General features: G+C 44.4%; 2 protein-coding genes and 1 long non-coding RNA gene across 5 annotated transcripts; 1 reads left to right on the plus strand and 2 right to left on the minus strand.

The window, feature by feature from the left end:
* Positions 1–9,142: 9,142 nt before the first annotated feature.
* Positions 9,143–20,365, minus strand: Psmg1 (proteasome assembly chaperone 1). Its single transcript, XM_021185109.3, has 7 exons — positions 20,162–20,365; positions 18,901–19,007; positions 17,356–17,507; positions 16,687–16,749; positions 13,007–13,205; positions 11,318–11,454; positions 9,143–9,321 (listed from the first exon to the last, which is right to left on the minus strand). The coding sequence occupies exons 1-7, from the start codon at positions 20,296–20,298 to the stop codon at positions 9,247–9,249; spliced, it is 870 nt and encodes a 289-aa protein (XP_021040768.1). The 5' UTR covers positions 20,299–20,365; the 3' UTR covers positions 9,143–9,246.
* Positions 20,366–21,497: 1,132 nt separating this feature from the next.
* Brwd1 (bromodomain and WD repeat domain containing 1) lies at positions 21,498–111,467 on the minus strand. Of its 3 annotated transcripts, none has more exons than XM_085832443.1 (45): positions 111,298–111,467; positions 111,166–111,224; positions 111,042–111,071; positions 110,878–110,937; positions 98,637–98,787; positions 96,649–96,747; positions 96,178–96,338; positions 94,901–95,122; positions 91,272–91,372; positions 89,466–89,536; positions 88,559–88,659; positions 86,369–86,409; positions 85,028–85,126; positions 82,079–82,229; positions 80,778–80,912; positions 75,251–75,379; positions 74,859–75,084; positions 74,269–74,457; positions 72,588–72,771; positions 71,509–71,602; positions 69,777–69,908; positions 66,433–66,527; positions 64,395–64,584; positions 62,333–62,458; positions 62,150–62,257; positions 60,091–60,215; positions 59,200–59,282; positions 56,730–56,841; positions 55,897–55,958; positions 52,110–52,265; positions 51,799–51,919; positions 50,033–50,158; positions 48,481–48,556; positions 48,222–48,263; positions 46,297–46,440; positions 44,368–44,520; positions 41,963–42,129; positions 40,445–40,671; positions 38,965–39,132; positions 37,854–38,705; positions 36,959–37,336; positions 34,279–34,446; positions 33,168–34,019; positions 31,724–32,650; positions 21,498–23,380 (listed from the first exon to the last, which is right to left on the minus strand). In XM_085832443.1, exons 1-45 carry the CDS (start codon positions 111,344–111,346, stop codon positions 23,001–23,003), a joined length of 8,322 nt encoding a protein of 2,773 aa, XP_085688569.1. In that variant the 5' UTR covers positions 111,347–111,467; the 3' UTR covers positions 21,498–23,000. The 3 variants fall into 3 exon arrangements, with proteins under 3 accessions (XP_085688569.1, XP_085688571.1, XP_085688570.1); XM_085832444.1 differs by having other exon boundaries at positions 23,152–23,699; XM_085832445.1 differs by lacking the exons at positions 85,028–85,126; positions 86,369–86,409; positions 88,559–88,659; ... (8 more) ...; positions 111,166–111,224; positions 111,298–111,467 and having other exon boundaries at positions 80,778–80,845; positions 82,079–82,166.
* A 337-nt stretch (positions 111,468–111,804) lies between these two features.
* LOC115029550 (uncharacterized) lies at positions 111,805–119,260 on the plus strand. Its single transcript, XR_003835111.2, has 3 exons — positions 111,805–112,000; positions 113,032–113,158; positions 117,877–119,260. It is a non-coding gene; the product is annotated as an uncharacterized LOC115029550 (long non-coding RNA).
* The last annotated feature ends 24,919 nt before the right edge of the window (positions 119,261–144,179 follow it).

A 144,179-nucleotide genomic window follows, 5' to 3' on the forward strand; every position in this document is an offset into this window, starting at 1 on the left:
TGGTGCCTGCAGATAGTGCAGTTTGTAGGTCGTCCAACCAGGGACTGCAGTCATCATCCTCCCTCAAAATGGAGTCTGCTGGGTCAAGGCACAACCTAAAAATCACCATTTCATACAGTCTGGGCTCAGAGTAGGGGCCTGATCTCAGTAGGTCCCAATACTGAGATCTATTGAGGGTAGGGTAGGGTCTACATTAAAGACCTTGAAAGTAAAGGTTGGGGATGATCGTTCCCCGCACCTGGGTGTCTTAGTCAGGGTTTCCATTCCTGCACAAACATCATGACCAAGAAGTAATTGGAGAGGAAAGGGTTTATTCAGCTTACACTTCCACACTGCTGTTCATCACCAAGGAAGTCAGGACTGGAACTCAAGCAGGTCAGAAAGCAGGAGCTGATGCAGAAGCCATGGAGGGATGTTCTTTACTGGCTTGCTTCCCCTGGCTTGCTCAGCCTGCTCTCTTATAGAACCCAAGACTACCAGCCCAAGGATGGCACCACCCACAAGGGGCCCTCCCACCCTTCACCACTAATTGAGAAAATGCCCCACAGCTGGATCTTATGGAGGCATTTCCTCAACTGAAACTCCTTTCTCTGTGATAACTCCAGCTGTGTCAAGTTGACACAAAACTAGCCAGTACACTGGGAGAACTGGGCTTTGAGGAATGCTAGAGGAGTGTACAGCGGCATCAAAGAGGGCAAGCAGGTTGAGGTTTTTAGAGTGGGAGAAGAGACTGTGCTGGCTGCCGAACCACAGAGTCCTGTGGAGAGACGTGGAATGAAGAGTTAGCTGAAGCATTCAGATATGTGTTATTTTATCTCCGTGGAAAGTCTTCCATTTTGAGCTGTTTTGATATCAAGTCTCACTGTTATCAGTATAGATAAATGAACAATCTCACAGGTCACTACGAAGAGCTTGGACAGACATGTGGCTTATACCCAGGCTTCTCTCCACTGGAGAACATGCATCAAAATTCCTGAGTGTTCTCCAGACCTGGGCAACATCTGGAAGCCACATGGCCACATAAGAAGCAGGTCGTTGGTCGATAATGTTGAAGCCCCACATTTGATGACATGGAGACATTCCACTTCGGAGCACTTGCCAAGCCAGTCCCACTGTGAGAAAACTCAGCACCTAGCTGTGGCCAGCCTGTAAGAGGTCTCAGAGATTTATCATGTTTCACCCGGACCATGGTCCTGCCATGAAATGGCTCAGGCATAGTACCTGATGTTGGTATGTGGTAGACAGAATGCGCCAGACGCCTGCTCAATCTGAGGACTTCACCCAGGCTCGTGTCTCCTAAACACAGAGAAAGCCAGCCTCTGCTGGGCCAGCCCAGAAACCAGCCTGGCTGCCAGCACACTAGAGAACAGTTCTTCCTGACTATATAGACCCACAATGTTGTCAAATGTGCCAGGCAGGTCCAGTAATTGACACCACTGGATTCTATCTTGCTATGGTGAATAGATACTACATACCCTGGACCTGCCTCAATGGCTCTGCAGAAACTTCTGGCAAGGCCTCTACAGACTCTGTCAGGCAGGCTGAGCTCCCTGAAGGCCATTTTATCACTAACATGCAATCCTGCTGCAAGCTCTCTGACTTTCCGCTTCTCTTGCTCTTCTGTAACATCTGCCAGGCGTGTCAGCCTGACCTGACCTGCTTCTGAACTGGGTACTGGAGATTTCCTTCCCCGAAAACCAATTCTGGAAACTTCTAAATTCAAACCAAAAGGATGTATGTCCAGAGGGTCAAATACATAGGCATTCCATAGAATACACAGGAACTGTGACAGAACACAGAAATTTGTAAGACTGCATCAGTCAACACCATTTGACTGGCCAACTTCAAAGTGAGTTCTGGGCTCAATGTCATGCTCAGGCAACAGTGGCCTGAGATGATGTGTGACTCACACGGCAGAAAATTACTGAGGCAGGAGACCACCACGCCCAGCTTTTGTCTCAGTTCTTGTACTTTCTCAGGATACAGGATTATGTGGTATTCCAAGCATCTTTTTCCAAGTTCAAACGTAAGTTCAAATCATAAACTGAATAAGAAGTAACAACAGAGATACTTACACGTGCTCCCTTAGTTATCTAAGGAAACATTACCTGTCAGTAGCTTCGCAGGCTAAGAGTTTGAATCCGTAATTCTTATGTCTAAGTTAGCACGGCTTTGTCAAGAGACAAACCATCTACCTAGTGTCTCATTAGTATTGAAGTTCTGGGTAGATAAATCCAGACAATCTTTTCATTTTTTTTGCCCTTGCACCTACAATAAATTGCCCATACCCAATTTTATTTATTTTTTTTTGTTTGTTTTTTGTTTTTTGTTTTTTCGAGACAGGGTTTCTCTGTGTAGTCCTGGCTGTCCTGGAACTCACTTTGTAGACCAGGCTGGCCTCGAACTCAGAAATCCGCCTGCCTCTGCCTCCGGAGTGCTGGGATTAAAGGCGTGCGCCACCACGCCCGGCCATACCCAATTTTATGACCTTTACTTATAATGGTTTTCACAGCCCAGAAAGAATGTTTCCCCTGATTCTAACTCCATTTCACGACTGCTTTCTTAGTCCAACTAGCTCATGACACATGACAGTTTACAAAGCCCTAAGTACAGCCTTTATACTTAGAGGGCACAAAATTACCTGTATAGTTTGTATAAATTCAGGTCTATAGAATCATTATTAGAAATTAAGTAATCATATATTTGTCTATATAGCATGACTACCAGAGAGTACGTCTTCATTGACCTGCAGAAAATCTGCCCAATAGAGTAGGCTAATGCCCAGGGATTGTTATTATATTTAATAGTAACAGGAAAAACATAACAAGAATCAGTTCTGAGATGAACTCCCTAAAAGCCTTGCAATTTTGAATTTATCCATTGCAGAATGATCTGTCACCTCCAGGAAAGTCACAAGTCACTTGTTAGTATCTGCCTCTCCTAGATGGCTACACACACACACACACACACACACACACACACTACCTAAATGTGATAGGACTGTTTTTAAAAGATGGGCTAGGTGTGGTCACATACACCTTTCTTTAATTCCAGCATTCAGAAGGCAGAGACAAGCAGCAGAAACAGCAGACCTTTGTAAGCTCAAGGCCAGTATGGTCTACACAGTGAGTTCTAGACCAGCCAGGGCTACACAGTGAGACCCTGCCTTAAAAACAAAAACAACTGAAGGACAGGAGATGGGAGACTGCTATTTTGAAGGTTATTTTGAGCCAACATATTGAAACCCAGCAGTGAAAAAGACCCTGACTCAGACAAGGTGGAAGGACCCACACATAAGTCTTCTCTGACCTCTACATGTCTGCCATGGTATTTAAATGCCTGTACTCATACACACATGAACATAGTCATACATATCAGAGAAAAAAATATTTTCAAAAAGAAAAAAAAATGCAGGTCCAGCCAGGAGTCCCTGTCCTGCAAGGAGTGGGGGCAGTTCTGATGCCCTGCAATCTGACAGACCTAAGTGCCTGGATACTATGCCCACTCCCTTCTCCGTGGGAGGACAGTAGCTTTCCCTGTGACGGATGAGGCTTCCACAAGTGACGCTGTCGTTGCAGGGGGAAGGTTTACTGACATTATTTGTCCTTTTCTCAATTAACGAAGGCTGTCACCCACCCCTGGCGGTGAAAGTCAGGGTTTCCCACAAGTCCACAGGCCAAGCTGCTGTGACCAACCTTTCCTTCTGCCCTCTCACAACCTGTTAGAGTGGAATTACTCTGGACTGCCTTCAGGAAAGGCATGGCTGCCATCAAAACGTTCTCACCTGCATCCTCTCAGTGTCAAGGAATGAGCGCCACCTTCCCGGGCTTTCACTAAAAACAAAACACAACTCGTGGAGAACACTGGCCAAAGGTTTGATTTGCAGTTACAATTGATTATTTAAGCAGTGACAGAGAGGAATTAGATTAAATAGGTCATCAGAGAGGGTGCTACTATGTGCAAAGCATGTGTGGTTGACTATAGGTTAGTATGCCAGGAGTAGGTTCCAACATGAAGAAAGACCTAGTACCAAGGCATTCTAAAGTTAGATTATTAAACTGAGAAGTGACCCAGAATCCGGTGGTGTGTGTGCTCTGCTCCCTCCCTCTCAGACTGTCCACTGCACCCCAGGCTGCAAGGAAACTCTCTTAGGTGATCTTAGCTGTGCGCAGACACTTTATTCATGGCGCGCCAGGGCTATATATATAAACCTTGGAGAGTGGGAAAGGGTTTTTCTTAGGGTAAAGTTTCATTGGCTGTTCTGTGTATGCCTCATTGGGATGGAGAGGCATTCCAAGAATCCCAGGTACTTACTGATCAGGTTTTTATTGGGAAAGAGGAAGTTGAACTTGTAGGTCTGCCAAGGACTACTCAACCTTCCTCCGGTAGAGGGTGTGGGGGCTTGGGCTCAGAGGAGAGTAAGCCCTGATGGTAATGGGAGTCCTCCATTTTGTACCAAGCTCAGAGGAGTTATCTGGACATGGTAGACTGAGACCTTAATTAGCACGATCTCCCCCACAGGACAGCATGAGTCTTTTCTATTATAGAAGGTTTGAAAGACCCCAAAAGGAGCCCCTCACTCAAGCCTCGGGACAATAGCAGACCCCCAAGAACTCACGAGAGACCAAGCTTGATGCAAACCACATGAGGCTTTATTTGGGGAAAGCCAGAACTCTGGGGACGCTCATATCCCACACAGGGGTAGAGGAGTCGACTTCAAGGGGAAAGGGGTCCCAGTTTTTATAGGTCCTTAAGGGGGAAAGGAGAAGGGGGGAGTAGGGGATTTCCAGATCTAAACAATGTCTATTCTCAAGAAATGGGAGGTGTGATGGATGGTTTGTATATCCTTGGACCAGCGAGTGGCGCCATCTGGAGGTGTGGCCTTGTTGGAATAGGTGTGTCACTGTGGATGTGGGCATAAGATCCTCAACCTAGTTGCCTGGAAGTCAGTCTTCCACTAGCAGCCTTTGGATGAAGATGTAGAACTCTCAGCTCTACCTGCGCCATGACAGCCTGGATACTGCCATGCTCCCACCTTGATGATGGACTAAACCTCTGAATCTGTAAGCCAGCCCCAATTAAATTTTTATTAAGTTTTATTAAGCCCCAATTAAAGTTTTATTAAGACTTGCCTTGGTCATGGTGTCTGTTCAGAGCAGTAAAACCCTAAGACAGAAATTGGTACCAGGGACTGGGGTATTGCTGTGATGGGCCTGACCATGCTTTTATTTGAATGTGAATTTTTGGACTTTGGATTTGGAACTCAGTGGAATGCTTTAAATGGGGCTTAATGGGTCATCCTAGTAGGAATATGCAAGACTTTGTTGCTGGGAGTAATTTGAACTGTGTTGGTTTGGCCCAAGAGATTTCAAAAGAGAAGAATTTCAGAATGTGGCATAAAGACTGTTTTTGTGGTATTTTGGTGAAGAATGTGGCTACTTTTTGCCCTTGTCTAAAAAGTCTGCCTGAGGCTAAGGTGAAGAGACTTGATTGCATTAATTGCATTGACAAAGGAAGTTTCAAAAAAGCCCAGCAGAGACTTTGTTCTCTGGTTAAGTCTCACAAAGAGAAGTTTGAACAAGCATAGCAAGCCAGTAAAGAACATCCCTCCATGGCCTCTGCATCAGCTCCTGCTTCCTGACCTGCTTGAGTTCCAGTCCTGACTTCCTTTGGTGTTCATCACCAAAGGAGGTGGTATGGAAGTGTAAGCCGAATAAACCCTTTCCTCCCCAACTTGCTTCTTGGTTATGATGTTTGTGCAGGAATAGAAACCCTGACTAAGACAGGAGGGGGTACAAGGAAAGAGTCTGGTGCAGGTGTAGCAACTCCGGATTGGCCCCGGCTGTGGTTGCTGGGGAGATTTTCCGACTCTTCCCCAGCAACCAATATCACAAACACCTGGCAATGGGCTTCATCAGTGGGCACACACATGGGTTCAAGGACCGGTCAAAACATTGGCAGACACATGGGTTCAAGGAGTGGCCAGAGCATTGTGCACCTCTATTTTTCTAAATCAGTGAAGCTAGTTCTGCTAACAATGACATCTATCTTGCCAATTTCAGGGCTTCTGTGACCTTTTACATTCTGTCAGGATCTTTCAGGTTCTTCACTCAATTCGTCTGATCTATTCTCAAAGCCTCATTCATCAAGGGAGTCCTGACTGAAAAACCTCTACCTGCTCTCCACAAAGCCAGACCCCCAGGGATCCCCTGTCTCTCACTTCCTCCTTCCATGGCCAAAATCAAAGCTGTCAGACTTGAATGTGATTTAGAAGTAAGTTTCCATTGGCATAAAAGAGAGAAATCTAAATTTAAATGTCCCCTCTTGCTCTGTTTACATTGCTGGAACAGAATTCCTGAAACTAGGAAATTTATAGCAAACAGAAATTTGCCCGGTCATGATTCTGGAGGTGCTAGCGGGCTTGGCATTTGGTAAGGGCCCAGACTCCATTTCCAAGATGGTACCCTGAACAGTGATGACCAGACTGGAGGTACGCCACCCCTCACACAGCAGAGAACAGAAAGAGAGAGCAAGAGGGAACAAGCTGTACACACCGAGCCCACCCTCAGCGATGGAGCCCTCGGGGACAAATAGCTTCCAAAAAGACTCACTTTACCCCCATCATAATAGCATCTACGTTTCCACAGCAGGGGACAAAACCTAGAACTGTATTTGCATTTATTCTGCTTCCTTCTCTTCTTAAATCACCAGCATTCAAATTAGAAACTTATAGCCAGGTGCAGTAGCACACACCTTTAATTCCAACGCTTGGGTGACAGAGGTAGGTGGGCCTCTGATTGTGATGTCTGACTGGTCCACATAGTGAGTTCCAGGACAACCAATGCTACATAGTGAGACCCTATCTTGGGGGCAGGGGAGAGAGACCAACAATTAGCAAAGTATTGGCAAAAGTATGTCAAATCCTATACTTTCAAATAATTCAATCCATCCATTCAATTGAATCCATCAATTCAATCCATTAACCTGTGTGCTCCTTGCAGAGTAAGCATCGGTCCTAGTTCTTCAGCCCCACTGAGCCCAGACATGCTCCTCTTGCTCTGTGAACTTATTCCCTGGTTCTATCTTCCATCTATACTCATTGCCTGGGGCATTACCAAGGCAAAGCCCACTGAACAATGCAGTCTATCTGAAGGTGTCCTGTGTCATTAACCTCCAACTGAGATCTCCCACTGCCCTGAGCTCACCTGCCTAGAGCTGATGCATCTCCCCTTCAGCCACTCATCGCCTGAGACTCATCTCCTTAATTTCTGCATTCAAAAGATTAGCAAATCCTATTGGCCAGATGATGAGTGGCAGAGGAAACAATAAAGGCTCAAGGGTTGAGGATTTCTGGGGACAATGTGATCAATCTGTCAGGTCACTGGCTGATCACAACGGGGACTGGTGCCATATTAGGAGCTCTGTCTGCTATGGCTGATCTGGCACTCAGCAGTAGTTATAGCCAGGACCAGACATAGTATCCCTGATACTGTCACAGGTCACTTGGTGTGGCTAAACCAAGAGACTGGCTGCTACTCCAGAGTGTAACCTCTGAACACACATGAATATTCAATGTCTATGCTGAGATCACCTCTGAGTACCAGCCTGGTCTACAGAGAGCTCCAGGACAGCCAGCTACACAGAGAAACCCTGTCTCGAAAATACGGGGGTGGGGGGGGGGTGGGGGGACGGGGACGGGGGACGGGGACACGGCGGTGCTGGAGAGATGGCTAAGATGACTAAGTAGTTAAGAGCAATGACTGCTCTTCCAGAGGTCCTGAGTTCAATTCCCAGCAACCACAATCTTTAATGGGATTCGATGCCCTCTTCTGTTGTGCATGCTCACATACATACATAAATAAATCTTAAAAACAAAAACAGAGAGAGATCTTGTTGCTTCCTATTCTGACCAGCAGAAAAGAGCGACAACACTACGTTCTTCTCAAAGCAGTTTATTCAGGAACCTTTCAACATCATGCAGGAATCTCTCTCCAGAAATCAATCTCTCCAGGAAAAAACACCAACCAACCCCCAATAGCAATCCCTTATATATCCTCTCAACCACGCCCCATCAGCCCAGTCCATGTAACAGCAGTCCATTGGCCAGAATCATCACTCGTCATATGGTCCAATCTTGCATCATGGTGCACCTGTGCAGTTCTCACAATGGATGCGGCTTATTTTCAGGTGTATGAGGAAGCCAGGTGCAAGTCATAAGACTTGGCTGCAGTCCTGGGCACCATCTTGGGACTGCTGCCACACCCGCTTCTCACAAGATCTCGCAATCACCGTATCACCTCTGGTTATTACCAATTGCCAATCATGTTCCTTCCAACCACCAGTCAAGCTGTCTGAAAGACAGTTGCAAATCAGCCATTCTGGGCAGCATCTAGGCAGGCATGGTGCAGGAGGAGCTGAGAGTTCTACATCTTCATCTAGGGCTGGTAGCAGAATACTGGCTTCCAGGCATCTAGGAAGAGGGTCTTAAAGCCCACGCCCACAGTGACACACCTACTCCAACAGGGCTACACCTTCTAACAGTGCCACTCCCTCCCTGCGTCAAGCATATACAAACCACCACACTTGGCAAAGTCAGCCTGAGGAGCAACCTGTCAGCTGCACTGACTGAAGAAGGGACACATTTCTCTGGGTTTCACTTTGAACAAATAGGACCTTAAGTTAGCACCAATTTCTTACCCACAGGACAACCAAAATCTATAGAACCTCACAGATGTCTGGAAACTTTCCTATATAGGATCCAACTTTCACATATGCTGAATTTTTTGGACCTAACCATACTTTCCAATGTTCACACAACCTGTTGATGTCTAGAGCTTTTCAAAAATCTGTATCACCTCTGGAAGAAAGTAAAGAAGGGAAGGAAGGAGGGAAGGAGACAAGGCTCAGCAGCCAAAGCACCGGCTGCTCTGCAGAGGACCAGGGTTCAGCCCCTGGCACCTGCATATTGGCTCACAGCCACCAGTAAATCCAGCCCCAGGGTATCCTTCCAGCCTCTGTGGACACTGCACACATACACATAAAATAAGAATAATGTTGTTTTAAAAAATTTTTTTAAAGAAAATGAGTGACTTGTTAATTTTTCAGTTATAGACATGTCATCATTAAGAAAATAAAGTTACAATTAATTTAAAAAATTTTTATTACTCTCAAAACATCCCAAGCCAGAATAAAATACAAAACAGCAGTGACTGCCCCCTGGAACAGGCAGGTCCTGGCCACCTGGGGTCATGTGTAAATGTTGCTCTGAATCTCATTTGTGGTCATCAACTTCTTCAGAATTCCTGTGCTTTCAGGAATGTTCTGGAAAGAGAAAAACAGTTATAACCGAATACACTCCAGCCCCCACATCACATACACTCGTACACTCGTGCGAGCTGTCTTTTGCCTTGCTCAATGGAAAGGGAACAATAAAGTGGTTTGGTCCCACTGGCCTGGCCAGCTTGACATAGCTCAGTCAGCTGAGAAGGAAGTTTCAATCGCAGGCTTGCTCAGATCACACTAACCTGTGGGCATGTCTGAGGGGATTGTCCTGATTGAAAACTGATGTGGGAGGCAGCCCACTGTGGGCAGCACCACACCCTGGGCCGCACAGGACAGCTGAACATAAGCCTGTGAGTGGGGCAACCACCAGAAACCTCCATGGTTCCTGCTTCTGTTTCTGACCTGGTTTCTTTTCCCTCAACGATGGACAGTGACCCGGAAGTGTAAGCCAAGTAAATCCTTTCTTCCCAAAGATGCTCTTGGTCAGAATATTTAATCACAGCAACAGAAATCGAACTAGAACATATTCAACACATGCCCCTGCCCAAACCCTCCAAAAAGTGTCTAATGCTCCAAAGTGGCAGCCCTTCAACACCTCATCTCTCTCACACACCCCACAACCCTCACATGTGGCTCATGTCCTCCTCACACTCTGCATACTCCCTCTCTGTTCACTTCTCCCCACTAACATCACCATCTTCTGATGTCAGCCTCACCGAACCTCTCTCAGGCACCTTTTCTGGGGGTGACTTCTTGTTCCCTCTAAGCAAGCCACTTTATATGCTTCCAGTGTGTGCTTGCCATCACAAGCCAGCACCTCCTCCTGACTGTGGAGCTACCCAGGTGAGGATCACATAGCAGGGTCCCAAGATAACTCCTATTCACAGCCATAAACCACGCACTAACTCAGGCCTACTGCATTTAGTCTGTAAGACAATGGCACTTAGGCCAGGGAGATGGCTCAGTTGAAGTGTCCCAAGAACATGAGGACCTAAGTTGAGAGTCCCCTGAGCCCGAGTGGTATACTGACAAGCACGTACAACCCCAGTGCTAAGAGACAAGAGGCAGCAGGACTCCTGGGATGGGCAGGCCTGTCAGCCTTGCCAAATCCACAGGAGAACAAGGTAAAGATTGATAGAGGACACCCAGTGATGACCAGACCTCATGTGCACACACCCACACCCACCAATAACCTACACACCACACACCTACACCCTGATGACCTACACCACACACACACACACACACACACACACACACACACACACACTCACATACACACTCTGCACAAACTAATTATTTGTTAAAAAAGAAAACAGTGCCCAACAGGGCAAGGTGGTACACACCTCTAATCCCAATCCTGAGAGAGGCCAGCATGGGCAGCATGTGAACTGCTAACTCCAACAAGAGACAAGACGCCCAGGTGGTCATCTCACCTGCCACCAGGTGCCATTTTAGAGCAAAAACTAGCAATGCTCTAACCTAAAAGCTTACCTCAGGTTGATATAACAAACAAGCCCTGATATTTACTGAGAACATCATCCCAGCTGAAACAGGCAGCCCTTGCCTGCCCTGAGGGACACAGCCCTCAGCTAAATGGGAAAATGCTGTTGGCCAGCCACACAAGCCCACTGGAAGAGAAGCTAAATTTGAAATAACTCAGGGATGAAGAGATGGCTCGCTTCACAGTTAGCAGAGGACCTGGGTTCATTTCCCAGCGCCATCTGAGTGCTGTTAACAACACTGTTAACTTCCGCTCCAGAAGCCCCAACAGGCACTTGCATGCCTGACACACACACAAATAAAACTAGGGCACATGGGATGTCACGGCGGTACATTAGTGCACACATAGGCCCAAAGCCTCCAGCACATTACAGAGGACCAGCTGGAGCACGGGTGGGGACACAGCAGGTTCTGAGTGGCTCACTGCAAAGCTCCAGCTGTGCTGCTTAGGGTTTAAGTTGTCCTGTGGCATTTCCCATCATTCAGTTCACTGTAACAGCTCAGTTATTAATGGAGAGAGCCACAACCTTACCTTCACCAAGCATGTCAAGCTCCTGGAAGACAGTATAGGTTTAAAAGCTTCAACCGTGACAAGGTCCAACTTCATCACATCAGTGTAGCACAGATACAGAACCGCAGGGATTTTCCATACTTGACAGTAGCTCAGAACTACACAAACACAAAGGAAAAACTGCTTGTTTTGTTTGGTTGGTTTGGTTTTTCAAGACAGGGTTTCAGTGTAGTCCTGGCTGTCCTGGAACTCACTCTGTAGACTAGGCTGGCCTTGACCTCACAGAGATCTGCCTGCTTCTGCCTCCTGAGTACTGGGGTTAAAGGTATGTGTCAGTACTGCCCAGCTCTATGACAAGATTTTTAAGTCAAATACTTTTAAATAATAAAAGCTGTTTTGAGAAAGTCCACTTTCTGCCTCCTTTTTTTGTTTGTTTGTTTTTTTGTTTTTTTGAGACAGGGTTTCTCTGTGTAGCCCTGGCTGTCCTGGAACTCACTTTGTAGACCAGGCTGGCCTGGAACTCAGAAATCCACCTGCCTCTGCCTCCCAAGTGCTGGGATTAAAGGCATGCGCCACCACTGCCCAGCTCACTTTCTGCCTCTTTTAATCAAGGTACCTACTGCCATGTCGACCCAATTATGGGTATCTTCTTTCAAAACCAACTCCCTTCCTAATAATACTTTGTAAATATTTGTTTTTCATTTTCTGAACATCCTATCATAACTGTAAGAACTGAAGTATTAGAATATTACCCTCTGTAAGGAGGCACAAAGAGTAATATATAACATATACTGTGAACTAGTTTTCTCATACCAATAACTGTAACACAAAAGACAAAGCATTATGATTAAAAATGCATTTAACAGAAACACTCCACTGAAAACAACAGAAGTCGGTTCTGACATAATGTGTGTGAGCAGTGCTGTGATGGTCAGCAGTGTGACTGGGGAGACAAGCCTCTGGACATGCCTGAGGGGTCCTCCAGATGGGGTTAACTGAGGTGGGCAGACCACCTTTAAAGAGGGAGCCACAATTCCAAAGACCGAGGGACAGACTAAATAAAAAGAGGGAGCAGAGCCTGAGCATTCACCTCTCTCTACTTCCTTTCTTCAGCTGTAAGCCAGAACAACCCTCTCTGTCACAAGCCACCTCTGCCAGATTTGTACATATGAAGCACAGTAGAAACAACAACCAAGAGGCTGGAGAGATGGCTCCCCGCTTAAGAGCACTGACTGCTCTCCCAGAGGTTCATAGTTCCATTCCCAGCAACCACAAGTGGCTCACAACCAAGTCTGAAGACAGCAACAGTGTACTCACATATATAAAATAAATAAATCTTTAAAAGAAGAAAAAGAAAGATTAACAACCAAGCTTCAACATCTAAAACTTTCTACTCAGATAATTTAAATTGCCGACTTTCACATACCAACAATCTACATCTAGCACAGAGTTCCACGCTGACACTGAAGAACCAGAAACAAAAAAGAAGTACAGCTGCAGAGAACCTAAGATGCTGTCATGACTGTAATCCAGGGTATCCTGAAATTAATCTGATTATCCCATCTGTGCAAGTACAGACCCAAAGGATCAACAGCAATCAACTGCTATCCAAGATCACTGACAAAGTACTTCGAAAAGTGTCTACTTGTAAAGCAACATCCCTCAATAAAGCCAGTGACAGGGTGTGAAGGTTGTGACCATCAATCCCACCTGCTGCAGACAGGTCATGCACAATGTTCGGCTGTTCCAGCAGTGGGCAGCAGACAGCATCGTTGAATGTCTGAGTTTTTAGGGCTCTCAGGAAAGGAGAAGAAAGGCTGCAGGTAGACTCGGTGGTCTTGTAGTCTGTGATGTGCCGGCAGGTGAGAACTGTTACCTGCATGCTCTTTCTGGGTTGGAAGCCGAAAACCTAAGAGAACATGGATTTTATGTTAAACTGGATTTTTCCTCATCATAAACACTGCTCTAGTAACTCACCCGCCCTGCCAGCAGACAGCAACACTTCATGTTGCAGGTGAGAGAGGACTGCACGGAGTGCAGGCTTCGCTGCCCGTGATCATGACTCTGACGTCTAGCTTCGTTGCCACTGTGACCATGCTCTGAGGTCTAGCTAAGCCATCTTTACCTCATTTTCCTACCTCTGACCTGAGGGTTGCAGTGCCCGAGATCCATGTGATGTACAACAGTGCAGCAGTTGTGACTGCCACCCTGAGTAAAGTCACAAGAGCACATTCAAGTTCCCTTCCCTCACCTGCCACTGAGCAGCACTTCTTAGGGAATTCAATTGATGTTACTATAACTGTAGCCAAGTTTCAATCACACTGAATCTCAGTTCTACTGCAGTGTGTGGATCTGACAGGTCACCAGGGAGCCCTCTGTCTTTTAAATTCATGGCAAAACAAACAAACGGTGAAATCAACAATTTTTTTAAAAGGAAGAAATTGTTGTTTTTCAAGACAGGGTTTCTCTTAACAGCTGTGGCTTTGTAGACCAGGATGGATTCAAACTGCCTCTACTTAAGATGAAAGGCACATGCCCAGCTTCCTTTTTTATAAGATTTATTTATGTATATATGAGTGTTTCATCTATATGTACACTTGCACAGCAAGAGAGGGCATCAGATCCCATGAAATATAGTTATAGATAGTTGTGAGCCACCATGTAGATGCTGGAAATTGAACTCAGGGCCTTTGGAAGAGCAGCACAGTGCTCTTAACTGCTGAGCCATCCCTCAGCACCCCCCCCCAAAGAATTTTAAGACACTGTATTTGCTCAGATTATTTTCTGTTTTGATTTTTTTCCTCTGTTTTCATCTGTATGTTTGCTGAGACAGTGTCTCGTGAGTAGTTCATGCTGGCCCCAAGCTCATGGTTCTCCTAAGCTGGCTTCTCAAATGCTGAGCTTACAAGAGCTGTGGTTTAAATGAGCCCTGTACTCTGTAGCCTTCAGCTGGCAGTGCTGCTGGGGCAGGTTACAGAATGCTCAAGAGGTGCAGCCTTGTTGGGGGAAGTGTGTTACCAGGAGTAGGCTTACATGGTTGATAACGTGTTCCCACATCCTGTTCACTCTCTATTTCCTATGTGTGAATAAAACTGTGGTCAGCCAGCCCCCTGCTCCTGACACCGTGCCTTCCCTGCCTGTTGTCCCATGTTCTCCACCAGGACAGACTTTGTCCCCCTACAAGTATAAACCGAAACAAACCACTTTCTCCTCTACTTTGCTTTTTGTTGATGCTTTCACAACAAAAGGTAACTAGCCCAAGTGTGTGCCACCATGTCTGACTTACCTGAAATATTTAATGATGTAATAAATGGCTAGAGCCAATAATAATAGGAAAACTAAAGTTTTGTTTCAGGTACCATAAATGATTGACGTGACGAATTTCACCGCAGCACAGCTTGGAAGTAAATACTAAAGCAGTGCTGCTTATTGGGGCCATTCATTTAAGAAAGAAAACTCACAACATGACTTCCTCCCTTTCTGTCTACTTCTGTCTGAACCCACAGGACTTGACAGTTGTCACCCTGTGTGTCACCAACACTGCAGGGGTCCCAAACAATATGAAGCATATGAAGTATACGCCTCATAACAACACTGTTGATTTAAATGTCCTGCTTTAGCCAGGCAGTGGTAGTTCCAGGCCAGCCAGGGCTACACAGAGAAACCCTGTCTCGGAAAAACAAAAAACAAACAAACAAACAAAAAACGATAAAAAACAAAAACAAAAAAGCCCTCACTTGATAGCAGACGCCTATCATCTCAGCACTGAGGAGGTCAAAACAGAGAAAGTTTTAAGTTCAAGACCAGCCTGGGCTATTTAGCAAGAATCTAAAAATAAAAGCCCAAATAAAATAAAATTAAATAGGAACATAAAAAGAAACCCTCCACTTTAAAACTGTATAATCTGAGCACTGGAGAGACCGCTGTGAGGTTCAGAGTGCTTGCTGCTCCGAGGACGCAGATGGCAGCTCACAGCTGTCAGGGACGACAATTCTAAAAGATCTGATACCCTCTTCTGACTTCTAAGGGCATTAGACATATACATGGTACACAGATATACATACAAACAAAACACACACACACACATATATATAATATTATATATATACACATACATACACACACACATATATGTGTATATGTATATATATATATATATATATATAAATTTTTTTTATTTAAAAATGCCTAATTTGATAGCTCTTCAAGTCTTGAATGTGTTTATTTTTTTCTACAGTGCAAGGGTAATAATATTTTTATATAACCACCATCCTGCATAATTTAAAAGTAAAACTAAACATTTTGATCTTTTCACCCCAGAAAATACATTCCTGTACCCTGAGTATACACATACAAATTAAAGAACAGGATACAGATCACATAAATGAGCACACTGATAATTTAATGAATGTTTTTAAGAAGGTCAACTGCTTTAAAATAGGTGCACATGAAAATTTTATTTCCAATGAGTTTCATTTTAGTTGTACGTTCAAGTGGACAGAGATGTTTTTATAAAGTCCTCCTCATTAGCAGGCGGAGTAAGTGGTAAATGTTGAAGACTCTGGGCATGCCAATCATCATCTGATTGCTGCACACTGTCCACACATATACAATTGTGCTTCTACTGAAAATAAGTCTATGCCAGCCATGCAGTAATGCATGCACTATGGATAAAGTATGGATACAGTGAGTAGTATTCCCAACCCAAAATCCAAAACCTTTGCCTGCCTAATGACACAAGCCACGTGGAAAACTTCATACCATGAAACTTCACTTCAAACTGAAATGTTATAAAATTTGTTTAAGCTATATATAAAACATGAACTCGTGTTTAAACTTGAGTCTTATCCCTGAGATGTGTCATCCTGTATAAACAAATATTCCAAAACTAAAAGAAAAAAAAGAAAGAAATATAAAACATTTCTAGTCTCAAACCTCCTGGAGAAGGGACAACTGCCCAAACTCTAGATTTCTCGTAAGTCCTTGAATTCAGTTTTCCAAAATGGCTCGTAACCACACCTAATGCTAAGAAATAGAGGAGTGGTACTAGGAGTGTGGTAGTGGCTACTCCTTCAAGGCCCCTGATGCTCTTTATGTAGCTCTGGCTATCCTGGAACTTGCTCTGTAGACCAGGCTGGCCTTGAATTCCCAGAGATCCACCTGCCTCTGCCTCCCGAGTCCTGGAATTAAAGGTGTGCACCACCATCACTTGGCTAAAAACTTTCCTATAAACAAACAAACAAACAAACAAACAAAAACCAAAACACTCCATAACTCCCACAATATTATCTTAAAGAAACAAATTCTTATCTAGTATCTGGCTACAAAGATCTACGTGACAAGACCCCAGCCCCCGAGATGTCTAGTGGATCGGGGCTTCCTCCTCTTACCTTCTCCAACCACTGGAACTGCTGATCCTCAGCAATGTAGCAGCTACACTGACAGAGAAAAACCTGAAAGGGAATTTCAAGAGTTCTCACGTAAAGTGCACACACGCCTGGCCCCGTCATCATATGAGCACCTCCTAAGTACCAGTGATGGACATGGCTCTATGGAGACGGAGTCCCCCAGAGGCCCATGTGTTCACTCAAAAGGGCCAAGAGCCTCTGGTCATTAGCTGTGTCCGTGAAAGGGTATGGCGCCCATCTCTCCCTTTTGCTCCTTTGCTCCTGGCCTTGGGTTGGGCTGTGCTGTCCCTGCGCAGTTCTGCCAAGAAGCACTACTAGCTCTCCCCACCCCAGCAGGCCTGTGAGCAAACGGTCTGCCCAGGTCACGCACTGGAACTTCAAACCGTGCAAGCCAAAAATCAACCTTTTCTCTTGGTAAGCTGATTGCTTTTTAGGCACTTGTTACAGCAATAGAGGCCGGAACACAGCCGTCTGCTCCTCTGTTGATTCTAACATTTAAGAGTGAGGCCTAAAATTCACTGAGACATTAGAAATGAGTATCAGGACAGAGAATATCCTGGGTGACAGAGGCCTGGCATGAAAATCTGCTTACTATCGAGGGCTCGTGCCTATATGACCATGTTTCAAGAAAGTAAGTCAAGTCTCACATACCGAGGGATCTGATTTCAGTTGATAAAACACACAGAAAACATCTGTAGGGGACAGACGGACAGTGTCTGTAGTTCTGCACCATTCATTCCAGAGCTTAGCACAACCGACTTCTTCCCAGACTCCTGAGTTCATAACAAACGCTGACAGGAATGCTGTAGAGAGAAATGTTCCCATGAACTGTGTCTGCTGTGTGAACTACCCACTCAAACCGAAGCTCAGCTACCCCAGAAGAGTTCATACTGACGCAGTCATGAGACTGTCCAGAGTTCACACTGACTACTGCTCTTGTGCCCCAGCTTGGTTCCTAGCGCCCTCCCCCTGGTGACTCGCAACTCTAGGAGAGCTGGTGCCCTCCTCTAGCTTATACTCCAGAGCAAACCCAAACAAAAATATGCACATATCTGAGTTCGAGGCCAGCCTGGCCTACAAAAGTGAGTTCCAGGACAGCCAGGGCTATACAGAGAAACCCTGTCTCGAAAAATCAAACAAACAAAAAAAAAGCACGTATTTAAATTTTGTTGTTGATGTTTTGTTTTTTAAGACAAGGTTTCTCTGGGTAGCCTTGGCTGTCCTAGAACTCAACCTGTAGACTAGGCTGGCCTTGAACTCATGAAGTCCACCTGTCCTTCCTCCCATGTGCTGGGATTGAAGGAGTGCACCACCACACCTGGCATAAATTTCTTTTTAAAACATTAAAGACCTTCTAATTGGACCACTTTGGAGCCAACAAAATTTGAGGCTGAGGAGTGAAAGTCTACACTCTCCACACAGAACTACACACAGGGAGTGGACAGACTTGTCCACAGACTCTGCACCAGTCTCACAATGTAAGATTCTTCTAAAAACAATTAGGCAAGCAGACCTTTATATAATGGGCGAGTCTACTGCCTACTTACACAGTCTCTAAGTACTACGGCTCACTTACAGGGCAAGAGCTCCTAACTATAGAGTTCTCAAATGATCTCCTCAGAGACTGCAAACCCAGTGAAATTATAAAGATCTCCATGTGTACTGACACACAACACTGATCCAAGTAAACTCACATTACTCTACTTTGAACCTACCAGGTCAATAAATGCATTCAAAGACCTTAGAACTGAAGTGTTCCAGATGTAAGCAATTACTGCTAGACCTGTGGACACCATAACAAACTGGAAAACAGGGCCTTGAACTGTGATTCTGAAGCTAAGCATATTCCCTTTAAATCTCATTACAAAGATGGAAAGAACAGGCAATCTATCCTACTTGAAGTAAAACTACTGTGGCTTTTGAAGACAGGCTTCACAGAGCCCATCTTGGCCTTGGAACTTCTTCATGCTCTCTTCTGCCACCTCCCACCTGCTGAGTGCTCGGATTGCACTGCGACCAGTTCTCACGGTCCTGGGATTCAAACCCAAGGTCTTGTGATTGATCGGCAAACACTCTACCACCTGAGCCACACGCCCAGGACCTGTTGTGAACTTTTTAAAACACGTAAGATACGTGCAGAAGGACCTTCGAGTCCATTCTTCCAACGGGACATATACTCCTGACACTGGCACTTACCTGTTGCGTTGCTTCCTACTGCAATTATAAACTTGGAGCAAGGGTGTGTCTCTAGGAGTGCAGCCTCCAGAGATGTTTCTGTCTGTCTTCGGAGAAGCCTCACCTCCCTAACAGCAAGAGACAAAAGTGAACAAATATCACTGTGACTACCATCTCACTGTAAGAGATCACGGTGATGGGCAGAATGACAGTCAGATTAAGAGATTAAGTGATAGGTGCTATATAGAGCCGGGTGTATAAATAGATGGAAGACAGATGAGATCGATGGTAGATAGACATGTTACTTAGAGATATTAGTATGGAGAGTAGACAGGTGCTATATTTATATATACATGGATAAATGGGTAGGTGATAGAAGACAGAGATGAGTGGATAGTTGGATGGATAGATGGTGTTAGATAAAATAATCAGTGTCCTTGGTGCCTTTGCAAATGGATAAAACACTTTCTTTTTATGATTAAAACTACTAACAAACTTCATACTAACCTGACACACACAAGGCCAGCACCCACAAGCCAGACACAATGTAAAAAGACACTAAAAGCATCTCCAACACTCCAGCCCGAAAAATGCTGAATGCGACCAAGACTTCAAACAAACGTTCAAGCATTTAGCTGTGGCAAAAGCTAAGACTGACTATCAGACAAATCCGGGCTCTCGGGAAGAGTGTGAGAAGTGAAAGGGAGCTGTCGTAAATGAAACGAACTGCCAAAAGTGTCTGTCCTTAACACAATCACCAGGAAGTATATTTTAAAAATCTAGGTGAATTTCGACAGTGGACTGGTATGATACTGAAAACGTGTTATTAGCAAAACCTGGGGTAGGGAAGGTGCTAAGTTGCCAACACAAACAAGACCCAAGAACCGAGAACCCGCCTAAAAGCTCAGAATTGAGGTACTGGGGAAATAGGAGAATCAAGAAAGTTTAATTATGTGCATATTTTATGTGTGGGTTTGCTCTAGAATACAAACAAAATAAATGAGACAGCATGCTTAGGAAGACGTGTGGGGAGTCCTAATCGGAAACTCGTAGGGGTGGTGGGAGAGGAAATGAATGTGGTAAAACCTTGACCAAGGAAGGGGCTGGCGTGACCTCACTTCTGTGTCTGAAAGTAGTTTTGAAAGAATACGGCCGACACGCGGCGTGACCTAAAGTGCACGGTGGAGGGCGAGCATCACTGGGCTGCCGGCGTCCAAGCGTGAACGCGGGGCACCCTGCAGGCCGACACCGCCTGACGCTCGCAGCCTTCCGGGAGCCTGACCTCTTCCGCGCCAGCTGCCGCCGGACCTCCCGGTCCTCTGGTGTGTCCCGCCTGCTCTGCTCCTCCTCCTCTTCTTCCTCCTCAGTACCAGCTCGGCACGGCGCCTTCACCACCTCGCCAAAGAACGTGGCCGCCATGGTCCCTCAGCTATGCGGGGCCAGACGGCGCACGCGCGCCGGCCCGCAGTCACGCCCCCTTCAAGCCACGCCCCCACCCCGCCTCCGAGCGAGGCTACGCCTTCCGCAGGGGGTGGGAGCCTAAGAGCTTCCGGTCCGCCGCGAGAACTGTCCCGCGGCCCGCTTCCGTCACCCTGTTGACCCGAGCACGCAGCGCCCGCTCCACACCCCGCGGCCCTCCTGCAAGGACCCACCCGTGGAGGAAACCCAGAGCTGCGGGTGAAGCACAGACAGCTCCAGAGTTGATGACTGCAAGCGGATCCAGAGAACATGAGTGAGGCTGCAAGGCTAGGCTTTTTAAAACCTGGCAATATGTAACTCATAGACCGTGTTTTCTACTTTAATGACAGGAAGAATGTGTGTTTCTGGTTTGTGTGCTGGAAGACAAAGAGCTCCACCGGATGCTGCTCCCACGAGAAAAAGGGTAACTGGCACCTCAGTGGGAAATAAAAACACATTCTAGATTTGCTTGTGAGGAAATGGGGACTGCATTGCCCAGGGTAAAATGTTTGGGGATCAGAGGGTCCTTTAAAAATCAAAACTCTTGTAAAGTTGTTTAAAATCTCTCACAATGTAGAAAAACGATGCTTCAAGTCTACTGGGAGGAAAAAGCATATCAATTTTAACATACATACTCACTGGCTAATAAAAAGCAGATGAATGCCGGGCAGTGGTGGTGCACACCTTTTATCCCAGCACTCGGGAAGCAGAGGCAGACGGATTTCTGAGTTCAAGGCCATCATGGTCTACAGAGGGAGGAGCTCCAGGACAGCCTTTGGCTACACAGAGAAACCCTGTCTCGAAAAACCAAAGAAAAATAAAAAGCAGATGAATACCAACTAGAACACTTTGTGTGTAGCTATAGCACACACACAAGATTCTCAGTGTGGTGTCTTTAAGACTCAGACTCCAGGGTTAGAAGTAATGAGCTGAGAGCAGATGTCCCTGGCTGTCTCTTTGCAGGTTTCTTAAGCGGATACTTTGCTGATAAAGATACTCGATTCATTTCTCACTCACACATGAAAAAAGCACTAACAGAAACCTGACTCGTGATGGTAAACCGTAGGGAAGTGGTGGCTCGTCGGCACACATTGCAGGAGGGATTTTACGACAGTGTTATTCCATTCAGTCACAATAAAGAGACCAAACACTTTAAAGGGTAAATAAAAATATGTTCCAATTAAAGGCCAGAAAGGGATTCCATTATAAAAGGCTGGACAGGATCAGACAGCAAGATGTAACTTCAGACCTTCGATTCACACTGCCAAAATTCACATGTCTTCATTAGACTGATATATTTTCATTTCATGGCATTTCTTGAGGATATAATTGCTCAATAAGTAATTCTATGACATTTGGGATTGGACATTTAAATTTTTCATTAAAGCTCAAAATAAATAAATAAATAAATCAAACTCATGCACCAAAGAGGAGGAAGGGAACTCTTCCTGTGCTTGTAGCAAGATGCTGAAGATTTCAGAGTGAGTTACAAAAAGACACACACTATGTTAGAATATTCTGAGTTGTGTTTTTGTTTGTTTTGAGCAGGCATGCAACCACAAACAAGTTTCTCAAGTAATCTGGACACTTTGGCCATACATATAACTGGAAAATGTGCATTACTGTTAATGAAAAATACACACCCCTAGGTTCCATTGTTTTTGATTCACACATGCAAGTTATGCCTAATCGTCACAGCTATTTTTAATTGGAAAAACAAACTGTTGAAGACAAGTTTCTCCAGTAACATGATAAAAAGACTTGACAGTACATTCACAGGTCACATCTGGTGACCTTAATGTCAACAAATAGCCATGAACAACAAACTAAAGTCCACATCCTCTGTAAGCAAAACATTTGTAAGCACAATGACCAGAGGCCAGACTCCCCGACACTTGGCTTGTTAGTGAGCCTGAAATGAACCTGCAGTGTCACATTCTAACTTCTAAGGAGCAGCAGAGAAACGTAAGAAATAGGATCCAACTGCATCACCTTAAGCGATGAGTGCATCTTGTTCTAATTTCTGACCACAAGTCTGGCCTTTACATCTTTGCTGCTACATAGAAGAAATAAAGTGTAATAGTCACATTGAGAACTTTCTTAGAAAGATACATTCCCTGAATTACTCATACCAGGTGGCTATCATTCAGTATGAATTCCAATGTTATAAATAAGACATTAATGACAGTCTTTCCCACACTCCTCTTCAGAAGTCAGAAACACCCCGGGATTTACTCCCCCAGTTTCCAGGGATGTGCGCTACATGAATCAGACCCAGTTAAAATTCAGCAGTGATATGGGCTTACTGCTCCCTCCTTTGGAAATGGCCCAGTTTTCAGTCTGTGAGGGCAAACCGTTGAAATTAGCATTGTTTCCCCATATATCCCACATGCTTATTGTTTCTCTAGAGGACCAAGCTGCATCAAGCCTTTGCTTTACATTAAGTGGGTCCTTCTGCTTTCTCACCTGACAACACAATCCACATCTCCTACCTCCTTGGAACACCCTATGCTGTGCTGTGTAGAGCTAACTGGAAGCCATCATCCCACTCTGACCCAGAGTAATGGCTTTCACAAAATTGTTCAAAAGGTGCTGGGATGGCTTATGGTTGGGAGTGGACTTCAGGGCAGGCATTGGAGCTGCTGACACTTCCGGTAACCTTTCTACCTCGGAGTAGGTTGGGCTTTTTCTTTCCGGGATCTGAACCGCCTAAGATATAGCTCCTTTTCGTTCTCTGAATGTATGGGTGCATCCTCCTCTTTATAAACACTCAGTAACTTTTTCTTAGCCGCAGCAGAGGCTTGTCGATAGGGCAGTTTTCTGCTGATCGTCCTAATGCCGACATTCTCTGGTCCTGAGACCACTTCTTTTAGATTACACATCATCTTTATTTTATTTGCAGCAACGGTAGCACATCTGCGGGGGACTTTCTCAGGCACCGTTTTTGCTTTCAGGGTGTCACTATGCATCTGTACTGCATCCTTCTCATTAAGCATACATGGTCTCATTTTTGTATGGGGTTCTCTGTCTTTACGAACAGATTCTGAAAAATGAGTGAAAATTCATGTAAATACAGAAATCTTGTCACAAGACTGTAGTATATACATTCCTCAACAACAGCCCTGAGCCGGTCTTAATTATGTGAACAATTAAAAAGCTGGTTTGACAGGCTTATGGCTTCCATATGCTTCCCTATATGGACCAATCACTGTCATTTCTAAGTAATGGCTTGCAAGAATGAAGTGAAAACTTCCAGCCTCATAAAGCTACTCACCTAAAAGTACTTTAAAATGTTTGGATTTAAGAGGAGCACAGCCTGGCGGTGGTGGCGGCGGCAGCGGTGCAAATCTTTAGTTCCAGCACTGGAGAGACAGAGGTAGGCAGATCTGAGTTTGAGACCAGCCTGCTCTACAGAGTTTCAGGACAGCCAGGGCTACACAGAGAAATTATGTCTAGGAAATCAAAGAGAGGAGAGAATAGAATCATGTGTTCCCATTTCCGAACTTCATTTTTAATCGTACTTAAAACTATTTTGAAATATTTTGTAGCACTCTGAAGTAACTTCCCAGCACCCCAGTAAAGAAACACTTCCTGACAATGGACTCCAGCACCAGCATTTCCTTGATTCAAGTGGTTAAATTGCAGAGTTGGTACAAAAGGAAACTCTACTGACTCGACAAAGTTTAGCATGGCCTCAACCTTACCTTCTCTCCAACATCACTTTACTGGGCTGGGAAGCCTGAACCTCAAGCTCATGGCAGACGCAAAGTCCTTCTGCCTACCTGTGTGTGGGTGTCTTAGCAATCCACAAGCACTGGCACCTGCATTTTGAACTCAAGGAAGGGTTCCTTTAAGGAAGTACATTTTTGGTGAGCTAAATATTGTGAAGGGGGTTGTCAGAACCTGAGCTAGGCAAAAAGCCCACTGAAGAAGCAGACAGGTCCCTGTCACAGATCTCAGCAATGTTCAAGGATGGCTGGAAAGCAAGAGATGTCTGCCAGACATAAAAGCTCAACTCTTATATTTCTGCAGAAGTCTCAAAGTCAAAGACACAAGTTTCAAGTGCTGCAACACTTCTCTGATGTATCTGCTACCAGCTGGAGTTTGGGGATTTCTTAAAATCAGTCTTACAGTCATGAAGAGTCAGACGTGAATGTGATAGCCACATCAATACAGAGTCTGTGGAACACCAAAGTAACACATAGGCATCTGGAGGACTTGGCAGTCTTTGTCTTTCTTACTGAGTCCCAGAGAAAGGCAACGTTTTGGTAAGCTATCATCAAGCAAGCTTGGCCTGGCTGCTTGCACATGTCACCTGACTATAAATAAATGTAGTTTTGCACCAGGTGTGGTGGCGGCACATAACCTTTAATCTCAGCACTCCCATTTGGAAGGAGGAAGGCAGATCTCTCAGTTCTAGGCCAGCCTGGTCTATAGTTAGATCTAGGGCAGACAGAAATGCACAGAGAAACCAGCTCAGAAAACAAAACGTAGCAATGGCTGCTCTTCCAGAGCCCTGAGACTGTTCCCAGCCACCTGAAAGGTCAATCTGACATCTACAAGGTCTTCCAAACAGGAGACTATTCCCTCAAAGGGTTAGGGTTATGTAACTTCCAATGTTTTTACTAGGCTTATCTGACATAACTCATTGGGCTCTGTAGAAACAAAGTGCCTTGGTGTTTTTACCTTCAGAGGACTTTCTTAAAAGTAGAAACTTATAAGCTGGGGTCTCCATGAATACCAAATGCAAAAATGAACATTAAATCTATTTTGGGCAAATGCTAGGATAAAATAAGTACACTTTCAAAATATAGCAAAAGGGAAGCGGGTACCCCTCAAAGAATTCTACTAGTATCAGCCAAATAACTACATCCATGAAACGTATACTAAGGAAACTAAGTCAGCTGGTTCATGCCCAGTATTAAATAAAACCCCATCACAACTAAAATATCTCTTCCCAAGAAAATGTTGAATTAGTAGTGGTTGCTTCAGATGTGATGGAAGAACCTGTGCTGACAGTTTATCAACCTAGTAAAGACAAACTCTTATAAGACATTTTGCTTCCAATCAAGAAAGGGGAAAAGCTAAACTGCAGAAATGAAAAACGTTTTTTAAAGTACCCTGTAAAGTAGATTTAAATTTCAATTAGCTTATGCCCTAAGTAGGGGAAAGTCCAGAATACAATTTACAGGAACCCCAGGTGATAAAAGTCTCAAGTTCAAAGACAAACAAATGGGAATTCCGCAGAAACCACTATGAGGGAGGCCTGAGGCTGCATGGGGACTCAGCACTAACCACACTGCTAAGAGCACTGCTGCGAACTCTGAGACAAACAGAGCTGGCAAGATGGCTGGCTTTGTGGGTAGAGGCGTGCTGCAGAAACCTGGAGCAACCTGGGCAACCGATGCAAATGTGGGATGGAGAACCTGCTCCAACAAAGTCATCCCCTGGCCTCCACTACATGGCACAGGCGCACACATGGTAGACACACAACAAAAACTTGTTAAGCTGCCTCTCCATCGGTGTGTTAGCACTTTCAAGTTCGCAGTTATTGCAGTTCTGTATCCGTGTTCTAGAACGGCCTGTGGTAAGGACAAACACCGATATGGCCAGGACTGTTTTCCTTAAAATGTGACTTCCCACTCTCCAAGGACTATTCATATTCCAAGTGTACTCAGATGTTTCCCTAAGTCTAAAGACATTAGTGTGGAAGCATTTGAAAATGTTAATCTGGTCAGCATTTCTTAAGTATTTAAAACAGTGAATCAATGGGTACCCTACAGTTGTAAATGCCTGCTTCTCCAGCAAGTCTTTATCAAGCTGCTACAACTACAGAGTTCTCTCACCCGCTCTTCAATAACAATGAAACTGAGCCACCAAACTCCCAACTCTTGGAAGTGTTTTTTCACCCTTCCAAAGCAGGAGCTTCCAGGAGCATCGAGTGAGCTGCCATTTCTCTATATAATGGTGTATGGTGTCCTGTGATTGGGTTCCCACTTCCTGTCTGTAGGAAGGATGCAACCGCATGGGGTTTCTTCTGCACCAGGACAAAAGCTGGTCTGTGACCAATGTGAACTCATTCACCAGCTCAGTGGCTGTCCACTGAGTGACCAGCACAACCTGGCTTCTCATTGCCACTACATCTAAGGTAGCTCACGGTACAGATGTGCCTCGTTCTTTGAAAATAGGTAACGGGTGACATCGTTGCGAGTTGGTGGCAGTTGTTTTCCCAGCAATGTCTCAGCATTACGAACTGTGAGCAGGATCAAGATCAGAAATAAAGGGCTTTCACTCTCCTGAAAAGCAGGCTGTTTTAAGCACAGGCTTCCCAGTCAGTTCAACTCCCAGGCAATGCTGCTGGCCACAGCTGTCTGTAGGAGAACCACTGATATGGGTGAGCTTTGAGGGAGGCATCGTATTTAAAGACATTTTAGCTTGCTAGAAGCATGGCAGCCACTTTGTCCTCCCATGAGCCAGGAAGGCCCCGAGGTGCATCCCATGTCCTGTGGTTTGTTTTAAATATGTGGGAGAAAACTTTAAAAATCTGCCCACTAGGACTTGGATCATCTAATAGGCCCCTATACTGAGTACTGCATAGCACAAATGAACAACAGCTCAAAATCCAAGGATCAATTTATACTTAGAAACTAAAGAGACGGCTTAATGGTTAAGAGCACTGACTGCTCTGCTCTTCCAGTGGTCCGGAGTTCAATTCCCAGCAACCACATGGTGGCTCACAATCATCTGTAATGAGATCCAATGTCTTCCTTCTTCTGGTGTGTCTGAAGACAGCCAAGTGCACTCACATACATAAATCTTTTAAAAAATAAAAAGGTCCTTTCAAGCTTTGAAACACTGATGTAAATGGACGAATGTCTAAGCTCCCTGTGTGACTGAAGGATGGAGGTAGGCTGCCACAGTCCACGCAGTCCATAACTAACCCTGAAGGCTGCCACAGACCATGTAGTCTGTGCCTGATGCTGTTAAAATTAGGAAGTTAAGATTGACACTTGGCCAATTCAAAGGCTTTAATAAACTGCTTGTGGTAGCTCGCCCTTTAATCCAGAACTGAGGAGGCAAAGGCAAATGGATTTCTGTGAGTTCCAGGCCAGCCAAGGCTACATATATACTCTTCAAGACAACACTGTCTCAAAAATGGCTCAGCAATCAAGAACACTGGTTGCTCTTCTAGAGGATCTAAATTCAGTTCCCAGTACCCACGACCATCTGTAATAACCCAAGTCCCAGGGGATCTGACACCTACCACTCTTCTGGTCTCTGTGGGCAGTACACACACACAGTGCAGAGACATACATGCAGGGAACACACACATATACATAAAATAAAATGAAAATTTAAAATACGAATAAAGGTCAAATGCCTTAATGAAAACAACAAAAAAAACCTGGTCTTTAACATATACTCAGGAAGTGTAGCAAGCCCACCTCTAATATACCTATGGAGTCTTGCCACACTCATTCACACATGTCAATGAGAGGCAGCGAGTCTGTAGGAGCCAGGCTTTGAGGCTCTGACCAACAAAGTCATGAAGTGAAGCCTTGATCAAGAAGACACCAGGAGGTAATTTTCCAATCAATGTGATATTATACACAAGCTTTGCAGGTTATACAAGAGACTGTTTTGGGGTTTTTTTTGTTTTTTGTTTTGAAATCTTTTTAATGTTGAGAATTCCCAGGTGTCCTTCGGAACACTTGTAAGAATTTAAAAATGTTAAGATGTAAGAACACATAACACAACCAACCCCAGCATCATACTCTTTACTCTCAGTCCTCCCTTAGTGACAGTATGAGCTGCATGTGGGACTCACAACTAACCCAGTTAAGTAAGAGTGCACACTGCCTCATGTTCCCCTTGCTCTAGCAGAGCTGGTTTGGTCAGTACGTTACAGAACACTGGGTGGGCAGACACAGATGTAAACCTATGGTGCTGAACAGGGTCCACAGCCAAAGCTGAGGGTCTAGGCTTCAGTAGTCACTAACAGGAGGAAGGCTCTCCAAGCTCCTTTGCATTCCAGCATACTCTCTACACCATGAGAAAACAGCATGGACTTGGTAATAGCTGAAAGATAATCTGAAATGTGCTGGCTTAATGATCAAAGACTTGAGCTGGTTACTTCGACCATTGAGGACAAAGCACAGCCTATCTCGAGCCTGTGAGTTTGTTTCTGGCAGAATCAGGACACTGGAGGGGGAGGGAAATAAAACATCCCGTGCATCTTTAATGTGCTGCGTTCTGCTCCGTTACAAACCTCAGATGTCTTTTGTCAGTTGACACAATTACATTCAACTCGGCAGTGACCAGAATAAAATCCAGGTCAATTTTTATATCACACAGTACAGTGATTTAAGAAAAAGAGCACCACAGAAACTGAGGCTGTGGTGTGAACCCATCCTTACCCCAAAAGCCACAAATGAGGACAAAGGCATAGTGACACGTGACTGTGGGCAGTGCAGCTCTCTGGCAGTACTGTATGAACTTGTCTGTGATGTGACCCTCTAGTGGTGTTGAATGAACCTATTTATAGACCCGATGCATTGTTTTTCTAGGTCTTGAAGTGCTTTTCAAAAACATGTCTTACTCAAAACCAACTTCTCTAGGAGACCTATATCACAATTTCCAAGATCACACTAACTTCAGACATTATTTGATCAGAGGTTTTCCACCAAAAACAAAACAAAACAAAACAATGACCACCCTAGGAATTACCTAAAAATGGGATATATTTTCTTTTTATTCATAAATTACTACACATTGTGAGTACACCTTTTAAAATAAGATATAAGTGGGAAATCCTTTTAAATCTTTTTTATCTTAATATGCTTGGTAATAGTAATCTTTCAAAGGAAGTTAAAAAAAAAAAAAATCAAACCTGTACTACTTCAAACTTCTTTTAAAACCTATGAATGAATAAAATCACAGACTTTGGACCTAGAAAACTAGAGTGGGAAACGGCTCCTTTTACAAGTACACCCTAACTACTTCAAGTGCAGTAGAAGCTACAGCACTTACTTCTGGACCAGATCACATTCACCTTATGACTCTCAAAAAGACAAGGCTGACCCTAAACATTAAAGTACATCTGTGCATTAAATCCCTGCGCACTGCAAACGCCGAGTGCTCAATGTAAACACTGTACCTACTGTCAATCACCCTTAGTGGTACTTACGAGTGTGTCACATAGTCAGAGTTAATGTTAGAAATAGCACCATAACCAAAAAGGAAAAAAGGAAAGCAAGATACCTCTTCCTCACAAGCCCACATCTTGACTTCACGAGCTGAGAGCCACTGTCAACCACACAACAAGGTCACAATAAGGTCCACGTCTGCTCTTAGACGGACCCTAACCTGATGAAACCAAACCGTGCTCCTACACAACTGGACCAAAGGTTTAGGAAGGAGTGTTTGACTAGACAATCGATAACCAGTTAACACTTAGTCCCAAAAGGAGAACAGCTCTGTGTACAAAACCCAAACTTTGTAAAAGAGTGCACGTCAACTATACTTGTGGATTTTGGGTGCCTTTTTGCAGATAATGATAAACATGGAGTTACAATCCTGAGGAACATAACGGGAATCGAATGCTTTTTCAGTCAATAGTCAAAGACAGCTGACCCAGTGTGTGCCCCTCACATCCGTCTAGTAGGAGCTCTATGGAAAGCAGCTTGGCAGAGAATTCTCTATCCAAGAGAAACAGAGGCACCTACCAACCACAGCTGGAAATGCCCAAAACCATCTTCTCTCTTACATGAGAAGAGAAAGAGTACTGCCTACCCCGTCAAATCAAGTCCACGAATGAGCCATGAAAACAAAGCGAGAGGACACTGGAGAGCAGCACGTGCTGCCACCTCAGGAAAACGGGAGACAAAAGTGGCTTGCGTATGAACCCAGTACAACTAAGTCAAAAAGCACTCAAAAGTGTGCACACTACAACATCCTTTTCACTCCTGGGAAGCTTTCCAAGGAGAAACTTACTGGGAAGAGCGACACCAGTAGACCACAAATAATCAGTCCATTAAAGACAAGACCCTGGCTAACAAACAGTGTCTTTCTGTGGGACAGGGGATGATGGGATGCTTCCCTTCAGACAGATCTAAGAATCACTGTTTACTCCACTGGGGGTCACTACAACAAAGACTCACGCAGTTGTCCCAAAGAAAGGATGCTTAGGGTGCACAGGTAGGATTGCACTCTCAACTCTACAGTGTGACAAAGTGCTATCTACACAGAACTGAAATACCATTAGCCCTACGCACTCTTATTAAAGAACTTTCCCTAAATCTAAGGCACGCAAACTTCTCTACTTCAGAGTAAGATTATGGAAGGGCAAAAATGTGGTGAATCCTAATAGAAAGTAGATCTTGGACAAAAAGCAAAAATTTTGTCAGTAAACAATCTAAAAGAAAATACTATAACTATGTTCTCAAATTAGACCTTTAAAATATGCACTCCAAACATGTAAAATAATTTACAAGCACTTTATAAATTCAAGTTTATAAACATGAAAGTCATCAGGTCTGTCTTAAAGAAAAAAAGACAAGAATGGAGGGGGGTGGGGGGGAGTAGAAGCCACGTCAATAAAAATGACCAGATATATAAGGTATAATGTGTTCTACTCAAGTCTCCAGGGAAAAGATTTAAAAAAAAAAAAAAAAAGTGGTAGGTGCCTTGCCTACTAACCATGGTTACCCTTGCCATGATTATGTCAGCATACACATAATATTTATCAAGATTCTGTAAACATAGGCCACGTGGATTTTTTCCTACTGAATGGCAGGGGCTTAGAAACTACCACCTCTGGATAAATTCAGAAAATAACTGTGTGACACTGCTACCACAAAAGTAATGCTCACTGGTTTGGATAACCCAGTTGTCTAGTGTTGAACATGTCTCCCAACTCTTGCTGTATGTAGTCAATACTGTCAAAGTACATCTGCCCCCAAAATGAAGCATATTTTGGCACCTGTGCTGAATGCTGCTTCAAAACCAGCAAGTGCAAATAAAAGTAACAGTCATGATTTAGTCACATTCACAACTTTTCATAGAAAAATATAAATATATTCCCTGAATTGTAAGCCAGCTTTCACAGTACATTCCAGTCAGTCTACTGAGCACACTGGATCTCAAGGGCGTAAGGTGCGGTCAGTGAGCTCTAGTGCGCTCTCTATGCTTCTATCATCTTCCCCATCGTGGTATCTCACCGTTCTCCTACCCTGATTTCTCGTTTGGATTTTTGAGAGCCGGACAACTCCTTTAGCTTTCGCATAGTCCAAATCCTCCCAGTCATTGTCATCCACATTTAACCTAGGACCTTTACTCTGCCTTGGATGTCTTGCAGTTTTAGGTGAGTTGGATGAGGAGGGTTTACCTTTGCTAAGCACTCTTGCTTTCCCTTTCCTTTTCTTCTTCCTTTGGGTTTCTGTGTTATCGGTACAGTCAACATCAGAGTCAGTTACTGACCCCAAGTCTGATGCCTTAGGACTGCTGTCAGGTCCACATCCTGAACTCCCCATTTGTCCGGGCACGTCCTCATCATCTACCTCAGGATGCATTCTCCTCCTCTTCACCCCGACCTCTGTTGAGGCCTGTAAACTGGGAGTAACTTGTGCTGTCCTACTGAGTGGGGCCTTCCCGTATGTCCTGAGCCTTCTGCCATTCCACCTTCTTAATCCATAGTTCAGTTCTTCTTCGAAGTTACTCTCTACAGTAGCTTTCTGGGTCAAAACCGACACAGAAGGCAAGCTAATCTCAGTTTCCAGGGTTGGGCTTTTGGAGTTTTCCTGAGAAGGCCCAGCAGAGGAGCTTTGGGTTTTAGGAGGTGGCCTTACGCAGACAGCGCCCATTTGCCTGTTCTGTATGCTTTTTCTTTGTTCAAAACTGGAGCCCCCTCCAGAAATCAAGTCTGCACTTGCAGCCTGACTGGGATTCTCTGCACTATCTTGGTGTTCAGGCTCAGGGAGCTTGCTCCTGCAGGCAGTCTGTGCCTCTGGCACTTCACAACGTGCGTGTTTCTCCTCACTACTCAGTGCAGTCTTTGCTGGGGAACAAGCATATCGAGCGGGCTTTTTCCTTCTCCTTTTGCTTCGAGTGCACACGCTCTCTAGGCTGACGCCTTCTGCATCGCTTGTGAGCTTCATTTTGTCAGTAGCCACACTAGCACTCTCAGTAATCCTCGAGGGGCTGCTTTTGTCTTTGGGTGACTTCGGGGTTACCTGTAGGTTACTTTCCTTGTCACTGGAACAGAACCTTTTCCGGGAAACCTGCCTTCTTTGCCCATCCTCTCGTGACACAGATTCTGAAAATTAAGAGTGTTCTGTTAATATTTGATATAAGAATGTCTAAAGTAATAATTAAATGTTTAACATTTAAAGACAATTTAAATGCAGACTCCTTACCAACACAGTGAGGCTATATTAGACGGCAGGAAATAAGCTGGTCCTTAGCAGTGATTTCCCCCACTAATGACTCTCTCCTAATCCTCAACAAAGACAATGTGAACAGGCAGGCTCAAGAAAATTGTTCCAGTCACTACCATGGTGTGCCCAAGTGCTCATCTCTAATAAAGTGCCCACTGCCAATATTCAAAGTAGAACCTTTCATGAATAGTCAAGGCCAAGGCTGACTGTTCAGTGACACTAACAGTGAATGATAAGGCACTAAGCCTGAGAACAGAGAAGACAAACAAAAGGCCAGTGCTCAACCAGAAAGAACAGCTGGCCAAATGAAATCTACAGGAGGGAACAGTAGAAGGGAACCGTGGAAGAGGAGGAAGGGATAAATTAGTGTCCAAGGGAGAGCCTGAATGAAATTACCGTTTTCATTGCTGTGTGATTTCTCTCTCACTGTACCGCCATCAGAATCCACATCGGTCTCAGATCCATGATGTGAGAGACACTGGGGGGCAAGAATGACTTCCCTCAAGGCTTCAGAAGCTGGGCTTCCTTCCACTTCCGGACCTCTCCTTTCTGCACACTTTTCCTCACAGTCTTCTGAGTCGCTCAAGATCTTGGCTTTCTTACACAAATGCGAATTCTTGCATAGCACGCTGCTTTCTGGCTCAGAGTCAGCTTCCTCAGAGATGCTATCTGCCCTAAGTTTCTGCCCAGATGTTGAAGGGTCCACAGTGCTGCTGGGCCCATGATCAGATCCATGGCATCTTGAATCTTCCTCAGAAGACTCTATTGGACGAGATTTGGTTTTGCATGTTGCTGCAGTGTGGGATGTGCAGCCGTTAGCATTCCAGGTCTTCCGGGTTGCTCGCAAGTCACTGTCTGACTCCGAGTCACTGATGCTGTTGTGGACAGTATGGGGACCGGATATCAACAGTGATTGGTTCTGGTGGTCTTTCAGTTCTTCTGTCTCTGACTTGAGGCTCTGATCATCAGAGTTGTGTAGCAACTTTTTCCTGGCCACAGCTGATGCGTTTCGATGTGGCAGCTTCCGTCCAGAGCAGGGGCTCTCTGAGCTCGAATCCTCCGCATCACTCATCAGCTTTATCTTGCTGGCAGCAACAGCAGCACACTTCCGCAGAACTTTCCGGCTGCTTCCACATTTTTTATTTTTCAGATTTTCATCTGTTTCCACTGAATTGTTATCAGAATCACTTAAGTAGACTCTCTTCCGAGTGGCTTTTCTACCACATCCATTTTCTAAAGAAACAGAACCTGGAAGTAAAGTAATACGATTAAGGAAGTCCTGTCTTAGTCCAGTCATGTTAAGCTACACATGCAGGCCAAGCTGGCCTCTTTCCTACTGTCTGTCCTGCCTCGGCTTCCTAAGGTGACAACAAACCTACAAAGTCTTCAAATAGGGTAAGTGTTCTGTAAGGATCACCACGTGCTGGGCTTAAGAGACACTATCACATCTAGATGAACCCCATTATGCCACTCAATAACGATTAGTGACCGCCCGCTCTCAACTGACCAGCTTTCCTCCGAGCAGCTCTTGTTCTGGTCACCCTGAGGTTGCTGCCTCTTAACACACCACTGCGCAAGGAACATTCTCGAGCTCCAGGACTTGCTTTGCTCTCCTCTGAACTGTTTGAAGCTGAAGAAGATGAAGAGGTAGCTAAGAAATCTTCCATTTCACTTCCTAAAAAATAAAATAAAAAGATATATGGACTCCTATCTGTGCCCACATAAGCAAACATTGTCTTATAACACAAATATCTGAAAACAATGTATAACTTGTTGTTGGAGAGATGGATCAGAAAGAGAGCACCTGCTGCTCTTGCTCCTGAAGACCCAGGTTCAGTTCCCCATAACTGCCTATAACTCCAGTTCCAGGGGATCTGATGACCTCTCCTGACCTCTGTGGGCACCAGGTATCTGCGTTAGTACACATGAATACAGAGAAAATAAAAACACAAAGATTTATTTTCTCTAAATAGATTTATTTATTTACCATGTACACAACGTTCTGTCGACATGTATGACTAAGGGCCAGAAGAGGGCACCAGATTTCATTATAGACGGGGTTTGAACTCAGGACCCCTAGAAGAACAGCAAGTGCTCTTGGCCTCTGAGCCATCTCTCCAGCCTCACTAAAACTTCAGAATATTAAAACCAGATTTTCAAAATGCTTTAAATGCTTACAAATTATGCTGTGAAGGTGACTTTAAATAAAAACCTTTGTATTTAAAAAGTACACAACCAGTATTCCATACATTAAGTCATGCTTGTATATTCAGACACTGGTCACCACATTCTAAGCTGTTCTGAGACTCACAAAATATCATTTATGAATAAACCTCCATTTCAAACGCAATTAGCCCCACTAATTATTGTGCTTTCTGTGACATCAAGAAAGGCTTCCATGCTAGAAGGTACAATCATTTTGGGTCCTTCAATCTCAACAGGCAGTTTTTCAGATCTACTCAATTTCCTGACAATTCAGCTGTGGTACATTGATCACACTGGGGGAGCAGTTGGGGGTAGGGTGGCAGACAGTGAGAGAAAGAACACTTTAATCAACAAGTAATTGTTTTCATTGCCATACTGGGTGGAATGAGCAGACAGTGTACAGAGGTGGTTTCCTATCAACTTGACACACATTTGGGAAAGGGACCTTCAATTTAGAAGTTTCCCTCCTACTAGACGGCCCTGTGAACAAGACTATGGGGAATTTTCTTAGGCTGACATAGTCAGCAGGTGCCAGGCAGGAAGCAGCACTCCTCCACTGGTCCCTAACTTGACCCCTTCAGAGCTGGAGGATGATGACCTGAGTACTCCATACCAAACCTTTTCCTCCTACATGCGGTTCTAGGCCGTGGTGTCTTCATGAATAACCCCTAACTGAAGCACACGCCTGAGGCAGAGGGGCAGAGGGGCAGGAGGATACGGAAGCTCAAGAGAGGCCACTGGTGAAGGTGTGTGGCCCAGCTATAGTTTAAGGGACCAGCAGTAGCTATGAGCGGCTCTCATCCGAGCCTGGGAAGACAGGGTCTGCGTAATGCAAAGGCTTCTCTGCTACTCACAGAATCATGAGTGGGCCCAGACTTAAAGCACTAAACCTTTTACACAGGGAATTCTGGATTTGCTTTGGGCTGAACATGAAGGGACATAAGAAGAAGCCACTGTTAAGAGAGCTCAGATATTTTAGAGAGACTGGATATTTTAAGAGACTTAATTTTCAAAGTACTTGAATAATTAAAGACTATTGAAATTTCCTTAAAGTTGGGCTGTTTTACACTGTGAAATTGATATTCATATGCCATCTTAGGGACAAATGAGAAAAAACCAAAAAGGTTCCAGTTGAACAATAGTCTAACTGTGTAACAAGCAAACAAGAAGTGAAGTGTGCTAGTTAGACACAAGCTAGAGTTCCTAGAGGAGAAAGCCTTAACTGAGAGCATGCTCCCACCAGACACGCCATATTATGACAGCAAAATAAATCCTAGGATAGAGAAGGTCTCCCAGTCTCCTATTCCTACAAATATGGGGACTCTAGTCTATAACTGCATCTGTAAAATCCTGTGAAGTGCACCAGCCTGACTTTTCCACTGGCCATTTTGGTCCCATCTATGATCTGTTTGTCAATAGCATTAACAGTGCTACATGAAATATTTGACACTGCACACATGAAAAGCCACAGGTCATGATACTACATAACTTACTCTCAACGAAAAACACAGTGCGATGCAGATGGAAATAGTACCCTCACTGCACAAAGCTATTCAGGACTATTCAGGACTCCATTTGTTCATAGTTATCAAAACAGCAACAGCCCAAAGAGGTGACAATGTACTTCTGGGTGCCAGCTCTCAAATGACTATCTGTACTTTTATGGGATTTTGGTCCTTTAAAATATACTTTGTACCTGGGCGGTGGTGCACATGCCTTTAATCCCAGCACCTGGGACACAGGTGGATCTCTGAGTTCAAGGCTAGCCTAATCTACAGAGCAAGTTCTAGGACAGCCAAAGACAGAAATCCTGAATCAAAAGCAAACAAAAAAAAAAAAAAATAAAAACATACTTTGTGAAACACAAATCTTAGCAAATGTTAATTTTGTCTACACCTCAGTACCAAGGTTGTTTCTAATCCAAAAATACTTGGTAGTCTACAAACAAGAATGCTCAAAGATGAGTGCATTCAATTACTCACCAAATAGCACAGAACCACTCCTGAGTACTTCAGGCCTCTGCCTTCTGACTCTTTCTAACGATCCTGCAGAGACTGAAGAGTCCCCAGAAGTAAAGCCTGAAGAGACACCAGCACTTGTCTTGCGGGTTGGGGAACAAGCATATCGAGCGGGCTTTTTCCTTCTCCTTCGAGTGCACACGCTCTCTAGGCTGACGCCTTCTGCATCGCTTGTGAGCTTCATTTTGTCAGTAGCCACACTAGCACTCTCAGTAATCCTCGAGGGGCTGCTTTTGTCTTTGGGTGACTTCGGGGTTACCTGTAGGTTACTTTCCTTGTCACTGGAACAGAACCTTTTCCGGGAAACCTGCCTTCTTTGCCCATCCTCTCGTGACACAGATTCTGAAAATTAAGAGTGTTCTGTTAATATTTGATATAAGAATGTCTAAAGTAATAATTAAATGTTTAACATTTAAAGACAATTTAAATGCAGACTCCTTACCAACACAGTGAGGCTATATTAGACGGCAGGAAATAAGCTGGTCCTTAGCAGTGATTTCCCCCACTAATGACTCTCTCCTAATCCTCAACAAAGACAATGTGAACAGGCAGGCTCAAGAAAATTGTTCCAGTCACTACCATGGTGTGCCCAAGTGCTCATCTCTAATAAAGTGCCCACTGCCAATATTCAAAGTAGAACCTTTCATGAATAGTCAAGGCCAAGGCTGACTGTTCAGTGACACTAACAGTGAATGATAAGGCACTAAGCCTGAGAACAGAGAAGACAAACAAAAGGCCAGTGCTCAACCAGAAAGAACAGCTGGCCAAATGAAATCTACAGGAGGGAACAGTAGAAGGGAACCGTGGAAGAGGAGGAAGGGATAAATTAGTGTCCAAGGGAGAGCCTGAATGAAATTACCGTTTTCATTGCTGTGTGATTTCTCTCTCACTGTACCGCCATCAGAATCCACATCGGTCTCAGATCCATGATGTGAGAGACACTGGGGGGCAAGAATGACTTCCCTCAAGGCTTCAGAAGCTGGGCTTCCTTCCACTTCCGGACCTCTCCTTTCTGCACACTTTTCCTCACAGTCTTCTGAGTCGCTCAAGATCTTGGCTTTCTTACACAAATGCGAATTCTTGCATAGCACGCTGCTTTCTGGCTCAGAGTCAGCTTCCTCAGAGATGCTATCTGCCCTAAGTTTCTGCCCAGATGTTGAAGGGTCCACAGTGCTGCTGGGCCCATGATCAGATCCATGGCATCTTGAATCTTCCTCAGAAGACTCTATTGGACGAGATTTGGTTTTGCATGTTGCTGCAGTGTGGGATGTGCAGCCGTTAGCATTCCAGGTCTTCCGGGTTGCTCGCAAGTCACTGTCTGACTCCGAGTCACTGATGCTGTTGTGGACAGTATGGGGACCGGATATCAACAGTGATTGGTTCTGGTGGTCTTTCAGTTCTTCTGTCTCTGACTTGAGGCTCTGATCATCAGAGTTGTGTAGCAACTTTTTCCTGGCCACAGCTGATGCGTTTCGATGTGGCAGCTTCCGTCCAGAGCAGGGGCTCTCTGAGCTCGAATCCTCCGCATCACTCATCAGCTTTATCTTGCTGGCAGCAACAGCAGCACACTTCCGCAGAACTTTCCGGCTGCTTCCACATTTTTTATTTTTCAGATTTTCATCTGTTTCCACTGAATTGTTATCAGAATCACTTAAGTAGACTCTCTTCCGAGTGGCTTTTCTACCACATCCATTTTCTAAAGAAACAGAACCTGGAAGTAAAGTAATACGATTAAGGAAGTCCTGTCTTAGTCCAGTCATGTTAAGCTACACATGCAGGCCAAGCTGGCCTCTTTCCTACTGTCTGTCCTGCCTCGGCTTCCTAAGGTGACAACAAACCTACAAAGTCTTCAAATAGGGTAAGTGTTCTGTAAGGATCACCACGTGCTGGGCTTAAGAGACACTATCACATCTAGATGAACCCCATTATGCCACTCAATAACGATTAGTGACCGCCCGCTCTCAACTGACCAGCTTTCCTCCGAGCAGCTCTTGTTCTGGTCACCCTGAGGTTGCTGCCTCTTAACACACCACTGCGCAAGGAACATTCTCGAGCTCCAGGACTTGCTTTGCTCTCCTCTGAACTGTTTGAAGCTGAAGAAGATGAAGAGGTAGCTAAGAAATCTTCCATTTCACTTCCTAAAAAATAAAATAAAAAGATATATGGACTCCTATCTGTGCCCACATAAGCAAACATTGTCTTATAACACAAATATCTGAAAACAATGTATAACTTGTTGTTGGAGAGATGGATCAGAAAGAGAGCACCTGCTGCTCTTGCTCCTGAAGACCCAGGTTCAGTTCCCCATAACTGCCTATAACTCCAGTTCCAGGGGATCTGATGACCTCTCCTGACCTCTGTGGGCACCAGGTATCTGCGTTAGTACACATGAATACAGAGAAAATAAAAACACAAAGATTTATTTTCTCTAAATAGATTTATTTATTTACCATGTACACAACGTTCTGTCGACATGTATGACTAAGGGCCAGAAGAGGGCACCAGATTTCATTATAGACGGGGTTTGAACTCAGGACCCCTAGAAGAACAGCAAGTGCTCTTGGCCTCTGAGCCATCTCTCCAGCCTCACTAAAACTTCAGAATATTAAAACCAGATTTTCAAAATGCTTTAAATGCTTACAAATTATGCTGTGAAGGTGACTTTAAATAAAAACCTTTGTATTTAAAAAGTACACAACCAGTATTCCATACATTAAGTCATGCTTGTATATTCAGACACTGGTCACCACATTCTAAGCTGTTCTGAGACTCACAAAATATCATTTATGAATAAACCTCCATTTCAAACGCAATTAGCCCCACTAATTATTGTGCTTTCTGTGACATCAAGAAAGGCTTCCATGCTAGAAGGTACAATCATTTTGGGTCCTTCAATCTCAACAGGCAGTTTTTCAGATCTACTCAATTTCCTGACAATTCAGCTGTGGTACATTGATCACACTGGGGGAGCAGTTGGGGGTAGGGTGGCAGACAGTGAGAGAAAGGACACTTTAATCAACAAGTAATTGTTTTCATTGCCATACTGGGTGGAATGAGCATCAGACAGTGTACAGAGGTGGTTTCCTATCGACTTGACACACATTTGGGAAAGGGGCCTTCCCATTTATGGATCTGTTTGTCAATAGCATTAACAGTGCTACATGAAATATTTGATACTGCTCACATGAAAAGCCACAGGTCATAATACTACATAACTTACTCTCAACACAAAACACAGTGCAATGCAGATGGAAATAGTACCCTCACTGCACAAAGCTATTCAGGACTATTCAGGACTCCATTTGTTCATAGTTATCAAAACAGCAACAGCCCAAAGAGGTGACAATGTACTTCTGGGTGTCAGCTCAGTACCAAGGTTGTTTCTAACCCAAAAGTACTTGGTAATCTACAAATAAGAATGCTCAAAGATGAGTGCATTCAATTACTCACCAAACAGCACAGAACCACTCCTGAGTACTTCAGGCCTCTGCCTTCTGACTCTTTCTAACGATCCTGCAGAGACTGAAGAGTCCCCAGAAGTAAAGCCTGAAGAGACACCAGCACTTGTCTTGCGGGTTGCAGACAAAGGTACCTTACTTGAGGTAGACTGAGAAGGAGGACACATCAACTGTGGGATTACTTTTGTCTGAGATTTGAACTGCTTCTGCTTGACATTTCTGGCAAAAGTTTAAGCAAGAGAAACAATTACGTTATATTGTTTCTTAATGAGAGATAAAATATCACATAAACCAAGTAGTAAAATATGCACAACTAACAGCATCCCAGCATGGATTGTTACTGCAGTACTTCCTTATTCTAAACTTGACAGTTACAGTCAATTCCGAAGCAATGAACAAATCACCCAATTAAACAGAGAATCTGGTCCCAAGAAAAGGGAAGAAAAAAAAAAAAGACAGCAAAAAACCTGTTTCAAGGGACTTACCTTTCCAAATTTGACAAATTATACTTAATACCCACAGAAATGGGTAAACTCCTAAGTAATATAAACTCAAGAACTCCTAGCCTACTTCTCTGGTGGGAGGGAGGGAAGGGCTGGGGCAGGGAGGAGGGGAAGGGATGGGAAGGAAGGAGGGATCTTAAAGGCAGCAAAAGGAAAGTAATACACACATAAGAAGAGCACTTCAGCGAGGTCAGTAGCCAGCATGGTAGGCATAAGAATTCACTATGCATGAACTCTGTTCTTCAGGGCTGCAGAGAGGATGCTCTCCCAGAGGACCCACATGGCAGATCACAACCCTCTGTAACACTAGGCCCAGGGGATCTGATGCCATTCTAGTTTCCAAGGGCACCAGATACACATGTGACACACATAAGATACACATGTGACACACATATATACAAGGGATACACATATATACATGCAGGCAAAACCACCATATATATATATAAAGTAACAATAAGTAAAACCTGAGAAACATTTTAAAAACTACCTTCAGGCAGATGGACTAGTGAGCACCTTTAATCCCAGCAGTTGAGAGGCAGAGGCAGGAGGATCTCTGATTCAAGGTCTACAGAGTGAGTTCCAGGATAGCCAGGGTTGCACAGAGAAAGACAAACAACAAAAAGCAAACAAACAAACAAACAAAAAAATCCTTCAATAATGAAGGTAAACTTAAACCACCACCAAGGACACAAAGACAGGTAAGTCTATTGTTGGTGTATCTGCCTGGTTTACAGGAATTTTAAAAGAATTCTTCAGACTGAAGCAAGGAAACCCGTGAAACCCATGACAGGACACTCAGACGCTTTTATAACAGGACATCAAAGTATAAAACGCATCATTCCAGGGTTTCTGTAAAAAACAATGATAATACAAGGTTCTTGATTCTGAACTTAAAGATACATATATAAAAGTTTGGAGTGTAGAGCCGTATTCCAAAAATATGAGTTTTTACCACAATTAAAAACATCTTAAGAACCAATTACATGCAATGCCACGCCCCTCACCTTGTGCGCCTGTCACCAGGAACAGCACCATTACAGTTTTGTCGTTGCTTGAATCTTTGGCTTCTACGAAGTTTCTCCTTGAATTTTTGACCAATTTTAAAATCAAAGGAAATTTTCTTCATTTTTTCTTCAAACAAAGCAGACAATCTCAAGGTCATACTATAAATCTACGAGGTCAAAAAGAAACCCAGAATTACAAAGTCAACCTGCTGCAGATTTTCACTAATCACCAGAGGAGCGGCACCTGCGCTGCCTCAGCCGTGACCTGGAGGAATAGCTTCTTTGCTCCGACCGACTACACACTGACGGCACTGGCAGGATGTGGAGACAAGAGACACACACACACATACACGCACACACCTTTCAGAAGCTAGTGAAGATTGCATCTCCACACTCCACAACACTTCTGTTGATATTCTCAGTTAACATTGGTCCCAACCAGTTCCAAAGTACAAATTTCTCCTTAGGCTAATTTGAAAGTTAGTTCTAATACTGCAATTTAGGAAGCAAAGTAGCAGTGTATGTCTGAATCAAGGGAACAAGCGCATTTTTACATTAATCTGCTTACAATTTGGTATACCATCTCAATCTAAAATAACAAAAGTATGCCTTCCATCATATACAAGAAAATATATCTGCAACCTCACATATTTCACATAGCCTAGACCCTTAGTCAGGGGCAAAGACGACCTTCAATTCAATTCCTCATCTTCCCACCATCACTTTCGAAGTATTGGGCCTGTAAGCCTGTGCCCCTACACAGTTCACCTCATACAATGGGGGGAATGAGCCTATGTTGTCATGCATGGCAGGCAGGCCAGCCCTCTACCAACTGAGGTACATCCCAGCTCAACAACTCCAATTATCAGATCATTAAAATAATACCAAGCTATGTGATTGACTGAAGAATCCAGTTCAAACCAACATTAAATGCAGAAATGAGTGCACCGGTTTAATATTCAAAAGTTCAGTATCAGGCTGAGCAATGTCTCAACCAATAACGTACTATCTTTGAAAGCATGAGGACCTCAAGGTCAAACCCCATAATCAGGGGAGGATGACACAATGGGGGCAGACATGGTGGAACAAGCTCCTGATGCCAGGGAGACAAAAATTCCTGAGGCTGGCTGGCTAGCAAGTCTAGATAGACAACCGGTCGTAACTGGCTTCTCTCCTCCCACTATGTGGCCTCTGTGAATCAGACTCAGGTTGCCAGACTTGACAGCTAACCAGCACACAGACGCAACAGTAGACTGTTGGTCATGTGTGGTGTTAGGAAGCACTTCCATCCCAGAAACTTAAGAACGTGAAGGACTGAGACCTAACAGCCTCCTACACATCTGCCCTGCAGACTCTCGAGTGTTCGCTTCCTATCCCGTCTTTGAAAGGCACAACAGTACTATTTCTAGTACTGCATCATCGAGTTAATAGGGTTACATGAGCCACTCTACATCTGAAATGTGATGGTCTTGAGCATTGTCACTTTCCGTCTCCTCACTAGTTGTCACTGGAAATTTAGCAACGAATTTGAACTAAAAGTAACAAGATGCTAAACATGACAATGTAAAAAGGGCATGTATGATCACACAATACATAATGAACACTAAAAAGAAAAAAGAATTCCTCTTGAAATTCAAAATGAGATTGGATGCTGGCTTTCAGTATTACTATTCAACATTATATAAAAGCACCCTGGGTCTCACTCACCCATGAACCAGTAATGTTAGTGGATACTTCCAGAAACAGGCTACACTTAAAATTCTGAATAGCATGATCTAATCTCATACTATTCTCCCACAATCTATTTGGGAAATGGATTGTCTTATGTCCACAGCGTCCATATATATTTACATCACACAGCTCACAACAGTGAAGATTGTAGTCGTGCAATCTATCAGATTACTGTAACTGCTCTACTTACTGGTAGCTATATAAGTAATCTTTCACCATGTCTAATCTATAAATTTAACTTCACTAACTTCACCAGATATCTCTGGTCACACTTAACATCATGTACATACACACATATTTAAGAAATGCACATGCGGGCTGGAGAGATGGCTCAGTGGTTAAGAGCACTGGCTGCTCTTCCAGAGGTCCTGAATTCAATTCCCAGCAACCACATGGTGGCTCACAACCATCTGTAATGGGATCCAATGCCCTCTTCTGGTATGTCTGAAGACAGCTACAGTGTACTCATATAAATGAAATAAATAAGCCTTAAAAGAAAAGAAATGCACATACAAGTGTTTATATGCACCGGCAGCAGCTTTGCTCATCCCAGACATCTTGTGTTTATCCAGTTTATTCAGTTATAGTTCATGTTTTATCTGCTACTGGCAACTGGAAAAATACACAGTTCACGCACACCTCGTTAGAATACGGCACAGAAAAGGATTACCTACCTTTGATCTTTTGTTCGGTGTATATGCCTTTGCATTGCTAAATATCAATCGAATGTCTTTGCAAAACTCCACAGGGCTATCGTAATTCCCAGCTTCTAGAGTTTCCCTTACTGTTCCAAAATCCATTGGCGTGTCTATAATATCTCGGTAATCCTGTTTTTAAAAATGACAATTCACATATGAACTTCATGATCTCTAAAAGTAAACACAAAGGGCTGGAGGGCTCAGTAGTTAAGTGCAAGTCCTAGCACCCATACAGTGGCACACAAGCATCTGTAACCCACAATCAAGGGGAACTCAGCAACTCTTCTGGCTTCCATGGGCAATACAAACATGGTACACAGATACAGGAACAAATAAAACACACATAAAATACCCATACACAGAAATGTTTTTAAAGTAAACATAGTAAGATCTCTAAGATATTGCAAATGACAGAACAGGGAAAGAATTGAAAGACTTAAGGATTAATATCTAAAAGATCTACAAAGGCAGCAAAGAATAGTAGGATAGGAAGTATCAAATCTTAAGATTTTACTTTATCTTAATTTATATGTTAGGATATGCGTACAATGCCTGCTGAGCCATCTCTGCAGCCCCACAAATAACAGCAAATGTCAATTCTTTTTTGTTTTGTTTTGGGTTGTTTTGTTTCCCCACCCCCCCAACCCCCCCCCCCCCGAGACAGGGGTTCTCTGTGTAGCCCTGGCTATCTTGGAACTCACTTTGTAGACCAGGCTGGCCTCGAACTCAGAAATCTGCCTGCCTCTGCCTCCCAAGTGCTGGGATTAAAGGCGTGCCTTACCACACCCGGCTTTCAAATGTCAATTCTTAACGGTCCTGAGACAAGAATATTTTAATTTCCTGTTTACAGCCATTAGTAATCCCAAGACTGCTGTAGCAGATGGTGTTTTTGGTTCTTGGTCATGGGCATCACCCAACTGCCTTGTTTGTTATCTAAGTTATAGTCTTGTTAACTGTTCCAAATGAGCCATGCCTGCATGTCTGTGCCTGTAGTGAGCACAAGAGGACACTGGATCCCCTGGGATTGGAGTTATAGATGGTCACAAGCTACTAAAATGTGGGTGACAGAAACTTCCGTAAGCCCATAATCAGCTTCCAAATGCTGACACCATTGCATACACTAGCAAGATTTTGCTGAAAGGACCCAGATATAGCTGTCTCTTGTGAGACAATGCCGGGGCCTAGCAAACACAGAAGTGGATGCTCACAGTCAGCTATTGGATGGATCACAGGGCCCCCAATGGAGGAGCTAGAGAAAATACCCAAGGAGCTTAAGGGAACTGCAACCCCATAGGTGGATCATTATTATGAACTAACCAGTACCCCAGAGCTCTTGTCTCTAGCTGCATTTGTATCAAAAGATGGCCTAGTAGGCCATCACTGGAAAGAGAGGCCCATTGGACTTGCCAACTTTATATGCCCCAGTACAGGGGAATGCCAGGGCCAAGGGGTGGGGGTGGGTGGGTGGGGGACTGGGGTGGGGGGAGTGTATTGGGGACTTTTTGGATAGCATTGGAAATGTAATTGAGGAAATTACCTAATTAAAAAAAATAAAAATAAAAAATAAAGTAAAATAAAAAAAAAAAAGAAACTTCCGTAAGATCAACCAATACTTTTACCCATGAGCCACCTCTCCTGCTCCAGTAAATTTTATTAATGCCTGTGCCTACAGCAATGCTCATGTATGTATCTCCTATTTCACACATGGTTCCTGTGCAACTATCTCTAAATTCTTGAGTTACTATGTCTGTACTACAACTAGCCCTAGTGGGGTAAGATAGAAAATACATTAACATAAATAAGGCTTAGTCTAGTCCTCTTACCCTTTAGGGTTTAACCTAACTCTGCAATCCTACTGTTTTCTCCACAACACAAAGCACCAACAGTCAGAGCAAGGAGACTTACTGGGTACTCATCCAAGTCCACGGGCTGTCTAAAGGGCTCCGAGTCCTCACATTGGAAGATGAGGATAAGCAGGGCCTTGCACTGCCTCCTCCAGTCACTCTCAATACAGCCGCTGGCTCTACTCCTCCTTTTCCAGTTGTGGACCTGAAAACATATTTGTAGGTTACTTCAGCCTAGGTAGGAAATGGAGAGAGGATATGTTTTATAGTGTATGATATTGGTTTTAAGGAAAAAAAAAGATTTGGGCCCTTCTGTTTCCTGTATTGTACATAAGTTATAGCAGTTTTCACCTTGTTATCTAGCTGGAAAAAAGACGATGTCTATAAATCCAGTCATGTCTTATAATGTTCGACATGCATTCGTAAATGGAAATTATATCAAGATTAGTTATAAGAAGCCAGATGCCATGGGCAGCAGCAAGTGCTATCAAACAATCAATTCTGCCAAGTCTCACATCTGTACATCTTGTTTATAGAAATTAGAAATGGAGTAGAAAACTGCCTAGGACCACAGCTTCCTCACATGGGAAAAGTCCACTATAGACAGCAATTAAAGGTAAGGGCACCCAGGCAATGCCTCAAATGTTGGCATTAGCTATATGGAGCAATGTAACCACAAAAGAGATACCAAAGTATATCAGAAACTGCAAAAGTTGTCATCTGGTTTGAGCCAAAGTAAACAGAAAGTGTGTGCTGGGAGAGGGGTTTACAATATGGGAAAGGCAAGAGCTCTCTCTCCTATATGGAATCAGCATCACTTTAGGGAGTCATAGCACACTGCTGCTTAACACACATGCACATCTGACTAGTGGAGTCAACTATGTCATTGGCAATAGCGGACACTGCAAAGAATAGACGGGGGAGACAGGTGGCAGTTCTATTGGAAATGAAGCAACACGAAAATGAAAATCAGACAACATAAATGCATGTCTAACTCTTCAGTGTTAATTAGGACAACCATTGTATAAGAGGTCAGGTATTTGATTTGTTTGGCTGCTTGATTTGGTTTTTGAGATTCTTATGATATACTCCTGGCTGGCCTGGAACTACATATGTAAATCAGGTTGGCCTCACAGAGATCTGCCTGCCTCTGCCTCTGCCTCCTAAGTATTGAGACTAAAAATAAAAAGTGTGTGCCACCAGATAATGGAACGTCTAAGTGAACTAGGAGTGACGTGTGCTATTGTATGTTACCCATTCTGCTATCAACAGCCTACTCATTAATGTACTGTATTAGTGCCGAAGCTTCTGGTGACACGTCACATTAGAGCTCTTAAGTTTCCTAAGTTTACTTCCATGTTGTGACCCTTCTCCCATAAAGCCTCATCTTTTCAACAAATCTCTATTTTAAATAAATAATTCCATTACCAAATCCTATAAACATTCCCCTAAAAAGATCTCACCATTTTTCTTCATTGTTCCAAGAGGAGCCCTCTCTGAGCCTGGACGTCACGCCACCTGAGGAACGCTCTCGCCAGCCCAGCATTCTCTTCACTGACAGGCAGCCACAGAGAGCCGCCTCATCCTGCCTCAAGCCGTACTCACCCACTGTAGTGAATTCACCCGCTGCAGTGACAGTTGCCGCCCTACCTTACAGTTACACACGATGCTGGGGTTTCGTGCTCTGCCCTACTTGTTTGGGGAAGGGTGTCTGTCCATAATTTGACTCTAACTGTGAGAGCTCCATTACAACATCAACTATCAACTCAACAGTTCTGACGAACCAGAACTCAGTGATTTCTATTTCTCTTATAAACCAAACTAAAATACCCAGAATCGTCATGTAAATTCTCAAGGCTGGAAACTGTGACCCAGATGAAACTGTGACCCAGATGAAACTGTGACCCAGATGAAACTGTGACCCAGATGAAAATTTGGTTTTGAACAGAACATAGAAGCCAAAGGTAGCCATGCAGAGCAACTTACCTTCCTTCTTCCAGAAGACGTTTTAGGAAGATCACTATCATCCTAGGATAAATCAGAGAGCCTTACTATGGAGGTCTCACCACAGAGCATCATCAGAGCACGTGTGTGTCAAGAGACACTGCTTAGCCATGAAACTTTCTATCAACTCCTGCCTTGAGAACAAGCTGGGATATACTATGATGGATGACCTACATTTTCCTACCCCCATTTCTAAATCAGTGTTTGAGATCTACATGCCACTATAAAGTTAAACTCATACCAAATCATCAGCACTGTCGTCCTCATCATTGTCAGAAGTGTTACATAGTTCCGATATATTTGTACAATCTTGATTCCTAAAAGTTACATTTTTCACAATTAATCATATGAAGAAAATAGCTACTCCTGTCAAGCATTACTTCACACTAAAATACAAATAGCTCCCCAGTCTAGGCACACCCAACTTCACAAAAAAAGACAAGATTTTAACCAATCTTCTGTGAAAATAAGAATATATTAGTATTCTAGTTTAGAATAATGACAATTTTGAAATATTTCCAAAGTCAAGTTAATACAGAAACAATGATACACTAAGTAGCCTCTCTAGGCTGAACACACACAGCTCTTCCTAGGTATTGCCATAGTAACACTGATACAGCAAATACCAGGAAAGAGAGGAGGTTTAAGATAGAAGCAAAGAAACAAAGCAAACAAACCCTCACCACGTCAGCAAGTATGCAAAGGAGAGGCGCTGAGGACACCCAGCAAAGAAATGACACAATAGGCAGAGTCACATACATGAATTCAGGCTTGCTGGAGAGATGGTTCCTCGGTTAAGTGTGTTCAATTCCCAGCACCCGTACAGTGGGCTCACAACCATTTCTAACTCCCAATCCAAGGGATCCAATAATATCCCTCTGCTGGCCTCACTAGGCACCAAGTATACACGGTGCATAATATATATGCAAATAAAACACTATAAAGTTAATTTAAATGCTTTGCTTTAAATTTTTAAAAATATAAAAGTTAGGGATAAAGAGATGATCAGCTACCAGCTCAGTTACCACCCAGGCAGAGATCCAGGGCTTAGAGTTGGCCCACCCCAAAATGTACATCATCTGTGGACTGCTAGAGCACGTGAAAGGGATGGTCCTGCTGACCATAGGAGAAATGAAGTGATCCAGTGAAAGAACCAGTATTGGTGCTGTGGCCGAAGCCAGCAACCTGGAAGCAGACCAATGGCTGACTGTAAGGGAAGATGTGTGGGAAAGGAACATACTGTGGGACTCATGGTGACACTGCAGCTTCTATGGCAACATGTTCTCTATGGTTTTTGTTTATTTTCTTTTGGCTCAAAGGTTGCAAGGGCAGAGGGTAGATACAAGGGGACAGAGAGGAGTGGACTGGAGTGCATGAAGTGAAACTCAATCAACTAAAAGTTGGGGGAAAAAAAGAGAGATGGCTCAGTGGTTAAGAGCACTAGCTCCTCTTCCTGAGGATCTGGGTTTGAGTCCCGAGAACCACATGGTGGGCAATGATTGTCTTTATTTAGCCCTAGTCTCGAAATCCAACACACTCTTCTAGTCTCCATGGGCATTTGGCAAGCAAGCAAGTACGCATACATATGAGCAGGCAAAATACCCATCCATGTAATAAAGAACTAAAAAACAAAACTGGACTGGTCACATTCCTTTAACGAGGTTATAATGACAAGTGTGGAAAGAAATGCTGCTTCAGGTAAAACGGGAAGAACTCAGGCAGTGAAATGGGAAGCTGTACAGCTATTAAAGCATGACGTCAGTCACGCTTGTCCCATGCATAAGGTCACTTACTTGATAAACTTCAGAAGCTGGTCAGTTATTTTTTTAGCTGATCTTGCAATTACACTTTCCGGTTCATTAAATGTTCTTGCATTATGCTCTATATATCGGACTTCCCAAATTAATGCAGATAACCGCCTTAAACAGAAAAATAACTTATTACTTAAAAAATTAGAATAACCAAAATCTAGCAATGTGAGCCTATTCAGTGAGTGACAGCATACCTTCTTCAAGACATTATTAGTGCAAGGTTGTAATAAATAATCTAATGTTATCACTAGAACTTACATTGGACATGAATAGCAAAAACTAACTTAAGTAAACTACCTAAATCACACACACACACATATGCACGCACGGTTGTGCATACACTCCACCTCCCCAACAAAACAGCGTTTCTTTTTTTTTCTACCATGCCTATCAGCACCTTTTGAAGCTGTTAAAATTCAACAGTGGGGCTGGGAAAATGGCTCAGTACATACAATTGCTTCTTGCTGTGCAACCATGAAGTCCTGATTAGATTCTACAACACTCATATAAAGAAATAAGGTAAGCACGGCTACAATTGCCTTTAACTCCAGCCCTGAGGTAAAAGACAGACATCCTGAGAGCTCACTACGAAGTCAGCTGACCCAGATCCAGTAGAGAGCCAGTATCAGAGAAGTAGGAGAGGGGACCAGAGAAACATATGGGACAGCCTTCCCATGCCCAACCCAGATGACAACCCACCCACTCTTCACTAAAGAACAAATATGCAATGTCAACTTTGAGTCAGCTTCACTACAAATGGTTTCTAATTCAAACACTCATATGACTAGATATATACACTATAATTGTGGAATAGTAATAATGTAGAATAGTAATTTCTACAAGTAATGGAATTATAAAAGCTGAAATACCTTCAATTACTATAAAAATTATTACAATAAGATTTTTAAATTACCAATGATGTAGAAGCCAACAACAAAAAGCTGGTATTTCTGGGAAGTAATTTTTACTCAAAAGAACAGGTACAATTATTAACTCATGAAATCTACTTTAAAATGTAGCAGCTAAGATTTTCAAACAAAGAAAGGGGCAAGATACTAACCATCCCAAATTTGGCTACACCTCAAGATAAGCATTAAGGGTTTTGGATCACATTTATTTCAAAAAAAGGCATTTATACCACAAAGTAGTATATATATAAATCTCTTATGTACAATACCATAAAAATGGATTATATTGTTTCATAAGTTTTTTCCATTTTTCATTCCCGATTAATAATAAAGTTGTAACTAAACTAGAAGTTCAATGGTTAAGAGCACTTGTTGCTCTTGCAGGAATTCAGTTGCAGAACCCACATGGAGGATAACCACACCACACCACCTCTAAGTCCCTTCCAGGAGGGGAAACTCCCTCTTGGAACCTGCATACACAAAGACACATACATAAAAAAGCTTAAGAAGTAAAGTTCTTTTATGCATAAAGTTATGCATAAAAGAAGAATTTCACACACAAAAATAACAGTATTAATGTAATCTTTTTTTAGTGCTTGAGCGCACACACACACATACACACACACACACACACACACACACACACACACGCACAAAGTCTGGTGTGTCACCTTACACCTGACTACTCAGACTTGTAACTAGCACCAAAAGACAGGAAATTATATTCACCAACATCCAAAGCTCACACAGTAATTATCAACAACTTGTACATCTTCTTACACTAGTGACTGTGGCCTCAGAGCTCTCTGTGGTATTACTGAAAGGGTTCCCCTGACAAACCTGTAAAATCGATTAACAAGCCTCATTCGAATTGTGTAGAGATCAGTTGGATAAGCCACTACTGTGCAGTACTTGGGATATGTGCACAGATCCACCGGGCCTGCAAACGCTGCTGCTATATCTGTAAGAAAAAAGAAAACTCTAAGGTTTAAACAGTAAGCTCCTCGCCTATAGGTGATATTTAGCTACAAAAACTATTCCAAAGAGAGGGCTCCACTTACTATAACAAACCAAGAGGAATTAAGTAAAGAACGTAACCTCAAGTTTTACGGAAAACTTAAAACTCAGGCTTTGAGCCTGAGGAAGCTCACCGAGGTTTAAAAGCTGGTCTATGCCACTGATGATCCGCTCACACTCCTCATCTCTTGACCTCTGGCCCCATTCTCCTTCTTGTGGTTTGTAGAGCAATTTCTCTAGCTCATCTGAAGTGACAGAGATACTTGCTCCCAATTCTTCTGGAGGATCAACTATGAGTTCCATTTTAAAGACAATGAAAGAAGAAAAGGGTGAGTGGGTGGAGTCAACACTCAGTCTATTGGAAAAGCTCACAAAAAAGTCTACTGGCTGCTCTACTGTCAAAAGCAGACTCAAGCTGGGTGGTAATGGATCATGCCTTTAACTCTGGCACTCAGGAGGCAGAGGCAGGTGGATCTCTGTGAGTTCCATAACAGCCTGGTCTACACAGACAAAGTCTCAAAAAAACAGGAGAAAGAAAAGCAGACCTCAAACCTTCAACTTTCTAAGTTCTTCACTGAAGTTATGAACTTGCTTGAATTGAGAATGTAAGCACAGATTATCACCCTGCGAAGTCTGAAAAGACCTACCACACCACCACTACCACCACCACCAAAGACAACCTTAACCCTAAGGGTGCAGAAAGCAAATCTCTGCCGACAATTTAAACTTCAAAGAGTAATTCCTAAAAGCTCAATACATGGTCTGGAGATATAGCTCAATTGGTAAAGAGCCTGCCTAGCTCTTTGTGCATTTCACCCCTAACCCTCATAATACCAGGTGTGACGGTGCATACCTGTGACACTAGCTATCAGGGGTAAAACAGACAGTCAGAAGCCAAAGGCCATCTACAGCTACACAGCAACTTCTACAGCAGCCTGGGCTACATAAGCCTGTCCATTAAGCACCCATGAACACACACGCCCTCAATACATAAATGGCTAAAATACACTCTCTCTCAAGACAAAAATTGATAAAATAATTCCACCAGCAAAAAGGACTAATTCCTTTAACTGAATGGAAGCACATAAATAAGAGGAGGGTGGAGACAAAACTTCTTAGGGAGAAATTCAAAAATAATTCAAAATATTTATTTTCATTAAATACAAGTTCTAAAACACAGACAAGTAGTGTGTATATAGCCAGATGTGGTAGTGCATACCGTTAATCCCAGGACAGCCAGGGCTACCTTTTGCATAGGCAATGATGGTTTTTATGTACTAATTAAAGGAGTGGATCATGGTCTTATGAAAAACACTGCAAAAGATTGTAATCTAAAGGCCGAATGCAATAGTGCTTATGGCAACTTCCAGAACTATTCAAAATTTTACAATGTGTTTTCTAGAACATCAGCTGTTGATTTCTTTGTGGAAGATGTGAACTTGGCAGCTGTGATCAAAGTAGAATGAAATCGTTCTCACTCTTGTTCCAATTCTGGGATGAAAAACCTTAAGGTGTAAATGGTAAACGATCCTATAGGCTTTCTGACTTCCATGTTGCCACCTTCAAGCAACAGAAAAGGATGGAAAGAAAAAAATATTCACTATCATACAACAACAAGACTTTTTTTTTTTTGGTTTTTCGAGACAGGGTTTCTCTGTGTAGCCCTGGCTGTCCTGGAACTCACTTTGTAGACCAGGCTGGCCTCGAACTCAGAAATCCGCCTGCCTCTGCCTCCCGAGTGCTGGGATTAAAGGCGTGCGCCACCACGCCCGGCCTCAACAACAAGACTTAAGCACTTCTATAATCTACTTCATAGTCTTGTTCAGCATTTTATTGAATTCAATAAGAAAAGCAGAAGATGTAGGAGAGGCAACATCAGAGTACGTTAGTGTCACTCATTTAGGAGCCACAGGTGGCACTCAGCAGTCACTGTCACTCCCTGATTGTCTAATTCCTAGGAATTAGACCTCAGTGGCTTGTAAAAACCTGTCATCTAGATACAGGAAATCTGGCGCCCTCTTTCTAGCCTGAGGATGCTAGCACCACACAACCACACAATAAATGTGTTAAAATTATCACACACACAAAAAAGCTTAACTAAGCCGGGCGTGGTGGCTCACACCTTTAATCCCAGCACTCGGGAGGCAGAGGCAGGTGGATTTCTGAGTTCGAGGCCAGCCTGGTCTACAGAGTGAGTTCCAGGATCAGCCAGGACTACACAGAGAAACCCTGTCTCGAAAAACCAAAAAAAAAAAAAAAAAAGCTTAACTAAGAGAAAAGCTCAAAGCAAAACTGAAGTACATGCCAAGAAATAACTGATAACTGCCCTGTGATTAGAAGAGTCAAGGCCACAGAAGGCAGAGGAAGACGGTAAAAGCAAAGGGTAAAGTTATGGCAACAATTACAGGCGGCACAGTCCAGGCACAGTAAGACAGGACAAATGGAAGCAGGCCCTACATTACTGCTGTGCCAGTGATGACTCTCTGACTTTAACAACAGCCCTGACCAAGCAGATAAAATGACTGAACAATTCTTTGTAACACTTGTGAGTCTGAAATTATTTTAAAAAAAGAATTTTATAAGTACATTAAGATAGTGATAACAAAACTATATGTTGAGAAAATTATGACGAATTGTGGACACTCGGGGACATTCTTGAATATGATAATGGAAAAAAATGTCTTTGACTAGAAGTGTTCACCTGCTACTGTAAGCTATGCTTCTATGACGGTTAGCATCATGCTGCTTCTGTATGCTGACAACTGTCAATGGGAGCCAGCAGCCTTAGTATAAAGGACTAGAGTTTACATAGTACTGTCACTGGCTCTGAATATACCTTACTAAAAAGCAGGTGCCAAGTGGCACTTAGGAAAGCTGGCCACAGACTGAGAATCCGATTACTTTAGAGATATTATATTAAAGTCTTCAGCATTAAATGTCTCCTTTGAAGAGATGACACTTAAGTCATCACCATCAGGGTGAGAAGGACAGAGCTGACACTGGGCACTAAGTGCTGGGAGGGACATGGTTTACTGCTCTTGCTATCTGTACATACAGTAGAATGTCTTCTCAGACAGGACACACGAGCGTAAGTCACTAAACTCAAAACAACATCACACATACAGTAAAATGTCTTCTCAGACCAGTACACACGAGCATAAGTCACTAAACTCAAAAGAACATCACAAGCCAGGTGTGGTGGTGCACGCCTTTAGTCTCAGCACCCAAGAGGCAGAGGCAGACAGATTTCTGTGAGGTTGAGGCCAGCCTGGTCTACAAAGCCAAGTCCAGGATAGGCAGGGCTCTGTTACAGAGATTTGACAAATCCTGCCTTGAAAAACAAAACAAAAAGAATATATCACAAGGACAATTACTAATGGTTTCATGTTATTAAAAATGGTGAGGTTTTGGAATGACAGATATCCTTGTTAAATTAGTTTAAGTAATAATAATAATTAAAGTAGTGACAAAATGCCAACAGTAGCTACTCTGCACCACTGAAAAGGCAGAGCAGGAACAACGCAACACAGCCTTTCGAAGGGGCAGCAGACGCCAACAAACCTGACCAGAGCAAAGGAAATGAGCACCAGCTGACACCAGGTCCTTGCAGAAGTAGAGGAAAGACAGGCAGTGCTGGAGAAGGGACAGCATTTCAAGATACAATGCAAGAACACAGATGGGTGGGCAGAGCATGAGTGTGAGCAAAGAACAGACACATGTGGCCCAGGTAAAGTGGTCATGTGACAGCTGATGCTAAGATATCCACCGTACAGATGCTAATACCAAACAAAAGGAACTAAGACAAATAGGCATCCAACTGTTTTCTTCTAGCCAAGTTCTGAGATTGTGACTGACAGCTTCAGGAGATTTATGGACAGTCACAAACATGCCCTACTATGCACAGTTATGACAAGTGCATACCATTGTCAGGAATCGGTTCCATGTCCCAAGGGCTAAGCTTTTCAGTCTCGGTGTTGTCCCACCTGTTTAAGAAGAACAAAGGAAGCACTGATTATTAACCTTCCCCCAAAACAAACTACAGAACGGCAAGGCACCAGATACAGAGAAATATGGAAGTTAGCAGTGTCACTGCAGTCAGTACATTTACAAAATCAATAACAAAAAGGATTGAGAAAGATACAACAAAATCAAAGTGCCGCCAGTCTGTTGGTACACAGCATGAATATCAGCACGAGGGAGGCAGAGTGCCAGGACAGCCAGGACTACTTAAAAAAATGCTATCTCCAAAACACAAAAGCCAAGACCCAAACCCAAACCCACAAAGTGAAAAAGCTTACACAAGAGCTAAGAGGTTGCTCTTCCAGAGGACAAAGACTTAATTCCCAGCTCCCACACTGCAGCTCACAACTTTCTGTAACTCCAACTGGTCTCCAAGGACACCAAAGTGGTGCATACATATGGTGCATGCAGGCAAAATACCCACACACATAAAAATAAATTATTACAATATTTTGTAAGGTTTATGAAAATATCAGAACTTCTATGAGACCTTTCCTCAGAGATATAAAAATACACAAGACACGGTGGAAGTGAGAATATCAGCCAGCCAACAAAACAGTAAAGGTTTCCTGAAGGTTACCAATGACACAGCATCAACGCTGAGCTGTGACTGACTCAGGAATATTACAAGTTCTGGAGCTCAGACTGAGTCAATGGCTTAAAATGACCCTGGACTAAAGCATGTTAGTTATGCAGTGACCTGAGACGGTAAACAACATTTTCTGTATACAAACCTAACAATGTAACACTGGAAGTGACTGTCAGGATACTGGGGTTGATACGGCTCTTGACTCAACACGGTTCCAAACCACCAAGCATCATCAATTATAGATCGAAATCTGTCACCTATAAGATAAATGATCAAGTCTGAGGCATGCATGTGCAAACGTTATTATACCTTTTACCTATGAAATACCACAATACACAAGAACAGAGATTAAGAAAAAACAAACTTTTCAGGGTTGAGGGTGTACTCAGAGGGTGCCAACGCGAGGGGAGAGAGTGGTGCCACCTCAGCTCACTGCTGTGTGTGGATGGTTACAGCCCCCTTATACTTACTTGTCTCTACAAACACAACATCAAGTGTACTCTAAATCCTTCAAAAATACAGGAGGATCAACTGGGGTCTGGGGCCAGTGAGAAGGGTTAGCAGATGAAGGCAGCACTTGGCTCCATCCTGAAGCCCTGAGCTCAATCTCTAGGGATTCAGGCATGGCCTTCCAAAGTCCTCTGACCTCACTAGAACCCACTTACAAGCTCAAAATTGAGTAAATTTTAAAAGAAAAAGTTAAAAATCAAGTATAAAAGTACCCTCAACCATTAAAAATGTATTATTGTTTAAAAGAACTACATAGCCACTAATCAATCCTACTGTTTACACTAACTCAACAGTAAGAAAGCCAATCTTTCTAACAGGCTTTCGCAGAGGTTCCTCTACAAATCAAGCAAAGGGTAAAACGGATCTGGGGTATAGCTCTGCATCCTACCATGACCCACCCCCACCCCCACCCAAAGCACAGTTATTAGCCTGCAGGAGTGGCTCAAGACTGTAAAGATTTAAATGTAATGTACAACGACAGTGAATCCTGACTGGAATTCAGTCAATAAAATTCCACCCACTTACACACATGCCTTGCACACATAACTAACACACTGCTTTATATAAACAGCAAAGAAAGGCACTCACATCCAGCTACCTGACCACTCTGAGTTCCAGGCCAGCTACTGCCACAGTGAGACCCTGCCTCAAAAGCCAACTTTTTTTTTTTTTTTAAATTTATTATATGTAAGTACACTGTCGCTGTCTTCAGACACTCCAGAAGAGGGAGTCAGATTTCGTTAGGGATGGTTGTGAGCCACCATGTGATTGCTGGGATTTGAACTCCGGACCTTCGGAAGAGCAGTCAGTGTTCTTACCCACTGAGCCATCTCACCAGCCCAAAAGCCAACTTTTTAAAAACAATTAAACAATAGAAATAGGATAATAGTGTGCTGCCGAGCTGAGAGCAATCAACTTCCTCTAGACATACACATGGACTATGGGGAAAACTGCCAGGTTACAGAGGAAAGCAAAGCATACAGTGTACATGTGGGGAGGGTGCAACATGGGGTCAGGGCAACTTTCAGGTGTCACGTGCTCTACATATCATGTGGATCCTAGGGATCGGACTCCAGCTATCAGGGTGAGATATGAGGGGACAGGGGGACCATCTACACCATCCTGCTGATCAAATGTTTGTAGTTATTTTTGTTTTTAATTTTTAAAAAACAGAGCAGAGGTGGGGTGTGGGGTGAACCCATAAACAAAGAACATGCATGTAGATGCCCAGGGGAAAGGAGGGTGTCAAATCCCCTAGAGATGAAGGTACAGGCAGTCATGAGCTGCCTGACATGGGGTTTTGGAATTCAACTCCATTCCTCTGGAGGAGGAACAAGTGTCTGTACCTGATAAGCCCTCTTTCTGCCTGTCTGCTTCCTAAAGGACCAGCTCCTCAAGGCCTATCACTTAACTCTAGTTTGTTTGATCAACAGTAAAATACTGTGGCGCTCCACAACGTTTTTTTCCAAGGCAAAAAAAAAAATTCCTCCATGTAAACCTGACTCTTCAGGAACCTGCTCTGTAGACCAAGCCTATCTCAGACTCAGAGATCCACCTGCATCTGCCTCCCAAGTGCTGAGATTGAGAGTGTGGGCTCCACCACCAGCCAGCTTACACCACAATATTTTTTGTATTAAATTTAGAATTATTTTTTAATCATCAGATTATTTTAAATGGCTTTAAATATTTTAAATTTAAGGTAGTTCTCAACCTTCCAAATACTACAATACTTTAATACAGTTCATATCTTCATATTGTGGAGGGCCCAAACATAAGATTATTTCTGTTTCTACTTCAAATTTTGCTACTGCAATGAAATGTAATATAAATATTTGATATGGAACCCAAGTGAAAGAGCCATTCATCCCCCAGAGGGGTCACAATCTTAGCAGAAGCAATATTATTAGCTAAGAAGTCTACATGGAATAGGTATCAGCTAACACAAATACTAAGCTGATATATTTAAAGGTCATTTATGCTTCTAGAAATTGTTTACATACCATAAATCAAAGTACTCTATGCAAACAGCAGCTCAATGGCTTTTAAGACTATATACAATTCAGTAAGAACAGGCTTACAAGGCCACTCAGTAAGGACACACTTACAAGGCTGCCAGTTTCTCTGTCTTGCTTCATCATAAAATTGGCGCAACACAAGAAAATCAATAACATCTGGCATGTCATGATATCTAAAAGAAAATTTTAAAAATTACCACAGTGGAAAGCAGCAATGCTCGAAAGGCACAGGTACTATCTGCCCTCTCCAACCCCTGTGTACATGTGCACAGAATAGGTGGAGGTCAGGGGACCCTGAATGCCATCCACCTTGTTCTTTTGAGACAGGCTGTGCCAGTGGTCTGGAGCATGCCCAGCAGGCGGGGCTGGCAAGCCAGTGAGTACCAAGGTATTCACCTATCTTTCTGCCCAGCATGGTTCAACTCAGACTTTTCTCAGCTGAGCCATCTTCCCAGGCACATCTAACAAATCCATAGCTGATAAAGGGTGCTAGAGGACTCCTTTAGTATAAGTGTTTTTAGGCAATATAAGGACCTGAGTTCAGACTGCCAAGATCCACACAGAAGTCAGATGTAAATGCTAGGAAGGCAGAGACAGCCAGAGAGGTCCCTGGTGGGCCAGCCTAACCAAATAGTGAACTCCGTGTTTAGTGGGAGACCCTGTCTTCACTTCTAGTCTCCAAAACAGCACACATGCAATATGCACTCAACTGGGGTCAGCACATGTAACACTCAACAGTCACATGTGACAGGAGCCACCATGTGACAAACTTCCTGCAAAGGCTCTCATCCCCTACCTATGTGAACACTGTGAAGAACCACCCAAGCAGCAGACTCCCTGCCTAAGTGTCACCTGGACAGCCTGTGCAGTGATCCTCATGCCGGAGGCAACTAAAGGAAGAGCTTACTGACAAACAAGATGTAAGCTCTACATCTAACCATTCAGTAGAAATGGTATCTATCTATATGCAGAAATACATACCTAATAGAGAAAGACTTATCCGTCAGTCTGCCAGTTGCTGGATCTATAAATGCTAGTTTGAGGCAACAGAGTGTTGGTGGTCCAACCTCATACCTTAGGCCAACAATTTTGACCAGTTCTTGATCCTGTAAAAGACATTTATTTAGAAATGTTTTTAAAGCAATTTGTCAATTCTGTAATTCTCTATGTACCACTACTGGACTAAGCCAATTCCTACCTTGGATTCCAAACACTACATGTAATTAGCCATTGGCTGCCACCATTCCTCCTAATCTCCAGGGTGGTATCTTATACAGAAACCTGCTCACTAAGCAGTCAGTATGCTCACTAGAAAATGTCACAGAGAGTGAGGCATTTCAGAGTGGTGCAGGACCAGTATGAAATAAGCAGTTACCAATCTGACATTTTCTTGTCTTTGTGTTTCCATTTATTTGTGTGTGTATCCATGTGCCAAAGCATCCATCCATCCATGTAAGGCACAGCGGTGCGTGTAGGAGTGGACCCTCTCATGCCACCACATAAGAAATGGGGACTGAATTCAGACCCTCAAGCTTGGCAAGACGTTCTCTCGCCCACTCTCCCTTAGATTTTATCCCTTCTCTGAATAAACATCTTTATGTAATTTTATGTTACACAACAGGATTTTGCTTATAACTTGTTTTGGTTTTTTTTTTTCCAATTTTTATGTTTTGCCTGTATGTATATCTGTGAGGGTGTTAGATCTTGGAGTTACAGACAGTTTTGAGCTACCGTGTGTTTGCTGGGAATTGAACCTGGATCCTGTGGAAGAGAAGTTAGTGCTCTTAACTGCTGAGACATCTCCTACCCTGAAAAAATCGTATTTTAAGTATTAAATTTCATGGCCTTGTTCCTGTGATTTTGGTTTCCTGTCTACTATGTAATAAGAATACATCCTCATATGTGGGTTTAGTATTTGCATACTCATCATTATGCCATTTAGAAGCATAAAGTTCACACTGAGTCGGCTTCATTTGCTGCGGTGTTGAGTTACCCGTGCGCATGTTGCTAAAAAGGTGGAGGAGTCCCTCGGTGCTACTCATGCCTGCCGACTGTCTTTCTCGTGTGTGGCTTCTGTGACAGTTGCTATTGATAATGGCCTCTAAGGACAGGTTTTTAAATTGCTGACTGGCATTCCTTAGCACAAGAATCCTGTGACGTACATGTTTTAGGGGAAAATGTGGGTTCTTAGAAGCTTCACTTAGATAATGCCTAAGGTAGCTGTGAGTGAGCTAAAGGTTACAAATTGAGATTTATATATTTCCCAACATTGCTTTCTCTCTGTCATTTTCCTTATCTATCTAACACTGTCTCTGTAGCTCAGGCTGGCCTTGAACTTCCCCTTCCTGTACCCTCTAAATGATGGCTTGGATGGCAAGTGTACTCAACAAGTTCTGGAGTTAGGCTGTTTTGAAATCTTATGCCTTTCTGTCCTGCTGTCACCAGGCATACGTGTGACACACAGATACATCAAAGTATATAAAATAAAAATAAATTTAATTTTTTTTACATTTTCTACCTTACTATATATAAAAGCATCAAAATACAGAAACTGCTGATATCCTGGTGATTTTCTGTCTATAGACCGCATTTCCCTCTCATCACACAGTAAGTTCTACACTTCAACAACAGACAATGCAGAAATGCAGCGCAGCTTAACTTGGCTACTATGATAAAGCACGTGGATCCCATGTCACTCTATGTGCAAGATCACAGGAACTGCCTTCTTCGTGTATTTATGAGCTTTCTACTTCTTGTCTAAGATACTAGAAATAAAACTGGCTACAAAGGCCTGAAAACCATTTACCTTGAACTCTACTGCCAATTACACCCCCAGGAAGCATGCATGGACCACACAACCACCTCATCGAGTGTCTGAATGACAGATCAAAATGTTTGCTATTTATGTATCACACAACAATATATTGTAGCATCCCTCCATTCATGTCATGTGGGTGGCTCTCCTTTCCAGCTCTTACAACCATCTGTCCCCTGCGCTAAAGTTCTGTTGCACCAGATCTGGATGCTAGCATTGACCTACCCTAAGATCCATTTTCCTCCATGGCTCCTTGTGAGGGTTTAGCTCATAAATGTTATTTCTTCTGACAGCTTCAATGTAAGCTTCATGACCCTGACGGAAGTACATCACCTGCAAAGGGAAGGTGTGTTTACTAGGAAGCCACTGAGCTTTCAAGTGCACGGCCCTGAAAGTTTCTGCCCTCACCTCATCTCCCATCTGAGGAACAAAAGGAGACTTCCGAAGTGTGGTGTCCGTTATCCACACAGGAGGGTGAAACTCATACAGGTATTCCATATTTGCAAGTTCTGCTGGACTCATCCTTCGCAAACTCTGCCAGGAGGAAGACAATACAGCTTGGTAGAAAAGAGGCAACATATATACTGTTTACTTCAACTATTCTGAGTAGTTTTATTTGGATCAATACAAAAAAAAATTATAAATGCATCCGGATCCAATCCTTCTGTTACCTGCAGCTTCTACAATCACTGTGGAGGTACCTAGACCCAGCCCAGCACTCCCTCACGCCAGCATCCTCTTTCCCACTAGAGGAGCTACCTTCTGAGCATCTTCTAGGCATGAGCCACTCTGCCAAGACTGTAAGTCTGAACGCAGCCTAGTAATAATTAAGAAATCTCCTTTCATGTCTATGTTTTTTATTTTAATTTGTTGATTGCATGTGTGCACGCACACACTTCCAAGTTCCAAGAACAAACTCAAGCTGTCAGACTAGGTGCCTAACACTCTTACCTGTTTATTTTAGTATTCTGAGACAGGTTTTGTTTATTCCCAAATAGCCTCTAACTCAGTATGTGGCTAAACATGACAAACTGCTCATTTGCCTGCCTTCACCTGACTGCTGAGATTACAGATGAGGAACAGCATGCCTGCTGTACATGGTGCTAGAGATGGAACCTAGGCTTCATGAGTGCTAGGTAAACAAGAAACCAACTGAACCAATACCACCATCCCCAGCCCTACAGGTCGTCTCCTGTTGACTTGAGGTTTTTGAGTTGGTGCATTTTCAACACATGTTCTCCACATGTGCTGCTTACTCCTCTTCAGCTCAGGGACATTCAGTGAGTCACTCTGCAAGGATGCCGCTTGAGCCATGTGAGAAGCAGTGCAGTGTACCCCTTGCTTTACTGTTGAGCCAGTGGCTCTGGGGGAAGTAGGACAGCATGCTACACACAAAGGAGCTAGCTGCAGGGAGAGGCACGTGAGACAAGGAGTTAAGAGCCACAGCCAAAGTCACATGACTAAGCTTCGGAAGATGATGGAGCTCTAGGGAGGACTTGGATATAGCCACCATCAGACCTGTGACTCAGGACCAGAGAACCTACATTTCTGACCCACCCAAGCAAGAAATGAGAAATGCTCCTTCTTACACCTAAATGTCAGGGAACCTGTTACACAGAAACACAAGACAAACGAAAAAGCCTTGGGAGCTTTGAACAACAGCAGCAGCAGGAAACAGTCCCTACTGGCACATATTAAAGAAAGCAGGGCTGCATTCACAGGAAAAAATTAAGATAAAAAATAGAAAACAAATGTGGAAACAAGAGGCGAGTGGGGGTGGGGCACACCTTTAACCCTAGCACTCTGAGGTAGAGACTAAAGCTACACAGAGAAAAAAGGAACCCTGTTATTGCTGCTGCTGCCGCCCCTGCTGCTATTGGTTTGTTTGGGGTTTTGGGTTTTTTGTTTGTTTGTTTTTTGGGGGAGGAATGTCCAAATCCCCCTCTTCTCTTGACAGCAAATTCAAAACAGTAGGACCTTCCAACTCCTTTGCAATAGATCCCCTAAAAACCCACTTCTGAGAGACACCAATAATTACAAAAAGGAAACCCTTAAGAACATCTGTTTATACAAATAAAACTCAAGAAACATTGAACTGGAAGAGCCATCCAGGCTGGAGCAGTGCAGCAGTGGAGCACACGGTCTCATGGATACAATAAGGGGGCTCTGAGGAGAGCAATCTACAAAGTTATGGCTGTGCAGCACCACACATTGTGCTGAAGATCTATGTGCACAGAATGAGGTTTGAGGTCCTGGATTCAAAATCTAAATAAAGAGAAAAGAAAACTTGAGAAACAGCCAAGAAATGCAAGCATACATACATATATACGTGCATACGTATGCACATGAGTGAATGAATGAATGAATGAATGAATGAAAGAAAGAAAGAATGAATCAGAAAAGCCAAAAAACCTACATGTAGAAAACAAAGTAGAGGCACACCTTCTTTTTCTTGGATTGCTTTTCTTACCTCCCTCTTAGGCTTGCTTTCTTTCCTTCTTTTACGCCTTCGTTTAGGAGGTGATATGTTCTCCATGGACATTTCATCCTCTGAAGTACTGCAGAATCGAGTTACTCGACGACGACATGACATCCTGAGAGGAGGCTGCAAGTTGATCCCCGTGTCAGCTGTCCAATCAGAATACTGCGATGAAGAGTCACTGCAAGGGGAGAATGCTTTAAATTTCATGGTAACAGCGAGTTCCAAATAGAACACCAGAGGAATTAGAAGGTGAACATGGAGAGAGGAAGATGACAGCCTCAGCTTAACTTGAACATCCTGCTTATACTACCAGCTAAGACCCACGGGTTACAGATCATGACAAAGATGGAGAAAGAAATCTTCCCCAGGGCTGAAAACACAGCTCAGCTCAAGGTGAGAGAGAGCATCAGCTGCTCTTCCAGGGCTGGGCCACAACTGTCAGGAACTTCAGTTCTTCTGGCTTTGGGCAACAGACATGCACATAGGGCACAGACTACATTCAGGCACAACACTCAGACACATGAAATGAATAAAGAAACAGAGAACTCTTCACCATCACTGGAAAGAGGTAATGTGGGGCGTTTGTTTAACCCAAGCTAAAGAAAGGAGCTTCTTGCGTTCTGTGGCACTGGAGGTCTAGCCCACAACCCTGTGCACAGCAGGCAGGTGCTCTACAATCAGAGCCACAGCTCCAGCTCCTTCTTCTGTCAAGTACCCTCTAAATGACTGTTGGGAGCAACCGACCCTGTTTGAATGTAACTGCCTTGTCAGCCATAAGTGCTTACTCACAAAGTCTTAGCCTTAGTGGAAAAGTCCTAGCTTAGTTGAGATTTCTGTGGGAAAAGTGAGGCCTCTGTGGGAAAGTACTGTCCCCAGTTAAGAACAAATAGCTATAGATCTTGTGAACAGGTACCTAGCAACCCGTTCTGTTCTGTTTCTCCTGCTGATCTTTTTACCTAGCCAATATCCTGCTTTTGGGAAGGTGCATTCTCCCAGAAACAAAGAGCGATTCTGTGTCATCCCCCTCCCCATACCCTGCTTCTGTGGGCATAAAACCTGCCTGGGAAAAATAAAAATTTAACAGCTTGATCAATCAGACTTGCTGTCCGTCCTTGTGTTTCTCGCCCCCCATTCTCTCCACAGGTGGTTCCTCAGACCCTGTCCAACTGTCCTGCAGGCTGGGACAAATGACAGCTGATCAAAGTCAAGCCTACAGCCAAGCAGTAACATCCCTCTCAGAAAGCAGAGCATAGTTACTGAGAAGTACTAAAAGCCCTAGGAAGAGCCCCATCACCTCCATGACACTGGCAGATACTGATCCATAAATCTACCTGCATCACCAACCACTAATGCAGCCTCCAAGTGAGCCCAAGGAAGCGACTCATCCCAAACAGAACGCTTAAGGTGAATGCAGGAAGGCAGCAACAGATGCAAGGCACACTGAGGAAAGCCCACAATGAAGCTTCACCACACATCAAGGGATCAGGTCCCAGCTGTGGCCACTATTGGCGATTTGATCATTCATCTCTCAAGATCTTCACAGTGTGATCAGCATTTATGTCATGAGCATTGCACAATTTAAAAAAACCTTCTTAAGAGAATAGTGCACATTCTTATGCTTTGGGACAACAGTCAGGTACCAGTCACAACAGAGCAAAGGAGACAGAGCTGAGGCCAAGAGCACCACAGAGAGACAGCAAAGGCGAGATGGCCTGTGCACTACGGACACGGAGAAAGCTTCTGGGGATGGCCATGCCATTTTTGTAGAGGGAAGCAATATGAAAAAGATGCAGGCTCACATTCTCATATTGAAACCTGGATCCTAACTAAAGACATTAAAAAAGTTAATAAATACATGAAAAGGCTGCCCACACTCTTTGAATGCTCAGTTTAAAAGGCCTACAGATAATTAGTGTTAGCATGCTTTACTAAGACACAAAGCATTGTAGGGTGTGGTGTCCTGTCCAGTCCTGAGCTAGTGGAGCACGTGTCTTTGTCTGAGGCAGGGACAGGACACTCGTGGTACCTTGAGCTGTCGCTGTCACTACCACTTCTTCTGTCATTTCTCCACTCGTCATCTTCTGAAGAACAAGAACCTTCACTCTGATCATAAGATGTCTCCTAGATGGTCAAGGGAAAAGAAAAATCTTGATGCTGTAGGCTGCATGACACACAAAACTGCTACATCATCCCAACAAGACAGTATACCTAAGGAACTCAAGTAATTAGAAGAAATGCAATTAAATAAGACGTAGAAAGCAAGGCACATTTAATAAACAAACCACAAAGGGCTTTTGAGAGACGGTAGCATGTGTTGGGCTGGCCTCCAACTCACTCTGTACTGAAGAATGGCTTTGAACTCCTGACCTTCCTGGGATTGCAGATATGCAACACCAAGCCTAGCTTCCAAACCCTTATATTTACCAAGGTATTTCCAAAGAGGACTTGTGAGGCTGACAGCCACGATGCCCAGAACAGACTAGGGCTCCGGACGTTGGCACTGAGGAACACAGGAGTTTCAGCATCTGACTACTGAGATGAGATGGCCAGCATCTTCAAAGTGTGATTTCCTATCTATGTGTCTTTACTAGTGAGGTGACTGGCAGATGCTTTCCCGTTTTGAAAAGGGAACAACTTTCTATTACTCCACTTCAATAGTGCTTTATATACACGAATGCAAACTTTTTAAGTATTTGTCCCAATTTGTGGTTTTGTCTATTTATCTCGTAACATTATCAGTTATCTTTTCTGGAGCAATTCTGAAATTTCAATTTTGTCAGTTTCCAATTTGACTACTGTACATAAAATAACATTGCTTTCTGAGGACACCTATATATTCTATCTTCAGGTTCTACAAATATTAAACTCTCCTTTACATTTACATTCAGTTTGTGATTCACCCTGAGCTGTTATTTCCTCTTTCCCCATATAGAGAGCCTCAGCCTTGGGGAATCAGTGATCCAGGGCTGTACCACTGAGCAAGACGGAGTGAACCCAAGTCACAGGCGACTCAGAATGATTTTGTGCATTGTGTGTATCCAGCTGTTCCATCAGTCATAGCTCAAGCACTGAGCTGTTCTGTGGTCAGCTTTCCCGTTTTGAAAGCAACAGAGCACTGATCTGTTCATGACTGATCATGTTGCTGCCCTGACCTTTCTGTCTGTTCTTCCACCAACACCACTTTCTTGAAAACTACGCCTTAACAAGTCACAATGACAGCCACTGTCCATCCTTTAATTACATTCTTCTGTAATCTTGTGTTAGCTGTCGTGGCCTTCTCTCCTCTCCATACAATGGATTTTAAAAGTTTGCCAATATCTTCAAAAGTAACTTAGGAGTATTTTAGCTAGAGTCACACTGAACACACAGATAATGGAGAATAGAAACACCTTGAAAAAATGTGAGCCAATAGGAATGCTCCTTTGCTGCTTATGAAAACGCAAAATGGTGCAGGCACTCTGACTCAATGCCAAACAGGCCCCTCACCTAATCCTTGGTCTTCAGAAAGCTCCTAAAGTAACAGTTTGTGTTCACAACTTGCACACAGATGCTTCACATCTCCATGGATACTTACTTGTCAAAACTCAAACACCAAAGTGTTAGACTCAAACAGTGGAATACTGAAGGGTATACTGAATGGAATATGGCAAAAATAAATGTGTCAGTGTATGTTACGAAAGGCAAGAGGTCAACACAATATAATCTATGATTCTTTTAAATGATAACCTGAAAAGGCAAGTTAGGGAGGAAAAAAAAAGTGCTATGGTAACCAGAAGTGGGGTATCTGCTCCAGAGTCCCAGGTACTCAAGATGCCAAGGCAGAGAGAAATACACGGTTGAAGCCAGCCTGGGAAATTCTGGTTTTGTTGCTGTTTTAATTAAAGGCCTGAGAAGAGCAGCTGGAAGGGTTGCCTAGCAACAAGAACCCCTCGGAAGCCAAGAGAGAACCCAGCAGCAGAAAGACCAGGAAATGTCACCTAAGCGACACAGTAAGCATGGGGCAAGCCTAGAGTACAGGAGATGCTGTCTTTAATCTAAAAATAAATAAAAATAAAATTGAACAGGGCTGGCAAAATGGCTGAGGAGGTAAAAGCACTCACCCTCACCAATTCAGCTGATAACCTGAGTTTGAACTTCAAGATACACACAATGGGAAATTAAAAGCCACTTTCCCCCAAGATGGCCTCTAGCCTCTGTGTCCAAGCTGTGGCACACATAAATTCATATACAGACACACATGAATATAAATACATGTGCTGGGCATGGTGGCGCACGCCTTTAATCCCAGTACTCCGGAGGCAGAGGCTGGCGGATTTTGGGGTTTGAGGCCAGTCTGGTCTACAGAGTGAGGTCCGGGACAGCCAGGGCTACACAGAGAAACCCTGCCTCGAAAAACCAAAAAAAAAAAATATCAAGGCAAGTGCCAGGTGGTGATGGCACACGCCTTTAATCCCAGCACTCCGGAGACAGAGACAAACAGATCTGTGAGTTAAAGCCAGTCTGGACTACAGAATGAGTTCCAGGGGGACAGCCATAACTACACAATCTCTATCTCAAAAATCAATAATAAAAAAAAAAAAGTAAGGCAAATTGGGGCTCACTGGATAAAAATATTTCCCTGAACCTAGCTCCCAACACTCACATGGCAACTCACTGTAAACGCCTGTTCCAAGCAATCCAAACCCTCTTCTGGCCCCACAGGCACTTTTTAAAAGCACACCCATGATTAACATACATACTGGCAGACAAACCACCCACAGCCATAAAATAAAAATCTTTATTTAAAAAAAAAAAAAAAAAAAAGTCAAACTGGGCTCAGTGGTTAAGTGCACGGCTCGAGCTCAGGGACATCCGGCACCCTTGCAAGCACAATAACCACATTTCTTTCTCCAACAGCTGACAAAGGGTCAAAACCAAACTTGTGACTTATCTCTACCTCAAAGTAAAGAATAATTCAGAGGGTAAAGGTGCTTGCTGTCAGGCATACTGACTCAGCTGGACCCCAGAACCCACAGGCTGTCAGCGAGCACTTTCACCCAGGCTATAATACAGGCTGATTCCACCAACATACCATGGCATGCTTAGACCTAAGACAAACTCAGCAGAACCTGTTGGCACAGACTGCAAGCATGTGGGAGACAGGGACAACCCCAAGTCCAAAGGCCCTTCCACCCCTTTAGGATTCAGGAAGACCCTTCCTCAAGGTCAAGAGGTCAGAAGGCCTGAGGGGTGATCTCTCACAATCTGCCTACCATGCCTAGGCCTCTTTAATCCCTAACATCACACAGTGTGTGTGTGTGTGTGTGTGTGTGTGTGTACACAAGAGTCAGGCAAATCCACATTAGGTGACCCCGCAGTCTTTCTACTTACATGTCTAACAGAGCCCGAAGATTCATTTCCAGAAGATAATTCATACTGGTCAGCGTTTCTTCTACTATAATTTGCATATTTACGCCTACACGTCCGTTGTCTAGACTGGGACACCAAAACCATCGAATTGGACTACAACATGAAGAGGCATGGGCATCAGTATGACAAAATTGCCATTGTATGCAGTCAACTTTAAATGGCTTTAAAGGAGACAAAGATTAAAAATAATTTTGTTAACTCAAATCGGTATTTTTTCCTTTTAGTTCCTTGGAAAGCTTTAAAAACAGGCCACAGCAGCTCACGAGCCTCATGCCCACACTGCCTTACACGTCCATGCTGCCATGAATGACATGAAGCTACACTCAACGGGGAGTCAAGGGCTGGGGTGTACTCAGTTGGTAAATGCTTGAGACCTAATACAACCCTTAGAGTTAAGGCTTGTTCCCAGAATCCCACAGATATGCATGCCGGCATACACCTGTGCAATCTCACCACTCTAAGATAGAAGCTTGCAGTATCTTTGACTATGCAGTGATTAAAAAAAAAAAAAATAGCTTAAAATATAGCTGGGGGCCTGGAGAGTTGGCTCAGTGGTTAAGAGCACTGACTGTTCTTCCAAAGGTCCTGAGTTCAAATCCCAGCAACCACATGGTGGCTCACAACCATCTGAGATCTGATGCTCTCTTCTGGTGTGTCTGAAGACAGTTACAGGGTACTTACATATGATAAATAAAAAGAAAAAAAAATATCGCTGGGTGGGTGAACATATACAGCTCTTCCAAAGGACTAGAGTTCAATTCCCAGCACAAATGTCTAGGTAATCCAACACCTTCTAGTCTCCACAGGCAAACACACACATAATAAATCTTTTAAAAAAAAGAAGTTTCCAGGCAGTGTTGGCACATGCCATCAATCCCAGCACCCAGGAGGCAGAAGCAGGTGGATGTCTCTGAATTCAAGGCCAGAATGATCTACAGAGCATATTCTAGGACAGCCAGGGTCACACAAAGAAACTCTGTCTTGAAAAAAATCTAAAGACAAAAGTTGCCAGAAATTTAAGGTCTTCCTTGGCTACAGAGCTTGGGGGCCAGAGAGACGGCTCAGAGGTTAAGAGCACTGACTACTCTTCCAGAGGTCCTGAGTTCAAATCCCAGGAACAACATAGTGGCTCACAACCATCTGAAATTCAATCCGATGCCCTCTTCTGGTGTGTCTGAAGAGACAGTGTATTCATATAAAATAAATGCATAAATCTTTAAACACAGAGACAAAGCCCGGCTACGTGAGGTGTTACTACCTCTGCTATGCTCACCAAAGAGAGGGGACAGGACTGACACCACTGGAACTTCAAGAGTACAAAGACCTACACAGCAGCCACATGAGCTGTGACAATGGCTACCTCAGAAAGCCAGTCAGCAGCTGTGAAAGGACAGGAAGACATCTTAATGTATGGTCACAGGTCAGCATGGTGCTGGTGGTGGCAGAGGTGAGTGCCTTTAATCCCAGCGCACCCAGGAGGCACGGGCAGTCTCAAAAAGAAACCCTGTCTCAAAGAAAACAAAAAGAACTCAACAGTTCTATGTTGGCTTTAAATGCCCAACAAAAGACTTTAAGCAATAAATTAAAAAAAAAAAAAAAAAAAAAGCTATTGCTGTTTTTATAAATCACAAAAAACACAGAATTCTAATTTTATGATAATTTCCTCATTCCCAAGAAAGGAGAATCAAGTTACCTTTTGTGGAACCTGGAAAGTCTTCCTCTTTCTCCCTATTACATATAGGTTCCTCTCCTCCTCGCCTCTCTCTATGCGAATGTCTTCCAACCGCCTAAAAAATTAAGGATATGGTGACAGAGGTTCTTGGACTGAGGTACACAGTACATCACTGCAGCTTTAGAGGCTACTGGGTCCACAGCACCTCAAAAGAGCACACAAGCTATTGAAATGAGAGGACGCTTCAGCTGCTCCAGCCCCGCCACTGGGAGGCAGGAGCAAGCGCAGCACCTCATCATGGTCAAGACTCGCCTGGCTACAAGTTTAGATTTTATGTATGTATTTATCTTTCTTTTTTTTAAGATTTATTTATTATTGTACATAAGCACACTGTAGCTGACTTCAGACGCACTGGAAGAGGGTGTCAGATCTTATTACGGGGGTTGTGAGCTACCATGTGGTTGCTGGGATTTGACCTCATGACCTCTGGATCAGGTCTTAACTGCTGAGCCATCTCTCTAGCCCCTACTCTTTTTTCTTTTTCTTTCTTTCTTTTTTTTTTTTTTTTTTTGGTTTTTTGAGACAGGGTTTCTCTGTGTAGCCCTGGATATCCTGGAACTCACTCTGTAGACCAGGCTGGCCTCGAACTCAGAAATGCACCTGCCTCTGCCTCCTGAGTGCTGGGATTAAAGGCGTGCGCCACCACGCCCAGCACCCCTACTATTAATATTCTCGAACATCCAGTAGTAACCTAGGTCTGTAAAAAACTGGACAAACCTTAAATCTTTTTTCTTTAGCTTAGATCTGCCTTCCTCTGCCTCCCAAGTGATAGGATTAAAAGGCATGCACCACCACTGCCCAGCCTGTTTTTGTTTTTTTTTTATTTTGGTCTTTTTATTTTTTTTATTTTTTCTTAGAAATCAGTTTTTGTTCTTTGTACATTCTTTGTACTTTCATGTGGCGCACAACCATCTGTAATGGGATTCAATGCCCTCTTCTGGTGTTTAAGACAGCGACAGTGTACTCACATACATAAATAAAATAAATAAATCGTAAAATAAAATAAAATATAAAATGACATCCTCCTAATAGTTATGGACCTGAACATGCCGGGCGGTGCCTCTGGAACAACTACTCTCCGCTTCCAAGCCTGGAGGTCACGCTCTGTAGCAATCTGACTCCGAGGAGCATTCTGATGCATCTGACGAACACCTTCAACCTGCCCACTCCGACGGAGACCGATGTTTGGAGGAGACTGGATGTCTAAACTCAGTCTTCTAAAACCTAGAAGAAAAATATCAGGAAGTATTTTTAAAGTATTTCCAGTTATTATGTTCATTTAGCACACAGTAACAACGCATTCCCCCTACTAGGACACACCTTTTTCCAAACCAGAAAAAGGACAAACTAAAAACAGCTTGTAAGAAGAAAGCTTTAAAACAACTAAAACCACAACGTAGAATACTTATTAATTGGTAAACTGCCACTTGAACTTTTTCTATATATTCTGAAATTATAAAATATACAAATGTATTCCACTGCATCTTTATTTCAAAACAGTTTGTTTTTTGGGAAAACCTTTGCTAAGGATAGATGCCCCACTAAACTGGGGAAGCTATATAACAAGAACAATGTTACAGACTAGGCTACTGAGCAGGCAACTAGCAAACCATCTGAACACCGGCTTCATGGGATCTTCCTCTGTGGGCCTTACACACACACACACACATACACTACACAAACATAACAGAAACATGCACACACTCTCTCACAGACACAACAGTTAGAATAATTCTAACAATAAAAATTTTCATAATTACCACAAAAGGGCAGAGATGGCTCAGGAGTTAAGAGCATTTCCTGTTAGTACAAAGGACCCGAGGTCAGTTCCCAGCACCTCCATCAGGTGGCTCTAACTCCATGAAGGCCACGTAGCTCTAAGCACTCTCTTCCAGCCCCGCAAGTACTTGGACACAAATGGCAGACACTCAAACAGGCAAGCACACACACACACACACACACACACACACACATACACACACAACAGAAATAATCTGGGCTGAAGAGATGGCTCAACGGTTAAGAGCACTTGCTGTTCTTGTAAAGGACCCAGGTTAGATCCCAGCTCACAACTATCTGTGACTCTAGCCCTTTTTGACCTAAATGGGTACTCACAGACATGTGCATACATACATGTGCACATAGGTTCCTCCAGAACCATGTCTGCATGCATGCCATTGTTTTCTGCCACGTCAATAATGAACTAAAATGTAAGCTAGGCTCAAATGTTCTTTATAAAGCTGTGGTGGTCATGGTGTCTCTTTATGGACATGAAACTCTTAAGGCCCCATCAGGCTGTCACTGTGCAGCAATAACGGAGTACTCCTGGGTCTCTGAGCACACAAGATAAAGGAGCATGTCCTAGCTCACTCTCAACACTGACTTAGTAAGTAAGAAAGGAAAGTCTCTACTCAACTAGGCTGCACAAAAGATGTGAATGCCAAAGCAAGAGAAAGCTAGTTTTCATTTAAAAATAATGTTATCTGCTCTCATTTAATATACTCTGAAAACCTACCCCACAGCTAAGACCGTTGACAGACTTTCAGAGTACTTAACGAACTTCATATCCACTCATCATCCATTTTTTTTTTTTTTTTTGAGTAACAAAGCAATTTTCAGAACACTACTTAGCTGTTCTTGGGCTCTGAGATGCATGTATCTGGCAATGAAGCCACATCTCTTTATTTTATTACTCTCGCACAGAATTTTACTTGTACTCACTCCCTCTTCGGGGTGTCCCTTCCCCACTGGGAAGTCCATTTGCAGTCCCATCCTGATCCACTCCCAGTCTCTGGTCCTGCTGCTGCTGCAGCTGCCTAATCATGCCATCCAAGACGCTGGACTCCGGGCTTGCATCTCCACTGTCGTTGGTGTGCAGGCTTATAATCTGTTCAATCACCTCCCCATCACCTGCAAAGTCACACACTAATCTGTCATCGTGATACACAGGAAGAACAGGCTGGCCATGAAGCTCAGGGGTGGTACCCTGAGCAAAGGAAAACAGAAGCAAAGCACTGTGGTAAGGTAGTTCTCAAGAACTAACCTGTTAGGAAGACCCTACACAACAGGGGAGTAACTCAAGTCAGCAAAAAAGACTAAGTACTAAGTCACAAAAAACTTCAAGTTCCCTGTGGAGTCCCCCTAAGTCTACTGTACTCTATGGCCCTTCATCTGCGCACACTGCTGCAGAGCTCCAATTTCAAAGCCAGCCTATTCTACACAGGGAGTTACAGAAAAACCAGAAATACATGGCAAAATCCAAAAGACAGACAAGACACAGATGCACACAGAAAAAAGGAATTTGCACTTACTTGTGGCCACGTAGCCTAGCTGTGGAACCAAATGTTCATCTGCTGAGTTTTCTCGACCTGGTACTAATCTCTGGAACTTGGTTGGATGAGGGTTTCCATCCACATCCACCAAGAATGGTGGAGGCATAAGATGAGGTGCCTGCTGAGTCTGCTCATCTAAGACATAGTTATTGGAATCTCTTATCAGTGGTCGGTAGTCAGTATGAAAAAACATCTGATCAGGAATCTATAAAAGTACAGATCATAGAATGACAGTTTGAGATCTGTATTTGTTAAAGACAGTAATATTAAAGGTACTTAAAATTAGAAACACCAGGAAATTAAATAACTATGTCCAAACTTCCTCTCCCAACTATTCATTTTATATGCTACAAGAAAGCATTAGAAATGACCTTTTCATATGGCTTGCTGCATCCAAAGCCAAATATCAGAAGATGCCCATGAGAATCTGTACAGGCAAAATGTTGTCCGTCCTGTGAAAACTTGCAGTCAAACACAGCTCCATGTCCTTGTCCTTCGATCTAGGACAGCCAGGGGAGAAGAACATTAGGCACATTAATAAGTTGCTTGTTTTAACTCTATGTGTATGACTTCCTGCCTAAGTGCATGCCACATGTTCACAGGGGCCAACACAGGCCAAAAGGACACAGGACCACCTAGAGCTAACTAAGCTAGAGGTGCAAGGCAGCTGCCAGCGCAGCTCAATACTAGCAAACAGCAAACCCAGCAAACCCAGTTCTTGTGCAAGGCTCTCCAGCCACTACGCAACATTATAAGCAGTTTTAGATTGATTTCTATTTACATGTGTGTATGTGCTCCATGTTCATGTCTGATTTGTCGGAGGTTAGAAGAAGACACCAAACCTCTAAGAATTTACTGTTGGTTGTGACCCTCCATGTGGGTGCTGGGACCCACACCTAAGTCCTTCGGCTAAAGCACTTAAACCACTGAGCCATTAATACTGAGCAGGTAAATTGTGCTACGGAGGCTTCTTTAAGGTGGGCTAAGCAGCTGTCTAGAGTACGTCCAATGCTTTATTCTTTGTGAACGTTTTACTAAGAGTTAGGGTTTGCATCCAGGGCTCTGCACATGCCAGGAAAACAATCTGTCAAACTTACCCACAGGCCTCTAAATTCACATAAATAAATAAACAAACAAACTAACCAATTAAACTAGAAAAATCCACAAAGATCTAATCATTAACTCAAAATGATCAAATGAACACATTAAAAAAAGCATAAAGGTAAGCGCCATGATGTCACAGGTAAATGATATTTACTTATATTAAACTGTCCTAATAGGTAAGAGGCCAATATCCTCTTATACCTTGGTAAATAATTATAGAAGCAAAGCTGAGTATTTGAAAATGGAAATGAAGCTGAGTTCTAATGAACAAGACTGACACTGATAACCCTCAAGGTCACACCTATGAGCTCACCTGGCTACAAACTCCCAGTTTTCATGAAAGATGATCTATGTGTATCAAGAATGACAATTAATTCACACTTTCCTGTTTCAACTGTGAACTACATGAATTGACCATCTCCAAGTTACATTTAACTGAGGAGTGAACCAGCATAGCACGATGCAGTCGCTGTCTAGATCTAATTCTCCAGTAACCAAACCAAGACAAGCATGCTTGCTTAGTGCTGTGGGTTTATAAAAAGAAAAAAAAAAAAGGAAGGAAGGAAGGAAGGAAGGAAGGAAGGAAGGAAGGAAGGAAGGAAGGAAGAAAGACAGACAGACAGAACCACTAGATGTGGTGGCACATGCCTTTAATCCTAGCTGGGACAAAGGGGCAGGCAGAGCTCAAGTTTCCAGGTCATCCTGGTCTAGAAAGTGAGTTTCAGGACAGCAAAGGGTTATACAGAGAAAACCTTGGGGGCCTGGGGGTCTGGGAGGGTAGCATGCCCCCTAATTATCAGCACAATTGTATATCCATGACCAAGTGAGCCAAAAAAGGTGACATCCCTGCTGTTATGCTGCATATTAATTAGTTCAGGCTAGCAAACATAAAATAAGGTTATTAAAGGGCTAGTAAGACCTCTGCGCAGGTAAAGACACCCTTTACCAAGGCAGACAACTTGAGTTTTATGCCTGAAGCCACATGGTAGAAGAGAAGCCCTGACCTCCATGCAGACACTGTCAAAAGCATGCTCATGTACATACATAATACATAAACATATGTATATAACCCAACATACTTTCCAACACCCACTATTAAAGCATAGGAACACGATACAGCCCCACAATCATCCCTTCTAGTAACCACCTGGCACCGTCTGCCTTTACAGTCAGTGTTTACCCCTGCCTGAGAACTGTGGTCAGAGCCAACTGGAGGGGCATGGGTGAGGGCAGAGTGTCTCAGAATGGCAAGGGTCCTACCACATACACTGGCCAAGCTACATCAAAAGTATTTCCAGGGTTGTGTTCTGCAAGAAGTTTTCTAAAATGAGAAAAACAGCCTAATCAAAGCAAGGCAAACTTGCGCTCTACCTGAGGGTTTTAAAATGTCCCATCCTACAGTGAATCCTGGTGAGACACAAGCTGCAGTTCTTCTACAGAACTTAGTAATTCGGTGTCCTCCCCATCCCTCAGGTATGTGATGTATTTAGGAAACCCAGTTCTGTCACTGACAAGCCCATGTAGTGTTCAGTGCTGGAGAGAGGGCTCGCTGTCACTAAGAAGCCCATGGAGTGTTCAGGGCTGGAGAGACGGCTCGCTGTTAAGAGCATGCACTGTTCTTCCACAGAGAACATTCAGTTTCTTAGCACCCTGCTACCCAGAAGACAAGTTCAGGCCCCAACACCCACATCTAGCGGTTCACACCTGCCTGTAAGTCCAGCTCCACGCTGTCTCTGGCCTATCCACAGGTATTCAAACCCACATGACCAACACAAAGACATCTTCTGCCTCTCAGGCAGGCAATGCATTAGAGGCTTTGTCAGACAAAGTCAATTATGCTTTTGTTCACATCTATTTGAATTAATATATATTTGCTTTAACAAGTTAAATTCAAAATACAATATTCTGGAGCCTGCCACAGTGACATACACCTTTAATCTCAACCCCCAGGAGGCAGAGGCAGGAAGATCTCTTATAAATTTCAGTCCAGCCAGGTCCACATAGCTAGTTCCATGTCATCCAGGGATACATGAGACCCTGTTTCAAAGAACACTGTTCTTATTCTTACTAAGTCACTATAGTCTACCTAAACATTGCATTTCTGTTATTTTTTTCTTGTATGGTGACTTCAAATATAATCCCTTATGTGTTTTGAGACAGGGTCTCACACCCCAGTCCAGGCTCGGATACAACTCACTATTAAAGTCAGGCGACCTCCCCATCCTGTGTCAGCTCTCCCAGATGCTCTCACATTGTCACTCTCAGCGCAGGTGTGAGCTACCATGCCTGGATCAAATGTTAGAGTCCTTGATGAGTTTTGTTGTTGTTGTTTTTGTTTTTTAAGATTTATTTATTTATTTTATGTGAGTACACCGTAGCTGTACAGATAGTTGTGAGCCTTCATGTGGTTGTTGGGAATTGAATTTTAGGACCTCTGCTTTCTCAGTCCCAAAGATTTATTTATTATTATAAATAAGTACACTGTAGCTGTCTTCTGACAGGCCAGAAGAGGGCATCAGATCTCATTGCGGGTGGTTTCGAGCCACCATGTGGTTGCTGGGATTTGAACTCAGGATCTTTGGAAGAGCATCAGTGCTCTTGCCCGCTGAGCCATCTCGCCAGGCCCTTAACTAGTTTTAAAGATGTATTTTGTTTTAGGGTTTGCAATTATATGTGTATGAGACGGGGTGGTTGTACATATGAGCACAGCACCCCAGAGGTAGCTAGGTAGACGGCAGCCAACTTAGGGTCTCTTCAAGAAGAGTATGAACTAACTACTGAGCCACCTCTCCAGTTTAAACCACCCTTAGCTACGTAGCTCTAGGTGTCCTGGAACTTACAGTGTGGACCAGGCTGGCCTTGAACACACAGAGATCTTCCTGCCTCTGCATCCCAAGTGCTGGCATTAAAAGGGGTGCACTGGCCCGTTTTATACATTATTGAAGAGAGAGGAGTGCCTGTGACTTAAGACCACACAGAAATTGTCCATGGTTTAGGTGTTTTTCCCTAGTAACTGGAATACAGAGACAGTTTTCAGAGATTCCGAAACACTATGGTTTATTGAGCTATCTAAAATTTTTAACTGCATTTAATGCTAATGAATAAATTATTCTATCTTAAGGTATGGAACTATTCAGAGTGCCAGGCATGATGATACAGGGCTTTAATCCCAGCACTGAAGAGACGGAGCTGACCTTCCTGGTCTATAGACTTCCAGGACAGGTAAGACTACACAGAGAGAACCTATCTCCGAAAAACAACCCACATACCAACAACATACAACAGACAGACTAGCCTACTCTGTGAGCTCTAGACCAGCAAAAGACCTAGTCTCATAGTGAGAAGATGAACAGCCTCTGAGGAACAAGCCTGAGGTTGCCATCTAGCCTACACATGCATGCACATGTGCACATTCATACACAAAATCTCTTACTATCAATGATGTACACGGAGATTCAAAGCAATATGGTGGTATACAGTTTTAAAGCCTAAGACTCCAAGGAGAGAAAATTAAGTCAGTTATTTTCAACCCTGATAATCTGAATTCACATTTACAAGTATGGAAAGCTCTCAAGAAAATGTAAAAAAAAAAAAAAAAAAATCACCAAACTCATGGTGGACATGGACAACAAATGAAGCATGAGCCAGACATGACAGGCCTGTAACCCTACATAAGACGGGGGGAGAAGGAGGAAGATGAAGAGTATTTATAGCCATAAAATAGATACATTAGTTTTAATAACACAAGATTTAAAATATCTCATACTGGGTGACACCTGGTGACATTTTAACCAAATATTTCAAATTATCTTATCTACACCAAGTGACACTAATACATATCAGGTGTCTAAGACAATGTGTGAGAAAACTGTCATTTGCTTTGTTGCATTTAAAAAAAATAAAAATCTGTGTAGAGAGACTGTAAACACCACTTGTCAATAAAAAAGCTGATGGCCAATGAGCTGAGGCAGAAAGTAAGAGGTAGACACTGGTCAGAAGAGAGAGGATTCTGGTAAGCACTGAGAGGTGTGGGAGATTCGCTCAGGCGCATGGAGGAGAGGGGCATAAATGAACAGGTAGCTAAACTCAGAACAAAATAAAGAGAAGATTTGTCCCCAGCTTGGAGCATGAAGTTTGAATGAGTTAAGTAAGCTACAAGCTAGTCGAAGAATGAATAGCGTACAGTCATAGCTGACTATAACTAGCTATTGTTCTGAAGGCACTGAAGCAACTAACGTGAATAGACCTGGACAGCACTCCCACCCTCCGCTCATACCACAGATGTGCCATAAATCCTACAACAGGACCCTAATTTGGTTCTAGACTCTAACAACTGACCCATTTTATACAGGGATAGACTGACAGCCAGAGATGGCTCAGCAGTTAAGAGCTCTAGGTATTCAATCCACAGCAGCACCCACCCCACGTCATGGCACACAACCACCTGCAATTCCAGTCCCAGTGGACAACCATTTAAGTCTAGTTCCAGAAAATCTGCTGCTACTGTTTTTCTAGACTCTGTGGGCACTACAGAAACACCTTACACAAGCAAATTATCTGCACATGTAAAATAAACTTAAAAAAAAAATAAAAACACACGGAAATAAATGTAGACAAAGAGCTATCTAGGTAACTTCTGAGCATCTACTGAATTTAAAGACTGTCACATACACGTGCTACCAAACCCTCAGTAAGCTTCAATTACCCTTGATTTGTACAGAAGCTGCCGTGCCAATTAACTTCTGGTAACTCTCATAATCCATAAAATCACCAGTAAAAGCTCACTTTACTTACCATATTAAAGTAATGCTTCATCTTGATGCCCTTTGTAATATCCCATATAAATATGCTGCCATCGTGTCCTGCAGATAACATAATTCTGGAATCAAAGGGATGTGTCTCCAAAACAAACACTTCATCAGCATGTCCCTTTATTCAACAAAGTCATAATATTAAGGACAGTCTGCAAGTTATATATTGGAAATTTTTTAAAGTCATAGTACATAAGTGTTTTAACACTACAACAATGATTTAAATATGCATATAAAATTTCCCATTTGACTCACTTAAATAAAACAGTTTATTCATTATATTCATAACATCTATGTTATATTGAGTTTCAAGGAAAAGAGTAAGAACTCTGATTTCAAAAGTTCAGGGGGTGCTAGAGAAATGGCTCAGTGCTTGAGTGCGTGTGCTGGTCAGCCAGAGTTCAAGTCCTAGGACCGCTGTCAGCTCCATCACTCTAGCTCAGGGCAGACCTCTGCACAGTGACACAGGACTAAAAATTATAATGAATGAATGCAGATTTAAAAACAAACAAAAAAAAAAGGACAAGGCCACCAACCAACCCTGTGAGTTTGAAGACAGGCAGGTTACTTGATAGAGTTCCAAGCTACAGAGAGATCCTGTCTCAAAAACCTAAACAAAAAGTTTAAGGTCCTCTTGAGATATATACGAAGTTGAAAGCCAAACCAGGACTGACTGTTTCAAAAAATGTTTTAAAATTCTGTACCAGAAATGGTACCACATGCACACAGCAAGCAGAGACAAGTGGATCTTTTTAGTTCAAGGTCAGTCTGGTCTACAAATTCTAAGACAGCGAGGGCTACAGAGATTCCCCCACCCCCTCAAAAAAATTAATTAATTTAAATAAATTTCTGGGCTAAGGGCTTGAAAGATGGCTCAGCACTGTCTGCTCTTCCGGAGGAAGTCCCGAGTTCTATTCCCAGCAACCACATGGTGACTCACAACCATCTGTAATGGGATCTGATGCCCTCTTCTGGTGTGTCTGAAGAAAGTGACAGTGTATTCATACATATTAAATAAATAAATAAATCCTTTAAAAAAGAAATTCTAGGGCTAAAGAGAAGGCTCTATGGTTAAGACACATGTTCTCAACGCAGGTTTGATTCCCAGAACCCACATGGCAGCTCACAACTTATCTCTAGTTCCAGAGTGACCTGGTGCCCTCTTCTGACCTTTGTGGGCATCAGGCGCATACAGGACACACATACATACACAGACAGAACACTGATTAAAAAAAAATCATAAAATCAATTTAAATTTCTGAATTCTCATGTTAAAGTACCCACCAGTAAGTTATGAAGCAGCTGTCCAGTGTAGGAACTCCACACCTTGAGGACATGATCATTCACTGCTGTGACCACGGTGCTATCATCCTGGTTCCAAGCAATCATTGTAACTTTGGGTTTCATAAACCTCTCTTCTTCTGAAGATGTGTCTCTAACAAAGGAAAGACACTGTGAACTCACTGAGGAAACAGGTCACACAGTACAGTCCCTCATCCATATGAACATAACAAAGAGAATCTAAGGCCAGATGAAGCTCAGCTGACAAAGTGCTTCTTGCACTCAAAGCACTGGGTTTGATCACAGTGGTGAGAAGCCTCAAATTCCAGCAGGTAGAAGTAGAGAAAGGAGACTTTGAGGTCATCCTTAGCTACATGAGTTCAAAGGTCAGCCTGTGCTCCAAAAGACCAAAAGGGGAAATAAGAGCACAGGGAAGAATTCATCTGTTTGTTTATCATCCCATAACAAATCACTCAGAAATGGGATGGAACTTGTTTCTCCAGAGAAGACAAGGCAAAGAATCCTAAACTGATAACAGTGAAGAAAGCAAGCTGAGCCATTGCCCTCTGCTCTCTCTCTGTGAGAGACAGGTAACAGACTTCTTGCTTAAAGGCTCTGCCATCTCAGACTATACTCTGAACCTGTGTACCAAGTAAAGCTCCGCTTTGGTTGATTCTGTCAGCGTATTTTATCACAGTGAGGCAAGGAAACAAATGACAAGTGCTTTGTAATAGGTACCTACGTGAGAACAAAATAATTACCCAGACAAGGGAACAAATAATATATGCCTTTCAAAGCCCACTGATTCTGCTTTTTGGTTTTGTTTGATTTGGGGGGGTGGGGAGCGGTGGGGGTCCTCTCTATGTAGCCCTGGATGCTCTAGAACTTGCTATGCAGACCAGGCTGGCCACAAACTTACAAAGTTCCACCTGCTTTTTCAGTGCGAAGTTTAAAGGTGTAAATAGCCACACCCAGCATCAAAGCCAGAATTTTACCAAGCAAAGTTTCCAAGTCAACCCAAATTTTTTTTAAATGTAGTAACAAACTATATTTGCTTATTATGTTATCCAATCTCCAAGAAAACTTCTACTCTATTCATTTACTTATGTATATCCAGAGGGAACAGACAGCAGTAGCAGCAGATCTGTCTCCTTGACAAAATCTAGAATCCCTTGCAAGTCTCACTGAGGGGCTATTTAGATCAGATGAGCATGAGCGCAGTAGGGACTGTGTCTGTACTTCCTAAGGCAGCATCATCTGCCCACTGTGGATAGCCCCATTCCCTAGGCAAGGGATCCTGACCTATGTTAGCTTAGAGAAGATGATTCTAGGGTAGAGCTACATGCAGGCATGCATTCGTTCATCTTCCAGCTCTTGACAATGGATGTGAACAGCAGGGCAGTTCCCGTCAGCATTTCCCCACAGTGGACTGTAAGTTGTAAATTCTCCTCTATTTGTGTCAGGGTGTTTTATCCAGCAACAGAAAGGACAAAGCTACTCAAGAGATACAGACTCTACAGCAGCAGAGTAAACACAATGGTCCTGTAACCCCAGAGCCCAGCAAGGGGAGACAGGAGGGTGAGTAGTTCAGCAAACCCCCCTTGGACAGGAGCAGATACCGCGGGCTTCTCTTACAGAGGGGGTCACCTGAGGTCAGTCCCCGCCTGCTCAGGAGATCTCTGGCCTCCACGGGTGTGCATATGCAGAAGCACAGTCACCCCCTTCCCTCCAACCCACACACTAAAGAAAAATACATTCTGTTTAAAATCCTAACTTCAGAAATGTAAATTTGAAGCACTGGAAATACTTTATTTGGTTGGGGTTTTCCCCCCTCTACACTGGAGATTTTAAATGCAGATCCTGAAAACAACATAACAGTAAAAGTACAAAGTGATGGTTAATTCTGTATGTATCCCTGATAGACTGAAGAAGTATTAAAAAAGTATAGCAAAGTAAAAACAAAATTCGAGGCTTTTGGGCCCAGGCTTGGGAGTGTAGCCTTTGTGGCTTAGTGCTCCAGGTACTGGTCATAAAACAGATAGCGACATTCCTCCACCTACCCGCTTCCTGGGTTCAATTCAAAGAATGGCACCCTGACCATTACTGGAACCTGCAATGCAAATGTGCTATCTTTAGGGGCTCTTAGATTGTTAGGGGCTCTTAGAAACTGTCTTGAGAGATAACCTGACACTTGTGACTTTATACTTCCTTGTGACTCTTAACTGGTATTTTTGGTATTTTCCAACAACGCCCTCCCTACCTCCATGAATTGTGGTTTCTTCCTTTAAATACCCCCTTACTCAGCTACTCGGGGCGCCATAGTCCTCTACCCCTGCGTGGTGTATGACCACGGGCCCGAGAACGCTCTCGAATAAAAATCCTCTTGCAGTTGCAGCAAGACCGTTTCTTGTGTGATTTGGGGTGTCGCCTCTCCTGAGTCAGAACGTGGGGAGAGTCCTCACGTTGTGGGTCTTTCAAGACCAGCAGACCATGAGGACTCTGTCTCATCACAACAGGTCAATCACAAGCTGGGTTCATGGAAGAGTGGCAGGCAGCCGAGCAGGAGGCAGCAGGTCACTGGGTACGAGTCATGGGACCTACATCCTGTCCTAGGCTAGTCTCTTGTCCTGTGTTTTCCACTTGCTCTGCTCTGCCACATCCTTCTTCCATGATGGACTGAGGCCCTCAAACTATGAGCAAATAAGTCCTTTCTCCTTTATTCTATCTTTGGACAAATTTGGTGAAAGTAATTAAATATACAGGTGCACTTTCCTTCATTAATTCAGTTATGAGATTGAAGTATTTAAAAACAGAAGTCAATACACTTAAACAATAGTTATTCATCATATATAGGAGGCATATTAAACTCTTCCATCAAAATTAACAAAATATGTATGTGTGAGTAACACACCAACAACTCACCTATGTGTTACAAACAGTTCAATGACTTACCCCGAGATCCTGGCAGACATGTCCAGTAAAATGCTTCTCCATTCCAACTGCTCAAACCTCCAGATCCGTGCTGTTCCATCTCGGCTACCACTTAAGAACCTTAAAGCATTCAGAAAAATCTACTCACATACCAAGTGCTATTACTAACATCAAGTGAAACACAAACTTTTAGAGTACCAATCCCGATGGACACAATCTACAGATGTTATTCAAGGTCAGATTATTCAGGACAAGGTTAGACGGGTAAAACCCCTGATTTACTATTGTTTGCCGGGCCCTACAAAGCATAACACACTACAAACTCAGTTGTTTCAAACACACTGAACCTTAGGAAAACAATGTAGTACAAGAGGAGAAAATGTACCTAATTGGGGGTGGGGGTGGGGGTAGGAAACTTAAAGATGTCAGAAGATTAGCAGTAGCACAAACTCTACCTTAAGCTTGTCCATTTTAAATTCTAACTCAACAGACACTGAAATATAATCTATGAAAATCAAGGTTTAAAACTGCACTATGGGAAAGAAACCAGCCATATCCTACAGGCCAGAACGTAACTAATATAAATTAGCAAATGCTTGCTCCTAAGGGCTTTCAGATTTTTCTTAACCTACTCAGCAGAAAAATGTTTTTCTTGACCTTCCTTTTTTCAGAAAATCAGCCTCTAGTTAAGAGGCAGTCCTGATTACAGAAGCACAGATGCACGGCTCTAACATCTCAGTCTCTGGTTAAGAGGTAGTCCTGGGGGGCTGGAGAGATGGCTCAGGAGTTAAGAGCACTGGCTGCTCTTCCAGAGTGTACCTGAGTTCAATTCCCAGCAACCACATGGCAGCTCACAACTGTCTGTAGCCTGTAACTCCTGTTCCAAGGGATATGATACCCTCACTCAGACACACATGCAATTAAATCACCAATGTCCATACAATGAATAAAGTGTAAAAGAGGCAACCCTGGTTACAGAAACAGCAGGTTCACAGCTCTAACATGGCACACAGCACATCTACTTAATCACTGTCTACTGGAAAGCACTGCAACACACAAGGGCAAAGCAGGGCAGTTCACAGTAAGGCTTGATGACTTCAGAGCTGCTGACATTTCCATGTCAGAAAATGTATGGGGTGGCTATGGGGCTCAACAGCAGATGGCCCCTTACCATGCACAAGACAAGTTCAAGCCCCGGGACCAACCACCACTGAACTTTAAAGGTGTTCCAGTCATGTCAAGTGCCAAGACTTATAATTATACAAATAAAATTGCAACTGAAGTAGAAAACTATTTAATAGTAACAGTAAGCAGTGTGTTTGATTTGCCTGAAACCATACACAAATGCAAGCAAACACTTACCGGTCACCATTGTTACAAAACTGGATACTATCAACTTTGTCCTAAAAGGGAAAAAGCAAATATGAAAACTATTATCTTGGCTATGTATTAATTCACTGAACAAGTTTGTGGGGGCCAGGATGGTAGCAACATGCCTTTAATCCCAGCACTTAGGAGGCAGAGTCAGGTAGATCTCTATGAGTTGGAACCTAGCCTGGTCTACAGAGTGAGTTCCAAGACAGACAGACAGGGCTGCAGAATCCTGCATGGCCTTGATTGGAACAGAAAGATGTGGTTCCTGCCCTGGGGACAGGGCTTCGGACCTGGGCTTCCATGAGCCTGAGGCTTGTTTGTATAATAATATACATACTTTCAGGTTCCTCCAAGGACAGTCCTCTAACAGGAGTCTAGGAGGCAAAGGTGTGGCTAATACCTTAGCAAAATGGTAAACACTGGGACAGCCCGCCCTTATGGCTGTGGAAAAGAACTCTAAAAACACAAGTTTGAAAATATATATTTCTCAACTATGCAAAAAAAAAAAAAAAAAAAAAAGGATGCAATATGAACTATATGAGGGGCTTCACGATTCTAAAGGAACAAAGGCAGCTGCATTATAATGAGCCAGCCAGCTAGTCAGAAAGATAGAAAGGCAGGCAGATTCCTAAATTCAAGGTCAGCCTGGCACACAGCAAGGTTAGGCCCAAGTGTGGTTGAAATGGTAATTTCAGGACAAGGTCCCACCCAGGTAGTTTTGGCTTCAGTGCATAACAGAGGCAGCAGGATCTCTGAATTCTTTTGTGATGTTAAAAGGAAATGTGCTTGCTGAATTAAGCCGTTGGGAGCACAGGATGCTGATTCTTTTTTTTTTTTTTTTAAACATTTTTTTTTTTTTAAGATTTATTTATTTATTATATGTAAGTACACTGTAGCTGTCTTTGTCTTCAGACGCACCAGAAGAGGGCATCAGATCTCATTACGGGTGGTTGTGAGCCACCATGTGGTTGCTGGGATTTGAACTCTGGACCTTCGGAAGAGCAGTCGGGTGCTCTTACCCACTGAGCCATCTCACCAGCCCAGGATGCTGATTCTTAAGATAATAAAAAAGAAACCAGCCGGGCATGTTGGCGCATGTCTTTATTCCCAGCGCTTGGGAGGCAGAGGCAGGCAGATTTCTGAATTCGAGGCCAGCCTGGTCTACAAAGTGAGTTCCAGGGCAGCCAGGGCTACACAGAGAAACCCTGTCTCGAAAAACAAAACAAAACAACAACAAAAAAGAAACCAAAAATAAAAGACTGGATTAATATGTAAAATTAAAGTCTAGGCTATGATCTATCTGCAGAAGAGAGAGGTCCAGAAATTTTTTTTTTTTTTTTTTTTTTTTTTTTTTTTTTTTTTTAGTTTTGCAGACAGGATTTCTCTGTGTAGCACTGACTGTCCTGGAACTCATTCTGTAAACCAGACTGGCCTCAAACTCAGAAATCAGCCAGCCTCTGCCTCCCCCCAAGTGCTGGGGTTAAAGGCATGCACCATCACTGTCTGGCCAAAAATGTACAAACATGTACAAAATTCTCACAGAAGATAAAGATAGAGTGAAAGAGAAAGAGAGACAGACAGACTACATAGATAGAATAGACAGTCAGAGGTGAACTCCAACTGTCATCATTTGTCTCTACAAGTAGAGTAGGTAGAGCTGGCAGAGCAGCTCCTCAGTTAGAGCACACACTGTTCTATGGGAGAGCCCACCCACATTGCCCGAAACTCCAGCTCCAGGGGATCTAATACCCTCCTTCCTCTGGCCACCTCTGACACATGCACCCAAGTGGACCACACTCCACCCACCCCACAGACCCACACCACCATTCATGCCACAGACACACACACAAATACACTCACACACGTGCACCAAGCACCCCACATACCCCCCCCCCACACACACACACACATCATTTTTAAAGAGATGGTAAGTAAGTAGGGCAGAGAATGCTATGATCCTAGCATTCAATAGGCTGAGGCAGGAGAATGGTGAGTTTGACAGTTCCATGAACTACAACAAAGTAAGACCATATCCTGTCTCAAGAGAACCCAAGGGAAAAATGTTATTTAAAATAAAAGTAATCTGTTAAGCAACAACCACCCAACTAAATTAATAAAATTGAGCTTAGAAATATAGAATTATTAACCATTTACAGAATTTTAAAAAGAAATGCTTACAGTGTGGCTTTCAAGCTCGGCGATTTTTTCAGGTGCTTCGAATCCCAAAAAATACATTCTGATTACATGATCAGTACTACCTGTGGCTAAAAACATACCACCTGAAATAAAAATGTTAAGGTTCAAATATGTAGCTTGCACAAATACACTAACGAAACATACTTCCATACATGTAGTAGAAAGCTCTCTTACTGGAAATCAGGGTCATCCCCACAAACCCATCCTCCAGCTCATTAGATACGTTTATAAAGCTAACTCTTTGGCTTTGGTGAAGTTAGCCCTACGAAGAACACTCCCTATCTCTCTCTCACACAGTTCTACTGAGCAAGCCGAGGCAGCACCACACTGGGCATCCATCGGTGCCTGAATCCCAGGGACAAGCAGACCCGGCCTCTGAGCAGAGGCTTCACTGTAGAGCTCACCTGTGACAGGGTCCCTTCCTGAGGACACTGCATTGGACCTAATCTACAAAATTTGCCAATCAAGTCCACTGGACAAGAAAAGATTAAGGGCTATAATTTTACCAAGATTCCGTGTTAAATATAAACAAATCTGTAGGTAGACAGAATGTAAGAAACAATGTCCTAAACGTGGCCACAGGACATGGAATGGCTTATGAGCTTCCTTGATTATCAATGACTCTGAGCACTGTTAGATAAGAAGGGGACTGTGGTGGCTTCACATCACCTCCTTTGTCAAGCCTACCTCTAAGGTCTGAAGTTTGTCTTTGTTTCCTTAAACCCAGTACTTAAAAATCTACATGAAAATATACATTAAGTACAGAAAAAATTAAAATAGCCACTGTAGGTTCAGCTAGTAATATGAAGAACAGAGTCATCAGCTACCTTTCTGATTGAGTAAATGCTAAATTAAACTAAGGAAAAGCAAGCATCAAGTATGATCTTACCAACACTAAATGAAGAACACAGCATCTGAACACCAGGCCTTGGCTTTTCCGTGAACTTCAGGGGTCGTGGACTTTAAAAGAAGATGATATGCCTTTAGAATACATGATAACACACTTAATTAGAGCACTGGAGGTTTTTCTATGATTACGGCGTGCACACGTGCCATGATGCACTCACAGAGGTGAGGACCACTTTCAGGAATGTCGTCTTCTCCACCACGACAGGGTGGAACTCAGTCATCTGGTTTCCAGAGCAGGAGTTTGCACCAAGAGCCGTATTACTGGCCCCCAACTATTGTTTCAGGCCTAACATATTAGCATTAGCAGCTCCTTGGGCTAGAGGTCTAACTCAACTAGTAGGCTGCTTGCTTGCCTTAGACAAACTTGAGTTTAGTAACAAACACCACATAAATGTAACAGAGCCAAGTGAGCCATGTCAACATGCTTTTGTGAGAATGCCTTGTCAATGGAAGGGTTTTAGAGTCTAGCTCCTTCTCGTGTATGACAAAATACATCTCAGTATCAATCTTCTATTTTCATCAAAAATACTGAAAAGTTGGAGGCTGGGGTACATTATAAATTCAAGTAAAACATTTGCTATGTGCGTATAATCTCAAGATTCGTTCACCAACATGGTAACAAAAACAAATATATATAAAATTTCCCAATTTAAGTCAAGACATACTCATAAATTTCTGCCACAATGTCACAAACTTTTAATCCCAGAGGGGCAAGTGCATCCCTGTGAATTAGAGCCCAGCCTGCTCTGCAGAGCAAGTTTTAAATCAGCCAGTCACGTGCCTTTAATCCCAGCACTCGGGAGGCAGAGGCAGGCGCAGGCAGATTTGAGTTTGAGGGCAGCCTGTATAATGAGTTCCAGGACAGGCAGGGCTACACAGAGAAACCCTGTCTTGAAAAAAAAAAATCTTTACAAGTTCTATACAAACTGAATATAGTATTACGAGTACTCCCTCACTGGCACCCTGCAGTCACTACACTAGGTACTGAGTACTCACTGGCACCCTGCAGTCACTACACTAGGTACTGAGTACTCACTGGCACCCTGCAGTCACTACACTAGGTACTGAGTACTCACTGGCAGCCTGCAGTCACTACACTAGGTACTGAGTACTCACTGGCACCCTGCAGTCACTACACTAGGTACTGAGTACTCACTGGCACCCTGCAGTCACTACACTAGGTACTGAGTACTCACTGGCACCCTGCAGTCACTACACTAGGTACTGAGTACTCACTGGCACTCTGTAGTCACTACACTAGGTACTGTAGGTACTGAGTACTCACTGGCAGCCTACAGTCACTACTCTTAGGTACTGAGTACTCACTGGCAGCCTGCAGTCACTATTCTAAGTACTAAGTACTCACTGGCAGCCTGAAGTCACTACTCTAAGTACTGAGTACTCACTGGCAGCCTGCAGTCACTACTCTAGGTACTGAGTACTCACTGGCAGCCTGCAGTCACTACTCTAAGTACTGAGTACTCACTGGCAGCCTGCAGTCACTACTCTAGGTACTGAGTACTGATTGGCAGCCAATGTTCCTGAATACCATCTTACTGTCTGAATTTCTGATTCCACACTTAACTCTCCATTTCTCTTGGTTTTAAATCCACATCTATTACTTGAATTTTCTTACACAACTGTGAGCTATTAAGTCCTTTAAGCATCTCTGTCTGTCAGAGTAAAGGTAATGAAAGCACATGCAATAACAAGTTCAGGAGGAAAACATTTAGAGTGTCCCGTCATTATGTTACAGAGGAAAAACCACCACATACAGATCACTTACCTGAATTTCAGGGACTCCAAATCCCACTGCCAGAAACAAACAGTGCCGTCAGCACCCGTAGAAACCATGTACCGCTGAGGTCCTTTGGCCATCGGACTAAACTGAAAGTCAAAAACACATATGAATCATCTTCCAGAGTTTCTCCTCAGCTTACAACTTAGCAGTTGCCTCAAGCTCACGCCAACCAACATGCTAAGAAAGTAAAGTACAAATTCAAGCTGTAGGGGACATCAGTGAGAACTCTGGGAGCACCCGTTAACTCGCATGAGGTTCTGATGAACTTTCAATATCAGTAAACAACCACAAGCCATGTCTTGATCTGACATGGTCGAGATCCAGTTTTAGGATACTAGAAGCATGCCAGACCGGAGCTTCAACATATCAATACTATTCAGTGGAAAAACCAGTTAAAGTACATGGGCATAATGACAAACGGAAAAACCTAAATTAGACCCAAGTACAAGACAAAGGTGACATCTTAGATCTAGATGGAAGCAATCGATGGTACAGGAGGTGGCAACACAAGAGCACATTCCTAATAACATCAGTGACTTATAGACCTTACAGAATAAGCAGAGCTAAAGAAAACACCAACTTCTACTGAGACATCAGAATAAGACAGACATCTGTATTTGGCAGGTACAGTGTGCTCACCAACTAGCTAGCTGGGCAATGGTGGCATACATCATTAATCCCCAGCACTGCAGAGGCCAGTGGGTCTCTGTGTTCAAGACGAGCAAAGTATAGATAGAAAGAGTTCCAGAGTTACATAGAAATTCCCAACCAAGAGAGAGAACGTGAAACTAGGCAGAGGGCAGAGAACACAGGACAGAAGGCTTCCTAGACCCTGAGCCCAATAAAATAAAGAATACTGACAGTGCCGTGTCTAGAAAAATGCTCTTACATCACAGGGGTTCTGCACCAACCCTCCAGAGACACAGTCTGCTGCCCCATTTCCCTCTACTACAGCTCTGCCGATCCTGCCTGGACTGACACATTGGTTTGTAACAGCTCGACAGCAGTGCTGCAGCTACACCTACAGCAGGACCTCACTGCTCTGCATCCTTGGTTAGCTCTCTTACAGTGATACTCCTGTCTCTGGGTTCGCCAAGCATTGCCCACCACACCCACTCAATCTGCACTTCAAAGTGTGTTAAGAGTGTGTGTGTGTGTGTGTGTGTGTGTGTGTGTGCGCATGCGCGCGCACACAGTCCACATCCTTTCTACCTGAGCAAAACCTCTCTCTTATGCCGTCTCTTCTCTCTTCTGACCTTTCAACTCACAAATTCTTTCTCCAATTTCTTGTTGTATCCATATTCTTCTAAGCTCATCGATTGCATTTCTTTTGAGGGTTGGGTTCCTGTTTTTCAGGAAGCAAGATCTTGCTATATAGCCCAGACTGGCTTTGAACTCGGCACTAACGGCCTATGCCACCACACAGAGCTTCAGCCACGGAGCTCTTAAGTCAGCTATAGATCAACTGCAGAGTTAATACTTACTTGCACTTTTCTCTAATGCTCCTCCTTTATGCCTTAGGTTTGCTTGTCACTAAATAAAGCAACTTATGCTTTTAGCCTGCACCAGACTGGCGATTACTGATCCAGGAGAACTGAGACTATTTGAAGCTGGACTCTGGTTTCTGCAAAGGCAGATTTATTTCTAGAGCATCCTCACTTCCAGGAGGAGACTCTTCTGACTGTGACAGGGTTGCTCTTATTTTACCAGAGCCCAGCACAACAGTGTCTATCCTTCCAACCTCTAACCCATGAATCCATGTCAGACATTCAATAAACATTTTAATACAAGTTCTCTTCTGTACTCTGGTTTTTTGGATTTTTTGGTTTTCAAGACAGTGTTCTGTGTAGCCCTGGCTGTCCTGAAACTCACTTTGTAGACCAGGCTGGCCTCGAACTCAAGAGATCCTCCTGCCTCTGCCTCCCCAGTGCTGGGATTAAAGGCGTGCGCCACCACGCCCGGCTATGTACTGTTATTTATTACATCTTGACCAATGCATATCTCATTATAAAGCCTCAGTTTTTCATCTCTGTGCAGTGCTTCTAGCAATTCTAAGGTAAGTCCTATTGAGCCAGTGGTTGCAAGGTGGAATCAATGGATTCTAACATAGGATATCGGATATGCTGTGCCTCTAACAGGAGAGTTGGCGTCTCAATTTGATCCTCTCCATGAAACAGCAGTGCTATAACCAAGAGTTCTCAAGACCTGCCACAAGCATATTAAAACAGAATCCTTACGCCACACTCCAAGCTTAGCAAATCAGAGCTGCACAGGAAAATGGAACCAACTCTGTACTTCACACCAAATCCAGTCAAAGGCAGCAGCAGCCATCAAAGCCTCACAAATCAGCTAACACCGCTGGGCATGGTGGTGGTGATGCACTCCTTTAAAACCCAGCACTTTTAGGAGGCAGAGGCAGAGTTCTAGGACACCTAGATCCTAAAGTCACTTCATGAATACCCGAGTACCACTGCTCTGTCAGAGAAAACTGAATTACAAGAAACACAAAGCAAAGTGGGAAGCCACCCAGGATGCCACCCGCAACATCCACCAGACCACAGCTGAGTCGCCTAGGACCCTCCAACATGCAGAGCTGGCAGTGAAGAGCGGGGACTTGAGTATCTTTCAACTCTACAACAACTAACCACAAGATATGCAAGTTGTTTTATTTGCAATTCAAACTAAATAAAATTACTCTATTTGCATGACAACTACCAATTTTAACCTTACCAAGTAGGTTGTTTTTAAAACAATTATGCTTTAGACTTTACAAACTGAAACAGTTACAAAAGAACCCACCACTGGCAGAATTTGCTTTAGCTACAACCTGAAGTGGTCAGGAAGGCTGGCCAGCTGACAGGACACAGGGACCCACTATGCTTTTCCACATTTTCATGTTGAAAACTACTTCCCACTTACAGCAAGATTTATAAAATTAATCTAATCAACTCAATTTCACAAGTTTTAAACAGAAACATAACATTGCCAGTTTGTAACAGGCTCTCATCTACTTCACCCACTAGTGCAGTCAGTCCTTATGTGTTGTTATTCCATAATTTGTGGAAAAAAATCACCAGAGCTGGAGATGGCTTAGGGGTCAAGAGCGCTCACTGACGCACTACTCTTACAGAAGATGTGGGTTCAATTCTCAGCAGGCATAGGGCTGCTTCTAGCCTCCATGGGCATTGCACACACAATGGTGCACAGACATAGATACGAGCAAAACACCCATAAAAAATAAATTTAAAAAACCATATATCCACAGTCAAAAGGTAGACCAGAAGGTCGATAAAATCTAGAGTGTTAAAAAAAAAAAAAAAAAAAAAAAAAGCCAGGCAGTGGTGGCGCACCCCTTTAATCCCTTGGGAGCACTTGGGAGGCAGAGGCAGGCAGATTTCTGAGTTCGAGGCCAGCCTGGTCTACAGAGTGAGTTCCAGGACAGCCAGGGATACACAGAGAAACCCTGTCTCAAAAAAACAAAAACAAACAAACAAACAAACAGAAAGATTAAAGAAATAAACATATATCCAAGTTTTTAAAACACCATATAATCACATTATATACTACTTCTCAGTTCCAGAAGTTAGGTTTGGTGTCACTAGGCTACAGGTTACCTGCAGAGATGTGATTGACCCCGTGTGTCCTTGCAGCACAGCAACTGGGGCGCAAGTCCTCAAGCACCACACCCTAATGATCTTATCACAGCTTCCTGCAGCAATCAACGTGTTCTCGTAGTTCACTGCCATGTCTGAAATCTCTGCAGAATGGCCTCGTAATGTAGACAACAAGCGGCCATTATGTGTTGACCAAATCTTTACCAAGCAATCATCTGAACCCTAAGAAAAAGCAATACCCCAATACAAACGTTAACACAGCATCCATTAACCTCAAATAGGGACCCCACTATTAGCCCATTCCCTTCCAGCCGAATACTGAAATACTACTATCATCAGAAGAGACTCCTTTTCAAGCAAAAAACTGTCAGTGGATCAGATTCTTCCAGAGTCTATTTTTACCAAATTCTCTTCCAAGAATGCAGTGGGTCCCGCCCTAAGCTCCTGTTCCCAGTACCAGCTTCAGGAACAAGTCAGCTCACCAAGCTACAAAATCAACAGTTTGACACATCTAGTGAGACTCCTGGGATCAGACTACACACAGCAGTGGGGAAAGCAGCCTCGTTTCAAATAAGCAAACAAGAGTCTCAAACTTGCAATCCCCAAATCAGACAGAACTCAGCATTTAACTGAGCTAAGTATGGTTTTGGTCCACTTAAAAAAAACTTTTCTTTTTCCTCCTAACAACACTGGAAATGTCACACACTACAGTTTTCAAATAAGTACTTGAACACAGAAAGGGTGTTTTATAGTGAATCTGTTTTCCTAAATCAGTGATTAATCTATGTAACCCTAAGTCATCACTAATGAGCTAAGAATTCTGTTTTGGGGTGGGGCTGGGGTGGGGGTTGGAGGAATTTATTGATATACTTAAGATTAATCTTGCTGTAACTTAACTCCTTCTAAGTCTCAAATAGGCAAGAAGAAAAAAGTTTAGTTATGTAATTTCTATTATTTGAAAACAGAGTATATATTCCAACAGAGCTGGAGAGACAGCTCTGCAGTTATTTTGACGCTGGGTAGATCCAGCAGCCCTCAAACTCGCTGTCACCCCCCCATCAACTATCCAAGATTCAATGTGGAGCCACCATTCTCAAAGCAGCCCAGACCTGACTATGTCCCTCAGTCACCTGAAATACTTATAGAAACTACAGACGTCAGGCCCCGCAGCAGATCTAACAGACTCCCCACACTCTCTCAGATGCACCTGAGATCCCTGAGGAAGGAGGTTATAGCACTCCAGGGGGAACCAAACTGAGGTTAAGAAGTTAACTCACTGTAAAGATTCTATGTCCTGTCCTATCAAATGCTACACAGTACACTGCAGACAGGTGTCCAAGAATCCTCCTGTGCATCTTTATATGCTGGTACATAGTTCCTGGGAACGCTGCGCTAAAAGTGGAACACCCTGTGAGCTGCCTTCCTCGGTGTATCTCCACTAGGAAATAAAAACAACAACACGGTTAAGGGGCCGACATGTACAAACTAAAAAGATCCCCAAACAGTTTCTGGAGCGTAAGCACATCTACTTGAGAAGCCGAAGGACTCTCTGTGCCAATTCTACTGTAGTGACAGAGCCACTACAGCCTTTTTCAGTTACTTTTCATTATCTTAGATCGACAAGGAACTGACAATTGGTATGTTATCACTATTGCAGTAGCGTTCTACCAGCCCTTCCACAGCACGTATAAGTCTTCGGGATAATTCAACAAACAGTTTTGGGTACCTCATAGGCCAACCTCACTCACCAAGACTCGGTGGGGGGCCATAATTGACGGGCATTTCAGGAGGTCTTCCTCTGTGAAGAGCAGCAAAGGCAGAGCCCTTCCACACTGTGTGCCTGCAGTCTTTAAAATGAATTTTAGATACACATAAAATCTTCAAAGTTAACCCAAAGAAAGATTTTATAGAATACTTACGTATATTTAATAAACTCTTTATTCAAGTTTTACCAACTAGTATACTAATTTACAACAGAAAAGCCTGGGAGGTTTATTATACTATTTCTGAGGGGACTTAAAACATCTCAGATACAGCAGGAACACAGCACAGCACTTTACAATCCACCAAGTGTTTCCACATACATCAGCTCATGGAGTCCTCACAACAACCCTGTGAGGTAGGTGTTTCTGCTGATTACAAATGAGGTAACTGAGGCTCACAGGTTCCAGGACCTTTAAAGAGATCCATGTAAATCATTGCTTATAGGGACTGTAATACCGAGTTAACTTTATTTTTCAATGCAAAATACCATACAACATTAAAAATGAGCAGTCTTAACACAACTGACCCAGTGTTCAAAAGTGGAGAATTTTAAGAAGATATTTTGATGTGTCTAAAAATCTTTGACTTGACTCATTCCTTTTGAAATCTGTTGGCTTGCCTTCAGCTCATTAGGAAGAATTGACCAGTTCAAGCTAAATAGTTTCCCACTTCAGGGTGAAGGCAACTCTTCAGAGAAGAGCATACACAGGGTGTGTGTGAGCCTTCTAAAGCTGCGTCCCCACTGGATCTAAAGGAACCACACTAAGGGAAGTACCTGCCCCACTGGAGGTCACAGGAGAACAGAGGCCAACACACAGACCTTGGGCTCCACTCCTGCTTCACAACTTTGAAACAAGCAAGGGAGAGGCATCGTGCTAAACCTCTACTGAGCGGAACTCAGGTGCCCCTAACTGACAGGCATGCCGTGTTTCCCATGAATAGAAGGAAGGCGTCCTCTGGCACTAGCACAAAACACGAGCAGAAACAGGGCCTCGCTGAAGTCTCTTCTGACAGTTCTCACACAGGCAGGCCTCATCACAGAACAACTCTGAGCTTTAGCTTGACACAGGAGAAAGGAGATGCACTACCCAAGCAACTGCAGACTACAGAATGATTACAAAGTAAGCAGGGACAGTTTCCTGATTAGAGCCAACGAGGCAAGGCTATCAGGCACTGAGAAACAACTAAGGCCGGCAGGCTGGTCTGGCAGGAAAGCAAGCAGGGTGCTCTTTCTCAGTCAGGCTTTGTACTACTGGAGCATCTAAGAGGTAGCGTCATGTCAGCAACAGCTCGTAACACAAAGAATCATGATGGGATTGAAGGATGCTAACATCAGAACCAACACACGTGCCCATTAGCAGTGTAGACACATGTATACATACATACAGCATATCACACATAGGTACTTAGTCTACGTCAGTTACATGAAGCTAACAGAAAAAGTATAGCAGTTCCAAACATTTCACTAGCACATAACTTAGCAAAAAAATAAAAAATAAAAAATAAAATTAAAAAAAAAATAAAAATAAAAGAAATCATGCAAGTTTACATTTTTGGTGCATGTTTTTCAAGCTGTTACTGTATTTTTAAAAAAAATCACTCCTTATTATGACAAAGGACTTTCAGAATCTAAATATCAAAAGAAATAATCTAGTATTTAAAGAGTTTATTAGACATATACAATTACATCCATTGAAGTTATGAGTGAGCTACAAAATGGAAAAAACTAAGAACTCACATTGATAAAACCTCAAGCACATCTTAAATTCAAGCTTTTCAGCTTAACATCTACGTCTTTATAAGTTTCTGAAATGGAGGACCCACTAAGCACATGATAAAATTCGGAGATCTACACTAATGGCAGAGAGGGTATAGTCCATGGCACTGCAAACCTTCCACGGTGCTTACACAGCTTCCCAATTGTAATGTAAGCTACTAATACAAAGCACAACACTTCTTCAAATTAAGGTACCTTTTGCTGTTCGTAGCAAAGACTGCCTTCCTGCACCAAGCAAAGAAGTGACTCTTGAGATACTGGGCGGAACCTCCTTATCCAGCATTGGACCGATGCGCTGGCATATCTGTAGTAGGTGGTCAGGAGCCACATGTTTATTGGACAAGACCTGGTTGGAGAGGTAAGTTTTAATAACACTGCATACAACAGTACTCAAACATTTTTTTTTTTTAAATTTAGGACAGCCAGTTAAAATGTGAAAATCACACTGAAAACTATAAAACATAGCAAGAAAAATTTAAAAACAACTTAAAAAGTAAACTGTCTAAAGTCTAACCAAAAGTTTAAAATTTTTCTTTACAGGAATTGACAATTTTTGGTGTCTCTCTCTTTTGTTGTTGTTGTTGTTTCCTCTGTATGGCCCTGGCTCTTCCAGCTTCTGCCTCCCAAGGACTGGGATTAAATATGAACACCTAGGGCATGATTTTATTCTAAAACTTAAATGCAAATGACATAGAAAAGGCACACCAATTTTGAAAAGAAGCAAACAACATTCCACTTCAAGACTTGTTGCAGAGGTGCAGTACCATAGCCAGACAGGGTTAGAAGACAGACAAAGCCATGGTAGGAACTGTACGCACACAGAAAGAGGCTGACAAAGAAGGTGGTGGGAGGCAGAGGCAGGCGGATTTCTGAGTTCTAGGCCAGCCTGGTCTACAGAGTGAGTTCCAGACAACCAGGGCTATACAGAGAAACCCTGTCTCAAAAAAAAATAACAACAAAAATAAATAAATAAATAAATAAATAAATAAATAAATAAATAGACTGACATGTTTCTAAAGTACTCATTTCTGACAAAGGTGCAAACTTGAGATAGTGCAGAAAATGTCTCCCAATAAATGGCACTGTAACAAAAACTTTTATGTATACTTTCTGTTGTAGTTACATCTGTGGGAATGCACAGGGGCCTGCTGAGTAGCAACACTATGTACAAAGGAAAATGTTAGACCTATCATAACAAAATGTATGTGGCAGATATAATCATCGTATACATTTCTGAACTCATCACTGAGTAAGTTACTGCTCTCCTGGACTTCAAACTTTCACACTGCTAAGAGAATGGAAACATGATAGACCAAGAGAAATACTGCAGAGTGCCCATTTGATTAGGACCTTCTATCTAGAGCAGAAGAGAAGGGCTCGGGCCAGGGTCGGCAGCAGTACAACACACTATCCAAATACAACCCCAGCACTCACCTCTAAGAATCCAATGGTGCAGACATAACCAAAAGGTGATCCAGGTGGCAATGGATGTGCTGACACAGGAAGAGCGAAGCACTGACTGAGCTGAGCCACCAGGAGCCACTGCTGCTAGCAAGTAGACTGGCCTGGCTAGCATTAAAAACTGGCCAGAAACAAAAACTAGTCCGACACTTGGAATCCTAGCACTTGAGAGGAAGAGGCCGAACGAAGCTCAGTCCCATACTCAGCTACATAGTAAGTTCAAGACCACCCTGAGCTATCAGACTCTATCTCAAAGAGCAGAGGCAAAACAAAACTGAGAAAAAGAACATGGAGAAACTTCAGATGAGTACATAAGATACTAGAGCTTTTGAAAAGAGTATGGCCACGGCCACTCCACTCCCAAGTATCTGATAGTATGTAAAACACACACCCATCAAAGCAGGCTCATTAATGTCCTCCATGTTTCAGGATATCTGTGTGTGACTGTCTTGCCTGCACTGGTGTGTTATGTGCATACCTCCGACCAAGACGGAGATTTCTCTACAACTGGAGTTAAGGATGATCTTGAGTTGTCAAGTGGGTACTGGGAACCAAACCCTCAGGCCTCCACAAAAGGATCAAGTGCTGTTAACCACTGAGTCACCCCTCTACGCCATACATGAATACAAAAGCTTCTTTTCAATTAAGGTAAAAACCAATTTCTAGTAACAAATGAGTAAGAAATTACACAATACCAATATAATATTTAACAATAAAAACAAATCTTAAGCCAACCACAGCAGCTTACACCTATAATCACACTCGGAAGGCAGAACTCATGTTCAAGATCAACTTGACCTACATATCCAGTTCCAGGTCAGCCAGGGTCACAACAGACTTTTTAAAAGACCAGGAAAGATGAGTCCACAACTCTGCACATGAGCAGTGCTAGTTCAACAGTGGTGCTCGGCCTTCCTAGTGCCGTGGCCCTTTCACAGTTCTTCATGCTACCATGAGCCCCAACCATAAAGTTATTTTGTTGCTACTTCATAACTTTCATTTTGCTCCTGTTATGAATCATCATGCAAATACCTGCTATGCAACCTCCAAAGGGGGCAAGACCTGCAGGTAGAAAACCCATGAATTAAGACTAAGACTCACTCAGAAGATCACTAAGAAAGAAAGAGGTGATCAAGGTGGTCAGAGAGGAATCTAGGGAAGTAGGGACATTATATACATTCATTAATATATCAGAGATCAAAAACCTGAAATAATATACTGATACGATAGAACAGACAGAACCAGCGGCAGTCGGGGAATATCAGAGAACACATGAAGGCACCAGTAGAACTCTTCACTGTTTTCACTGTGGTAACAACACTCTGCTCTTATCAAAGTCAACACCTAAATAGAATCATTAGGCAGAATGTTAACTATACTGCAATAAAGAACAAAACACAAAGAGAACTGTAACTTTAACTTATGGAGACACCCCCCATTAAATGACATGAATGCATCTCAAACAAAGCTGAATGATATATATCACATACATATATTGCAGGCCTTGAACTCAGAGATCTAACTACCTCTGGGCAGGTGCATCACCACACCCAGCTCATTTTTTTCTTTTTTTTAAAAAGAGTTTCACTTTGGGCCCTGGATGGCCTGGAATTTGTATGCTTTCCTAAGTCTCAGCCTTCAGGATGCAGGAGTTACAAGTGTGGATTACAGTAGTGGATTTGTGACTCTGAGTAGGAGGCTGCAGGCTGGTTTGCCTGTTTGGGGAGGTGCTGTTTTTTTGTTTTAATTAGATATTTTCTTTATTTACATTTCAAATGTTATCTCCTTTCCTAGTTTCCTCTTCGAAAATCTCCTATTCCCTTCCCCATCCCCCTGCTCCCCAACCCACCCACTCCTATTCCTGGTCCTGGCATTCCCCTATACTCGGACACAGAACCTTCACAGGACCTAGGGCCTCTCCTCCCATTGATGACCAACTAGGCCATTCTCTGCTACATATACAGCTAGAGCCACAAGTTCCACCATGTGTTTTCTTTGATTGGTGGTTTAGTTCCAAGGAGCTCTGAGGGTACTGGCTAGTTCATATGGATGTCCCTTCTATGGGGCTTCGGACCCCTTCAGCTCCCTGGGTACTTTCTCTAGCTCCTTCTTTGGGGACCTTGTGTTCCGTCCAATAGATGATTGTGAGCATCGACTTCTGTATTTGTCAGGCACAGGCAGAGGCCCTCAGGAGACAGCTATATCAGGCTCCTGTCATCAGGCTCTTATTGGCATCTGCCATAGTGTCTAGGTTTGGTAGTTGTTTATGGGATGGATCCCCAAGTGGGGCAGTCTCTGGATGGTCATTCCTTCAGTCTCTGCCCCGAACTTTCTCTCTGTAACTCCTTCCATGGGTATTTTGTTCCCCCTTCTAAGAAGGATTCTGAGCTTCTGGGCTAATATCCACTTATCAGTGAGTGTACATCATGTGTGTTCTTTTGCAATTGGGTTACCTCACTCAAGATGATATCCTTCAGACCCATCCATTTGTCTAAGAATTTCATAAATTCATTGTTTTTAATAGCTGAGTGGGGAGGTGCTGTTTACAGCTGAGGGTTTAATCCAGAGCATCACACATGAACAGGAAACAATCTACAACCAAGCTCCGTCATTAGCACCATGACTATTCAATGACACAAGTTTTGTTTTTGTTTTTGACACAGGGTTATGCTACGTATGGCCTCCTCCATTTGAGATCCTCATCCTTAGCTGTCTAAGATGGGATTGCAGGCACATATCTGCTTCTATGCACACACCCCTGATCTGACACATCCTTAAGAAGCTGGCTAACGCCAGGCAGTGGTGGCCCACGCCTTTGGTTCCAGCACTTGGGAGGCAGAGGCAGGCGGATTTCTGAGTTCGAAGCCAGCCTGGTCTACAGAGTGAGTTCCAGGACAGCCAGGACTATACAGAAAAACCCTGTCTTGAAAAACCAAAACACAAAACGAAACAAAACAAGAAACAAAAACCACGAGAATACATAAAATATAATGGATAATCTAGCTGGGTATAGTGGCACACACCTTTTAACCCCAGTACTCAGAGGCTGAGGCAGAAGATCTGAGAGTTCCAGCCTGGTCTACATAGCAAAACCTTATTTCAAAGCAAGTAAATCTAAATATAAAATTAATTTTTTAATATTTTGACCACAATGTCCCTGCTTTGACTAACTAAGTGAGATGGCTCACCAGTTAAAATCATTTGGGGGTCTTGCAGAGGACCCACGTTTGGTTCCAAGCACCCATATGCTGGTTCACAATCATCCTTGACTCCAGTGCCCTCTTCTGGCCTCTGTGGGCACACGTGGTGTACAGTTGTTAACACACATATACATAAATCTAAACATTTTTGTAATCTTTTTTTTTAAAGAATATAAAGCGGGCCAGCAAGATGCCTCAGTAGGTTAGGAGTACTCACCCCAACTCTCACACCTAAGTTCCATCCCTGGATCCTGTGTGGTGGTTAGGAGATGCATATACACAAATAAAAGTGTATACACACAAAAAATATATAGTATTTGCTGGAAAGTGGTGGCACACTTTTAATCCTAGCACTCAGGAAGCAGAGGCCCCCTGGTTTACAGAGTAAGTTGCAGGGCAGCTAGGACTACCCAGTGAAAATAAATAAAATAGTTAATTTACAGACATGCATACAGGTTAGATGTGGTGGCATGTGCATTTAATCCTAGCACTTGGAAGGCAGATCTCTAAGTTCAAGGCCAGACAGGTCAACATAATGAGTTCCAGGACAGGTAAAGCTACAAAGTAAGACCTTGTCTCCAAATAAGTAAGTATGTGCATACATACACTCATGTATGTAGAACCTTTTAGTAGAACTACACTAGAAAGGTTGCAAATGCCCAAATCCTAAAGTCTTTGGAAGGAAGTCTTGCTCTTAACTGCAAAGTCAGCAATTAAGGAAACAATACCCAGAAACAGTCAACTACAAACTACAAAGGCCCAGCCACCACACTTACAGCCCATGAGGAAACAGTATATTTTTACTGGGGTGAATTATCATCAGAGCATCTGTGTGTCCCCTTTTGTACAACAAAGCTCAGTGCAAACTGCAGTACCCAAACATAACCACACTATGTTCAACACAGTACAAGGCTGACGGACTGCTTAGAACCTGTTTGGAGAGCTGGAGTGGTGCAGGTCCAGAGCAGAACCATCTCCGCTGTCTCTGGCCCCTGACTAGCTGGACATCACCTGTGTGTTCTCCATGGTGTTAAGTAAAATCCTTTCTAGAATGCTCGAGCAGAGTCCACCTTTCTGTGTTTCTTGTGGCTTTTGGGATTTTGGTTTTTTTGTTTGTTTGGTTTGGCTTTTTGAGACATGGTTTCTGTGTAGCCCTGGCTGTCCTGGACCAGGCTGGTCTCCAACTCAGAGATTTGCCTGCCTGTTTCCCAAGTGCAGGGATTAGAGGTGTGCACTACTTCTAGCCAGACCCCACCATTCTAAAGGCTAACACTTGAAGGTGTGGCAAAGACTCTCCATTTCCCTGTAACCACCTGTTTCCACCCATGTATTTGAGAATTGCCTTTATGAATTATTCCACTGCCATAAAAATATCATGTAACACCGGGCGTAGTGGCACACGCCTTTAATCCCAGCACTCCGGAGGCAGAGGCAGGTGGATTTCTGAGTCAAGGCCAGCCTGGTCTATAGAGTGTTCCAGGACAGTCAGGGCTAGACAGAGAAACCCTGTCTCAGAAAAAAAAGAAAAAAGGAAAAAAAAAAAAACATATATATGTATATGTGTGTGTGTGTGTGTGTGTGTGTGTGTATCATGTAACTGTGGCCACATCTGGAAACATGGTACTTAGGATAACCTAAATCTTAGTTCCCAGGCTGCAACATGGAAAAAAAACAGAAAACGAATCCTATTCATATGGCCCATGGTTAAGATCCAGTACAGTGAGCCAGGGCTGTGGCTCAGTGGGAGAGCACTAGGCCCAGGGGGTGGGCAGAAACAAACTCATATTCAACTGCTACAGAACCTCATCATTTGGGGCTGAAGAGATAACCCAAATGTTAAGGGCATGTCTTGCTGCTCTTGCAGAGGACTGGGATTCAATTTGTGGAAACCACATACTCCAGTTCCAGAAAATTTCACAACCTTTTCTGACATCCAGGGGTTAACAGAAACATACGTGACACACAGACACACAGAACATTTTCAGACAAAGCACTCATAAACATGAAAATAGATCTTTTTAGTGGCTTTTTTTAAAAGTGTCATCTAAATGAGGGTCATTTTCTAATTTTAAAATATTAGGTCTATTCAACAGTAAGACTTAAATCCTAACGTATCTTTTGCTTAAGAACTCAAGAAATTAGAAAGAAAACACATATTCACAACAGGACAAAAAAAAAATCATACAGAGAAACAAAGGGACCTTTCTCCTGAAGACACAGACCTCAGTGAGCAGGTGAGCCTGAGGGAAGGGGCACAGCCCAGGCCAAGTCTGGGTAACTCAGGACTGCCACACCCATCTCAGCACCAGGCACTAGACCGGGTTTTAGTCACCCAATCAGGCACCCTTCCTTGATTGAGATAATTCATTCATAAACATTTGTTTTCTTAAGACCCTACAAATGTAAATTAATTAAAATGATGCCATTTTTAGCAGCAACCTTACAAATCCAGAGGACTTTAATCTCAGCATTCAGGAGACAAAGCTGACAGATCCCTATGTTCCGGGACAGCCAGAGCTGTACTGACTGCATGTGCACATCTTTTGAAAAAAAGACTTATTCATATTTTATGTACATTGATGTTTTGCTTGCATGTATGTCTGTTTGAAGGTATCAGATCCCCTGGAACTGAAATTATAGACAGTTATGAGCTGCCACATGGGTGTTGAGAATTTAACCCAGACCCCCTGAAAGAGCAGCTAGTACTTCAATATTCTAAGTCATCTCTCCAACCCCTACATGCACATCTTAAAGCAGCTTCTTTTAGAGTAAGTTATTATTAGACCTGTTACACAGAACAAAGCTGGCCTAGCAAAGTGGCCTATACCTAAAATGCCAACACGCAAGGGCGACAAATCAAAGTTTCAAGGCTAGTCTGGTCTGTATCTAAAGCTCCAGATGAGTCAGGACTACACAACACAACGCTGTGTTGTAGGAAGGGAAGAAGGTAAGACAGGAAAACACAAGGATGGTGAATAAAGGAAAGAAAGGCAACGCAGAGACAGGGACAGAGATAAACTAATTTGCCAAAGAATAAAAAAAGCTGGAAAGATGGCTCATCAGTTAAGAGCATATGATACTCTTGAAAAAGACCAGAGTTTGATTCCCAGCACCCACACTGTACTGGACCATAACTGCCAGTAACTCCAGCTCTAGACAGTATCTCTGGCCTCAAAGGGGACCGGAACTCGTGGGCACATATACACATGTGCGCATAGTTAAAACAGAACAGTATTTCAAACTTTTGTTTATGTGTACGGGTGTTCTACCTGAATATATTCTATGCAACACGTGTCAGGTGCCCTTGAAGGCCAAAAGACAGCATGGGATCCCCAAGACTGGAGCTATAAAGACACTTGTGAATTGCTCTGTAGGTGCTGGGAATGGAACCCAGGTCCTATTTAAAAAGCAGCGAATTCTCTTCACCACTGAACCATCACCCAAAGATCCATTTTCTTAAAAAGAATTACTAGACAGATAGAAGATTTCTAATCTAAGGTCTAAGAAAACCTGCAATGAGCTCATCATGGCAATACACTTTTAATCTCAGAACTGGCAAGCCAGCCAGAACTGCCTTGTGGGATCAGTCATGTAAGGAATGCAGACATTCAAAACTGTCACGATAATCAATCTCCTAATGGCAGTACGCTCTAAGGATGAACGGCTTCCTCATACTGGTTAAGAAAGTAAGACACTACCTTATATAAAAATGTTGTTCAAGGCCTGTGAGACTATTCAACAAGAAAGTAGCTGAAAACACACATGGAAGAAGACTGACTCCAACAAACTGTCTCTGACCGGCACTTGCACTGTGGCATATACAAACCCATACACATACACAAAAAAAAGTAAGTCAACACTCAATCTAATCTGCAGCAGAGGGAGACAGACAGACCCCCTCCTAAGCCCCCCCCACCCCCACCCCCCCACCCCACCCCCCACCCCCGCTTTGACTGGTTCCAAGACACTCTACATAGCTCAGACTGGCCAACCAATTCCCATTGCCAACAGACTCCGTTCCTTTTCTCAATGAGACCCACATCTTTACAAACTTAGCCATTCTGAAGTCTCAAGTTCAGTTCAAGAGCTCTAGTCCCTCTCTCTTACTTCTTACAGATCATGAAAATTCTGATTAAATTCTATGACTGCCCAGGCCTGTTAATAAAGAGCTAAACACTGACAGAAATCTAGTCTCAGTTCCTTATAGGAAAGAGCACTCTTGATCCTAAGCACAAGTCAGATAAGCAGCAGCACAGGCACAAATGTAAACCACTGGGCAGCACTGTAAAGCTGCACTAGAACCAATGGGGATGGCTTTCTATTTCTAGTGCCCACATGCGCCATAACAGATTCCAATTTGGCTGACTTGGTGCCCGAGGTGGACATCCAGAATGTATAAATTCCACCAAATGATTCTTCAAAGGATTAGAACCACCAAGGAAAAGGAACATGAGAAATACTGTGATAAAGGCAGATGACTAATCTCTCAGTCTCTTCAGCAGAATAACAGTACAGAAAATAACTATTTAAAGGTTTTAAAATTGGAGGGGGAGGGGGCTACAGTCAGCTAATTTAAAAAAAATAATAATAAGTTTTAAGATTATACTCAAACCAAGCACTGTGCTACAGTCGTTAACCCAACACTCTTTGAGGTGGAGGCAACAAGATCAAGAACAGAGGTCATTCATCAGCTACATATTTCAAGGCCAGATAGCCTGGGCTACATGAGACCTAGCCTTAAGCCACTCAACCTGCAAAAATGTTATGAAGGCATTTGGAGAACCAGATGAAAAACATCCAACCAAAAAAAAAAAATTAATCCCAGCACTCGGGAGGCAGAGGCAGGCAGTTCTTCTGAGTTCTAGGCCAGCCTGGTCTACAAAGTGAGCTCCAGCACAGCCAATGCTACACAGAGAAACCCTGTCTCGAAAAAGAAAAAAAACAAGAAAAAAAAAATCCACACAGAAATCTGTGATACACGCACTCAGGAAGTTTCATTTTGGCTGTGCTAAAAGCTGAAACTGGGATGTACCCCTTGAAGAGAAATGGTCTTTTTATCGAGGCATGGTGGCATACCCCTGTAACCTCATCATATCAGGGCAGAAGTAGGAATTCAAGGCTAGCCTGAGCTAGGTGAAATGTCTCAACATAAACAACAGTAAGAACTTAAGATATACATAAATGTGTAGGATCTTCTTCAAAATACTCCAGGTAGGACTGGCAAGAGGGCTCAGTGAGTAAAGATGACTACTGTGAAGCCATAACACCCCGAATACAATCCCTGAGACCCAATGGTGGAACACCACCCCTTAAATTGCCCTCACCCACTCAAATACCTTCCCCACACACACCAAATGTAACTTACACAATATAAATTACAGGGGGGGGAAGAGATGGCTCAACAAGTCAAAGCACCAGGACCCACCCTGGAAGAAGAACCAGCTCTAAACTGTCCTCTGACCACCACATGCCTGCCAGGACGCTCCAGGACTACCACACACACAACTCCAGCAGTTACAAGAAATACCATATGGAGGGTGCTTAAAAAGGATCTCAATGGGGTCAGAGGACACCGGCTCACAGGAGACGCAATGGGTGAGAACCAACACAACTTCTGACTAACCACTGGGTAATAGCTAACTGGTGCCTGGGTTGGCAGGCCATTCACTTGTGGGAAGATTTCGCTGATGGGAATTGGAATTCAATGCCTCAAACAAAAACGGAAACACAGCAAATGGTAAACTGCAAATCTATGAGTGTGTGGGTAACAATTCCCACTTTGTGTATGCTTCAAATAGAACTCATCTAAATACTAAAGAAAGTGAGAGCATCTGAAGTCTAGAAGCTACTCGTACATCCTTTAATCCCAGCACTCGGGAGGCAGAGGCAGGTGGATCTATGTTGACTCTGAGGCCAGCCTGGTCTAGAAAGCAAGTTCTAGAACAGACAGGGCTACAAAGAGAAACACTGAAGGAAAAAAAAAAAAAAAAAGAGGTAGGTGGTATCAGGGGGAAGAAAAAAAAAAAAAAAAAACCCAAACTACTCAGAGGAAACCCTGTCAAAAAAAACCAAAAAAGACAAAAGAAAAGGGCATTGCATGCCTGTACATGTGTGCCATGGCTTGAGGGTGGATGGCAGAGGCCCACTTGTGGAAATAGGATCTCTCCCTCCTCCACTCGGGGACCCCAAGAGTAAAATCACATCGTTAGGGGTAACAGAAAGTAGTTTTATAGATAAGTCATCTTACCCACCTGAACATTTGCTTCTTAAAAATAACTCTCAAAAGTCAAATTAAACAACAAACCAGCAACCCCGTTTTACTCAGCAACTGCACCTGTCACAGCCAACACCTAGCTGTGGAAAGGACAGTGGTAGAGGCTCTAGACCAGTGGTCCTCAGCCTTCCTAAGGCCGCGGCCCTGCAGCCCTGCACAATTCATGTTGGGGTGATCCCCAACCAGTTATTCTCGTTGCTACTTAACTGTAATTTTACTACTGTTAAGAACTGCAATGTCGATATCTGATATGCAACCCCCCAAAGGGTGGGTCCGTGGGTTGAGAATGGCTGCTTTAGCACTCCTGCCCTGTGCTGCTGAGCCCTCTAGTTACCCAGTTAACTCCTTAGCCCTGGAAATCAAGGTGTGGAGAATGAACTGCCCACGTGCATGACTGACTGGCTGACTTTTTGTTCACTACAGGTCTTGGACACATGGTGAAGCCAGTGAGCTCTCCTGTAATCCCCACCCAGCAGAGGATGAGTGAAGCAGGACTACAAGTCCAAGCCAAACGGGGCTGTGCAGCCAAACATCAACAGCACACACTCATCTCAACCTTCTGTAACCAATATGCTCAGTGTGAGTCTTTTATCTTAAAATTGTCAAAAGATATTCTCCTGCAACATTTGTGCTCCGTTAACGATAAACAAACACCCAAAGCCTCTGTTACCTGGATAAAACTCAACTATACACAAGAACCTCTAAGCAAGCGTAGGGAAAATAAGGCAAAGGAGAATAAATGTAACCCGCACATTACCACTCCTCGGAAATGTTAAGACAGGCACACAGAACTTTAGTCCGAGCTCTCAGAAGCAGGAAATGAATTCAAGGCCAGCCTGGCCTACCCGAGTTCAAGGCAAGCCAGAGGTACGTAATGACACCCTGTCTCAAAAAATAAACACACCGACTGACGGATGTCAACTTAAAACCTGAACCGCTACATACAGCAAGATCAAGTGTAAGCCAACTTTCTAAAGCCAGTCAACATACAGTGCACGGGTCGGGGAAGCAGAGGTGCCGCACTGACATATTCACCACGGAGAACTCTGTGCGATCCTACAGAGAAAGGGAGTACAGTACAGAAGTGGGCCATTTCTCCACCTTTGGAGACACTAAGGACTCTCTCTCTATTCCTGGGGAACAAGTGGTCTGAAGGTCTGGGCGGGGCAGAAAAGGGAGAGACCAATGAGAGCTCGAGTTACAAATCGGGAAGAGAGAGCGATGAGAGCGCCCCTCTCAGTGGCTGGCGGCCGCACCTGGAGCCCCAGCCCGGCCGCGAGCCAGGGGCGCCCCCGCCTGCGCCCGGCGCCGCCCCCAAAACCGTTTTCTGCCAAATCCGGCCCCCCACCCCAACACCGCGAGCCCTCGGGGATCGGGCCCGTCGTCCCGGGACGCCGGACCACCATGGACCACCCCCCGGGCGCGGCCCCGCGGCGCCCGCAGGGGAGCAGAGACCCGGCTGGGGGGGCGCGGGCGCGCGGAGGACGCGGGAGCTGCTCACCAATTCCTCGTAGCTCCTGTTGTGCTCGTTGCCCTCCCAGTCCAACCTCTTCGGCAACAGCTGGAATGAGACACGAAAGGCGTCCGGGTGACCACCGCGGCCGGGAGGCCGGGCGGGACCGGGACGCGGGGACGGGGACGGGGACGCGGGGGCGGCGGACCGACCTGGTACTGCTCCAGCTCCTGCACCAGCACCTGCGGCAGAGAAGACGCGCGGTCAGACCCCGTCAGCTGCCCCGCTCGCCCCCGGTTCGTTCGCCCCCGGTTCGCTCGCCCAGCCGGCACTCACCTGCGCCGCTCGGCGACACGGGCCAGCGGAGAGGTAGCGGGCGATGAGGAAGTACAGCTCTGCGGGGAGAAGACAGGGACGGTCAGCGGCGGCTGCGCGGCACCGGGCAGGGGACGCGCGGCCGTGTCTTACCCGACTCGATGAGAGGCACCGGACGTCGGGCCGGCGAAGGCTCCGCCATGGCGAGGCGCCGGGCGGGAGCGAGCGGACGAGCGAGCGAGTGGAGCGCGTAGGCCGCGCCGAGGCCTGACCGGGCCGGCGTACCCCCAGCTCCTCAGGCGCGCGCCGCCGCCGCCATGCCGTGCGCGCCGCGCACCGACGCGTCCGCGGCAGGAAGTCGCGCGGGACCGAGGGGCGGGGAGCGAAGTAGTCCCCCCGCGGGGAGCCGGCGGCGTGGCACGACGCGGATGTGGCTCCTTGGCCGGGAGGCGGGCCTCGCCTCGGCGTCCTGTGCGTCGGGGGCGTGAAGCGCAAAAGGGGGCGGCGAGCCAGCTGGGGCTGCGTCCGCGGGGCGGGGCGGGACGGGGCAGGAGGTGGGGGGCTGGGGCGCGCGTGGCCGGATTCCTGCGCGCGGTGAGGCGGCCGCCGGCCTTTGTGCGGCGGCGGCGGCGGTGGAGGCGGGGCGGCAAACTCGTGCGGAGGGGGGCGGGGCAGGGCAGGGCGGAGCCTAGGAGGACGGTCACCTGGGCTCGGCCTGAAGACCCCGAGGCTGGGGAGGAGCTCTGCAGGAGGATGGCTGAACCCAGAGCGGAGCCGCGGAGGCTGCGTCACCACCTGCCCCGCAGCCCTCCCGCCACCCCGTGCCCTGCGCCCCGCGGAGGGTTAAAGATGCCCGGTACGGGTGACGGAATCTTTAAGTCCGCGATGACTTGGCGGGGACTCAGAGGGGCTGTGGGAAACGGGCTGCGGCCACAAGTGTCAGTCGTTTTGTTGGAGTGGTGGAAGAGTTCCAGAAAAATCCCCCTAATTACCGCACTAGGCTCCTGACCCAACCGGATCTGTTTCACCACGTCCAGTGTGCGCTGACAAGCTCTGACGTAGAGTGCCGAACAGAACTAAACATGGCCATTGTTAGATTTATTGGGCAGCAGAGAGGCAGAAAAAGAGGCCTGACCTCAAACGACCTCGGCTGTTTATTCCCAAACACCAAAGGACAGTCGTCTTCCAACGGGAAAAAGCGCCTGTCGCGGGCTAGGGTGCGGCAAGGGAGTTGTTTTGTGTCTATAAAGAGTCTAGGGTGGTTCGGCTGTCTCTATCCTTAGGCTTAGGACGCAGTGCTGGGGTGGCTCCGCATTCTTAACCCCTGCGATGGGCTGACCGAGCAAGGTCATTTGTAGGAGTCCTGTCTTGTGACCAAGGCGTTGTACCAGCTAGTCATTCTAGTGCCTGCGTGCGGAGGCAGAACGAGGTGTCCCAGTCGTGCCCGGGCAGTGAACCTTAGACTGGCTCCAACTATCAGGTGTATGATCTTAGGCAAATCACTTAACCTCTGTGTCTCAATTGGCCTTATCTGTAAATTGTAGCCAACAGTGCTGCTCCTTCCAGAGCTCAAGGATTTTTTGAACTAATACGCATTTCCAGCCTCTGAGCTGACTTTAATTACATGGAAAGTACATATGAATACATAGATGACCCACCTATTCAGAGTAATCCTAACTCAGCAAACACCAAGTGGTATGATAAAAAGAAACCGTAAACTCCACCGTTCCCATGGAAACAGTTTAGTGTCCTTTAAGGGAAAGGTGAACTATAGTGATAAGATTTAGGGCACTGGGATAAAAACCAACTTGCCTGAGGGAAAGGTATGGAACTTTCACTCCTCTGGGAATGTCATGCAACTGAAGGAGAACTCCTTCATTTACTCAGGGGGCTTGCCTGAGTTTGATCCAGAGCAGCACAGAAACAAAGCACCCACTAATCCCAGCACAGGCAGAGGCCAGAGGTTCAGAAGTTCACGGACATGGATATCCACACGGCTTGAAGAGAGCCCAAGGTACGTGAGACCCTTTAAAACAGGTTTAGCTCGAGTACTGGTGGACGGAACCAGAGCGTCTCCAGCTGAAAGTGGGAAAACTGGAAAGTTCCAGTCAAGGAGAGGTTGCAAGTTGAGACCAAGATACAGAAAAATATTACTTAGTAAACCTGAGAGAGTAAATCAAAGAGGACCCACTGGAACTGTAGCCATAAGGATGAAGAGATTGACTTGGTGCAGCACCAAGGGAACCTACTGTCAGTAGGCACACAAGCCATAGTCAAAGTGATAAAGATAGGGCCTAGAGAGATGGCCCAGAGGTTAAGAGCACTGGCTGTTCTTCCAGAGAACCTGAGTTCAAGTCCCAGCAACCACACAATGGCTCACAACCCTCTATCGCTCCAATTCAAGGGACCCGATACCCTCTGCTGACCTGCAGGTGATGCACATACGTACAAACTGGCAAAGCAGACATTCACATAAACTGAAAAGTTAAATCGTTAAGATCCATAACTAGAACAGTTTATTTGACATTCTGATGCGAGTATTCCCTTGTGCCATACCCGGTCCTCTGGAAGATGAAGTGTTATTGACCACTAAAACGTCCCCCCCAGTTCCTTTAAACGTTTATATAGACCAAGGACTTGTGTATTACATTTCCTAACACTATCATAAAGTAAAATGTAGTTTTATAAGAATCTTTACCCCAAATGCTAGTCATTGTCTGGAATTAAAGTCCTAATCCTGGGCAGGTAGCATGGTAGCCCTTATATGAGATCAGAGAAGAGGACATGAGACATGTGACTCAGTGGCACAGCGCCTAGTGGCACAAGACCTTGGAGTGCCAGCATTGGCTGAGAAAGGAAAGAAGGAAAAAACAGCCCCAGCAGGAGCACAGCTTACACAGCAGCATAAAGACAGCTTTCAGTAGTTGGTTTCCCCCCGCCCCTTACTCCTGGGTCCTAGAAATTGAACCCAGACCGTTAGGCTAAGTGGCAGCAAAGCAACTTCCTTTTTGGGGGAGGAGTAGGGGTTTTTTTGTTTGGTTGGTTGGTTTTGGAGGGGTTTTTTTTTGTTTGTTTTGTTTTGTTTTGTTTTGTTGGTTTCTTCAAGACAGGGTTTCTCTGTATAGCCCTGGCTGTCCTGGAACTCACTTTGTAGTCCAGGCCATCCTGGACTCAGAAATCTGCCTGCCTCTGTCTCCCAAGTGTTGGGATTAAAGGCGTGCACCACCACGCCTGGCTTGCAACTTCATCTTCTGAGCCCCCACTCACAAACAACATGCACACACAGTTTTATAGCAAGGTGGACTGTCATCCCACTGAACTCAGTCCAGAGGCCCTGAGGATGCAGAACATACCACCAGGAAGCAGCAGCAAAGGGGACGCACTACCCCAGTAGTGGCTGCCTGCCAGAACTCTCCAAGCAAAACTAAAATTGTGTGTGTTTGTAACACAAGTGAGCACAAGCCATACTGGAATTACCCCAAAGTGATTGCACAAAGAACTGAATTATCAAAAAAAAAAAAAAAAAAAAAAGCAAGATTAGAAAAGTCTCACCAGCAATTAACAATTAACATGGAGAGACTGCTGTCACCATCTCCATCCTGTCACATGTCTCAGAACCCGTTCCTTTCCTAAGTGAATACACAGGGGCCCCAACAGCTGCATCATTGGCAGTTATGCCCCCAACCTCACAGAGAGAGCACCCAAAGAAGGCAAGACAGCTGGGGAACTACCCCAGCCCAGCCAGGGCGAGCAGTCAGCCCAATCAGCTGCAAGCGGGGAAGCAGTCCCAGGTGAGCTAGCACCACCCTCGCTGGAGTCGAGCGCTTCCCTTTACCACGCAGGGAGACAGGTCTGAAGAACAGGTTGCATATAATTGCTCAGCCAATACACAAAGATTAAAAAAATTGAAAGGCCAAGGGATAAATGCAAGCATGTTGTCAGTTAGCCCATATTTTAAGAATGAGGTTGAGGCCTAAGGAGTTAAAGAATTTCCCTAAGGGGTCAGTGAGAGGATTAAGTGGGTAACAGTGACTGCTACCAAGCCTGACAACCGAAGTTGAATTCTCAGAACCCACATGAAGGAGGAAAGAGAAAGCTAGTTCCTGAAAGCTGTCCTCTGACCTGCACTCTATATACACACAGACCAACACGCACACATGGCCTACACTCTATACACAAACTGGCACACAATCTGCACTCTATATATACACAGACAAACTCGCATACATGACCTGCACTCTATATATACACAAACTCCCACACATGACCTGCACTCTATATATACACAGACAAACACACAATCTGCACTTTATATATACACAGACAAACACGCACACATGACCTGCACTCTATATATACACAGACAAACACGCACACATGGCCTGCACTCTATATATACACAGACAAACTCGCACACATGACCTGCACTCTATATATACACAGACCAACACGCACACTGTTTTTTGTTTTTTAATTTCCCTAGGACAATAGAGAGAAATCAGTAGTTAATGCTTGCTGTGCAATCATGAGACCCCTCTGGATCCCAGGACCTACAGGGCAAGCTAGACATCATAGCTTCAAAGGACCTAGGGGGATAACTGGGGCTTGCAGGCTTCCAGAATAGCCAAAAATAAAAGGAGGGGGGCTAGGTAGAGACCCTACCTTAAAGGAATAGTCAGGGCAAGAAAGGGAGACATCAAACCATCAGACACCTTGCACAGAGCCATGTGCACAATTCCCCTAGCTAGACTTGCCGAAGTGGACTGGGAAAACCCACGAGGCCTCAGCTCTGCACAGAGAACTACAGGCAACTCAGGATTGTTGAGCATGGGAGAAATAGTCTTCTCCAGGGAAGAGCACACCAGGCAGGTGTCCAATACCAAATTCTCAGCCACAAATGTATGCATCAAGTAGCAGTATACAGACTGAGCAGATTATATTTACATATGTATATGTGTAATTATATATGTATGTATATGCATGTAACAACAGTGAACAAGGAGGCCATGAATTTGAAAAAGAGCAAGGAGTAGTATATGGGGCATGGGGGTTGGAGGAAGGAAAGGGAAAGAAGAAATAATGCAACTATATACGCTCAAAAATAAAAATGCGGGTGGGAAGCCGGGAGCTACATCACTCAGTTGGAATGCCTAAACATGCAGAGACCCCAGGTTGGATCACCTGCATCTCACAAAACTACGTATGGCAGTGCATGCCTATGACCCCAGCACCCAAGAGGAGGACACAGAAGATCAGAAATTCAAGAGCATGCTTCACTACGTAGTGTGGGATAATTTCAAAAACAAAACAAAGAAGCCACCTCAGTGGAGGCAAATCAGTCCGACCACAGCAACCGCACAAGAGAGAGTGTTGAGAAAATGAAGGCTCAGGAAGCACACGCCCAGCTGGTGTGAACTCAACCCTTAAACTCCACCCCCAGAGGCGAGGAAACAGTAGGCTAGGGGCTGGATGTCCTGCTAATCGTTATAATCAAAAGTCCCAAACCAGGGAACTTGGTTCAGTCGCTGCCATCCCCGATTATGTACATAAGGCCTGAAATTCAGTTTCCAGGACTAGTATAACCCAGGTATGGTCACACACACCTAGAGGAAGGAGGGTCAGAAGTTCAAGGTCATGCTCAGCAGGTAAAAGTGTTTAGCATGCGAGCCCCACGACCTGAGTCCAAGCTCCGAATCCAGACTCCTCCTCAGTAGAAGAGAATCAACTCCTAAAAGTGCCCTCTGCCATTTGTATATTCACAATGGCATTAGCACACCCACGTGTGTGCAGACTAGCGGTAATTTTTTTTTTAACGTATGTGTGAGTGCACACCAGAAGAGGGCATCAGATCCCATTACAGATGGTTGTGAGCCACCGCGTGGTTACTAGAAATTTAACTCAGGACCTCTAGAAGAGCATCCAGTGCTCTTAACCACTGAGCCATCTCTCTAACCCCATAATTTAATTTTTAAGCAAGAGTTTCAGGCTAGCCTGGGCTCCCTCACAGGATTGCCTCAAACCAGAGAGAAGTCAATTTTTGAAATACTGAAAAACAAGATAGGGAAGTCTGTAGAAATTCAATGTCTAATAACAGGTTAATGGAAAACAGTTTTAATACAGGGTGTCACTCCTTAGCTCTGACTGATCTCTGCTCTTTGTAGACCAAATTTGGCCCTGAACTCAGAAAAATCTCACCTCTTCCCTTTTTTTTGATTTTGTTTGTTTGTTTGTTTGTTTGTTTTTTCAAGACAGGGTTTCTCTGTATCACACTGGCTTCTCAGTATCGCCCTGGCTGTCCTGGAACTCACTCTATAGACCAGGCTGGCCTCGAACTCAGAAATCCACCTGCCTCTGCCAAGTGCTGGGATCAAAGGCGTGCGCCACCACGCCCGGCTCAGAGTCTCAGTTATATAGCCCTGGATCTCAGTGTAGTTCAGGCTGGCTTTAAACTCACAAAGCTCAGTCTCCTTAGAGCAAAGAAATGCACACCACAACCTTCTCGGTCCTATTAGGTCCTCAGCTGCTCAGAGGCCTTGCAGCTACCCCAGAGGCCCCTTATCCACCCACCGGCGATGGTATCATCTTTCCCTTCAAGGCCAGCCCAGCCAGCTGTCCCTTCAGGCTACTCATCCCTGCCTCCCTCAGCAAATTGTTTCCACATTTAATCTCACCCTCAGACTCCAGCCTCTCCCTAGTCACTGACTTCTGTCCCCCATGTGTTCCCACTTGCAGGCATTGGCCCACATCTATCCCCAAGCTTTTGAAATATTCCTCCCAGCATCAAAACGCAGTGTGGTAGGACCAAGACCTTGGAATGGAGGAGCTGGTTCCAGAATGGGTCTGTGTTTGGATGTCAGAGCAGAATAACTTCTCTGTGGGCTTGACTGCCTTTTGGTGGTGCTAGAGATCAAACCCAGAGCCTCCAAGACCCACTCTCCCGTCCGCTCGCCAAGCTGCCACCTCATCTGTCGAGAGGCTGATTTCGACTAGCTGTTCAGTGCTGTCTTACAGAACCCTTGTGTGTGACTTTCAGTCAGTTCCCTCCTTCCAGCACATGGGCCCCAGGGATCCGACTCAAGTCAAGCTTGGCAGCAAATGTCTTGACCAGTTGAGCAACCTCGCCATCCCCGTCAAATGATCTTCAAATGAGGGTAGCAACTAAAACAATGATTTAATGATTTTTTTTATATATATCCTGGGCACTGCTGAGCCATCCATACATGGGTATAATTTAGTACTCATGACACAGCTAGCTAGGCTGTGTACACAGAGAGAAAATACCTGTATGGACATTACACAATGCCCAGCTCATTCAGGAAGCAGGATCGAGAGCTTGAGGCCCTCTAAGGTTATATAGCAAGACCTTGCCTCAAAGCAAACACGCATGGGGGGCTGATGAGAAGGATGGACAGTAGAAGTACTTACTACTAATCCTGAGGACCCACCCACGTGGGGGGAAGTGGGAACTGAGCCCCGAAAGCTGTCCTCTGACCTCCTCGATACACACACCACGGCAAGCACATGCATGCACACACACACACACGTTTTCAAACAAAATGTAACAACATACTTTCAATACAATACTCATAATTCTCAGCCTCAGAATTTAGCCCAGTCGCTAGAGTGCTTGTCTAGCATGCACAGTCCCTGGGTCCGTCTCCAGCACCCCAGAAAATTGGGCACAGTAGAAAACGTAATCTCGGCAGTTGATAGGCAAGAGGATCAGAAGCTCGGAATCACCTTCAGCTACACAAAGAGTTAGAGGCCAGCCTGGGCTTCATGAAACCCGGTCCCAAGAATATAGGAGAAAAACAAAACAAAACCCAAACCTGTTCTCTCCGCTCTGTTCACTTTCGTCCCTCAGTCCTCAGAGTCTCCCCGACTCTGAACCCCTTCCAGGCACCGTCCATTTCCTGAAGAAAAGCTGAACATGTTTCCTGTCTGTACAGGTCTTATTTCCCTCAACTTCAAAAACCAAACTCGGGCTGGTGAGATGGCTCAGTGGGTAAGAGCACCCGACTGCTCTTCCGAAGGTCTGGAGTTCAAATCCCAGCAACCACATGGTGGCTCACAACCATCCATAACAAGATCTGACTCTCTCTTCTGGAGCGTCTGAAGACAGCTCCAGTGTACTTACATATAATAAATAAATAAATCTTTAAAAAAAAAAACAAAAACTCACTGGCTTAAGCCCTGTTGGTTTCCACACACAATACACTTGGGAAAGCTGCCAGTATGTGGTGGCTAGGTCAGTCTTGCCCTCTGGTTGCTTCCCAGGTGATCCTGGGAAGAACACCCTTCACCCAGAGCCTAACCAGCACCTGGACATGAAATCGGTACCAGGAAAATGCAGCTTATAGAGAGCTGCTCTGGAACGGGAGGGCGGGCTGGGGAGGAACTAAGGTTTCCTGCACCTACTCCTTTCCTGGATGGTTGCACTTCACACGGTATAAGTGGCACTCTCCTCTGGCCCTCAGGGTCTCTGGCCTCTTCACCTGGGTCGGCTAACAGGCTTTGAGGGAATCTGGGTATGGCCTGCTACCCGTTGCCGAGGGAAGGCTGCCCACATCCTTGTCAGTAGCCTTCATCATCTCTCCAGTTATGCTCAGTTAGGCATTCTTGCTCCTTTGGAACTGTCACTCAGACAGTAGGTTTCTGTCAGTGATACCTGCAATCATCCCCTGCAGCCACCAGAACACACACTGCCTCGCCCAATGTTCTGCCAATACCCAGCTTCAAAGGAGCCACCCAGACCCCAAACTCCCTTCATAAACCCTTCCCTGAGTCATCTATGCCCCCACCCCCACCTCTAATCAAGCTCTAAAACCCCAAGTGCCTCTCTCTCTCTCTCTAACACACACACACACACACACACACCACCACCACCACCACCACCACCACCAAACATCACATATGCAGCTCATTGCAAAACCAGTCAAAACTTCCTGCCAGAGGATTCCTGGACAGTAAGCCCTTCACACTGGGATGAGTACATCTTTGCATGCAATCCTTGCACCTACCTCCAACTGCTTCCTCCATCAGGTGAGACCTAAGCTCAGTGCACCCCTCTCAGAACCTTCAGGGGCCACAACTTAATCCAGGGGGGTTGGGAGGGAGTCTACAAGGCTCTCCAGCCTAGCCTCTCCTGCTTCTTTGGCCCCTCCCTGTTTCTGCCTTCTCACCCTCTGCTTGGGTAGCACCAGAGGCATGAGGCTGCCTTCAGGCCTTGCTATTCCTTCTACAGGAATGCTCTTTCTCAGAAAAGCCTTTCGTAAAATGTTATTTACAGCGAGATCCTCCCTAACACCCTAAGAAGGGGGCTCAACCTCACCCTAAACCCTGTTTCCTTTTTTGTTTTCTTCTTCTCTTCTCCCTCCTTATCTATTTTTGGTTTGTTTTGTTTTTTTCCTGTGGAGGTTTGGTTTGTTGGTTTTTTTTTTGGGGGGGGGGCGCCCAACTGCTGAGATTACATGTGTGTGCCACTGACCATGCCTGAATCCTGCATGCTTTTCCTCCACAGCTGTGTCCTCGCCACTCTCTTCTCTCGCACATCTCTCTGACCATTCCCCTCCTTCCATTCTCTGTAGTCACACAGACATTCTCTGAAGTGCCCTTCTTGTTCACCAGGACCACTCTAGAGCTATCCCAAAATCAAACACACAGTGGGCACACAATAAATTTGAGTAGACTGATGACATGACCACTCTATGGTATGGGAAGGAGTTTTAGGTTGTTTTGTTCTGAGTTTTTTGTTTTACTTTGTTTTTGGCTGGATGGTTGGATGATTTAGTTTTTCCAGACTTGGTTTCCAGACCGTGTAGCTCTGGCTATCCCAGCACTCGCTCTGTAGACCAGGCTGGCCTTGAACTGCCTGTCTCTGCCTCCTGGGAGGGCTGGGAATTAGGCAAGTGCCACCAGCATCCAGCAGGAAGGTTTCATTGTAGATATGAGCGAGAGGAGCCAGGGCTATCTCTGAAAGAGGGGAGACTGACAGGGGCTAGAGAATGGGGAAACACAATGAGAACAGAAGGTGCAGGAGCTGAGGAGTGAGAGAAGCCAGGCTAGAAGGTGAAGGGCTAGGGGGAGGGTCTTTGTTTGGGTTTTACTGCTGTGAACAGACACCATGACCAAGGCAACCCTTTTAAGGACAACATTTAATTGGGGCTGGCTTACAGGTTCAGAGGTTCAGTCCATTATCATCAAGGCGGGAACACGGCAACATCCAAGCAGACATGCTTCAGGAGGAGCTGAGGGTTCTACATCTTCATCTGAAGGCTGCTAGCAGAATACTGGCTTTTGCCGGGCATGGTGGCACACGCCTTTAGTCCCAGCATTCGGGAGGCAGAGGCAGGCAGATTTCTGAGTTCGAGGCCAGTCTGGTCTACAAAGTGAGTTCCAAGATAGCCAGGGCTACACAGAGAAAGCCTGCCTTAAAAAAAAAAAAAAAAAAAAAGAATACTGGCTTTTAGGCACACACCCATAATGGCACAACTACTCCAAAAAAGGCCACACCTACTCCAACAAGGCCACACCTTCTAAGAGTCCCACTCCCTGGGCTGAGCATATGCAAACCATAACAGGGAGGGAAGGGCCAGGAGACTGGGGTGTAGGGTGTTTGAAATCCCTACCATTTATTTACCTGTGAGTAGGGACTGAGAACCTGGAGGTTAGCATGGACCCTTTGATAAGCTGATAGGCTCCATAAGTGTATATCAGCTGGAGAGCTACATGTCCCTTCTGCCAAAGGTAAGGAAAATGTCTCCTTTTAGCAGAAGCAAACGGGCTCCCAAGGCTCTTGAGGATTGCTGGCTTATGTAACTTCCAGAAACCCTCCTATAGTCCAGATGGAGCTCGTTTCTGGATATTTAGAGAGCCTTTCGGCGTTTCCTCTGGCCTGACGAAGTGCATGGCAGATAGTGAAAGCCTGAGTCACACTCTCAACCTCCACTCGTCTTCAGGCCAGTGTGCAGCCAGATCCAAAGACACAGCCAGTCAGAACCTGTCGGCCACACTGGCATACCTATGAACCTTCCCCTGCCTGCCTAGGGTCACAAAGCTGACCCTGTCCTGCAGGGAGTCACAGCTGTTATCTGGAAAACCTTCTCAGGAACAGCAATGGAAACCCTGGAGGGATAGGATTTCAGAGCAGTAGGGAATCTGTGTCCCCAGTAGCTGGCCACCACCTTCATCTGCAGGCTTCCACCCTCCTGATCCCCCATAGGAGAGGGCACCCTGCTGCCCTTCAGCCTCTTCTCCCAAGGAGGCATAGCCCTGTCTAGTCTTACGTTGCCTAAAAGCAGACCGACCCTGGCCTCAGCTGCTCACAGGCGAGCCTCAGCCTCAGGCATCCCAACAGAGCCAATGGGGTTTTTGTTTTGGATTCCAGTCGTTTGGGTGCCCATGTGTGAAATCCAGAGAACAAACCTCATTCTTCTGCTATGTGAGCTCTGGAAGTAACTCAGAACATCAGCCTTGGCAGCAAGCGCCTTCACCCAGGGAGCATCTTGCCAACTCAAAAAGGGCAAAAGAAAGAAGGAAGATGTGTAAGGGGGAAGAGGACAGGAGTGTCCTAGGGTCGCCCCCTAGGGGGCTTCCTGGGTGAGGATGGATTTCTGCAATGGTTGCTTCAAAGGGCATTCCCCCAGGCAAGACCTGGCCCCATCTGTGAGAGTGAGTTAACTCTTCAGGGCTTTTGATTGCTACAGGACCACACACACATTAAGCAACCAGCAGAAAGCTTCCTGCCCCCTCTCGGCACAATTCTGGGGGCATCCATGCACAAAGCTGATATAATATCAGTTCCAGGGAGGGCTTACAATATGACTACTGGGGCTGGAGACATGGCTCAGCGGTTAAGAGCACTGACTGCTCTTCCGAAAGTCCTGAGTTCAAACCCAGCAATCACATGGTGGCTCACAACCATCTGTAATGAGATCTGATGCCCTCTTCTGAAGTGTCTGAAGACAGCTACATGTACTTACATATAATAAATAAATAAATCCTTTAAAATAAAACATGACTACTGAAGCCTAGTGGTAACAAACAACTTTAATCCCAGAAGTTGGAGACAGAGGCTAGTTCAAGGCCAGTCTGGTCTATATGGAGAGTTCCAGGGCTACATAGACTCAAAAAAAAAAAAAAAAAAGTTTTGGTAATGATATAAAGTTAATTTTTTTTGACTCAAGAATACAGAATCAGCCGGGTATGGAGGCACATGCCTTTAATCCCATCAATTGGAAAGCAGAGGCAGGCAGATTTCTGAGTTCGAGACCAGGCTGGTCTACAAAGTGAGTTCCAGGACAGCCAGAGCTACACAGAGAAACCCTGTCTCGAAAAACAAAACAAAACAAACCACAAAAACAAAACAAACAAACAAAAAAAGAATACAGAATCAGGGGCTGGAGAGATGGCTCAGCGGTTAAGAGCACTGACTGTTCTTCCGAAGGTCTTGAGTTCAAATCCCAGCAACCACATGGTGGCTCACAACCACCCTTAATGAGACCTGACGCTCTCTTCTGGGGTGTCTGAAGACAGCTACAGTGTACTTACATACAGTAATAAATAAGTCTAAAAAAAAAAAGTACAGAATCTTGGGCTGTGGCGATAGTTTAGTCAACAAAGTCATGATCATGCAAGACTTTGTGACCTTGAGTTTGATCACCAGAAGCCAGGGGAAAAACAAACGGTGTGGTGGGACGACCCAGTGCTGGGGAGGATCCCTGGGCTTGCTGGCCAGCCTAGCTACTTGCTACAGGCCAGTCTGAGGGGGTTGGGGGGCAGGGAGTAAAAGAAAGGTGAATGTCAGCCTGAGAATTGACACGGAAGTTGACCTTTTGCCTCCAAATGCACGCATGCACACATGTGTGCATGCAAGGATTCCGTCTCATCCGGTCCTCATCAGCTACTACCTTCTTTTTGTTTGTTTGCTTTTTGTTTGTTTTTCGAGACAGGGTTTCTCTGTGTAGCCCTGGCTGTCCTGGAACTCACTCTGTAGAGCAGGCTGACCTCGAACTCAGAAATCTGCCTGCCTCTGCCTCCCCAGTGCTGGGATTAAAGGCGTGGGCTACCACGCCCGGCAGCTACTACCTTCATAAAGGCTTCGGGTGAGAAGCCTAAGCCTGGAGACATGAATGCAGAATGCACTTGATCAACCCTAAATCTGTTACCCGGGAATCAAAACTGCAGAGCAACCCAGGGATGGCAAAGCTGAGCCAGAGGCCTAGTCCCAGACAGCAGATGCGCGCATGCGCAAGTCTTGGCGCTGCTCAGGATGGGACAGAATGGGTGGGTTTCTCACGACATTTAAGAGAGCAGAGACCAGCTCTTTGATAAGCCACTGTGGCCATGCTAATTAAACAGGGGCAATACCAGAATAAGTTTCATGAAATCGCAATTAATTGTCACAAGAGAGTATGTTCCGGGCCAGCATGGTTCAGCAGGTGAAAGTGCTTGCTGTAGAAACCTAGGGCCCTGAGTTCAGTGTCTAGGGCTCAGGATGGAATGAGAAGAGCAACTTCACAAGGTTGTCCGCTGACCGCCACGCACATTTATGGAACGTTCACATGTACACATACAACATAGAGGAGGGCGTGCCACAGCATATGCTGAGGTCAGGGAACAGCTCGCAGGAGCTGGTTCACTCTGCCATGTAGCTGTGAGTTCTCAAATTCAGGTCTTCACCCACTGAGTCATCTTAACAGCCACAAAATAAGGTTAAAAAAATTAAATATGCTCATTATTATCTGGGGGATTAATTTTCTTTCTTTCTTTCTTTTTTTTTTTTTTTTTTTGATTCTTGGGGCCGGGTTTCTCTGTTTAGGCCTGGCTGTCCTGGAACTCTCTTTGTAGACCAGGCTGGCTATTGTGTCTGGCCAGTAGATCACAACCTGGGTTCTAGCCTGGAAAGGCATTTTGGAAACCTGGAAGAGAAGAGGGGCTGGGCTGCGCGAGATAAGGAAGGAAACAAGACAAAGCTCTCTGCTCAAGGTTCAATTTTTACTATTCCGCACTCCTTTATGAAGGAAGGGGGAGGGGCCCAATTCCAGCCAAATAATCTTGGGGTCCATTAGCAGGGTGATCACTTGATGGCTTCGGAACGGCAAAGCGGCAGGTTCCAGCAGTGGGCGTGGCAGAACGATTGAGCGAGAAGCTCCATCCAGGTGTAAACAGTGGAACCATTAAGGCTGGGGGAGGGGAAGCTACAGCTGGCCTCGAACTCAGAAATCCGCCTGCCTCTGCCTCCCGAGTGCTGGGATTAAAGGTGTGGAACACCACGCCCGGCTGGGATTAATTTTCTTAACAGACAAGAGAAAAAAAAAATTGATACAACCGGCCTCAAGGTTTGCCAAAAGTCTCACCTCATGAAGGTTCCACAAGATATAAAGCCTACAGATAGCAGGTTCATGTAGGCTCTTGCTCTTTCCTATAAATTAACAACCCAAGTGCCTACTCCCAACCCGGAAAAGATACAGCATTACTTTGAACCATTTCTTGGTGCCTATGGCTCATACTTTTTACTTAGTCTTTTTTGGAATTTCCAAGAACTTTCTTAAGCATAATAAATAAATAAATAAATAAAGCTTTCTACCAAGAAGTAGGTGCTAAGCCATCATTCCGAATATAGCTGTTCGGGAATTCTGGCTTGAACCACTGTTCAGTGAGAGGGGTCTGTGTTGGGCTGAGACCATAAAATGTCTTCAGTTATAAAGAACACACTTTTCCTAAGGCAGGAGGCTTGGGAAACTCGGAAATCCACCCACCTGTTCTCAGTCTGGTCCCCTCCAGAGCCGCACCTGCGGCGAGCACTCAGCGCACTCCGCGAGGTGGGAGAGCGAGCGGGCGGCCTTTGCTTTTCTCTTTCCCCTCCATATTTCCCCATGGCTTCTCCATCGCTCCTTCCTCTGTCGCCCCGTGTCCGTCTGTCTCTGTGTCTCTGTCTCTTTCTCCCTTTCCACTCCCACCGCTCTCCTCATTCTCTTTCTCTCTCCATCTCCACCTGTCTAACGAATCTTAGGCGTCTGAACCTCTCCAGACCCCCTTTCTCACGTGACCCTTCTCTGGAGTTTGACTCTAGTACAAAACGTCCCATTTTTTCTGAGCACATCTGTTGCCAAAATTCCTTCCCTTGGGGAGACATAAACAGTACCTACCCCTCCTTCCAAGGTCCCAGCGACAAACCAAAGCTTCATTGCACCAAGGTTCACTCTGGGGAGCCTGTGAGTTCATTAGAACACAGATGAGGGGTTACCTACGTGGGGGCCGGGGGCAGGCCACACTAGAAAGACTCTACCCAACAGGGATGCTCACTTCCCCAGAGCCCAATAGATGAAGCCTCACTCCCCTAGTCTTTCCCCGACTGTATACTCTAGCCATTCTCCAGGACAGAGTAGTATATATCATGTGGTAGGAAGTGGCTGGATACTAAAGTGGGAATCCTGTGACCCTCCCAGGGAAATAAACACTTATCAAGCCCAGCTGGCGAGATCTTCTGCAAACGGGAGCAGCTGAATGCCCCATGATGGCAGTTGCTGGGCTTGGAGGACAGTCATGAACAACATCCCATGACCTAGGGGCTTTACTACGGCCATTCTTACATTTCATCCAAGAGACATGGGGCTTAAAGTAAAGCAGACCCTTCCAGTTTATGTTTGTGTTGTTTGGTTGTGTTTATAGATTCACTTCTCACTTTCCTCCTCCTTTTGGTCTCTGGGATCAGACTCGGTCGGTATCAAGCACCTTCACCCACTGAGGCATCATACTGGACCCTATTTTTTTTTTTTAATTTTGTTTTTTTTCGAGACAGGGTTTCTCTGTGTAGTCCTGGCTGTCCTGGAACTCACTTTGTAGACCAGGCTGGCCTCGAACTCAAAAATCCACCTGTCTCTGCCTCCCAACTGCTGGAATTAAAGGCATTCGCCAACCACCACCCGGCTCTATTTTTTTTTTTTTAAGTTGTGGCTTATATTGATAATTAGTTCAACCACAGTAAGTAGATCGCTAGGCATGAAACAGACTTGAGCTTATGAAACTACATGGGCTGGTTAAAGTCTTTACAGCTGTTTATCTTCCTTTTGATAAATACCTGGACCGGGAGGTAGTTAGGAAGGGAGGGAGGGAGGGGGCTGGCAAGATGGCTCAGCAGGTAAGAGCACTGACTGCTCTTCCAAAGGTCCTGAGTTCAAATCCCAGCAACCAGATGGTGACTCACAGCCATATGTACAGCTACAATGTAAAAAAAAAAACAACAAACAGGCATTAATTATGTTTTTTTTTTTAAAAAGGAAGGGAGGGAGGACCATCTAGAGGACACAGACACACCTCGGGTTTTAAGGATGTCAGTATCTAACCCTGCCAAAGTTGCCAAAGCCTGAGGAGAAAGCCTTTGGGAAAGGCATCAATTTCAGAGCAGTTTCCAGCCAGCTGGGAGCCTGATCCAGAAGTGACTGTGTCAGAGACAAACAGCCTTGAGCTCGTATGCCACCAGAGCCTGGATGCCCTGCCCTGGGCTGTGGAGCGTGAAGGGTCAGAACCTCACTCTGCTTTCTTCTTTCCTGTCTGGAGCGAGTTGTGAGTAACCAGCTCTGTAACTAACCCACAAACACAAGAGAGTTCCAGGAAGATGCATCAGCTTGCAGAAACTCTGCCCTGACTAGCCATGCTCCTCCTTCCATTCCACCTCAAAAACATAAATGATAGCTATTCATATATATTCATGACAGTCTCATCAATATTCATAAAAGTATGTTCTGGCTACTGAGTCTAGGATTTACCAAATGCTGGCTCTACAGGCATGCCCCACCATGCCTGGCTGAGTTAACTGATCTCTTAACTAAATTAGAAGCAGCTCAAAGAATGTGCTTTTTGGCTTAAACTCATAAAAATTATCTCTTTGAAATGTTGATAACTATTACATGTAAGCCAGGCTCCGCAGCACGAGTCTGTAGCAATGCCAGCATTTAAGAGGGTGGGGCAGGAAGATGAGGGGGTTCAACACCAGCCTGAACTAAATGGCAAGACCCCTGTCTCAAAACAAAATGACACATGTAAATTCAAAATGAGTGATAAAATTATAATCTTACCTAATTCTGAAGAACAAAAACCCTAATGCTACAGAGCCACATGTGCATATTTTTGTAGGTATTTTTTAATATTCGATTTTATTTTTTCTGGATGAGTGTTTTGTAAAAATATACATATACCATGTGTGTGCCTGGAGCCTGAGAAGGCCAGGCCAGAAGAGCTATGATGTGATGGTTTATATTGCTCAGCCCGGAGAGTGGCACTATTACAAGGTGTGGAGTAAGTGTGTCACTGTGGGTGTGGGCTTTAAGACCCTCATCCTAGCCCTGGAAGCCAGTCTTCTGCTAGCAGCCTTCAGATGAGGATGTAGAACTCTCAGCTCCTCCTGCACCATGCCTGCCTGGATGCTGTCATGTTCCTGCCTTGATGATAATAGACTGAACCTGTAAGCCAGCCCCAATTAAATGTTGTCCTTTGCGGGGCAGTGGGTGTGGGAGAATAAAGAGAGTAAGAGAAAACCCATGTCCCGCTCTGGGCAGGTGGACGCAGGAGGACTGCCACATGCTTTCCACGTGGCCCCGGGTGGGTGTCTGGCTGTGGGAAGCCACAGAACCCCACCTTGCCGGGGGTGGGGGTGGAGGGTGGACAAGGGGCAGTCCTAGGTCTCTGGGCCTCACTGAGGCCAAAGATAATAGGTTCTCATTCTCAGGCATCCCAGACACCGCTGGACACCTCGGAAGAGCTGAGAACAAAATGGGGGCCCCAGGGGCAGCTCGGTCATCCCTGGGGCTGAAGGGAGGAGAGAGCAGGGAGAGAGGGGCTATCTCATCATTTAAGCACAGCTGGCCTTGATGATTAGAGACAGTCTATGGTTTTAGAGCTTTATTGTAGAAAGGCAGAGAGAGAGAGAGAGAGAGAGAGAGAGAGAGAGAGGCCAGCCATGACCATGTAGAGAGAAGGGGAGGGAGAGAGAGAAGGAGGGCTAGAGATGAGAATAGGAAAGGTGAAAGCTTAAAGAGAGACTGAGAGGAGGGACCAAGCAGTTCCTTTTATAGTGGGCAGGGCTACCTTGTTGCCAGGTAACTGTGGGGAGGAGCATAACTGGCTATAGTCAGGTAACTGTGGGGGGTGGAGTCTAGTCAGAATGCCAGAAGCTTGGAACATTGTCTGTGTGACTTATAGTAACAGAATTATGGAGTTGGGGGCTCTGTGGTGTCAGGCACTTGTCTCTGGGAACATGGCTCACTGCTCTGTCCCTTGTAGAGTTTCCTACTGGGTCTCTGGAGCAAGACTCATTCAACCAAATTAAGCTACCTTTCATGGCCCCACAGTCCTTTATAAGACTTGCCTTGGTCATGGTGTCTGTTCACAGCAGTAAAACCCTAAGACACGTGGTTACAATCAGCTATTATCTGCTTTGCAGGTGCTGGGAACCAAATCTGGGTCCACTACAAAAGCATCAGGCGCTCCCAACTACTGAGCCAGCTCTCCAGCTTAATTTTGGGTTTTTGAGAGAGAGAGAGAGAGAGAGAGAGAGAGAGAGAGAGAGAGTCTCATGTAGTCTGTGGTAGCTTCTGAATGAAAAAAAAGAAGAAAGAAAGAAGGAGGATATGACCCACGCCTAAGGGGTTGAGGTTTTTATTCCAGATACAAGGAAGAGCACAGGCAGAAGCAGAGACATCTGGGAGAATCCAGAGTGGACAGGACCATGACTGACCAACTAAGTACGGCCATGTGAGGGGAGGGTGCAAGAGAGGGTGAGAACTAAGAATCATGACCAAGAGGGAATGAAGCCAAAAGGGGCTGAAAAGACCACATGACCAAAATGGCTGAGGTATAGATGAATCAGAGAAGCTGGAGGAAGGAAAATCTCCAGCCTTGGCTAGAGAAGTTTAGGGTAGGATTTGGGGTATACCAGCCAGGTGGACCCTGTAACAAGTAGAAGTGAGGGAGTCTGGCACCAGAGTCTCCTTTGATATGTTAATACACACCTCAGCCATTTGTCCTGGGTTTGAGACAGCTTCGAACTCATTCTGTAACAGGTTGAACCTTGAACCCTTCATCCCTTTGCCCCATGCAGCATTCCTGTGCTGGGTCATGTTCTCGAATTGCAGCCCCTCTTCTCTTGTCTGTCTTTTAAAACAGACTTCAGTGTGGTCTCCATTTTTGTTAAAATAAAGTGTGCTATACCCAGCAGAAATGCCCTGAGTTTCTCTGGGGCTTCACCCCATGCCAGCTGGCTCAGTAGTCAAGCCGTGGCAATGGGTGGGCAATTTGGGCAATTTGACAGGCACAGAGAGTCTTTACTAAGAGAGAGGAACCACCATTCTCACCCCTGGGGTCAACAGCAGCAGCAGCAGCAACAGAGACAATGTAACCACATGTAATCAAACTCATCATGTGGAAGGCAGCTGGGGGACTCAAACTTGCAGTCCCATCATTAGGGAAGTTTGCAAAGGAGAATCATCATGAATTCAAAGTTAGCCTGGTCTATAGGGTAAGACATTGTCTCAGAAAATCAAACATTGAAAGGACCTGCCACAAGGTAAAGTCACCATAAACATTGGTGCTAGGGGCCAGGGAGAAGCCTCAGTGGGTAAAGTGTTTAATACTGAGCCTGACAACCTGTGATCCTAAAGTGGAAGTTTCTTTGGAGACTCAGTTGTGTTATATGTTTTTCTGGAAACTGTCTTATGAGAGGATGTTTTTGCTGAAGCAGACATGTGGGAGGATGTTTTACTGAGAGAACAAACATGTGATGTCTTTCTGGAAGCAGCCTGGGAAAAGGGCATGTGATGTTTAGGTAGGGCAGACGCTTGAGAAAAGCTTGAGAGAACACATCAAGTTTGGACAGGGTGTGAGTATAACCCAACAGACAGTGGACGATGCTGTGTGGTATTGGTTTGCCTTGTCATTTTTTTTTCTTTCTTTCTTTCTTTCTTTCTTTTTTTTTTTTTTTTTTTTTTTTTTTTTTTTGGTTTTTCGAGACAGGGTTTCTCTGTATAGCCCTGGCTGTCCTGGAACTCATTTTGTAGACCAGGCTGTCCTGGAACTCAGAAGTCTGCCTGCCTCTACCTCCTGAGTGCTGGGATTAAAGGAGTGTGCCACCACGCCCGGCTTTTGCCTTGTCATTCTTTATTGGCCACCATTTGTCATGACTTTGTAGAGAGAAATACACCGAAGAACTTCTGGTAATATTCCTGTGGCTTCTTGCTGCTTCTGCTGACTCTGGTCGATTGACAGAGCCTCTCGGTTTCTTCTGGATCAACTGCTATTGCTGATTCATAAATGGTGTTTGAAAATAGATCAAGGGCTGGAGAGATGGCTCGGCAGTTAAGAGTACTGACTGCCCTTCCAGAGGTCCTGAGTTCCATTCCCAGCAACCACATGGTGGCTCACAACCATCTGTAATGGGATCCAATGCCCTGTTCTGGTGTGTCTGAAGACAGCTATAGTGTATTCATATACATAAAATCAATAAATAAATCTTTTTAAAAAAGAAAATAGATCAAGCTACTGCTGCTAACTCGTGTAAACTAAACTGCTGATATCCTGATAATACACCCCCACCTCCACCATGTAAAAACTATTTCTAAATAGGTCCACATCCTCCTATTAACCTTTCCTTTTCACTACCTCAGCTGGGCGATGGGCTAGAAGGGAAGTTCAAGCATTTAAATACACATATTGAAGTAGGTTTTAAAAAATATAAGCCTACAAGATCCACATGTTGGGAGGAGTCAACTAATTCCAAGAGTTGTCCTCTGACCTACACGTGTGTTGTGCCACACACACCCCCACAATACACACAAAACTAAATGTAAGAAGGAAATGAAATAAGCATCGGTTCCTTGCGGTTGTTATGAATAATGTCAGGAGATGGCTTGACAGCCTGTGTAGACAACTCACACTGGAATGGAATCAGGTATAAAAGTGAGGGGCTTTCTACTCTCTTTCTTGTTCTCCAGTAACGACACAGAGACCTTCCTATTTATTAAAAGGTTTTCGAACTATGGCGCGTAGTGGTGAGTTTGTGCTATACCACTTTGTGCTCCCCTCAGATCACACTCATACCCACCTGGGGGGCTATCTTTGGATCCTCGAATGAAAGGCACATGCACATTAACTTATTTTTAATAATACCTTGAGCCAGACAGTGGTGGCACACGTCTTTAATCCCAGCACTTGGGAGGCAGAGGCAGGCAGATTTCTGAGTTCGAGGCCAGCCTGGTCTACACTGAGTTTCAGGACAGCCAGGGCTACACAGAGAAACCCTGTCTCGAAAAACAAAACAAAACAAAACAAAAATAATAATACCTTGGCTATCTCAAAGGCTGGGTACTCCTTTTTTTAAAGATTTATTTATTTAGTTATGTATATGAGTACACCGTAGTTGTGAGCCTTCATGTGGTTAATGGGAATTGAATTTAGGACCTCTGCTCACTCATTTTGGTCTGCCCTGCTCACTCAAGCCCTAAGATTCATTTATTATTATAAATAAGTACACCATAGCTGTCTTCAGATGCACCAGAAGAGAGTGTCAGATCTCATTATTACAGATGGTTGTGAGCCACTATGTGATTGCTGGGATTTGAACTCAGGACCTTGGGAAGAGCAGTAAGTGATCTTACCCGCTAAGCCATCTTGCCAGCCTAGGCTAGGCACTCCTAAACCTTCCCCTGCTACCCCAGGCCCAATCAGGGAAGTGTGTCCTATATACTCGGGTAATATTTAATCCATTCTCAGATTTCCGATGGGTTTTGAAGACTATTTGTAGTCTCATAAACAAACGTATCTTGTTTAACATGAAAAGATATGTGTACTGGCTATTTTTGTGTCAACTTGACACAGCTGGAGTTATCATAGAGAAAGGAGCTTCTGTTGAGGAAATGCCTCCATGAGATCCAACTGTAAGGCATTTTCTCAATTAGTGATCAAGGGGGAAAGGCCCCTTGTGGGTGGGACCATCCCTGGGCTGGTAGTCTTGGGTTCTATAAGAGAGTAGGCTGAGCAAGCCAGGGGAGGCAAGCCAGTAAAGAACATCCCTCCATGGCCTCTGCATCAGCTCCTGCTTTCTGACCTGCTTGAGTTCCAGTCCTGACTTCCTTTGGTTATGAACAGCAGCATGAAGTGTAAGCCGAATAAACCCTTTCCTCCCCAACTTGCTTCTTGGTCATGATGTTTTGTCCAGGAATAGAAACCCTGACTAAGACAAATTGGTACCAGCAGAGTGGGGTATTCCTGTGACAACCTGACCATGTTTTGGGGAGGACTGTGGAAGGACTTTGGAACTTTGGGCTTGAAGATCCATTCGTTGTTAAGAGCTCTGTCAGATGTTGTGTAGGAGCTTGGAAGATAATGCTGAGAACAGTGCAGAAGATGGAGGCCTGTTTTGTGAAATTTCAGAGGGAAAACTAAAGACTCTCTTCAGGGCCATTGCTGTTTTTATTGTGAAGATTTTGTAGTTCTGGTTAGCTGGGGCTGAAGAATCAGCTGTGATTAACAAGATACCAGAACTACTAAAGCAAAAACTTTGCATTACTGGGACTATTGATGCTGGTTAGCTGGAGCTAAGAAATTAGCGGTGATTAAGAAGAGACCAGCATCGTTGAGGTGACATCTTCTGGGAAGTGTTTTCTGAAAGCACAAAGAGGCTGTGTTCCAGAGATAGGCAAGGTTGTACTCCTTCTGCAGTGGGACTTGGTAATGTGTAAGGGTCACCCAGGTGGTACTGGTTTTGAAGGCATGAAGGGGTCACACAGCAGCTGAGACTTGGCACTGTGAGAGGCCATGGAAGGCCATTGGTGAAGGTGCAGCCCCAGTTGTAATTGAAGGCCCAGGACTGAAGGGGTCACGCAGTGTTTTGGAGATGCCAGTACCACGAGATGACCACCAAGAGCAGCAGCAGCAGTGGAGTACAGGCATCTGGAGCCCAGAGGACGACGTGTGTGCTACAAAGGGCATGGCTGGAGAAGTGACCCAAGCCCTTGGAGGAGCCCAGAAGATCGTGAGTTGGATCCCAGACATTGGACGGTTGGAGATTGATTTTTGCTTTGATTGTGACTGTGCCCTGATATTTTCCCTCTTGAAGGAAGAAACTGTTTTGGTGGAGCCCACAGTTAAGAGACTTTTAATTGTAAAAAGACTTTGGATTTTAAAAGAGATGGATATTTTAAAGAGATTGAAATTTTAAGAATATGTAAAGACTGTGGGACTTTTAAAGTTATTTAGATCTTGGGGATGAATAAGAATGTAAGGGTTGAGGCTTACTAGTGATGTGTTTGTGTGTCAAGTTGACAAGGGGTCAATTGTACTGGCTATTTTTGTGTCAACTTGACACAGCTGGAGTTATCATAGAGAAAGGAGCTTCAGTTGAGGAAATGCCTCCATGAGATCCAACTGTAAGGCATTTTCTCAATTAGTGATCAAGGGGGAAAGGCCCCTTGTGGGTGGGACCATCCCTGGGCTGGTAGTCTTGGGTTCTATAAGAGAGTAGGCTGAGCAAGCCAGGGGAGGCAAGCCAGTAAAGAACATCCCTCCATGGCCTCTGCATCAGCTCCTGCTTTCTGACCTGCTTGAGTTCCAGTCCTGACTTCCTTTGGTTATGAACAGCAGCATGGAAGTGTAAGCCGAATAAACCCTTTCCTCCCCAACTTGCTTCTTGGTCATGATGTTTTGTCCAGGAATAGAAACCCTGACTAAGACAATATGATAATAGAGTTTAAAACATGGTTTTCAGATGGTGTTACAGGCTAAAATCAAAACATAATTCAGGTATAGAGTTGAAAGCTCTCTAAGTTAGGATTGATGATAGAGGACTTTATCTAATTGACAAATAGGATGGACTGGATGGTAATTGTGTATCATACTCTATGATTTACATAACTGCTGTGGTTGTACTCCATTTCTGTCAGAGAGAAGAGGGGTTTTTCTGTGTGTGTGGTTTTTTTGTTTTTTTGTTTTCTTGGGTTTTTTAATTTGGACAGAAAAGGTGAGGTGTTGGAGACTGGTTCTAAGGCTTTGATTCAATTGGGATTCTGCATGTCCAAATGCTAAAGGTCCTTCTCCCCAATTGATTTTTGATTGATCAATAAAGATGGGAACAGCCAATAGCTGGGCAAAGGGAGACAGAGTGGGACCCTTAGAGTCTGGTTAGGCCGCAGGCGGGAGATGAAGGAGAATCGCCATGATGCAGGCACAGCACGAGATAAAGCCAACCAGCCTCGTGAGATTTTGGGTAAGTGGCCACTGGCAACTTCACTGTTGGCCTGGGGTAGCAGGGGAAGGTTTAGGAGTGCTCAACCTTTGAGGTAACCAAGGCACTTTAAAAATAAGCAAGTGCTGGGCGTTGGTGGCGCACGCCTTTAATCCCAGCACTCGGGAGGCAGAGGCAGGCGGATTTCTGAGTTCGAGGCCAGCCTGGTCTACAGAGTGAGTTCCAGGACAGCCAGGGCTATACAGAGAAACCCTGTCTCGAAAAAAAAAAAAAATCAAACAAACAAAAAAAGCAAGTGTGTGTGTGTGTGTGTGTGTGTGTGTGTTTCATTCAAGGATCCAAAGATAGTTCCTGGGCAGGTGCACACGTGTGATCCACCAGGAGCCCAAGCTATTCTAACCTGACAGTGCTGGCATGGCCTACTTCCCAGCCATGTGGCCATACCTGCCATCTTGGTCTCTCCCTGGCTTTCATCCATGTCTAGATGGAGACTCCCACATGCCCATGAGACCCTTTATTTCTGTCCAGGCACGGAAGTCCTGCCTTTTGCCCCTCTGCCCAGCTATAGTCTATTCAGCTCTTTATTGAACCAATCATGAGATGATGGGGAACGATTTACAAAAGACTGCAACCAGATTTCTGGGTATAGAAGTCAGCATATGCTTCACCGTGTGCACACGCAAGCACACACACACACACACACACACACACACCACCCCCCAACATCAGGGGATGTATTTGAGACAGTCAGCTCTTTAGGAAAAAGGTCCCATGGGCTCACTGGTTCATCTCCTGGCCATTAGCTCTGTTTCAGAGGACCTGAGAGAGAACTGTTCCTGTTAAAGCAGCAAGGAGGAAAGACAGACAGGAAGGAGTGTCTGTTCCATTGTGCTCTCAAATACGCTCATAATGACCTGACATCCTTCCAGGCTCTTCTTCCTAAAACAGTGCACCCTAGTGGCCAATCCTTTGCATGTGGCTTCTGGGAACGTTTATCCAAACCCCAACTATTAGTCTATTAGTCCTTCCTTCTCCTTCTCCTTCTTCTCCTTCTCCTTCTCCTCCTTCTTTCTCCTTCTCCTTCTCCTTCTCCTTCTCCTTCTCCTTCTCCTTCTCCTTCTCCTTCTCCTTCTCCTTCTCCTTCTCCTTCTCCTTCTCCTTCTCCTTCTCCTTCTCCTTCTCCTTCTCCTCCTCCTCCTCCTCCTCCTCCTCCTCCTCCTCCTCCTCCTCCTCCTCCTTCTCCTCCTCCTCCTCCTCCTCCTCCTCTTCTTCCTTTTTTTTTTTAAAGATTTATTTCTTTTATTATATATAAGCACACTGTAGCTGTCTTCAGACACTCCAGAAGAGGGTGTCAGATCTCATTACAGATATTGTGAGCCACCATGTGGTTGCTGGGATTTGAACTCAGGACCTTTGGGAGAGCAGTCAGTGCTCTTAACCACTGAGTCATCTCTCCAGCCCCCCTCAATTCCTGCAAATCCCAACTTCTAATAGATTAATCCTTCCTTCCTCCTTTCCTCCCTCCCTTCCTCCCTTCCTTCCTTCCTTCCTTCCTTCCTTCCTTCCTTCCTTCCTTCCTTCCTTCCTTCCTTCTTTCCTTCCTTCCTTTCTTTTTTTAGACAGGATCATTCACTGTAGTCCCAAACTTCTATGCACTCCTGCCTTAAACTCAGGGGTTACAAGGTTACAGGCATGAGCCACCATGTCCAAACTGTCATTTTTAAAAAAAGATTTATTTATTTATTTACTTTATGTATGTGAGTACACTGTAGCTGTACAGATGGTTGTGAGCCTTCATGTGGTTGTTGAAAATTGAATTTTAGAACCTCTGCTCACTCTGGTTAACTCTGCTCGCTCAGTCCCTGCTCTCTCTAGCCCAAAGATTTATTTATTATTATACATAAGTACACTCTGTCTTCAGACACACCAGAAGAGGGCAGCAGTCTCATTATTGGTGGTTGTGAGCCACCATGTGGTTGCTGGATTTGAACTCAGGACCTTTGGAAGAGCAGTCAGTGTTCTTAACCACTGAGCCATCTCACCAGCCCCACAACTTGCATTTTTTAAAAATAAGTCTTCCCCCAGTGAAAAAAGTTTATGTTTTTAAAAGCTCTTGAGGAAGGGGAGATACATTTTTATCAATGATGTGGACATTGGCTAAGTTACCATGTTCCTGTAATCAAACCCTTATAGGGACAGACACAGGTGCACACACTCACTTGTGTGCACACACACACACACACACACACACAGAGGGGAGGAGGGTCGGGGGGACTGAAATCATTAGGAGGATTAATTAAGCTAGGTGTTTTGGCTCACATCTTTGATTCCAGCACTCTGGAGGCAGAGGCAGGTGAATCTGTAAGTTCAAGGCCAAACCCAGTAACCTGACAAGTTTCAGGCCAGCCAAGACTACACAGTTGAGATCCTGTCTCAAAAAATAAAAAATAATCTTTAAAGACCCCTCCCCCAGCTGCAGCACTGGGAATAAGTGGCACTGAGGTCACAGGAGGCAAGAGTTCTATCACTTATCACCCCAACCCTACAAGTCTCTTCCTTCCGTACATTCAAGTGCCCTGAATGGACCTATCACTCCTCCACGTACAAACACGTATTGAAGAAAGGTTTTCATCTCATGTTTTTGACTTCATCTCAATTTTTCATTCCAGAAAGGGGACATAACAGTTCTGTTCTGCCTCCTAAGTAAAAGCAAAGCCATCCTCTGAACAGTTGTTCTGTGAGATTCCAGTATGATTAGCAGAAGGGGGAACATTGTATTCCGGCCAGTGGGTAAGGAAGACCCTGCCAGAAGAAAGCTTGCTCTGTGGACATCTGATTCACAGAACAAACATATCTCCGTGGTCAAACTGTCATCTAAATTTAAACTCGTCAGCCCAAGAGGACACATGCCTTTACAGTATTCATTTCAGGATTCTGAGTGGATGCAAATCGGGAGTCACGGGGCTCAGTGAACTGAGTGCACTGTATTCTCATCTCTGTGAACTGAGGGTGCTGTATTCTCATATGGCTTTGCCTTTTCTACCCCAGGCTTTGAGTATTTTCCAGATGGTAGGATGGTACCAAGGAATCCACACACTTCATGTTGTAGAACAGGTTTTAGATACATTTGCACATAATGATAAGTGATATATATGTATGTTTATCACATACATATGCTTAATGAGATTAACATTTTATTGAGTCACTTGAAATGGAGTTGTTTTAGTTATTTTTACATGTGTGTGTGCCACACGCATGTGCCACAGTATACATGAGGAGGTCAGAAGATAACGCTTGGAAGTTGGTTCTCTCCTCCCAGTGTGTGGGTACCAGAGTTTGAGCTGGGTCATAGGGCTTGATAGCAAGCATCTTTTTTTTTTAAAGATGTATTTATTTTATGTATTTGCATATACTGTTTCTGTCTTCAGACACACCAGAAGAGGGCATCGGATCCCATTACAGATGATTGTGAGCCACCACGTGGATGCTGGGAATTGAACTCAGGACTTCTGGAAGAGCAGTCAGTGCTCTTAACCAATAAGCCCTCTCTCCAGCCCTCCTGGTAGCAAGCATCTTTACCCCTGCATCATCTCCCCAGCCCTACATTTCTTATTCGATACTCTGTGTTTGTTTCCCTTTTGTTTTCTTTCTTTCATTAGTTAATTGATTTTGCAATGGTGTCTTATGCTGTGGCTGACAGAAGACTCCTGAGGCTAAAGCAATTTCTCCTGCCTCAGCCTCCCAAGTAGCTAGGAGCATAGACAATGTTCATCTCCATTCATCTCCGACTGGACAGCCCCAGCCTCTCACGTACCAGGAGCACAGTCTTGTGACACGATGCACACTGTCATCCTGTGCTGGAGGATCAAGCCACGAGCTTCATGAATGCTGTGCAGATGCTCAACACACTGAGCTACATCCCCAGTCCCCAATCCCTGTATTCCTCAATTAAGCAAAGACTGCTGGAACCTAAAGATGGAAACATAAACCACAAAACAAAAGGATACTTATGGGCTGGAGAGATGGCTCAGTGGTTAAGAGCACTGACTGCTCTTCCAGAGGTCCTGAGTTCAATTCCCAGCAACCACATGGTGGTTCACAAACATCTGTAAAGGGATCTGATGCCTTCTTCTGGTGTGTCTGAAGATAGTGACAGTGTACTCACATACATGAAATAAGTAAATAAACCTTCAAAAGAAGGAGGAGGAGGAAGAGGAGGAGGAAGAGGAGGCTGGTTCTCTCTCTCTCTCTTTTTTTCCTTTGCAATGTAAGGTGGACCAATACATGCAGGTCATTAGGGAAGAATCCTTCGTCACGTGTCCTTTCACGTGCTTGCTTTGGCAGAGCATCCTCTCTCCTGTGTCAGCTTCAGTGAAACGTACCTTCACGAGCCGGCCTTAGTCTTTCACCTATGTCTGCTTCAGGAAAACACTCTTTCATGTGTTTGCCCCAACAAAACACCATCCAACACAATTGACTTTCCAAAGGACCCTTACGTTTCCACTTCAGTGTGCCCTTGTCTCAAATAATAATTCAACAAAACCTCAGACTGGGCATGGTAGCACACAGGCTTGGGAGTTGGAGGCAGAAGGATCAAGAACTCAAGGCCAGCTTGGGCTACATAGGGAATTCGCGGCCATCCTGAGCTACAGGGGACACTGTTTGCTCAAAAGAAAACATAAACAAACTATAACAAAAGCCTGAAATCTGTAGGCTGAGATCTTTTCAAAGTCTACCTTATTTTGGGTTCTTAAACACTGCAACCTCCCTTCTGGCCACCAACCGGAGGTAGGGGAGAAGGATGGTTAATAGGACAAGGAAGTTGCGGACCTGTTGAGAAAAGTTTCTCGGAGAAGTTCTACTCTTCGTTTGTCAGGATATCAGCAGGTCCAATGCAACAGCAGACACCAAACAGGAACCAGCAGCAGCAGCACGCTCCACCAGAAACAGCAAGGTTCTGCCAAGTCAGCACGAGTCAGTGGAAGTGGCCAAAGTCAGCTGGAATACCATGAGAAGTTCTTTGGTGCATTTCTCTCTCCTCCGAAGTCAAGACCAGCCAAGACCAGAGGCAGGAGAATCAGGAGTTCAGAGCTAGCCTCAGCTACATAGGGAGTTTGAGGCTAACCTGGGTTATGGGAAGCCCAGTTTCAGAAAAACAAAAGACCGGGGATGGTGGCATAGCTCAGTAAAGGTACACTGGTAAAGGCGTTTGTGGCCAAGCCTGATGACCTGAGTCCACCCCTGGGGCCCATATGAAGGACAGAACTGAATTGACTCCCAGAAAGCTGTTCTCTGACTACCACAAGCTCACTGTGGCATTTTGCTGACCCCCCCCCCCCCACACACACACTAAACAAATACATAAAAAGTAAAAAAAAATAAAACAAAAGTCAAGAACGATTAAACATGAATTTAATTAATACATGCCAAGGGCGATTTCAGTGTGGAGGTCTCTTAGATCCTGTGTATCTCCCTCTCCCTCTTCCCCTCCCCTCTCCCTCTCCCCTCCCCTCCCCCTCCCCTTCTCCCCTCTCCCTCTCCCTCTCTTTCTTCTCTCTCTCCCTTCCCATGGCTACTTCCCTAGCCTCCTTCCTTAGGGCCAGTGAACTTGCTCGCCCGAGAGCAGCTTCCCAATAAACTTCATTTAATATAATTTAATCTGTCTTGACTTGGCTCATTTCACCAGCAGAGAAATACCCTTTCACCAAGCTGGCCTTTTAGTCCAGGACATTCATCTGAGACCTTAGGGTCTCCTGCCTGGTAACATCCATGTAAGCTTCCAGGGAGCTAAAGTCAGTCAGAGGAGAAGCACGCACATATGACTAGCCCCATCCACTCCGTAAAACTGAGACAGCAAAGCTGTGGTGGGATTTCCTGGGTGACAACATGGGAGAGTGGAAAGCTGTCTAAAAGTCACAGGATTCCACCTGACTGGAAGCTCCTGTCTTAGCTGACTTTTGTCTACCTAGTCAGTTGATGGGATGGTAAGTCACTCAGGAAGCACACACCCAGGAGTGTCTGAGAGAATTTGACAGGCAGCTCTGAACATGGTGGTATCCCATGGGATTCAGTATCCCTTGGGCTGGAGTCCCAGACTAAGTAAGTCTGCAGCCCCTGCCTTTTTAACAGGGGTAGACCAGCTGTCTTCTCCTCTTGCTGCCATGCCTTCCGACACAGACCATAGCTCCCCTAAACTCAAACATACCTTTTGTGTGTAAGGTGTTTATTGGCAGACATTCAGTTCACAATGGGAAAATCACTTAATACACACTATAACAAGCCATGATCTCAACATTAATACTTGTCCTGAATCCGATGAGTCTTTCTGCTGGATTGTCAAGCCTAGACGTTGCCTTGGGACACAACCAAAACCAATGGCACTTATTATTGTTGTTGTTATTGTTATTATTAGTTAGTTTTTTGAGGCAGGGTTTCTCTGTGTAACAGCCTTGGCTGTCCTGGAACTCACTCTGTAGAGCAGGCTGGCCTCGAAGTCACAGAGATCCACCTGCCTCTGCCTCCCAAGTGTTGGGATTAAAGGTGTGTTCCACGGCTGCCCAGCAAGTCAGTAGATTTTTATCTCTTTTGTTATCAGCGGGTTCTGGGGATCAAACCCAGGGCCTCATTACTGTAGGCAGACTGGTATTTTCTCCATATTTGACTCCTATGTGAGAAAATATGGAAGTGTATCTTGTAGCAAACACATGTATGTCTAAGGATCTTGGTCATAAAGTCATAAGCAAATGGAAAGAACAAAATGGTCTCTGTGGTGGTTTGAATATGCTTGGCCCAGGGAGTGGCACTATTAGGAGTTGTGGCCTTGTTGGAGTGGGTGTGTCACTGTTGGCATGAACTATAAGACCCTCCTCCTAGGTGCCTGGAAGTCAGTCTTCTCCTATTTGTCTTCGGAACAAGACATAGAGCTCCCAGCTCCTCCTGTGCCATACCTGCCTGGATGCTGCCATGCTCCCCCTCGATGATAATGAACTGAACCTCTGAACCTGTAAGCTAACCCCAATTAAAAATTGTCCTTATAAGAGTTGCCTTGGGTTCTCTCCGCCTTAGCACCATCTTCCTTGAAACTCCTGTGCCATGAGAGCTAAGTGGCGGAAGAAGATAATGCGTAGACTGAAGCACAAGAGAAGAAAGACGAGGCAGAGGTCCAACTAAATCAGCCTGTGCACCCACAACGCCTACAGGAGCAGAAGTGAGGGATGCTGAAGGCCAGGACACCGAAACAAGCTGTTGGACTGTATGCTGATGTGGATAATAAGTCTCAGTGGACCTGGAACGTCATCTCGCCAAGATCACCTGGGGGAATGACTGCCTTTCTTAGAACCAAAACAGTTCTGCTGGCCCTCTGCCCTGGACCTTTGGCACTCTGGACTAGTTCTGTTCTCTCTTGTAGCCTAGTGTAACTCATGTATGATAAATCCTCTTGCTGTCAGCTGAAGAATCAAAAACAAACAAACAAACAAACAAAAAGTTGCTTTGGTCATGGTTTCTGTTCACAGCAGTAAACCCTAACTAAGACAGTCTTCACGTTATGAAAAGGCAAGATCAATCACTGGGGCGAGGGGTACAGCGGTGGAACACACCTTTAATCCCAACACTTGGGAGGCAGAGGCAGGTGACTCTGACTTCGAAGCCAGCCTGCTCTACAGAATGAGTTCCAGGACAGCCAAGGCTGTTACACAAAGAAACCCTGCCTCAAAAAACTAATGCCAGGTGTGGTGGCGCACACCTTTAATCCCAGCACTTGGGAGGCAGAGGCTGGCGGATTTCTGAGTTCGAGGCCAGCTGGTCTACAAAGTGAGTTCCAGGACAGCCAGGACTACAGAGAAACCCTGTCTCGAAAAACCAAAAGACCAAAACCAAAACCAAAACCAAAAAAACAAAAAACAAAAAACCCTAACTAATAATAACAATAACAACAACAATAATAAGTGCCATTGGTTTTGGGTGTGTCCCAAGGCAACGTCTAGGCTTGACAATTCAGCAGAAAGACTCATCGGATTCAGGACAAGTATTAATGTTGAGATTATGGCTTGTTATAGTGTGTATTAAGTGCTTTTCAGAGGCTTATCATGGAAGGCAGAGGCAGGTGGATCTCTGTGACTTTAAGGCCAGCCTTGTTTATAGAGTGAGCTCCAGGACGGACAGGTTTGTTACACAGAGAAACTCCACCTCAAAACAACAACAACAACAACAAGCTACTGATTATGGTGGCTAAATGAAACCTTAGAGAAGGGATGAGCAAGGTGTGTGCATTGTGACCCAAGAGAGGCAGCAAGTGAGCAGGTGCAATGGCAAACAGGAAGTCTAGGATTAGAACGTTTTACTAGATGCAAATTTTACCCTCCAGAAGAGAAAACATAAATATTGAACTTTCAGTTAGTAATACGTGAGCCAAAGTTGTGGGGGAAGTAAGTGTACTGATGCTTTGAAATTCAAGAGCAAGGCAAGGCTGGCGATGGAGGAGATGTAAAAACAGCAGGACAAGCAAGAACTGTCAAAAGCACACATCATAGTGCCAGCTGTGGTGGCAACCTTTAATCCCTGAACTGGAGAGGCAGGCAGGCAGGCAGATCTCCATGAGTTCAAGGCCAGCCTGGTCTACCTAGTGAGTTGTAGGTCAGCCAGGGCAATATACTGAGAGGCTCTCTTAAAACAATAAAACACAAATTGTAGACTCTAGCTGGTGGGTTCATGGGTGTTCTACAGGTTCAGAGGTTCAGTCCATTATTGAGGTGGGAACATGATGGCATCCAGGCAGGCATGGTGCAGGAGAAGCTGAGAG

The sequence above is a fragment of the Mus caroli genome, unplaced genomic scaffold (assembly GCF_978045245.1).
Source record: "Mus caroli unplaced genomic scaffold, Mus_caroli_1 scaffold_17, whole genome shotgun sequence".
Classification (NCBI taxonomy): domain Eukaryota; kingdom Metazoa; phylum Chordata; class Mammalia; order Rodentia; family Muridae; genus Mus; species Mus caroli.

Excerpts from the sequence above, each read along its gene's own strand:
- Psmg1 (XM_021185109.3), bottom strand. The coding sequence starts at position 20,298 with ATGGCGGCCACGTTCTTTGGCGAGGTGGTGAAGGCGCCGTGCCGAGCT. Across the intron at positions 17,508-18,900 it reads AGTAGGAAGCAACGCAACAG|CATTCCTGTCAGCGTTTGTT; the intron begins GTAAGTGCCAGT and ends TTCTCTCTACAG. Across the intron at positions 11,455-13,006 it reads GCATGACCTGTCTGCAGCAG|TTCTGAGCTACTGTCAAGTA; the intron begins GTGGGATTGATG and ends GTGTTTGTGTAG.
- Brwd1 (XM_085832443.1), bottom strand. The coding sequence starts at position 111,346 with ATGGCGGAGCCTTCGCCGGCCCGACGTCCGGTGCCTCTCATCGAGTCG. Across the intron at positions 89,537-91,271 it reads TTGGAGTCCCTGAAATTCAG|TCCACGACCCCTGAAGTTCA; the intron begins GTAAGTGATCTG and ends CTTCTTTTAAAG. Across the intron at positions 34,020-34,278 it reads AGCTGCTCGGAGGAAAGCTG|GTTCTGTTTCTTTAGAAAAT; the intron begins GTCAGTTGAGAG and ends CTTTACTTCCAG.